At 39.9% G+C, this 140894-nt stretch overlaps 14 protein-coding genes and 3 long non-coding RNA genes across 22 annotated transcripts in view; 9 read left to right on the forward strand and 8 right to left on the reverse strand.

Moving 5' to 3' along the window:
- Positions 1-580: 580 nt before the first annotated feature.
- LOC5514242 (neuromedin-U receptor 2) lies at positions 581-8458 on the forward strand. The gene has a single exon (XM_032383779.2). The coding sequence runs from the start codon at positions 3970-3972 to the stop codon at positions 5047-5049; it is 1080 nt and encodes a 359-aa protein (XP_032239670.2). The 5' UTR covers positions 581-3969; the 3' UTR covers positions 5050-8458.
- Positions 8459-8716: 258 nt separating this feature from the next.
- LOC116619230 lies at positions 8717-11279 on the reverse strand. Its single transcript, XR_004296595.2, has 2 exons — positions 11138-11279; positions 8717-11050 (listed from the first exon to the last, which is right to left on the reverse strand). It is a non-coding gene; the product is annotated as an uncharacterized LOC116619230 (long non-coding RNA).
- Positions 11149-26366, forward strand: LOC5514243 (putative white-brown complex homolog protein 30). Its single transcript, XM_048724976.1, has 20 exons — positions 11149-11282; positions 12875-13060; positions 13376-13603; positions 14370-14455; positions 14853-15071; positions 15763-15965; positions 16781-16889; positions 17616-17747; positions 19409-19492; positions 20356-20466; positions 21060-21113; positions 21192-21289; positions 21767-21879; positions 22584-22788; positions 23372-23562; positions 23836-23990; positions 24256-24368; positions 24835-24959; positions 25062-25205; positions 25692-26366. The coding sequence occupies exons 1-20, from the start codon at positions 11189-11191 to the stop codon at positions 25970-25972; spliced, it is 2931 nt and encodes a 976-aa protein (XP_048580933.1). The 5' UTR covers positions 11149-11188; the 3' UTR covers positions 25973-26366.
- Positions 26367-29279: 2913 nt separating this feature from the next.
- Positions 29280-29891, reverse strand: LOC125561130. Its single transcript, XM_048724474.1, has one exon. The coding sequence runs from the start codon at positions 29889-29891 to the stop codon at positions 29280-29282; it is 612 nt and encodes a 203-aa protein (XP_048580431.1).
- Positions 29892-35556: 5665 nt separating this feature from the next.
- On the forward strand, positions 35557-36796 carry LOC125561221. The gene is made up of 2 exons (XR_007307253.1): positions 35557-35743; positions 36261-36796. It is a non-coding gene; the product is annotated as an uncharacterized LOC125561221 (long non-coding RNA).
- A 944-nt stretch (positions 36797-37740) lies between these two features.
- LOC5514268 (zinc finger MYND domain-containing protein 12) lies at positions 37741-44447 on the forward strand. Its single transcript, XM_048724977.1, has 8 exons — positions 37741-37953; positions 38194-38335; positions 38541-38712; positions 38884-39053; positions 40524-40646; positions 40920-41043; positions 41777-41922; positions 43947-44447. The coding sequence occupies exons 1-8, from the start codon at positions 37844-37846 to the stop codon at positions 44058-44060; spliced, it is 1101 nt and encodes a 366-aa protein (XP_048580934.1). The 5' UTR covers positions 37741-37843; the 3' UTR covers positions 44061-44447.
- A 1918-nt stretch (positions 44448-46365) lies between these two features.
- LOC5514269 (substance-P receptor) lies at positions 46366-49194 on the forward strand. The gene has a single exon (XM_032383778.2). The coding sequence runs from the start codon at positions 47508-47510 to the stop codon at positions 48687-48689; it is 1182 nt and encodes a 393-aa protein (XP_032239669.2). The 5' UTR covers positions 46366-47507; the 3' UTR covers positions 48690-49194.
- Positions 49195-57738: 8544 nt separating this feature from the next.
- Positions 57739-60161, reverse strand: LOC5514270 (neuropeptide FF receptor 2). The gene has a single exon (XM_001634427.3). The coding sequence runs from the start codon at positions 59754-59756 to the stop codon at positions 58650-58652; it is 1107 nt and encodes a 368-aa protein (XP_001634477.3). The 5' UTR covers positions 59757-60161; the 3' UTR covers positions 57739-58649.
- Positions 60162-64522: 4361 nt separating this feature from the next.
- LOC5514271 (substance-K receptor) lies at positions 64523-68511 on the reverse strand. The gene is made up of 3 exons (XM_001634428.3): positions 68178-68511; positions 67411-67464; positions 64523-65823 (listed from the first exon to the last, which is right to left on the reverse strand). Exon 3 carries the CDS (start codon positions 65819-65821, stop codon positions 64718-64720), a length of 1104 nt encoding a protein of 367 aa, XP_001634478.1. The 5' UTR covers positions 65822-65823; positions 67411-67464; positions 68178-68511; the 3' UTR covers positions 64523-64717.
- Positions 68512-69037: 526 nt separating this feature from the next.
- LOC5514273 (splicing factor, proline- and glutamine-rich) lies at positions 69038-74354 on the reverse strand. Of its 2 annotated transcripts, none has more exons than XM_001634429.2 (10): positions 74182-74354; positions 73354-73668; positions 72724-72761; positions 72632-72652; positions 72175-72235; positions 71561-71689; positions 70944-71090; positions 70245-70343; positions 69577-69751; positions 69038-69153 (listed from the first exon to the last, which is right to left on the reverse strand). In XM_001634429.2, exons 1-9 carry the CDS (start codon positions 74246-74248, stop codon positions 69585-69587), a joined length of 1044 nt encoding a protein of 347 aa, XP_001634479.1. In that variant the 5' UTR covers positions 74249-74354; the 3' UTR covers positions 69038-69153; positions 69577-69584. The 2 variants fall into 2 exon arrangements, with proteins under 2 accessions (XP_001634479.1, XP_048581511.1); XM_048725554.1 differs by lacking the exon at positions 74182-74354 and adding an exon at positions 74021-74042.
- Positions 74355-76474: 2120 nt separating this feature from the next.
- On the forward strand, positions 76475-85790 carry LOC5514275. 4 transcript variants are annotated; one of them, XM_032383863.2, is made up of 5 exons: positions 76475-76520; positions 76622-77698; positions 78959-82019; positions 84035-84347; positions 84541-85790. In XM_032383863.2, the coding sequence occupies exons 3-5, from the start codon at positions 81716-81718 to the stop codon at positions 84794-84796; spliced, it is 873 nt and encodes a 290-aa protein (XP_032239754.1). In that variant the 5' UTR covers positions 76475-76520; positions 76622-77698; positions 78959-81715; the 3' UTR covers positions 84797-85790. The 4 variants fall into 4 exon arrangements, with proteins under 4 accessions (XP_032239754.1, XP_032239755.1, XP_032239756.1 ...); XM_032383864.2 differs by having other exon boundaries at positions 76514-77698; positions 78959-79461; positions 79893-82019; XM_032383865.2 differs by having other exon boundaries at positions 76514-77698; positions 78959-79307; positions 79893-82019.
- Positions 82695-86738, reverse strand: LOC125561278. The gene is made up of 3 exons (XR_007307310.1): positions 86624-86738; positions 84646-84701; positions 82695-84232 (listed from the first exon to the last, which is right to left on the reverse strand). It is a non-coding gene; the product is annotated as an uncharacterized LOC125561278 (long non-coding RNA).
- Positions 86739-86747: 9 nt separating this feature from the next.
- Positions 86748-101490, forward strand: LOC5514276 (lisH domain-containing protein ARMC9). Of its 2 annotated transcripts, XM_032383860.2 has the most exons (26): positions 86748-86958; positions 87750-87875; positions 88053-88217; positions 88960-89115; positions 90144-90236; positions 90731-90758; positions 91269-91369; positions 91678-91752; positions 91991-92077; positions 92432-92475; positions 92621-92741; positions 92976-93074; positions 94085-94175; positions 94311-94434; positions 94598-94737; positions 95541-95617; positions 95938-96012; positions 96380-96535; positions 97942-98043; positions 98146-98181; positions 98639-98720; positions 98931-98986; positions 99555-99632; positions 99702-99745; positions 100313-100440; positions 100540-101490. In XM_032383860.2, the coding sequence occupies exons 1-26, from the start codon at positions 86908-86910 to the stop codon at positions 100572-100574; spliced, it is 2370 nt and encodes a 789-aa protein (XP_032239751.2). In that variant the 5' UTR covers positions 86748-86907; the 3' UTR covers positions 100575-101490. The 2 variants fall into 2 exon arrangements, with proteins under 2 accessions (XP_032239751.2, XP_032239753.2); XM_032383862.2 differs by lacking the exon at positions 88960-89115.
- Positions 101491-102328: 838 nt separating this feature from the next.
- On the forward strand, positions 102329-116457 carry LOC116619261 (myosin-11). The gene is made up of 22 exons (XM_032383855.2): positions 102329-102503; positions 103224-103947; positions 104456-104607; positions 105918-106049; positions 106221-106334; positions 106480-106517; positions 106931-107123; positions 107363-107455; positions 107541-107666; positions 107930-108061; positions 108476-108589; positions 108660-108729; positions 109324-109457; positions 109787-109939; positions 110554-110775; positions 111125-111241; positions 111683-111840; positions 112548-112692; positions 113534-113706; positions 113943-114107; positions 114547-114712; positions 115471-116457. Exons 1-22 carry the CDS (start codon positions 102477-102479, stop codon positions 115768-115770), a joined length of 3648 nt encoding a protein of 1215 aa, XP_032239746.2. The 5' UTR covers positions 102329-102476; the 3' UTR covers positions 115771-116457.
- Positions 116458-118460: 2003 nt separating this feature from the next.
- On the reverse strand, positions 118461-124433 carry LOC5514277 (splicing factor 3B subunit 4). Its single transcript, XM_001634430.3, has 9 exons — positions 124290-124433; positions 122674-122757; positions 122104-122249; positions 120939-121067; positions 120584-120764; positions 120062-120238; positions 119593-119795; positions 119276-119444; positions 118461-118829 (listed from the first exon to the last, which is right to left on the reverse strand). Exons 1-9 carry the CDS (start codon positions 124321-124323, stop codon positions 118810-118812), a joined length of 1143 nt encoding a protein of 380 aa, XP_001634480.1. The 5' UTR covers positions 124324-124433; the 3' UTR covers positions 118461-118809.
- Positions 124434-129888: 5455 nt separating this feature from the next.
- Positions 129889-131634, reverse strand: LOC116619222 (Na(+)/H(+) exchange regulatory cofactor NHE-RF1). Its single transcript, XM_032383766.2, has one exon. It carries the CDS (start codon positions 131451-131453, stop codon positions 130620-130622), a length of 834 nt encoding a protein of 277 aa, XP_032239657.1. The 5' UTR covers positions 131454-131634; the 3' UTR covers positions 129889-130619.
- Positions 131635-132650: 1016 nt separating this feature from the next.
- LOC5514279 (transforming growth factor-beta receptor-associated protein 1) overlaps positions 132651-140894 on the forward strand; it is an 18229-nt gene continuing 9985 nt past the window's right edge. The window contains exons 1-14 of the mRNA XM_001634382.3: positions 132651-132959; positions 133134-133186; positions 133759-133852; positions 133942-134005; positions 134574-134608; positions 134753-134788; positions 135195-135251; positions 135891-135998; positions 136105-136182; positions 136283-136345; positions 136786-136949; positions 137287-137335; positions 137446-137538; positions 137810-137905. Of these exons, the coding sequence (XP_001634432.2) occupies positions 132885-132959; positions 133134-133186; positions 133759-133852; positions 133942-134005; positions 134574-134608; positions 134753-134788; positions 135195-135251; positions 135891-135998; positions 136105-136182; positions 136283-136345; positions 136786-136949; positions 137287-137335; positions 137446-137538; positions 137810-137905 (1065 nt within the window). The 5' untranslated portion in view covers positions 132651-132884. The remainder of the gene's footprint in view (positions 132960-133133; positions 133187-133758; positions 133853-133941; positions 134006-134573; positions 134609-134752; positions 134789-135194; positions 135252-135890; positions 135999-136104; positions 136183-136282; positions 136346-136785; positions 136950-137286; positions 137336-137445; positions 137539-137809; positions 137906-140894) is intronic.

Below are 140894 nucleotides of genomic sequence, written 5' to 3' on the forward strand. Positions count from 1 at the left end.
CGATGTAGCCACAGCTACCCTGGAAATGTGCCTGTAAATGTGAAGAAAGTGGCTATTCTGCGGAAGTGACCTTTGGAAGCGCCCGCAAAGTACGCTGGATCCTCGAGCATGACTTACTAGTGGAACACGAGTTTTGTGAATAACCACGTAAATTTCACCCAAGTCGAGGCGGCGGTGGTGTAGACACTTTGATTGCAAAGAATGATGGGTCAATATGTTGGCCAATCGAAAAGTGTTTACTATGAAACCGTAAAGAGAGCGTATCAAAACAGCTGTCTTATTGCTGGGAGGCCACAAGGCCGACCAGCATACTTATCTTTTGATCCCGGGCTTTGGGTCAGCGGTGTGTCAATCTGCGCATTGCCGTATGCGCCGCAGTTTTATATGCGAGGACAATCTCGTTCGCATAGCCCACGTACCTTACTAGGTACTAGGCTCTGGGATAATCAATTTTTTCACCAACAGAATCTGTTGGTTCCGGTTTTACTGCAATCTCGTTCCCAGAGCCCACGTACTTTTGTGCCAGCGGCCTTGAACCTTGCCGCTGGCATAAAGGTAGTGGGCTCTGGGAACGAGATTGAAACAAATCTTACTAGTAATGACAGAATGTGTGTCAAGCGTCGTGAAGGTTTTCCGTTGTTCTATTCACTTCCGTTTGAGTTGCGCATGCTCACTGAAGCAAGCTCGAGAGCCAATAAGAATCGCCCTAGGAATTAATCATTCCACAGCCTTGTACCTCGCCGCTGGCACGAGGCCTGCTGTAAACAATGTGCTCGGTTCCATAACTCAGACAGCCCTTTTTCGTAAATCCAAGCCAGTGCTGTTAATATAAAACCACTCCCAGCAAAAAAACGTACCCCTTTGGGTTGTTCTAGCATTGATTAATGTCTTCATGTGTCTTTGGTTCAGCGAATTGTTCGGGAAAAGGTTCGGAACTCGCCGCCGTTCGTGTGATAAGTTCGTAACCGAGCGTAGACTAGTTCCAAGTTCTCTCACGACCAAGGGCAACCTGGGTGATGGAAACGAAGCTCTACCTTTTTCTTAGGTATGGAGCTCCGCTTTAACAAGTAGGCGAGGCCAGTAAATCCACCAAGAACTTTACCGCTCTACCGCTGCCTACCCACACACCTCCCTCCCCTCTTATAGGCCTTTTACTCACCACGCTTTTAGAGGGTATTTATCTGTTTACAGACCAAGTGCATTACGTCGGTCTCTCGGTTTTTTATTCATTGAGACCGTGCTAAAAATAGGAGCCTGCTACAAAATATTCTTCCATCCTATAAATTGATATCTTTCTAAAACGCTCCCTTTGGAAAATTCTTGTCGCATCTTGTGTTTTCAAAAAAGTATTTTTTTTAAACATATTGTTCAAAACATGTTGCTTTTTTCCCCTTTGGCAGTTTAATTGTCGCTAATGAAATGTGAAAACAGGAAAGAGACAAATGAATTTTTTCTTGATAACCATTACAACCCAAATCAATTTCCGACATAATTTTGGAACTGACGCAGAAGGCTTCATTATTTTTTTAGATTAAGATGCTTTTAGCGAGTCTCACTCCGTCTCGATATCAGTTAAAACCCATATGTCATACGATACAAGAGCTACCAAAAGGCTCGTATTTTATTACGCGCGGCTTACAAAGAGACAGCTTAACCATCAGTGTGCGTTTGTATGTATTCGCCCATGGCGATTATCAGGAAGATGTATTTCTGGTATAAAATCTAGCTTTATTGATAAACACACACGGTCTTGCTAGTCATTACACTATCATTAATGAGCGGAGTTTCAATTTGTCTCTAAATTATTTTAATTTTCTTGAGCCATTAATTCTGCATCGCTTATGTGTAACAGACGTGAAAATGGTTAATAGCGGGACAGGTGTAGCCTTCAACTTGAATTTATCAATAAGTTCAAAACATTTCAAGATCACTTTACCTCATAGGACATATATCTTGTTAGAAAACAGCTAATTAGCTGAAATCTTACTACTCTCAAAGTCTTACGATAAATATTTGATCAAGAAAGCGGAAGACGCCGACTCTTAAAAGAAGGCGTCACACTTTTGCGGTTCAAGTATGTTTTCTAATCTATTTCATTCTTGAATTCGACTTCATTTTCCTTTCTGACTCGGTGTAAAATCTAAAAAGACTATGACTCTCGCTGTGATGAATTTTTTCCTTCTATTTGGCCCTCCCCCGCCGTTACCCCCCTGTTGGCTCCCTTTCTTTCTAGGTACAGCTTAGAATAACAAGCACGCCAGAAATAACAACGGAACCTTGACCTAGTACATGCTAAACCTCTCTAGTCATTGAAAACTGATATTATGGCTTTTAAGATGAACATATTATGTTTCTATAGACTGCAGCTTGGCAATAATACAAAAAACACGGTTATACAATAGGCCGCTTGCTGACTTATGGCCAAGTGGAATACTTCACGCAAAAGAGGGGATTTTTTATTTCATGCCTTTTAATCTTTCAATGCTAAATCTTAGTTCAATTCTTCATTTCTATTATGATGATTTTGTACTGTAATACTTGCAAAGCTTATAACTGTTTTTCAAAGCTTCTGCTTTTCAACACTTAGAACATCAGTAAGGGATTTCAAAGCACCTCTTACTGTAATGTCCACTATAATATCTATTCCAATAATATCCAACACAAGTACCTGTAATTCGTAAACTAGATAAATCGTGTCCCATTGCAAAATAATGACTCGAACTTTTACATTAATTTATTATTTATTAAGCGAGACGCCACTCGCGCTGCACATGTTTCCAAGCGATTCTGTATGTTGAATCTTTTGCCACCACAAATGTGCCACATAAAAAAGTCTTGTGTAATTTGCCAAAATTGGGGCGAGAGGTTTTAAAATCCTTGAGTAGGACTGAGTGGATAAGAGGAAATTAATCCTTCAAGTTTACTCGGAACAGAAAATTAACACAGCATTTATGCTATTTAAAAGAGACACCGACGTTGGGTGGTAATGTTTGATTGATAATTAAGCCTAAGGGCCCTAAGGCTACGGAAGATTGAGGAAAAAATCATCGAAAAACTAAACAAAGCTACCTAAAAACGAATTTGGATTCAGAATTACATATTAAAAAAGGCGAGTGTGTTGAATTGAACGAAGATGAAAGTTTGAAGATAAACTCGAGCTTTGTAAAACAGAGAAAACACACTGTGGATTAATGCCAGGAAAACAGATGAAAGCTGATGAAAATCCCTAATCAGACTAACAGTTGATAGAAAAACAAGTTGCCGCAAAACCGCATCCCAAATACCTTACCCACGGGGATAAAAAAAAACCGACCATTTGACTTGAGGGTAAAAGAATATCAGATAGGCAAAATCTCGCGACCTTCACAGAGTGTTATCATTCATCACAGTGAGTATTTACAGAACTATCAGCCCATTCGAGTTCTATTTTCCGTCGTAAGGTTGTTTAAAAGGCGCTACGGAAAACAAAAATCTTCGCGTCGCACCGCGCAATTCCGCTTATACGTCGTAAGTAAAGAAAAACCCTTAATGACGACTTGGGCAGACAAGGGAAGCAGCTATTTCCGGATTTGCGTCTAGTGTTTCACCGCAATATTCAAGAGTGTCGAAATTATCTAGAAAGACGCGTTGTTTTTACGGCTGCAGGAATAACAAACACGTGATTTTGTTGTTTTAAATGGTTTATGAACACCTTGATTCTAATAAGCAGCTGGAAGTTGATGGAAAAACAATAACCCTCGATTATTTAAAATCCACCTCAAGATTGTGATACCACAAGGACAACTTTCTTGAATAGCGTCAAGATCGTGTTACATTTAGCTTGTAATTTTGGTTACTGGAGAAACCACTTAAGAAAGGAACGTTTAACAAATGTTTGATAGATATTCGAGTAGTCGGAGCAATTGATTTTTTCCCGAGGGCTTCTTAAGAAACAGAAACTCCGAAAGAGAGGAATCGCATTGAAGCAGCATGAGTAACATAACGACCAACAACAGTGATACGAACTATGCCCAGTGCGACAACACAGCAAGCATAGCAGTGCCTTTCAAAGTCTCTATTCTTTCATTAGTCCTCGTGGTTGGCCCGCTCACCAATATCCTGATTATAATCCTAGTTCTTCGGTACCAGCGGCTGAAAAAGAACATTAACTACTTGATCGCCAACATGGCCGTCTCTGATCTAATGGCTCTTCTTCTTGGGGTTCCCCAGTGGCTGGAGATGGAGCTGTCCGGCTCCATATCGTGGAAGATAACTGGCTTATTAGGCTCCATAACCTGTAAAGTGTTCTACTTCGTGTTTTACACCGTGCCGGTTGTATCGCTGCTTACCCTCTTAATCATTTCGTTGGAGAGGTATCGGGCGGTGACTAGGTCTAGCTGCGCCGCTCCACCATCGCGCCGTCAGATAGCCATCACGATTCTGATCTCCTGGCTCATTCCTTTGCTGATGTTTAGCTCGTCGCTCCACTTTTTCGACGTGGTTTCCTATAACGGTGTGCAGATTTGTCGCATGACACATGTTTCTCTACTCACTTCACTGCAGTATGCTATTATCCAAACGGTCCTCACTGTCCTTCTTTTCGTCGCTATGCTAGCCATCAACGTCATGATCCTGAAGAAGCTTCGCATGTCTCGATTCGCTGCGAACCTTCCTGAAATTCAGAGAAAGAAAAGAGAAAGGCGTATTATCCGTGCCGTCTGTATGGTCCTGTTTTCTCTGCTGCTCTACTCCATCTGCCTTCTTCCTGCGAATATCTTGGAGCTGGTGATAGCTGCGTATTGGTACTACAACAAAGTTCCCATCTCAGCCGCTTTTTGTATCAACTGGAACGCCCTCCTTTTTGCTATCTATTTTCTCTTCTATGTTAATTTTACAGCTAGCCCGTTTATTTATATTTTTTTCTTAGAGGATTTCAATTCTAGTGCGAAAAAGTTGCTGTGTTGTGGGACCAAATCGTGGAAGGCTGAACAAGAGACTTTGACGGATCAACCGCAAATACCTACCACCCACGAAGAACTGAAAACGCTGGTAAAGCACTGTAACAACTGAACGCTGGTAAAACTGAACACCTGAACGCTGGTGAAACACTAAAACAACTGAACGTTGTGGAAACATTGAACAACTGAACGCTGTGGAAACACTGAACAACTCAACGGTGGTAAATATTTTGTTTATTCAATTTCCACCAGTTATACTGGTGCCATATCAAAATTTGGGTGTCCTTCATACCCACTCAGCCGACCTCTTGGGAGCCTGGGTCTAAGGGCTTTTCGAGATCAGTGAGAAAAAAGATTTGACCAAGCGATCAAGGTTTTCTAACAAATTTTGGCCGCAAGTCTCAAATTGACATGAATCAGCATATTTTCACCATGTTTTCAGGAGATCAGGGAACGGGAAAACTGTAGCTCCTCTAAATATGGGCATCAATGCCCATATAAGGCAACACATACGAAGGACACTATATGTGGGGAATATGTTTGATATGAAGGTACAACAGAGCTAGGATCCAAACCAAGTGCCCCCTTGAGTGCATTGTTAGTAAGCATTGTAAGCACTGTCACTGGGGGTGGTCACTGCCAGAGGGTTTTTGAGTCCCTAGTGGTTCTTTTACGTCCCTTCGGTTCAGGTTAGTGTAGTGCAGCTTGAAGAGACGGGACCTCCGGTTTAGTGTCCTTATCTGAGAAGACTGGAAACACGGGAGAACAACTTTAATTCACTTTTGAAAAAAACTCGAATAAAGGCCAACAACAGTGTAAAAATCCCCAGTTTGGGCCAGGATTCGAACCTGGGCCACAGCGGTGAGAGACCGACGCGCTCACACAATGCGCCACCCGTGCTTCCAAACAACTGAACGCTAGTAAAATAATATTGAACAATTGAACGCTGGTAAAATAATACTGAACAATTGAACGCTGGTAAAATAATACTGAACAACTGAACGCTGGTAAAATAATACTGAACAATTGAACGCTGGTGAAAAACTGAGCAACTGAACGCTGGGAAACAATGTAATAACTGGACTCTGCTGGTGAAAAACTGAACGACTAACGCTGGTAAAACACCGAACAACTGAACTCTGGTGAAAAACAACGACTAACGCTAGTAAAACACCGAACTAGCTTATGAAAAACTGAACGCTGGTAAGACACTGTAACAACTGAACGCTGGTAAAACACTGAACAACTGAACGCTGGTGAAACACTGAACAACTGAACGCTGGTAAAACACTGAACAACTGAACGCTGGTGAAACACTAAACAACTGAACGCTGGTAAAACACTGAACAACTGAACGCTGGTGAAACACTGAACAACTGAACGCTGGTGAAACACTGAACAACTGAACGCTGGTGAAACACTGAACAACTGAACGCTGGTGAAACACTGAACAACTGAACGCTGGTGAAACACTGAACAACTGAACGCTGGTGAAACACTGAACAACTGAACGCTGGTGAAACACAGAACTACTGAACGCTGGTGAAACACTGAACAACTGAACGCTGGTGAAACACTGAACAACTGAACGCTGGTGAAACACTGAACAACTGAACGCTGGTGAAACACTGAACAACTGAACGCTTGTGAAACACTGAACAACTGGGATATCCTGCATAGGCCGATTCTGTCGCGGTGAATATTCCGGAACTTCTTTTAAGGAGTACAGACAGACACCAAAAAGCCGGGTGATACGGCTTCAAGAACATAACAATGAAGTTTGCTGCACCGAACCGAAAGATTTAGTATTAAAACATGAAAGAGAATGATTCGTCACTCTGCTATCAAGCGAAGAACAACTATACATATCGATCAAGCTAGACTTAAAGGGTATTTGCTACGCCCTTCGGGCCAACTTTTTTTCTTTGAGTTTTATGGGCGAATCTCAAATGGAAACGATCGATTGTTATCAGGGAAGTGCGCACATTATCAAATCGGAGGTGGAAAGGCGAATTAATCCAACGTTTGTCCATACGGGGTCAAACACTGGTAAAATAAAAAAGTTTTGGGTTAGACTGTTAGAAGATTCTAATGAAGCATCAAATCAAAATAAGTTATATAACTTAGCAATTTCTGTAGATAGTTTAAACAGTTTCACTGGAAGTGGAAGGGAAGTGGGAAGTGCGCACATTATCAAATCGGAGGTGGAAATGCGAACTAATCCAACGTTTGTCCATACGGGGTCAAACACTGGTAGAAATAAAAAAGTTTTGGGTTAGACTGTTAAAAGATTCTAATGAAGCATCAAATCGAAATAAGTTATATAACTTAGCAATTTCTGTAGATATTTTAAACAGTTTCACTTAGACTGTCTAAGATTTATAAGATTTATGAAGCAACAAGCCAAAAATTGTTGTAATACGCGTAGTGTAGTTCAAGATATAGGTCGAATTTCACAAATGTACAAATTAATAGTGTAGGTATAAACGAGGCGTTGTTTCTAGACATATTCCATTGCCATGTAGACGCCACATATTGCCAACGCTTTGTAAATAAGGCCTAGATTAAATGGCTTGGCAGAGCATAGTCTAGCCGCTTTAGTTAAGTTAATCAGGGGCCGGTTCCTGAAAGGCCGATTAACTAACCCTCGATCAGCGCCTAATCCCGGGTTAAAATTCGCTAATCGTAGGTTAGCTAACCGACGGATAACTCACCGTTATTGAAAGCCAAGTAATCCCCCGAATTACTAACCCTGGATTAAACGAGTGAAAAACTAGTTTGAGGAGCAAAATTCACACAGGGTACCCAGTATATCAACAGAAAGCAACTTAAATTTACCTTTGGTGATTTTATTTTCGCAGAAAAGCCCCAAAACACCTCTACATCACCTGTAATTACCTCCATTTCATGGCCAAAAAATTGTCATTTGCAGGATTCGAGTTGGTGCGTGACACTAGCCAGACAGATTCATTTCAAGTATAAATTTCATGTAACTTTCTGTCTGTCCCAGCACAATTTTCAAGTCAGCATCGCAACAAAGGTCACATAATAAAGCGAAATGTTAGGATATTTGATCCCTACATTGTTTTGTGTAACGTCTTTTTTGTCGACAACTTTATTTTATGAAGCTTTAGTTCTACTACAAAGTTTGGGAGGCCTGTGTTACGCCAACTAAACAGTGGGTTAGCGAGTTAACCCACCTCGCGAGCAGGGTTAGATTTTACCTCCAAACTGACCCAGAGTTAGCGCTAACCAGCGTTTCGGGAACGGAACTAATCTGGGGGTAAAAATCTAATCGTGAGTTAGGGCAAATTTAACCCTGGGTAAGCGCTAATCGGCTTTTCAGGAACCGGCTCCTGATAACGCGACGTTTGATAGCACGCCGTTAATTGCGCAAGAAATTGGATTATTGAGGGAGTCAAAACCCTACGGTTACTGTGGTCGAGCCTCGGCACTAGGACGAGGACGGTGCAACTGTGGCGCGCCTTTAGTGAGTGATATAAAGGAATAACCAAACACAACATGGTCTTTGTTATATCATATACCCAAAGATAGGGAGGTGAACAAATTCCCTTAAAAACATCTAGAAAAAAATTGGAACAACTGAAATATATGCCCCCCCCCCCCTTCCCCAAAGTATTTAATGGTCCGTCCCTTAATAATAATAATAATAATAATAATAATAATAATAATAATAATAATAATAATAATAATAATAATAAAAATAATAATAATAATAATAATAATAATAATAATAATAATAATAATAATAATAATAATAATAATAATAATCTTTATTGCCTTAGATAAATCAACATGTCTAAGTTTACAAAATGTAGGAGAAACCGATTATAAGTAAATGCGCTACATCAATTATATGTCACTATATTTAAAGACAAGCCTATTGACAAAAGTATTTTTGAATCGCTCTGAGTGAACCCTAGGATAAATCACATTTCTTTTTCTGAGGTTGTATTTTTGGTCTTTTTTCTTAGGCAGGATTTTGCTCAGAGGATATTCAGGTTGATCTAAGCGAGTACGATAAATCTTCTTATCTGCCTCCTCTAGAAGTTTACGGATGTTTACAATGTTTGAAATGTATTTCCTTTTAAAGCATCTCTCTAGGAAGTTCTGTATGTTTGTGAGATCCGAGTCTGAGGCACCAAAAACGGACAAGCCATAAGTGAAATTAGGAAGGACAATAGACTTAAAGAGGTGATCGAGTTCTTCTTGACAAATTCCTTCCTTTCTTAAAGATCTTAAAATCATATACAACAATACAACATCGTCTTTGTCATTTCTTCTACTTTTTAGCTCTTGTTCTTGGCGTCAACAGCCATATTTTCACGTGCTGATTTTTAATGAGTTTTAGTATAGCATGGTTTGCATAAGGTTGATTTAGAAAGCACGATTTAGTTATACTCGACTTCTACAACTCGAGTCGTAGAGCCTTTAAATCAGCGCGACTACGTACGAAAGTCGTAGAGTGTAATTCAGGGATACGACAAAATCGTGCTGTCTAAATCGGCCTTAGAAGATCGCAGTAGATCGAACAAGATCTGCGCAGGGTTTCCATATAATCGTACCGATCGTCTGCGACCATATGGAAATCAACCTATACAGAAACTCCATGACTGTATGATATCCCACACAACAAGTACCTGGACAAACGGGACTCAAGTCTGCGCGAAATTCGACACGCGCCCGGTTTCCTCTCGGGATCGGCAGAGCTAGCTTTAAGGGTGTTGGGCATTTATCTTAGTGCCGTTGCTAAGGAAACTTTGGAACGCTATAAATCCGCCAAATATTTGTGAAATAAAATGAATTTAGGCATGGCATAATTGTTTATCAATGTCTAAATTTTGATGACGTCATCAGGCGATGACGCCATCACATTGGCGTTACAACAGAAAAATTCTATAATCTTAACTGTTGAAGTATCTGCAATGATAAATGTAGCTCTATAACATTACAAAGTTGCGTATGCTTTTTCGATTCTTCCAAATAATAAATTTTTTGCACAATTTTTATTTTTATTTTTCCACTCTCATCTAAATGATTTTTTTTAAATATCGGAAAATCGATACGTAATTTCGTAAACGGCAACTAGGTGAATATTCTTTGCCTAAAAAATTGCGATCAGTCCACTCTTCTCAAAGATTATAGAGTTAGAAACGCAAACCGGAAGTAGAATTATCTACGCATGCGCAATTGTGTATTGCGATAACCCCTGGTTGGTTACAAATGCGAATATTGTGAAAAAAATTTGTAATCAAAATATCGACTATTCTCTCGCTTTTTAACAGTGAACTATGCATTGAAACAACTATTTTCTTGCTCAAATCCGCACTTGAGGTCGCCAAGTAGGTGCCCTAGTTGAAAAATCATGCTCGCCTATTTTTTGTTTTACAGTATTTGCTGTTTCATTACGTTTTTTTCGCCAGTTTCCGTGTTTGTTTTTGAAGCTAGGCATGTCGCGCGCACGTAAATTTTTTTCCCGCCATTCGATTTTCCCGCCTAAAAATGTTTAGTTCCCGGGGATAATCGCGCTCGCGCCCAACAACCGAAGCGCTAAGTGACGAGAAATGTCCCTGGTGGGTACAGAGGGTGACTCAACCACAATGTTGAAACTGAAAACCATTGGGGTTCAGAAGTAAACAGAATTTAATTGTAGAGTTTTTTTGACGTTCTTATAAAAAAGCGTGTATCTAATGAAAAAAGAGATTATAAAATTGTTTGCTCACATTGAGTTGGTAATGCCGTGTGAAATCATTACAATGTAAATTATATTCAAATTACTCAAAGTGAGCTGTTTTATCAAATCCACATGCTGCATGTACTTTAATTTCTGTTTTTTTTCTCTGTTCTAAACCGAAGCACTTTTTAAAATAAAATTCTAGCATAACACTGACACTGTACTTGGTTTATTGAATTAAGCAACCTGTCAATATTTCACCACCGTGTACTCGTCAAGTTAATGTTTAACTAGGACCGCTTGAATCCATTTTGACAATAAGTCTTCGCCTTATCCATCGTGTGTTTATATTACGGACGCTAATACCTCTTGGAGTGGCCATAGAACAGTGTATGCACCCCTGGTCGTTCTTTTCTTCCTAAAGCAAAGGTTAACTAACGTTAGATGACCCTAAGTACAACGGATAAGCGACGTAAAACATAAATACGCAATCTAGTCTCTTAACTGTTAGCTTTGTGTTTGCAAATCGGTGCTGACGTTAGGCAGAAAGAACGCGATGGAAACCGTCCTCAAAGTTCTCTTTTTCGTGTTCGGAGCTCTGCTTTGCTGCAGTCAGCCCTCCGTTGGACTCACGAGGGAGACGTGCTCTGGTAAGTGTGGAACCAACTTGTAGATAATCTAATTGTTATACTGGTGACGGCGGGGCGTGGAGAATAATGTATTCTTGTGGTGGGGAGCTGATAAAACAAAGAGTGAAGGATTCGTAATTTTAAACGGCGATAGAACCTTCCGTAACTTGCAAATAAATAATATGTTCTGATGCGACTAAAATGCGTGCATGTGCTAGGTCGCTTTGATAAATTATGGCCTAACGATGAAATGATATGCTTCTCTAAAGAGAGCGTGCACTTCTGATTATTTATAAAAGAGAAAGAGCTTAGTATTTTAGATTTAAGCACGCAATCGACGCGAGAAAAAAAGCGATGGTAGTGTGCACCGTACGCTTAATTAACAAAACAAAACATTATTTACAAGCTATCTAGCATGTAGCATCGTACAGGACTCGTGATTAGAAACTTCTGCTACGCCGTCTTACAAGTCATTGGAGTCATTTTCGAGAATGTTTTTATTGTCGAAAAACAAGTGTCGAGCAAATAAATCTTGTTTACGGAATAACCGTTGAATCAGCTAAACTTGCTGTTGATGCCAAGCGTTACTGCTCTTGTCTTGGGGTTACTGGGTGAATTGTCGACCACCAAAATCAAAACAAGGTCCTGCATGACCCTGGAGACTCATGTTTCACACAGCGTCATGATGGCCGTGATAACGAATACATGTTGAAACTATCACTTAGCTTGTTAGTACGCCTCCACGTAATTTCGTTATTCTAAAATTGGTCCTTAGCTTTCAATAGCGTTCAACGTTTCTTGTTGAAGTAGCCTGGTGAATTGAGACATCCACCCATTGATAAGACTATTTTGTTTGAATTCGAGAAATTACTGTTTTTTTTTATTCAATCCATTGAGTAAAACATTTTCACTTTCTAAAGCTTACTATAATATTTTCATTTTATTCGCTTAAGTTCCTAACCGTCATAATATGAAATGATAAAAAATCCTTTCACATTGGTTATACATTTATGTTAACTATTTGAAAAAAGTGCAGGATATGGGTAATAAGTATCAATATTGTCTCTCTTTCCTTGAACTTTCCGGGCAGCAATTGGGGAGGGACCGGGTATTGACAAATTTTGTAATGTTTTCCAGGAAATATCCATGAATAACCACCCATGAAGGGGGTCGGAGGTATGACCCCCCACCCCTCTGGAATCTCCAACCCCCTGGAAAAATAAATAAATACAGTAACTGCTAAGGAAAAAGGGCATTTTTGCCCCCCCCCCCCCCCCCTTCCCCTCTGGAAATTCCTGGGCGAGTAGTTGGATTTTCCTCCAGTTTTCCAAATGTCTTTGTGTTTGCACCCCAAAACGCACATACACACACGTACACGTAATCCCCCCATAAATATTAGGCACCTTTAACAAGGAAGACGACGACGGCTAGGACACGAGATCGGAAATGTGTTCACTCTTGGCGGTAGTTGCAATGGAATGAGCATAAGGGGGGGGGGCATAAGGGCTAGAAACAAACGATAATTAAGTAAGGACCTTACGCTACAGTAGCGAATGTTGAAGGAGTTAAAGGAGCTCTACTAAGTAATAAGGGCATATTATTATTGCTTTCAGCCTCCACGACAGATATTCCAATGTCTTGCTGTCCCACTGAAATGCTAGCGTTTTGCTGCCTTCCTATTGTAAGACCGTGTAACGAGACCCTTCAGCTCCAGCTTGCAGAGCTTATGGCAAACTTCTCAAGACTCGACGTGTCGTTTCCCCAGGTTCCCAGCTACCGGAAGCGACGGGATCTAACAGGTAAGAAAACCCCTTTCATTATGATAGCGACGGAATCTTTAATTGGGTAAGGAAACCCCACCCATTACGAGTCAACATATCGTCTCCCCTCTCTCCTTCCAGAGGTGCCAGATTACCCGAAAATAAGGAGTCAAATGTGAAAACCTCCATCGCTTGACCCTTCTGTAGCTATGCTTCATGATACCGATATTACTGCTTCATCCAATACGCCTAACTCTTTTTTTTGCGTCATGTCTCATTCAATACACCTAACTTCTTTTTGCTTTGTGTATTTCCTTCAATAAGCCTAACTCCTTCTCGCGTCATGTATTTCAGGAATTTCTAGAGGAAACACTTCCAGCGTAGACAAAATACCTGTGACAACCGGTGTCGGAGATCTGCCCAATTTAGGTGATTTCTCTAGCCTAACGGACTTCTTAGCGAGCAAAAACTCCTCCTCGAGTCAGCGCAAACCGTACTGTGTCCACCCAATGAATTCCTCCGCCTGCCTCAAGGGATTCTTTCTTGACAAAACATCACAGGCAGCAAAGCCATGCCCACCAGGTACTGAAAAATTCCCTGCTAGACAACAGGCTTTATTTCGTGTGACATCACTCCTCTCGTATGACATCACACCTCTCGTATGACATCACTCCTCTCGTATGACATCACTCCTCTCGTATGACATCACACCTCTCGTATGACATCACTCCTCTGGCATGACATCACTCCTCTCGTATGACACCACTCCTCTTGTTAGACATCACCCCTCTCGTATGACATCACTCCTCTCGTATGACATCACTCCTCTCGTATGACATCACTCCTCTCGTATGAGATCACTCCTCTCGTATGACATCACTCCTCTTGTATGACATCACTCCTCTCGTATGACATCACTCCTCTCGTAGGAGATCACTCCTCTTGTAGGACATCACTCCTCTCGTATGACATCACTCCTCTCGTATGACATCACTCCTCTCGTAGGAGATCACTCCTCTCGTAGGGCATCACTCCTCTCGTATGACATCACTCCTCTCGTAGGACATCAATCCTGTCATATGACATCATTCCTCTCATATGACATCACTTCTCCGTCCTTACTGAAAATATGCCCGAAAGACGTATAGAAATTGACGAGATAAGTTTAAGAGGATTTCACTGCTTGAATGTCGTGTTCAATAGAAAGATATATGCAACCATGGGTTCAGCCCTAGACTAGACGTTAGGTTTCTACTGCCCACAAACCTACTGACCAGATATTGTATGGTTACCTGTAGTTTTCTACTGCTCACAAGCCTACTGACCAGGCATTTTCCGGACCTTGTAGGTTTCTACTGCCCACAGGATCAGCTTTGCATCATACCTTGCCCTGAAGGCTCGCACTGTCAGACGGGAAGAGTGGTAGCAAGTACTGTAAGTTGTGTAATTAACATTAATATTGTAGTGAGGTGGAGAAAGGAAAAAAGGTTGGTGAGTGAGGTAGAGAGAAGATGAGAGGTGGGGAAGTGAGGCAGAGAGAGAAATAGGCTTGCTACGGGACGTAGTGACAGAAAGAGAGGTCTGGAAGTGAGGTAGTGAGAGGAAGGGTTGGGTTCTCCACTTTTTTTACCTCCACAAAAAACAATGGCGATATAAGCTGCGTTACGTGGTCTGACTCGAGATGAATGGCGGCTTCCTGTGCATTTTCATATCTCGTAATGGAAGCATCCACATTTACTACCCTCTCATGCCCTAAAACAATTTAACAAGATCTCGCCCCTGTTAGTAGTTAAAACTTATAAATGACAATGCATGTGTCCTTTTTTTACAGGATTCCTCGTCGTATGGATGCAGACAGGCTGGCTATTGTTGTGAGCCGTCCGGGAAAGTACCCATATATGACCCGGTTGATAATCAGTATATTTGTCCGGGATCACACCTACCCTCCCCCTGCAAGCAGGGATATTATTGTGCTAATGTCACCGAACGCGTTATCTGTCCCAAGGGGTCCTTTTGCCGAGAGGGGAGTACAACCCCCGAGCCTTGCCCGGTAAGTTACCGTAAATGCTGGTTTAGCGCCAAGTTCTTAATAGGAGCCCCACCCCCCTCATTAAGGTGCAAACTGTTAATAAAGCACCCCCTTTCAATAATAGCCTCCTTCCCCCTCAAAAGATTTAAGGGTGACCGAACATGCGGCTTAATCACCAGTAAGTTATTTTTGTCTTTTGCCAACAACGTGGACGTGTGTAGAACGTTTTATTAGAATTGCTCTTGTTCGATTCCGATGATTAGCTTGAAATTTAAAACCTAGTAAGTACCTGTATTGTATAAGCAGCTTTCTAATAACTGAGGTGGTATTTTTAGCTGCTCGCGGCGTCCGATTTTAAAAAGCTGTATCACAGGCCCGTACCCAGAGGGGGTGCAGGGGGTGCGAACGAACCCCACACACACACAACGGCCGAAGGTCGACTTTCGGTTCTCAATAGACGTGCTATTTGTAGACAAACTTATAAAGCATAAGCTAGATCACTCTGGTATGTAGCCAAATCCGACAATTAACATTCTGTGGCAATACTGTAAAGGCATAAAAAAATCCTTTTATGTTTTTTCGGGGTGTTCAGAGAACTCCCCCCGGAAAAATTAGGTCCACTTTTTCGGATTTCGCACCCCCCCCCCCTCCCCCAAGAAAAATCCTGGGTACGGGCCTGTATCATAACATAAATTCTCCGTCTTATCTGTAGCTACTCGCTTCATGTGAGGAGGGCGTGTCCGCTCCTGTCATCATGACAGCAGGGATTGCGTTACTCGTTCTCATCCTCGTCATTGCCATCGTCATCGTGGTGGGCTTCAAATATCGCCGACCAATCAGATTTTACAGCCAGCTTTACGTGGCGCGCTATTTGGCGCGAGAGAAGGAGGTGTTTCAGCTTGACAGCGGTCTAAGGTACAATGCCATGCGTCATGTTTCAGCTTGACAGCGGTCTAAGGTACAATGCCATGCGTCATGTTTCAGCTTGACAGAGGTCTAAGGTACAATGCCATGCGTCATGTTTATAGTTAAAACGTTTCGTGTTACGTCACTATAGACATGACGGAGAAAAAATTCTTAGTTGTCAATGTATGTGTTGATAAAGCCCAGTAATGGCTACTCTGCGTAACTGCTGTTCTTGGGTTATGAGGTGCGCGCGGTTATCGTAAATACAAATTTTCATTAGATGCGCTCATAAAAATTAAACCGTGCGCGCGTCATTGTCAGCAATATAATTAACGATTGAAATTTCGGAAATGAGAAATGATTTTAAAGGTTTTTTGCCAGCGGCAATGCGTTTCCTGTTAGCTTTTTTCATTCAGACCGCGTAAAGAAGTTTTTCCTATTTAAGAAATCAATGAGCAACCTTTCTCCATATGGATCCAAGCACCCTTTACTACGCGGATTAAAGAGTGTCAATCAACCACTCTTTTGTTATCATTTATCATTAAAAATGCAGGGGTTTATTCAAAATAACAATCCACGAATGAAGTCTGATACGTTATCGACGATATTTTTTAGAAAATATCTTGGTTACTTGTTTGAATTAGCCGATGGAAATGGACGCTTTTGTGACTCGGCATTGAGCGGGAGCATAAAATGGCGGCGTGGTTGGACTTATTTAATACTTCATTTTACTTGACAAACTTGTGTGTGACAAAAATTTCTAATACCCCAAATATTGGTAGGATAAAGCTATTGGCTGATTGGTTCAACTTTGTTCTTATAAGAATGGTTGCTGAAAGAGCAGCTGATGTAAAGACTCGAGCAGAGAAAATCGTGCCAAAGAACTATACTGTGGACATTACCTTCAAGGATCTCAACCTCAAACTCAACAGTGTAAGTATATTTTGATAATCTCAGTCTTACCTGAAGAAGTCTTATTAAAGACGAAAATTTGGAAGAGTCGAATACCAGTTTTTTATTTATTGTATTTTTTTAAGTATTGTATTTATTCTTCTGGTTCACGAACACGACAAGGGCCCCGAATGGTCTTTGGCGAGCACTTTCGAGCTTGCAAGCACCCAGTTTTTTTTTTATGCGAGACCGAGCATTTTCAGTTGTTGAATAAAACGAGCAGCGAGCACATCGAAAAATACAATGCGAGCACGGCGGAAGAAATGGGCGAGCATGCGAGCATTAGCCGAAAACTGCGAGCACATCGAAATTTCGGGGGACTATTCGGGGGCCTTACGACAATTTGGGCTTTTTGTATTTATTGGTGATCTCAGCTAAACCGGCGATGATGCATTCTTATTAATCAGTAATTTGTTTTGAAGTATAATCCATACCATATTTAAAAGAACGCGATTATTATCTTGCCTAGAGCTGTGTGCGTCGAGACTTTTGTCGTAAACTTGCAGGAATTTGTGGTTCTACGATTTGTCTTTTTCCCCTCTTTATTTCTTCTTCGCTTCTGTATTCCCGGTTCCGAGGATGCAATTTTGCTGGATACCATTTCGAAATAGTTGCCCAGACCCTGATGTTTTAGAATATCACAGGTTTACCGCGCGCGCTCGGTCTTAGACCATTTAAAAGAACACGACATCCATTGATCGATTTTAGGGGACGAAAAAAACGGTTCTAATGGGAGTGACAGGAAAGATCAAGTCAGGTGAAGTGACTGCCGTCATGGGACCCTCTGGTGCGGGCAAAACTACCTTCCTGAACACTCTCAGTGGCAAGGCGTACTACGGGGTAAGTCAACACGCTCAGTGGCAAGGCGTACTACGGGGTAAGTCAACACGCTCAGTGGCAAGGCGTACTACGGGGTAAGTCAACATGCTCAGTGGCAAGGCGTACTACGGGGTAAGTCAACGCGCTTAGTGGCAAGGCGTACTACGGGGTAAGGCAACACGCTCAGTGGCAAGGCGTCCTACGGGGTAAGTCAACATGCTCAGTGGCAAGGCGTACTACGGAGTAAGACAACAAGCTCAGTGGCAAGGCGTACTACGGAGTAAGTCAACGCGCTTAGTGGCAAGGCGTACTACGGGGTAAGTTAACATGTTTAGTGGCAAGGCGTACTACGGTGTAAGTCAACACGCTCAGTAGCAAGGCGTACTACGGGGTAAGTCAACAAGCTCAGTGGCAAGTCGTGCTAAGGGGTAAGCCAACACGCTCAGTGGCAAGGCGTACTACGGGGTGAGTTAACAAGCTCAGTGGCAAGCGTACTACGGAATAAGACAACACGCTCAGTGGCAAGGCGTACTACGGGGTAAGTGAACACGCTCAGTGGCAAGCGTACTACGGAATAAGACAACACACTCAGTGGCAAGGCGTACTACGGAGTAAGTCAACGCGCTTAGTGGCAAGGCGTACTACGGGGTAAGTTAACATGTTTAGTGGCAAGGCGTACTACGGTGTAAGACAACACTCTTAGTGGCAAGGCGTCCTACGGGGTAAGTCAACACGCTCAGTGGCAAGTCGTGCTAAGGGGTAAGCCAACACGCTCAGTGGCAAAATGTACTACGGGGTAAGTTAACACGCTCAGTGGCAAGCGTACTACGGAATAAGACAACACGCTCAGTGGCAAGGCGTACTACGGGGTAAGTCAACAAGCTTAGTGGCAAGGCGTACTACGGGGTAAGTCAACACTCTCAGTGGCAAGGCGTACTACGGGGTAAGTCAACAAGCTCAGTGGCAAGGCGTACTACGGAGTAAGACAACACTCTCAGTTGCAAGGCGTACTACGGAGTAAGTCAACGCGCTTAGTGGCAAGGCGTACTACGGGGTAAGTTAACATGTTTAGTGGCAAGGCGTACTACGGTGTAAGACAACACTCTGAGTGGCAAGGCGTCCTACGGGGTAAGACAACACGCTAAGTGGCAAGGCGTACTACGGGGTAAGTCAACACGCTCAGTGGCAAGGCGTACTACGGAGTAAGACAACACTCTCAGTTGCAAGGCGTACTACGGAGTAAGTCAACACTCTCAGTGGCAAGGCGTACTACGGGGTAAGTCAACAAGCTCAGTGGCAAGGCGTACTACGGAGTAAGACAACACTCTCAGTTGCAAGGCGTACTACGGAGTAAGTCAACGCGCTTAGTGGCAAGGCGTACTACGGGGTAAGTTAACATGTTTAGTGGCAAGGCGTACTACGGTGTAAGACAACACTCTGAGTGGCAAGGCGTCCTACGGGGTAAGTCAACACGCTCAGTAGCAAGGCGTACTACGGGGTAAGTCAACAAGCTCAGTGGCAAGCGTACTACGGAGTAAGACAACAAGCTCAGTGGCAAAACGTACTACTGACCGAAGTCTAACCTCTTAAGCTCGTACCACGGAAGAATTTGGCGCCACCCTCTTCTTTGGTTAGTTATCAATCATTTATCAAGCTAAAGTGTCGTACTTGTTTCTCATTAGACTCGCGGAGGTGAGATCTTCATCAATGGAAAGAAAGAGGATGACTTGGATATGTATCGTACCATAACAGGGTTCGTCCCTCAGGTATGTCAACTGATATAAAGTGAATCTTATGGACACAATACCCGGTACTCACGTTGGTTGACATGACGGAAAAACCTGGAAAATGCGCAATTCGGGATAGAGAAAGAAGAAACAATTTCTTACAATGGCTATAGGTTCCTTGTATTACGGACTGATTTTCAAAACACAAATATCGTGAGGCCGAAGTGCACATGACCAGATTTTGGCTTTTTATTTCCTTGATCATCCTTGCGCTATGTATGAGCTCAGGGACGAACAGCTCAAATTTAAATGACACTTTACAAAAATTCGCATCAATTTAAAAAAAAGTCGCACTTGATATTTTGTTTGCCATAAGTTACTAAGTACTCAGAAAAAATTTCTGCCTTATTCGATGTGAAATGGGCTTATTTGAAGCATCATGTCATGTTTTTCCGTCATGTCACGTTGGTTACTACAGGCAAAGCAAGAAAACTTTTTGTGAGGAAAGGCTTTTCAGATAGTGGAAATGCAATTGTCTTTCCCAAGTCAATTTAAGTCTGATATTTTTATAGAATTCTTAAAAGAAAAGTATTCGAGACTTTTCTTGTATTATCCGATGGAATTGTTCTGCGTGACTTGGCGTTCTTCGGATGCGTACAATGGCGGCGGCATGTCTAAGCTGGTACAATGTGCATTGGCAAAAGAAAAAGGGGCAACTAACCTAGTTAGTCAAAGCAAAGTTGATATAACAATTATATCTAATCAAAGCTTTGCTAATATAGCCATTATATCGCAAAACTATGTCGAAATAACCATTATATGTACTGTGATGGGCTTGGCCCTTTGTAGATTAAGATCTTTGCTTCTCTTCCTCGTTCTGTTATTGATCCATTTGTCCTTAGGAGGATGTCATGCATCGTAACCTGACGGTAAAGGAAGTGCTGAGGTACCAAGCGGAACTGAGGCTTTCTTCGATCGTCAAAAAAGCAATGAAGGAAGAGCGAATTCATCAGGTAAACGTCATTTTTTACCATTAAAATCTTGAAGTATTGGGTCGTAGCAGGGTAAACTATGTGGGGCTCCCCCAGATATCGGCCAAATGTCTCTAGTAAAGAATGCCTTTTTGTGCTTTTTTTTCTTTTTCATCTCACTGAATTGTTTCCCACAATTTTACGCCATATCCCTTTTGGACTCTAAAGGCCGATTTAGACAGCAAGATTTAGTAGTATGCGCCCTGCCTACGACAAGTCTTAGCCCTGAATTACACACTGCGACTTTCGTAGTCGAGCATGTCCTAGCGGATTGTAGGATGATTTACACTCTACAAATTGTAGGTGGTGTCGCATACAACTAAATCGTGCTGTCTAAATCAGATTTAACACAACCGTTTGGGTCTGGAGATTACAGTTGTTGTAAGAGATGCTTTAGTTGTTGTTGGCCTTGTCGTTTTTTTTTTTGTTGCTTTTGTTTATTTTGGTGCTGCTGTTGTTGTCTTTTTTGGTTGTTATTGCCGTTGCTGTTTTAGTGGTGGTTCTGGTTCTTTTTGCTAGTTGCTATTGTCGTTGGGACTTGAAGGACCCATAGTCATTATCATCTTATTTCGCAGATCATCGAGTTGCTGGAGCTCGAGAGGATCCAAGACTCACAAATTGGCGACGAGGCTAGTACGCAGTGAGTTGGCGACTAGGTTAGTGTGTAGTGCGTTTTCAATTTTTAGTCACAATATTTTTTACGTCAGACAAACCGTGGCATATCAGGCGGGCAGAGAAAAAGAGTAAATATCGGAATGGAACTGGTAGTGGATCCTACACTTCTTTTCCTCGACGAGCCAACAAGGTGATCATTCACGTTAAGTACAATGTAACCCGATAGTGCAAACCTGGGTAACTCAAATTTAATTTCCCTTGTTGTTTCGACCTAATTTTCCGTCATCTTTACTTGGCAAAATTTACTCCGAATTCGGATAACTCCCCGCTTAATTGAACTATTTTCCGTTTTCCTTGGCCACTTTTTGTTTTTCTTGTTAGTCAGATGGAAACGTTGATCGTTAATCTTATTTGGGTTCCATCCCACATTTATGGATAACAATACCATTTAAATGAGCAACTAATTATTTTAGCTCAGCCCGAAGCTTGAAGCCCATTTAACTCTGCAATTATTACTGTATGCCTTTAGTATTCGAGCTAGCGGGCTCTACTTTCTCCCTTGTGTACTTGATCATTATTACTGTAATCCTCTAGGGTTCGAGTAAGCGGGTTCTACGGTATTGTTGTTTTGGATTTAAGGTGATACCCCTCTTATTTGCCCTTACAGTGGTCTCGACAGTACCTCTAGTCTGTCTGTGTTGAACGCGCTACGCGCAGTTGCTGAGAGAGGCCGACTCACCATTGTCTGTGTTATCCATCAGCCACGTTTTGAGATCTTCCGTAAGTTGCACTCTTCGCATATCAGCGTGAAAAGTAGTATGACCAACTGTGCTTAGCGTGCGATATCGCAGAGTTCCTCATGCAGCTTAACACAAAGGCACTATAACTGCAGACCTTGTCAATGCTATCGCGTCTTTTCCATATGTGACCTCGTCGCTGCTATCGCATATCTTCTATGTTACACAATCTTCTGTTTCCGTTTTATGTTTCACACCTTTTTTTTCTGTTTCCTAGGCGTGTTTCACACCTTTCTCTCTATGTTTCCTAGGCATGTTTCACACCTTTCTCTCTATGTTTCCTAGGTATGTTTCACTTTTTTGTCTCTGTGTTTCCTAGGCATCTTCCACACCTTTCCCTCTGTTTCCTAGGCATGTTTCACACCTTTCTCCTTATGTTTCCTAGGCATGTTTAACACCTCTCTCTCGTGTTTCCTAGGCATGTTTCACACCTCTCTCTCTGTTTCCTAGGCATGTTTCACACCTTTCTCTCTATGTTTCCTAGGCATGTTTCACACCTTTCTCCCTATGTTTCCTAGGCATGTTTCACACCTTTTAACTCTATATTTCCAAGGCAGGTTTCACACCTTTCTCTCTATGTTCCCTAGGCATGTTTCAAACCTTTCCCTCTCTCTGTTTCCTAGGCATGTTTCACACCTTTCTATGTTTCTTAGGCATGTTCCATACCTTTCTCTCTATTTTTCCTAGGCATGTTTCACAACCTTCTATTCCTGGGTCCTGGTGGCCGCACTGTTTTCCAAGGTTCTGTTGACAAGGCGGAGGAATACTTCCAGCGTTTGGGATTCGAGAAGCCTCTAAACGTGAACCCCGCAGACTTCTACATGGACGTGATTGGAGGGTTGTACGTCAAGGATAACTTTTCGCCTACACAACTTTTTGATGAATGGGAAACGTAAGTTAAATCTTTGCATTCCCAGATGATCGCGTATTAGACATTCAATTGTAAGGAAAAGCTTTTATAGCCGCTGAGAGCTTTGTCACGCAAGCTCACTTATACAGTAGCTCTGTCACGCAAATTCACGTGGCTCCGTAACTCAAGCTCACGTGACTCTGTCACGTGCCTTGTTCACGCATATAGCGTGACAAGGTCACGCTAAAGATGAGGTTATACGATCCAGCTTTTTGCATTGGTCTTTGATGTAATATGATACCAAACACGACTTTTCGCACCGAGTTTGCTTGGTAACGCGTTTTGAGTTTTTGAGATCATTTTGAAAATGTTTAAAGAAAAAGGCGAATTTTAAGAAAGTATCGTGTAACTTGGCACGCCAACTTAAATGCAGCATCGTTGCGCGAAACTTTGCTAAAAAGTATATAACATTAACTTTTATAAACAGGACGCCTTATTTTCTCTAAATTCTTAACAACTTATAACGAAATATAGATAAGAAGCCGCTTTTTATTTACCTTTAGACGTTTTGTCTGAGTTAGCTCATAGAGCCCTTTGAATAGTTTTTATCTCATTTATTTCAAAGTTACCAAACCGAGCGCGATGCGGCACCCTCCCCTCCCTCAGAGGATGCGTCACTAAGCAACGGGATATCAGATCAGCCAGGACCAGTTGCACCGTCATCAGCTACCGAGGGCGTGGAGCTTGTGAGCTTCAAACAGCAGGCGGCTACGAGTGACTCCACCCTGGTTCTAGTCCAGGCATCATTACCCAGTGGTGAGCGTACTTGGTCCAGTTTCATTCTTTTTTGTCCAATTTTTATCCCATTTTTAAATTCATACTAATTAAATTTTGACACAGGTGCGTAGCCAGGGGGGGGGGGGGTGGTAGGCCCCTTCTTCTAGCAGCCAAAAATACAGTAAATGCATGAGACATTATCTAGAATACTAAAGAAAATGCCTTGTAAGGACACTTGAAATGACGTGATGAGTAATAAAACTTTCATGATAGATTATCTTAATTGCAAGAATTTGCTTTTGATTCTGATAGAATTCAAACAGAGAAAGATGGCCAACGTGTTTGCACAGTTGTTGACGTTCTACAAGCGCGAAAACAGGCTTCTGTTCAGGATCTTCAAGTCGCTGTTATTGGATCAAATGATGGTGCTAGTCGCGGGACTCTTACTCGGGGCGCTAAACATGGAGGTTGGTGCATTAGTAGATGATGTTGATGACGATGATGCTGATGGCGCTGAATGCTTTGAATAAAAGTCCGTGTTTGTGGTGATTATCATGACGATTGTAATAATGATAATGGTTAAATGATAATGATTATTATTTAGAGGATGACGATGCAGGCCCATAGCAATATTTTAAAAAATTATAAAGATGACTAGTAGGGGTGGGGCTTTGCCCTCCCCAATATTTTCTTAATGTTTCTGTATGTGCCCTCCTCCCCTCCCTCTTGTAGGTATCGCTTCAAAGATTCTTCCAGCTTCAAACCATCAGCAGCATGGCGTTGGGGATGACCGCTATATTACCGTCGCTCAGATGTTTTGGCAACAACAGGACGACATTTTGGAGGTAGGTCTTCAAACCGAAACTAGATACCCTCATAAATAACAATATAGTAGAGACTTTGGCAGCGACAACGGCAACGCGAACGGCGACGGCAGAAAACAGAATTCAAAGAGCCAGACGTGAAATTTTCTCGAAATAGATTTGGTCTGATATACATTTTAGCAGAGTCCTTCAAACGACGACGGAAAAGTATGCGCTGAAACATTGAAACAGTTTTTTGGGAATACATTAACGAGTGAATTTTATCAAAACAAGTTTAAAATTGAGCGCAAAGCATGAAAGCTTTTTTTGGATCAAGTTCTCCCTGCAGTCGCAGTCGTCGTTGCTTAAAGTCCCTTGTATAGATAGGGAGCTGGCGTTTTTACAATTAGCATAAAAACTACCGACAATTGCAAATCTACTGTGTATTGAATGCAGCAATAAGCCCTTGCACCAGGGTTTACTAAAGTGTGTTCTTGTTTGGCTGCAGGGAGGCCGCTTCTGGTGTCAACCGATTCAGCTATTTCCTCGCGGTCGATATTGCGCAGGTGCCAATCATGTTGATAAGCCCGCTGGTCTATTTGAGCCTGCTGTATGCGCTCGCCATCCCCCGTGGTAAGTAAAAATGAAAGGCCCGTACCCAAAAAAACAATATTTCACGCCTCGGCCTGCCATCAATTGTTTGTACGAAGCTTAGCCATAATTGATTTTTCTCAGGTCAGTTTATTTACCACTACGCATCGACAGTTGGAGCGTGGTTTGCCTGTGTGGGTAGTGGCTACCTGATCTCGATCGTGTTCAATACGCGCAACGCACAGATGGCATCCGTGATATACACTCTTGTTAACTCATTACTCGCCGGTGAGTTGAACTGACTCGCTACTTGCATTATAAACGATGCTCATGTTTACTCGATACCAACAGGTACGTTTTACTCGACCCCCTAACTCGTAACTCCCTGATGAGTTGTGGCAATTCTCAAAACACGCCACTAAAAAAAAAAGCTTGTTATTTGGTTACCCACCGGTACGTTCTACCAGGCGCGTACACAGGGGGGGGGGGGGGGGGGGGGGGGTGCGCGCGCACCCCTCCCCCTTGGCGGCAAAAAAATGTGTCATTTTTTAATTACTACGTATGCTTTTTCCATATGAGACCTATGACTGCTCCGCCCCCCCTCCCCCTCCCCAGCATATCCTTGGTAAGCGCCTGTTCTGCTAAGCATTCTAATTCGTAACTCAAGGGTAGATTGCAATATCGTGCTTCATCATGCTGCTTTGGTGCCCGCCAATGAAAGTTATGCTATTTTTTGCTCGCCTGTAAGTTTTACTATAATCCCATTCTTGGCAGGCTCTAACCCTTCGCTTTGCGATCTGGATGATTTCACGTTCGTCGGCCCCGCCCTCTACAACCTGTCCTACGCTCGGTGGTACATGGAGTCGCTATTTGAAGTAGAAGCCAACAGATACCCTCGTGTGTTGTCCCCATTGGTGTACGGGGTGGCGGCAATCAATGGGTACACCTTACAGGAGTACGGATTCTGTCTGACGATGATGTTTGTCATTGGGATAGGGGTACGCATCATCGCATTTGCCTTGTTGTGTTTATTGGATAGAGGAAAACAGAAATGATTAAATGACTTGCAACCAAATCAGGTGGCACAATTGTTTTAGGTTTATTTGCATAATCGGGATATTTAATCATTTTGGAAAATATATTCACCCTTGTCTCCGTTAATTTTTTTTTCTCTGCAATAGAATACAGGTTTTTATAGGTCGATTTGATTGCGCAACAATTGATTTATTTCGTGTTACTTATATGTACATCTCATTCGCATGGAATTTCCTTGGCACTAAAACATTCATTATAATAACCTTGGCAATCAGTGGAAAATATTTTATCTTTTGTGAGGTAAACTTACATCGTTTATGATGTGGAATGCCATAAGGAATTATGAAAGATGTTAATATCTCACTTTGTACTACTATACATATTTATAAATGTAATAAAATATCGATAACTAAATGCCTTCCACCTCCATTATTTGATAAGGTCATTTTTTTTTTATTATGTAGTACTAATAATATTATGTTCCGCAAATCAAGTGCTTATTACACCGAATTCCCATTGCTTATAGAATAGTTTTCCAAAGTCAAGTGCTAATTACATCGAATTCCTATTGATAATAAAAAAAAGTTTCCCAAATGAAAATTCATTTCGCGCCAGGAACCACACCACCTGCGTGGTCACAAAGCTCAGCTCTGCGCTATGCATCACGGGAAGGATGAGCATTTCGTAAAGGCTGCTTTAGATAGCATGATTTAGTCATATGCGACCTGCCTACGACATGTCTTAGCCCTGACTTACAGACTACCATTTTTTAATCGAGCATCGTAGCGGAGTCGTAAGCTGATTTACACAATACGACTCGAGTTGTAGAAGTGTCGCATACAACTAAATCGTGCTGTTTAAATCAGCCATAAGACGTCACCATCTCCAAAAGTCCTTCCCTACGCTTTGATAAGGCTCACTTGTATTAATCAGTTCCTTCCTTCCAGTGCCGTGCATATGAAATTTCACTAGACCCCAAAGTAGTAAAAAAGTAAAGTAGTAAACACAATACATGTGCCTGGAATTGAAATATTAACTTCAACAGTTGAATATGGTAACAAAGTAGACACCCGCTACTTGTATATATTAATACAAAACGCACCGCTACTTGAATATGGGAATGAAGAAGAATCTGCTTGTGGGGTACAGGGAGGAAAGTTACTTGGGGGCTCGAGTTCTAGTTATTCGAGTTGGTATAAGCGGGGAGTTCGAGTTTTCCGAGTTCTTGTTAATGGGGAGTTCGAGTTATCCGAGTTCATGTTAATGTGGATTTCGAGACATCCGAGTTTGTTATAGCGGGAAATTCATGTTATCAGAGTTCTTGTTAATGGGGAGCTCGAGTTATCCGGGCATAAATGACTGAAAGTAAGGTCCGAATCCAAGGACAATCAAACAAAGTTCGAGTTATACAAGTTCGAGTTACTGCCTCATCTCTGTGTGTTTATTGCATTTTGAATATGGTCCACTTAATGTAGAAATCTAGCTTTTACAGGCCTATATACAATTCGACTGACCCGTTAAGGATTTTGTGGACCAGCAGTTTATGGCATCTCTCATGCCCAAACCAATACTCCGTGGTTGAATTTAGCGAATCTGTGCAAAAGAAGGATTCCTGCATAGGGTCATAATAACCAAACGCCTCCCACCAAGAGACCATCATGGTCTCTTGCTCCCACTTATTAGACACATATTCGGATGGCTGCATATCACAGCCTGGAGCGGAAAAAAAAAATGCAAATGCCATTCAGCCCTCTTTTGCCGGAGAAACAAGGTACAGTCCCAGCACGTATGGCCATTTCTATGTTCACGTACGTCGCGTGTCTACAGGCGGCAATACTCTTCTCCTCAATGATGTTCCACGCTGACAGTCGTCCCTCGAGGTAGTCTCGATCTGTTACCTTCTCCCTCGTTAGGAACTTGCATGTGACTCGGTACGACACCGCTGTGGTTTTGACCGCTTGCATGCGGTCTCTCGCTAGTCGGTACCTCAAGTGATTTCCGGGTGCCTCTTCATTGACTGAATAGTCATCCAAGTAGGACTTCCTTTGGAATTCCATGTTATGCTTACTCGCATATGATTCAATCAAAGTCCATGCTTTTTTGGGAAGCTCAAAATCACAGTATACCTTGAATTCCGTCTCAGTGTTGCTCCTAAGTAGCGTATAGACACCCCTTAGTGGATTGGACGAGTTGTAGATGTCAAGGCACGGCCGGAAGGACCGCTGACAACGATCCCCGGTAGCATTACGTGGGCAGGCGCAGAAGTTCCACCATTGAGGCATGGGTTTGAGCAGAGGCTCATAAGTAGGGGCAATCAACTTCCCCATATTCTGGTACTATATAGGTGTCACGGCGTTTCCTAGGATCAGGCTATTTTTAGACGCGCGGATTAGCCAATCAGATGACAGGGCGGAAAAATTGACTTTGTCTCTGTCTCAAGGAATCCAAAATGGCGGGCGAGAAGGGGGAAAACAACCCTTGCTTTTCGAAGTCTTCCTACATCGTCATATGCCTCCTAATTTCTGAACCCTTTTAGCCACAGAGAAAAAACCATTTTCTCACTAGCCTTGGACTATTTATTTCTCCATAAGTGGACTCAAACTTTGTTTCGTTTTTCTTGCTCTTGCAAAAAATAAGTGATCACTTGTATCGATCTATATAGCTGAGAGGCGATATTATCGTTCATAAGGTGCTAACTAACTAACTATAGCCTGCGTGCAGCCGGAAATGGTTGGACTTTTATGACTGCACGCAGGCTAACTAACAATAGTGTAAGAAGTAACATACGGACGTTTATGTCTTGATTTTGTTAAATATTTTTATTAAACAAGCTCTTCAAAGAAATATCAATGCAAAAGTATACTAACATAAAAGGCAACCTCAATATGGATATTTGTGTCTTTGTAATTTCTATTTCCATTTAATTAAAAAATTTATACTTGTTATTTATGATCTGGAATACTTTGTTCAAATTTGAAGAAAGGATAGAGAGGATGTGTATTATAGTAAATATCGACTGAAGTCGTTTCTAATGTGACCTCTTGGCTGACCAGAAACTATAATACGTTTTAAAATCATTACAAAAAATGCAAGGAAGGTATAAAAGCATGCATATTGTTGAGTATGTAGGAAGGTGTGAATGAACCTTTATTTAGTATATAATCAACGAGCCTGTTCATACAGCTGGAGAACACTCTGGCCGGCTCAGTAACCGCGCTCCCGCACAGGGTACCCAACGTGTGGTACACAACATATATGACATTCCCCCCCTCTTCTAAGGAAGCTGTTGGGTCGGGGGTAGCCTAACTAACGAAGTAACGTGTCCGATTATAAGTTCAGCCTGTCTGGCGCTACGCCCTTGTTCGCGCGTGACGACCTCCTAGGCATGTCCGGCTCTCCCGCATCCTCGGGAACTTCCTCACTGATCGTCGGTGGATTTTGCTGTCTTGTTGTTTGAGGGGGATTTAATGTTTCTGTAGCGTCGCCATCTTCCTCTGTGCAGCTGAGTGGCTCAGCTGCTGGCGTGGTCATCGGAAGTAGCTGGTGATCTCGGTGAGACATGCTATCTTGATAAGGAGGTGCGGTTCTTTCGCAGAGCTGGTCTGCATGACGTCGAACGTGTTGTTGGGGGAACTTGTCTGGCTGTACTTCGTACATCACATTCCCGATCTTTGTTGTTACGCACCCTGGAGACCACTTCCCCCCAGAGACGCTGAAGTCTCGATACCATACCTTGTGGCCAATGGTGAAGCATCGTGACGGCTGTGATAGTGCAGGTGTCGTCTTAGGAGATGCTGGTCTGTATGGCGACAACAAATCTAAACGTGTGCACAGGTTTCTTCCCAACATCAGTTTGGCCGGTGTTTGCTGGGTAGTTGCATTAGAGGTGTTGCGCTGTTTCAAGAGGAAGTCGGCAATGATCTGCGATGGAGTGGTCATTAGATGACCTGTATTGGATATTATACGAGTATGCCTATAACTTGGTGGCCCATCGTTGCATGCGCATGGCTGCTATGCGAGGGATTCCTCTCTTTGGGCCCAGTATGGCCATGAGTGGCTGGTGGTCCGTTCTGAGGGTGAAGTTGCGTCCGTAGAGGTAGATATGATATCTGGTAACGCCAAAGACTATGGAGAGGGCTTCTTTGTCGATCTGTGCGTAGTTCTTCTCGCTGCTGTTCATTGTTCGCGAGGCAAACGCGATGGGACGCTCTGTTCCATCGGGGATTTGGTGCGACAGAACAGCGCCCAGGCCGTATGACGACGCATCACAGTCGAGTATGATTGGGAGATCTGGGTTATAGGGTACCAGCACGTTGTCAACTGTGATCATTGATTTGACATTGGTGAAAGCTTTCTGGCATTTGGCACTCCAGCACCACTTGGTGTCCTTCTTCAGCAGTTGATGAAGAGGTTGTAAGACCTGTGATAGGTTGGGTAGAAACTTCTGGTAGTAGTTTACCAGGCCTAAGAACGGACAGAGCTGGGTTACATCCTGAGGTGATGGTGACTGCTTTTTCTAGGGTTAAATCGCGCTCGCACAGCAATCTCTTAGAAATAGATTCATTTGCTAAACCACAAACAAATCGATCGCGGAGGGCCTGGGGAAGAAATTCCCCAAAATTACAATGTTTAGTCATTTGTTTCAATGTGGCCACAAATGCGTTGATATCTTCGCAAGCGCTTAATTTCTTTGGTGGAATTTGTAACGCTCTGCAATTTCGAGCGGGGGTGGTGATAAATGACCCTCAAGAATTTCTATGATCTCTTGGTATGTTTTGTCCTTGGGTTTTCTGGGTGAGGTCAGACCTCGTAACAGATTGTAGGTTTTGGGACCGATTAAACTAAGTAGCGAGGCTGTCTTTTTGTCTTCATTTATGTTGTTAGCATCAAAGAATAGCTCTAACCGTTCAACGTAACAAGTGAATGTTTCTGTGGCCTCGTCAAACAGCTGCATGTTGCCTATCGTATGACTGGCAGCCATCCTGAATTCCGTAAGATTTGATCGAGGAGTAAATGCAGGAATTGCAGTGTTTACTTACGATCCTTTGGTCGTTGAGTCCTTCACCAGCTCGTCGCCAGTTGTTGAGTATGTAGGAAGGTGTGAATGAACCTTTATTTAGCATATAATCAACGAGCCTGTTCATACAGCTGGAGAACACTCTGGCCGGCTCAGTAACCGCGCTCCCGCACAGGGTACCCAACGTGTGGTACACAACATATATGACACATATAATGTAAGACTTGCCACCATTATAGTAATGCACTTTAGTCCTTGTTAAATCTTTCAGAAAAGCTCTTGTGTAGAAGACTATTCTGCCACTCAAACAGTCTATTATTTCCCTGTAATAATAGTCTGTTATTTCGCTGTATTAGATAATTATATGCAATGATAAGGAAAATATCCTGAAGTTTTTCTTTTAATGATATCTGCTATATTCATGAATGTGTTTTGCTACTCAAAAAGCTTTATTGTTGACTTTTGTTTACTGTGAAATAACTTAGTTTATACAACTCCCTATTATAATTATCATTTTTTCACTTAATTATTATTGAAGTTGTTCATATTAGCTGCAAACATGCTACTCTATTAAAAACTGCAGGTATTGGCCTGCCAAAATATAGTGTATTAGAAAGCACCTCTGAATGGTGTCAACAAATTTTCTTTTTAAGTCTGTATTTGTCCCTAACTGTTGACACAGTCCACAAGATCCAGCAGGATAGAAGTTGTCAAGTGGTTTTCTTCCTGTGCTTATTTGGCCCATTTTGTGTACATTCATTTTGGCATGGTGTTAACACAACGTCTAAGTATCTGACATTTTTTGGTGCAAGGCCAGATTTTTCTCTTCACAGACTGAAGCAGGGCACCTACAAATCAAAGCTTGTAAATCCTGGTTATCAAAGTCATAGTATGAAATATGTCCAAGCTATTGACTTCTGCCTTGATTCTCAACATCTTATCAAACCAGGAAATAATAGCCACAAACTGGGTATTTTTAGAAGCTAAGTCAAGGGAGTTGGTAGCTATATAGGGTGAATATGTTTACCTAATGTTGTTATGGGAGGGCTTCACAGAGCTCTTGGTCAAATATTATTTGACCCATTCGAACAAAAATGGAATGTCAGAACAGCTATTACTTTCTAGGCACGTGCACTAAAAAAAAATTAACAATTTATATTGTAACTTTATTAGCACCATCTACATTGATCATGACATTTCTATATCCTTCCTCTAAAAATTATTTTTCGTTGTAAATCCTTTCGGTTGATTGGCTTGCTAAGGCTTGGCCATATGAGATGCTTTCACCACTTCCAAATCTTAGGACACTAAAAATGGACTCCAGAGTGCTACCACTGACACGAAATGAATGGACTGATGAAATAATCATCATAATCATCACACAATTGGCACAATGATAAAGAACCATTCAGCAAACTAAAGGAAACCAAGGATAACAATCCATAGATCCCATGTCTATATACAAAAAAAAAGGTTATGTCAGTCTGAGAAAAAATCTTATGATATTTGATAAGGGGTCCAAGCACCAGGAGTCCATTTCCCCAAGTGATCCACAATATTTCAAGAGCCTGAAACTGTTTGAGTGACAGCATCATCTTTCCATCAATAACTTTTTTGAAAGATTGTACAAGGGCCATTACTTTAATGATGGCAAGTCTTACTACAGGCCAGGATATTAGATATGCATGCTTTTATACACTCCTGGCCTTTTTTTCCAATGATTTTAAATCTTATTATGATTTCTGGACAGCCAAGAGGTCAGTCAAAAGAAAGTCAAATTTGAACAAATGAAGATACCGTTAGTATGTAATACTTTAAGTATTCATAACAGATTATAAGTTAAAGTCACAATTATCAATTTTTCATATGGTGCACGATTTAGGGGACGAAATTCCCGTGGCTTCGTGTGTCAGGTCCTGACACCCTGACAATGTCAAGGCGCATGCGCAAGCATTTAGAAATGGCCTCCCCATAATCGGATCAAGTGTTACGAACAGGCGGAAACTTGCCATCGATTACTAGAGTGAGTATAATTTGAAGGAAAGGTATGTTTACCTCTCCAGGAGCTCTATTCGCTAAGTAATTTTTATTATGAACTCAGCATCAACGTCAACATCCTTTTTCAAACACGTAACTTTGTCACTTCTTTGACTTCTGTCAAAGTAACTATGCTTCTGTATTAAAAAAATATGATCCGTATTATTTTTTTAGGATTCTGTAATTTTAGACCTTTGATTGTACGGTATTTGTTTGGTAAAATTTTAATATTTGAGAAAACGTCTAGCCAGCAATAGCCTTATGTTCAATGTAACTTACAATGTATGCTCCCTTTACCCATTCCACTGGGTTTGTTTCCGTGATTCCTGGGGATCGTATTGGGTCTCGGAACCGGTTAGGGACTTTTAAGGATCTCTTGGCCGGAGTCCTTATGCGATAATTTCGGATACTCTAAAACCTGGAGTCTTATGCTATTTGTATGAAAAATTTTTTTGTTGAATCCTGTTAGCCCGAGGGGTTTGAAATCACAACTTTGAAAGAGACTTTAAGCGTCACTTAGTGGTTCATGCCAATTAATAACTCTTTGTGTTTGATATAATTGACGTGCTCTGCCACATCATGTGTAGGAAGATTTATGTGTTGGAATGCTAATCGTCAGGGACTAATTTATACAATTACATACACTTTTATCTATCACTGCTCCGAATGGCTATGCTTAGGGAAAGTCACCAAGCACGACAGCTTGATCGACTAAAAGTTATTTTAATCATTAGAAATAACTATAAAAAGAAAACAAGGAGAGCCGGCCCAGATCAGTGTGAACACTTCAGCAAACTTTGCCAGATTTTGCCCGGGTCCGTCTGAACAGGTGTTCCAGGTACAGTATTCGTGCGTACAAATATTCGTCCGGATCCGTGCGAACAGGGTCTAAAGGTCTGGAATTTCAATTTTTTTCTGGGGAGAACCCCAGACCCCCTCTAAAATAGATAATGAATGTGATACGCCTTCTGCTTGCACTTTCATGATTTTCGTTTGGCTGGCGTTGAAAGTCATTATCCCTTAAAGGGTGACATTTTTATCAATATTCTCACTGTGGACACTCTCTAATAATTGTGTGCTTTATTTTATTCTGTTGTTCTCTGTGTATTTAATGCACTCAAAGTTTCTTTTCGGTCAGTTGGCAGAAGTCTTGTTGAGGAACGTTTTTCATTTTTGCGCCCACCCTCCTCCCTGGTGGAAGTTTTGTCATTTACTCTATGGTATCAGTTGCATGCTAACAGTCACACCTCTTATTCCATATCTTAACCTACTCAACTTAGGATAGTAGGTCTGCAGTGATGATATGGTACTGCAAATGCCCATTCATGTCAATGCCCTCCTCCCTAATAACTTTTTAGATTGGTGGTATGAAAAGATGTTTAAATAAGATTTCAGTTTGAAAGGAGCCCCCCCCCATAAATAATGACTCTTCCCTAAGTTATATCTCATCAAACTTTGTTTTAATCTTGACTAGTTTCTTTTAAAAAAAAATTAGGCACTATTTTCTACCACATTTCGATTATTTCTTGGTTAGAACATGTAAATCAGAGTAGATAGTCTATCGAGTATAACCCCCATAAAATTTCAAACTGTTTACAAAAAAAAACAGTCAACAATAACACAAGTGTCTCCACATAAATTGTTTTTATTATTATATATACCAGCATTCTATATTACAACCATAGTTGTCTGAGCTAATTCATATTAAAATGTAATATATATATATATATATATATATATATATATATATATATATATATATATATATATATATATATATATATATATATAGGGAAACCTATGTAGTTTGTATTTTTTCAGGGGTGATGAGTGGGCATGATGAGTGGGCAACCACGAAACAGACCTGTAGGGAAACCTATGTAGTTTGTATTTTTTTCAAACCAACACTATACACCGCTCTACTTTCGAGTATTGAGCACTTTCTATGAAAGCCTTCAACCATCATTTTATATATATATATATATATATATATATATATATATATATGAAAAATAAGTCACTATTCAAAAAGTCAGAGTAAAGCTCAGCTAGAGTATCTGTTGTGTCATTCTTTGTATGCCCATTTGTATTTTCTTTTTTTATTAAATATAAACAGTATGTAGGACAACTTAACCATTCATCAGCTTTATGACTAGTGTATCCTATGAAGCTAATTCATCTTAATTTTACATAATGCCCAAATCTAGGTAAATGACAAGTCTCCATTTAAAAAGTCATTATATAGGTCTTCTAGACTATCTTGTGTGTCCTTTTTGTCACTATTGTATCTTAGGGTAACTTTTTTCCCCTTGCTTCTGTATGATTTAGGTCATGGTAGATTTTACTCATCCCTAGTTGTCAGGAGTGTCAGGACCTCTACAGACAAACTAGGTCATGGTAGTTTTTACTCATCCCTAGTTGTCAGGAGTGTCAGGGATGTCAGGACATCTACAGACAAACTAAGTAGATTTTATTGAGCCTAGTTGTCAGGAGTGTCAGGGGTATCAGGACCTCTACAGACAAACTAAGTAGATTTTATTGAGCCTTGTTGTCAGGAGTGTCAGGGGTGTCAGGACCTCTACAGATAAACTAGGTAATGGTAGATTTTACTCATCCCTAGTTGTCAGGAGTGTCAGGGATGTCAGGACCTCTACAGACAAACTAGGTCATGGTAGTTTTTACTCATCCCTAGTTGTCAGGAGTGTCAGGGATGTCAGGACCTCTACAGACAAACTAGGTAGATTTTATTGAGCCTAGTTGTCAGGGGTGTCAGGACCTCCACAGACAAACTAGGTAGATTTTAGTGAGCCTAGTTGTCAGGGGTGTCAGGACCTCTACAAGACAAACTAGGTAGATTTTATTGAGCCTAGTTGTCAGGGGTGTCAGGACTTCTACAGACAAACTAGGTAGATTTTAGTCATCCCTAGTTGTCAGGAGTGTCAGGACCTCTACAAGACAAACTAGGTAGATTTTATTGAGCCTTGTTGTCAGGGGTGTCAGGACTTCTACAGACAAACTAGGTAGATTTTAGTCATCCCTAGTTGTCAGGGGTGTCAGGACCTCTACAGACAAACTAGGTAGATTTTATTGAGCCTAGTTGTCAAGAGTGTCAGGGGTGTCAGGACCTCTACAGACAAACTTGGTAGATTTTATTGAGCCTAGTTGTCAGGGGTGTCAGGACCTCTACAGACAAACTAGGTAGATTTTATTGAGCCTAGTTGTCAGGGGTGTCAGGACTTCTACAGACAAACTAGGTAGATTTTACTCATCCCTAGTTGTCAGGAGTGTCAGGGGTGTCAGGACCTCTACAGATAAACTAGGTAATGGTAGTTTTTACTCACCCCTAGTTGCCAGGAGTGTCAGCATCTCTACAAAAAAAACTATTAGATTTCACTCAGCATTATATAAAAAAAACTTAAGCAAACTCATATGCCTATTTTATTATGGCAAATTGATTACAAAATGTTTAAAGTGCACAGAGTTCATGTTAACTGTATACCTTAATAACGTTATCGTACCTCCAAGTGATATCCGGAATTTGATACAAGTTTCTGATAGCAAAAGCTAGTATACTTCCTTGACGTTCTTACGGGTTTCCTGTGGTGTTAAGGGTTCCCTGTGAAAGATCGCCTCAAAAAAGCTTCTGTTCACCAACCAACCCCAACCATTTTTTTTTTAAGAAAATTACTGAAATGAAGGTGTCAGGGTGTCAGGACTGACAAACAAGAATAAGGAGAAAACTGTTTCCTAAATCTTGCATGGTATCCAATTTTTGAATTAAGCTTAAAAATGGAAACAAAAAAAGACACACATGTAATGCGTTTTATGTTAGTATACTTTTACATGGTTATTATTTTTTTTAATTTCCTGACAGATCAGGGAAAGTTGAGTCCAGTGCAGGTCATGAGTGTTGATATTTATGCGCATCATGACTAAATTCTTTCTTATACAAACACAATAAGTTGTACTTACAGTTTTGAAGAGCTGGTTTAATATAAATGTAAAACAAAAAATCAAGACATAAACTTCCGTATGTTACTTCTAACACTATTGTTAGTTAACTAGCAGTATTAAACACCTTATGAATGATAATATGGCCTCTCAGCGAGAGAATTTCGAGATCGAAACAAATGATCACAAATTTCCGAATTTATTGCTTTGCAAGAAGAACAAGAAAAAATGTCCTCGTAACAAAGTTTGAGTCCACTTATGGAGAAATAAATAGTCCAAGGCTAGTGAGAAAATGTTTTTTTCTCTGTGGCTAAAAGGGTTCAGAAACTAGGAGGCATATGACGATGTAGGAAGACTTTGAAAAGCAAGGGTCGTTTTCCCCCTTCTCGGCCGCCATTTTGGATTCCTTGAGACAAAGTCAATTTTTCCGCCCTGTCATCTGATTGGCTAATCCGTGTGTCTAAAAATAGCCTGATCCTAGGAAACGCCGTGACACTTATATTATACAGATGATTGCCCCTACTTATGAGCCCCTGGTTTGAGAAAATGCATCCGTTTGTCTGAAAGAAATAAAAACGATGTATATTCTGAGATTTCGGGAAAGAAATTGTTTTGTCACAAAATTGGCGCAAGGTATGTCGTTTTCTGATTGACGTTTTTTGATTGGGCTAGAGTGCCAATCAGATGGAATTTCGTGGTTCATTATCAAACTCTGTTCCTACCGCTCTTGTTTACGGCAGATTTTATTGAAAAAAAAACGAGCCCGCGATCATGTTTTAGTTACTAATGGCAACATCCCCAGTCACATACAAAATGGCGGACGCAACAAAATGAAAGGGACCTTCTTGTCAAGTTCCTGAGTTTATTTGGTCTGAAACACTTCACTATGAACACAATCAACCCCTTAGCGAATCCAAAGGGAGTCAAACTAGTTTGTGAACTATGTCAGAAGCCAGCTTTCGTGCAATGCACTGATTGCCGAGTGACTTATTACTGGTGAGTTTACGAGGTGTGAACTGTGGTCGGTTTCAAAACCTCAATAGTCCTTGAGGCCTTTTTTGCCTTTCGTATGAATAGCTGATATACCACAGGTTAGGCTCTACACTGCGGCATTTGCTTATAACCTTCGTACATACACGGCCCAAACAGCGGAACACGCAAATGTCGATAGTGATTCAGTACATTTCAAACCCCTTTATTGACCTTATTGATTCGTATGACGGAAACCGTTTACAGTGGCCCTGAACACCAAAGAGCGGACTGGCTTGGTATACACGAGAAAATATGTCAGTTATTGATGGCCCTTCGCTCTCCTATTCCTTTCCTGGGTTCAGAAGACGAGCGACAACACCGTAAGCAACAGCAGATCATTCGTCAGGTGAGTACTGTATCTTACTAGCTATATTTAGGCACTACAAATCTAAAAGTTAAAAAAACCCAAATAGATAAGAAAGGTATATTCTCATTTTTTTCCATGTTGCAACCCCCTCTGAATAATCAAAGCTATCCACCGCTGACTCATTTTGTTCTTCTTTCTAATAGCAAACTATTTTTTAATTTGCTTAATTTTCGTTGTATTACAGAAACAGATGATTGACTTGTGCCGTACTGAGGGCCAGAAGTTACTGTTTGAGGGGAAATATGACAGGGCTGTTCCTGCGGCGTTACAGTCCCTTAAATTTTCCATTGATATTTATGGTCTGAGCAGCATAGAGCTTGTGCCATCATATCTGATATTAGGCGAAGCAAGTATAGGTAGGTATACTAAATTTAACAAGACATGATTACAGGAGCAAATATATTTGCATAATATCCAAGGGTCTAATTTTGGTATACTTCCACAGTCATAGACAGTCATGAGATAAACTTCCCCTAGCCTTTCTCCCCCTTTCAAATAATAAGTGGTTCCCTTGCATGTTTCGTAAGGCCTGGGCAAGCTTTCCCAAGCAGAGGAATATCTGGCGCAAGCAGAGTGGACAGCTCTTAAAACTCCTGGGTGTGATAATGCCATCAAGTCACGTCTGTACCGTAACTTGGGGCTGTTAAATGCTGCAAAGGGAAACTTCTCAGATGCACTAACACTTCTTGCAGATGATGTAAGAAAACATTTTAAAAGTACTTACAGTATTACATGTTGTTTTGTTTTGTTGTTTTGTTTTGTTTTACGGGTGTTTCAGTGACATAATAACTGAGTATAAGAGGTTTTATTTCAGCTCAAGAAAGCTTTGTCAACTTGACTCTCTAAACTGGGAACTGTAAATTCTTTTTTTTAGATAAAGATGTTATACAAGAGTCTTATAGATACACACAAATTAACATACTGTAACAAGATATGATTTAATATTGCTTTACACCCCGGTGACATTACTCATCAGTATGGTTACCGTACATGCATACCCTACTAGCACTTTCTGCAATGCCAGTCCAAAGAAAAAAGGCCTTATCTAACAGTTTAAACCATATGGGTTATATCAATTAAATTTATGTGATTCTAGATTTAGCCCATTTTTTTCTAGCTTGAGAGGCAAAGTCTTGCCATTTGGCTATCCTGGCTGTGGTGTTGCACTGGGGTTTACAGTCTAGCCTGCGTGTCAGGCCCTTTTATCGTTCCCTTTGAAGTACTGTATATACCGCAGTATATAAGTGATAAAAAGAGGGCCTCATACAAATACTGTAAAATTTTCATGTTCAGGGACCATGTTTTGGAACCCCTGGGATTGGCTAGAAAACAATGCTCATAAAAAAGCGTGATCTGATTGGTACTTATCAGTACTGTATGTTCAATTTTCTTACCCAGGCTGGCCATTGCATGTGTTTATTTCTCCTCAGTATCATTTTTTGAAGCTAAGATATACTTAAGGCACTGGAAATCTGGATACTACGAATATCATTAGTATTTGTTACTGTATAAAGTTCTTATATGGAACAGGCACCGAATATTCAAGAAATTTGTCTATGAGAGTAAAGAATGCTTGAGATTGTTTGTGGTACTCCACATGAGTTGGCTTATAAAATAATGAATTTTGTGTGTCAGCAGAGGTTTGTCTATTTAGATGAAAAATCCTGTAGTTATTTGGTAAAGTGAACTAGTAATTTGGTGATGTATGGGTATGCAGTCATATTACATAAATCTCTTGAGCCGTGAACAGCCATTATCTTTACATTTACCTCTACACTTTCTTGAAAGCATTCAATTCATTTTGCATAGTGTTACCCTGACTAGGGTTCTTCATTACTGGAATTATTACCCTTGCATATAACACCATTTAGTTTGTAGTTTTTTTTTACATAAATAGCGTTTATAATTTGATATGGACATTTGATTGGGCTACCAGGCGAGTCATTTTAGCAGGACAGTGAATTCAGACAGCCAATGTATTTTGAGAGTGTCCTGAAAGGGGGTGACAGGTATAACGTCTAGTATTTGTGTCAGGCATAGTGTCATTTTTCCTCTCCAACTATTGAAAAAAATAACCAGTCTATATAACCATCCCTAGCGATAGTTCTTATGCACTTTACATGTACACTCTGATTATGTGACTCATAAACTTGTGTGACTCATTTAGATCTACCACTCATCACTGCAGCATGGAACAGATGACATACATACTTCTGGTGGATACTTCCATATGGCTAATGTTTTCAACAGACAAAACAAATTGGATGTTGCTTTTTCATTGTATAATCAGGTAACAGGCAATTCCACATGAAAACTTTAAAAATCATACCCTTTAAATGTAACTGATTTGCAAATATTAACTAGTATTCAGAATAACATCTAAACTTTTCAAAATTAACAAAACATATTTGCAACTTTTTCTCAGGGAGGACCCCTGGGGTTAAAATTCGGAACCATTCTAGGCTGAAACCCACCCTGCAATTAGAGCATTTTGTAATAGATCAACAGCAGCTTTTGCAAATCTCAAACCGTTTTGTTCTATGTATTTCGTGCCCTTCTATAGGTGACAGATATCTGGTATGAACACCTGTCAAAACTGGTGGGACAGAGAACACAGACTCCAGCCAAGCCGTCAGGCATTGGCCCAGCATTTAACTCTGGTATCCCTACTGGCTTTGATGTCCTTGGTAAGATGATGGTGACTTGATTTTTGGAGGTCCTGTGCAGTATTTTAGTAAGAGGATGTATAGTCTATGATAATGTGTCCCTGTGTACCTTTCCCCACTAGTAGAGAGCATTGAAACAAAGTTTTGGCAGATCAAAGCTTGTTAACGGCTGTCTTACAACATTTCATTACACCAACCTTCCTTGTTTAAGAGGTTTTTGTTATACAGTAACTTCACGGTTTGATGCGTCTCATAATTTGGAAATAGCTACCTGGTTTAACAGGTTTGCTATTTGGTAATAGCTTCCTGGTTTACCAGGTTTGCTATTTGGTAATAGCTTCCTGGTTTACCAGGTTTGCTATTTGGTAATAACTTACTGGTTTAGCAGGTTTGCTATTTGGTAATAGCTTCCTGGTTTACCAGGTTTGCTATTTGGTAATAACTTACTGGTTTAGCAAGTTTGCTATTTGGTAATAGCTTCCTGGTTTAACAGGTTTGCTATTTGGTAATAGCTTCCTGGTTTACCAGGTTTGCTGTTTGGTAATAAATTACTGGTTTAGCAGGTTTGCTATTTGGTAATAGCTTTCTGGTTTAACAGGTTTGCTATTTGGTAATAGCTTCCTGGTTTAACAGGTTTGCTATTTGGTAATTGTGCCTGATCGTTAGTAGCCCCTGTTTCTTTCTATGATAATCAAACTTATGTACAAGTTTTGCTGTTATTGATTTAACATCGGTTTTTATTGTGATTTATTAGATGAGGCCCAAGAGGCAGAAGCCATTCAGGTGATTCATGCAATTCTTGAGCTTCGTGAGCAGCAAAGTATGCAAACTCCATCGGTCATGTGTAAAATATACTTCACTGTCGCAATGCTCCAGTTTGTGCTTGGCAACATGCAAAAGGTGAGTTTTTTATGTTATCCAAGCTTAAAGTTCGCTCTTTGATCCCCAAAAATGCCCTACATTATAGGAGCATTATAACCCATGAAGTAAATGGATTTTATTTATTTTTTTTTGTAAGTTTGGTTAACTTACAAACGATTCCTTTTTTTTAAATAAATATTCTTTCTAATACATTTTCCCACATTTCTTTTCACACTCCCAGTCCAAAGAGCAAATTTTGATTGCTTTTTCTTTGGCAGTTGAAATTCTGGCTAGATTTTTCTTTGGGTGCATAACACTAAACTGAGATAATACTTTAATATAAGTGCTTCAACAAATAATTTCAATCGTGTTAATTATTTTTTATTGGTGGTTTAAAATCTGTCGTCACTGTGCGACTAATGCTATCAGCAATTCGCATTTAACTCTTAAAAAATCTTTAAGAAAGTCTAGTAATCTCTTTTTCTGTTTAAAACCAACCTTGGCATACAGTAAGCATAAAGTTGTACAATAACATGAACCAGTGACCTCAAGCCTCGTGTTTTCATGTTTCTTTGCTACAAATTAAAGATCATATTCTGTTTATGTTGATCTCCTTGGCCTCAGCCTTAAACGTGATGTTTAATATTGGTTTGACTCTTATCGAGTCAGGGAAAGGCCGGGGGAATCATTTCTCTATAGATATTTGGTTTATTTTTATTTATTTTTTTTTTTAAGATAAGACCAATAACAGGAGGAATAGACGTGATGTTTAATAAACTGTTACACACTGGTGCCTTCTAACCATTCTCTTCATTCCATTTGACTACTTTTCGTTTGTGAATTCGATAGATGAATAAATATCACCCTATTTTTTACTTAAGCGGAAAATTGCAGAAATGGTTGCCCATAATCCAACTCCGAATGACGTTTTAGTTTTTCTCTATTATTGGTTTGCATATGTATATTCGCTTGAAGTCGTGAAGATGCGATAGCTTCCGTCTAATTTCCGCAACACCTTTTTGGAGGAAGTTTTGCGCTATGCTGTCCATTTAGTTCCCCCTCTAAAATATTAATCTATTTTCCTTTCCGACTTTCCACCCTCACGTATTTTATCATTTGACATGTTTATTTTTGAAATAAATATTTACCAATTTTTTAAAGAGTTTTGTACATCTCTAGCCGTACGTCGGAAATTAGTTTGTTGACTTTTATTTTAGAAATTATTTTTATGTAAATACAATAAATTGGTAGGCATTTCGATCACGACTCAAACGCACTTTTATAATTATAACCATCTCTCAGTTATGCGTTCACGTCTTCTGCTAACTTCAATCACGTGCCAGCAATCGCTATGACAACTGGATATGAACATTCATTGCCATTCCTCCCCCGGTTGTTGATGTATGTAATTCCTACTACTGGTAGAATATACCCGAAGTATTGCTAGGCCCGACAGCGTCTTACACACTATGACACTCCCTTTTTCCATGGACGTAGAAAGAAATCATTTCCATGATCTAACCGCAAGAAAAATATTTGCATTCTTCCAGATTCCAATGATAACACTAAAAACGGCGCACGCTTGTTCTAAGAAAGTTTTATAAAAATATGAAAAAGTATGTTACAAAACAACATACAATCTTCCTGATTACTTCGCCCAAATGTTATAAATAGAAATGAACCAATTTTTCGTAAAAGGTATTTTATACAAAAGTTCTAGTTGTTTATTAATGCGATATCAAGGTTTCAGTAAAACTACAGCCTGTACCGAAATCAAAAGTACTATTTTCAAGCCGTCTCCATCCGCTCGATGTGAGGCGTTCAAACCACAATATTGTATTCATTTCAAAGATCAAATGTCATTTGATAAGCCTGGATAGTTATTTTAGTTATTCTGCATGATTTTGACTGTTTTTTTTTTTTTTTAGATAAGATTAAACTCCCTGTTAATCCAAATTCCCTTTTAATCCATGTTTTCTCTTTCCGGGCTGTTCTCGTTTGATTAAGAGAGCACAGTGATTCACAGCTAAAAAGACATACATTAAAGGTTCATTGTATTGTAGGCCCGTGACTTTGGAATCAAAGCTCGCACATCGTGCGAAAATGTCGTTTCTGGAGACGAAGAAAACATGAAGAAAATCGTGGAATTTCTCGTAGCCGTGGAGAGGATGTTATGATGGCAAAAAGGAAATGAAGGCGTCACCATAGTGACGGCGCATGCGCCGTTTTGTTTAGCCTAGTTTATTATATAACGTATGATGTAACGAAAGTGTTCTTTAGGCCACTCTGAAGGAGCATGTTTGTTGTACAAATATTTGTATTTAATTGTAAATAGATTACATTTGAACTTAATTAAATTAGGCCCTTGCTTTAACCCAGAGTTATTTTGGGTAAACAGAACGAAAGTGATAGTCCCGTGCGACTGTGCCGTGAATATTCTTGTTTAACTGGGTATTTTTAGCAATGAACATTGTCTACAAGAAGCGAACAAGTGACTGCATCACATTATAATCTGTTCATAACCTGTTTAATAAACAACATTTGAATAAATATCAAATAGTTGACACTGACTACTTGTATGGCCAGAGGATTTTGAAAAACAACAGAAAAGCGAGATTGGCCATCTGGATCATTTTAACTAAAATAATAAGGCGCGTGGGGCTCCGGGCTTGACGCTACTTTTTTCAATTAACATGGCCCTTGTCTAGCAATTAGACGCACCAACGTAGGCTCCCTGTGGTGAGAGGCGGATAAGCCATCGAACTACTCGCGAGCGATCATTTTCCCGCGCAAACTGAGATAAATGTCCCTCAATGTTCAAGTTACTTGCAGAGGAGCTTCCGCCACCCACTGTCCACCCCCTCGTCCCAGTCCTAATCCCCTTCCACCAACCCCGCCATCGTTTTGAGAATCCCTCGACCTATACACGAAACAAAGTGTAATTCGATATTATTCGGGTTCACTCTATAAACAACTCTATAAACAAATGTTAGTTGTTGATTAAAAGTATAAGAAGAGTGTGTGACGTGACATGAAAGCACCGATAATACCCGAAAGCAATATTTAGATACCAGAATAATGACTTTTTTAAAGACTAGACAACGGGGTAATTTTATATTTTTTAAGGCGAAAATTATTGACTACAGATGTTTTTTTCCAAGAACCAATGTCTAATGTATTATAAAAAACTAAGAGATTTTGGAATAAGAATTTTGCGCAGATATTACGATCTGTTGTCAAACCTTTTTGTAAAAAGGTGTTGTAATTATTCGGTCAAATAGATATGAAATTACATTCTTTTCCAATTGATTTCAAATTTCAAGCAGATAATGGTTTTGATAAATTATTCTTCCCATTTTCTGTATTATTAAACCGTTATTACACAGTTTTAACCTACATTAACGTATACACATGTACATACGTACTCATTTTTACAGCTTTTTATGTATTTTTATTATTCTTTTTGATCTGTCACTCTAGTATTCTTTGGCAACTATAGCTTGAAGTTGAATAGCGCGGTTGAGTGTCAAGTAAGCCATTATCTAAAGTTCCATTTTGGGCTAACAAAAAAGGAAACACCGAATGCTTCCAGCCATCTATTTATTTTGTACGGTTGATCTGTTTTCGACTTCAATAGAAACCGCTAGTACCATTACTACATCCCTTTGGCTGCTCACAAGAGATAAGCCATTGTGAAAACCCCTATAATTATTACGATGTTCTATTATTTTGACTGTCTGGCGACTGTAGTTTACCCTGCAGCCATATTTACTGTAAACGATCAATTACGCCATCATTGTGTCTGACATTTGTTTAACTTATAGCACCGATATTTAACGTAGGTTTGAAAGGTGTTTTTTTGTGAAGCCTTTAATTGCAACATCAAATAGGTGTGAACTTTTTCGCTTGGTTCAAAATTAATAAAGCAAAAGAGGTCGTTTTCTTAGAGAGCAAATATATGTTCAAATGTCATTATATTTGAACATATTATTTGCTCTCTAAAACGAACAATACTTTACTTTAGCTAATTGCTTCACGGATGCCTTAGAGGCATAATAAGACTAGTTTGAACTAATTCTTAACTTTTGGCTAATAAATGTTAAATACTTTTTTATTATCCAGTCAAGTAACTTCCCATCATTAATGCATATGATTTCTGCTTTCAAAGATAGCGTACTTTCATCTATGCCATAGCAATAAAAATAGCACTCGATGAGACCGGAAGCGATCTACAATTATCACAAACGCACCGCATTTTAGGTGATGAAATGAAAACCACTTTTTACCTAAAAGCAACGCCGGAAATACACTAAAGTCGAATTCATATTCTGCCTTGTACACACAAGTGGCATAACGACATAGGCGCGCGCACCCTTATGTTTATATGTTCAAGTGTGAATGATTCGACATTTTGACATAAGCCCAACATAACGACATGAACATAACGACATAAGAGAAAAAACATCTTTTTTTATGTCATTATGTCCATGTCGTTATTTCGGGCTTAAAAGAGTGCGCGCGCCTATGTTGTTATGTCACTATTGTGCACTAGGCATATTTTCTACCAGTGCATTATTAAACAGGTGTTTGTTTTCATTTGTTTTTGTTTTTGCTTTTATATTGTTGGAGTTGTCTAAGATAGTCGTCTAGTTCCCGAACAGCAAGTAGCATCCTTGCGGTGCCAAGTTAAATGAATTTCCTACTTTTTCAAGTGGCGGACAACTAAACCGGACAGAGGTAAATGGCACCACTCGTGACGTAATAACACATTATCAGCGTAAAATGTTAATGCGATTATTTCCCCTAATTCAGCCCTAAATAATTTATCTGCGAAAATATAACAGGACAGCTCGATGAAACCAGAGTATACAAGTGTATTATTCGAATTGTTTTTGCTCTATCGTTGTATTCTCGTATGTAGATGTAATCTCATTCTGCTTTGAAAAGCCTGTGGGTTTATTGCTTTCTACCCCACAGGCCGCAATAATTAAGTCAGAAATAAACTTCACTAAGTAGATACCCATCCATCATCAAAACGATCATTCATCTTCGTGGTTTAAAAAAAGGTAGCTCTATGATTATGAAAACCTTCTAACAGTTGGGACGTTTGTCTTATTTTGACCTTTTAACGACTAATAATTCTAAGCAGACTGTCCCCTTATCGAGTTTACGTCTTCAGGAATGCTATAGGTCTAGCAATGACTCGATAAACGCTAGTTTGCGTCCAGATAATCGCCCGGCATCTTTTATTAACGCAATTTCGCGATGTGAACAAATCTCTACACTTTCACCAGAAGCTCTTGCAAACAGGACAATTTACCTAACTAAAACCACAAAGCTCTTGAGAGGGAAATACATGCGGAAGGGCCTGTCGACATTGGTCGCTGAGAGGATGGCGTTTATTAGGGTGTAGGCGATGAGTGATATTGCACCTATCGTGAGGGAGAAACTATAGCAGGTGGAAAAGACGGAAGATGTCAAGGTTGCTTGGCAACGATGACATTACGTGTACACGGTCTTAAGCATTAAAACGTGCGAATCTTTGAATTATTTGCCAGTTTGCAGAGATGTGATATGGTGACAAGTCGCGGAGCATAGAACTACGCGCACTCTCCCCGATCAACATGAATGTGACTTCATTCAATGTAACCCAGAGAGCTGTTACAGAGGCTGGCTGTTTCTTAGCGGATCCTGTTTCTCTCAAGATGGCACGGATTGCTCCCTACTGCCTTATCATTCCTCTCTCGCTTATTGGAAACTCTCTTGTCGTTGCTGTGGTGGCAAGTGAACGGCGAATGCATAAGACGGTTAATTTCCTTATAGTGAACATGAGCGTATCCGACCTATTAGTAACTGTCGTCTATATGCCCCGAGTGATCTCTCTATCTTACGCAGGATATGAATGGCTGCTGGACGGGCTTGCAGGTCTCGTGTTCTGTAAGATGTCGGTGTGTTTTAACCAGACCTCGATTGCGGTCACGATCTTTACAGTAATTGCGATTAGCCTGGATCGATTTCTGGCCGTTGTGTTTCCCCTTGGTCGTCACTTCACGGAGACGACGTCCCGCGTCATTATCACCGTAACTTGGATAGCAGCTCTCTTGACTGCCTTCCCTCAATTCTACGGCATAAAGCCCGTCCTCCAAGGTGGCAAACTCTACTGTTTCCTTGACCTTGATCAGACCTTTGAGCCTGGAGCCGAGCGCGCGTTCTACCTGTTCACGCTTGTGGGGCTATTCGCCATCCCGTTAGTAACGATAGTGTTCCTGTACTCAGGAATCATGATAACCTTGATCCAGCGCAGAAATGTGTTGTTGTCCAGCGACGCGCAGACTCAGCAGCGAGAGCGCACAAGGAAAAGAGTACTCAAGATGGTGACGATAGTGGTGGCAGCGTTCATCCTTTGCTTTTTATTGTACTTTATTCATTTTATTTTGTACTCGTATGGAGTTATTTTTCCGTGCTGGTTGATGTACTTACGCCTTATGATGTTGCACTTGAACAGTGCCCTCAATCCGGCTATTTATTTCTTCTTTAACGAGAACTTCCGACGTGGACTTCACAACCTCGTCGTTAGATGCAATCGTCGAGTGCCTTTCGGTTGTGCGGCATCTCCCGTGACGCCATTTGGGGCGACTCTCACTCTCCAGCAGGAAGGTTCTAGTTCCGAATTAAACGCACGCAAGGACCTTATACGCAGCGCGTACGCATCACCCAACCTCCATAACAACATCTCTACGTTAAACTTTGCGGAGGCAGCAATGCCGAATCAAACGTACACTGGCATCTCAGATCCACCGCGATAGACATTGTGCTCTACCCACTTGCACGCCTAATACCATGATAATAAGCCACACTTACGGCGTGAGAACCTAGCCATGGTGGCGCGTCCCCAAAGAGTTAACTTGTTAATCAGATCATATGATCAAATATGTGGAAGATACATAATCAGACACATGTACAAGATAGGTGATCACATATGTGGAAGATAGACAATTGCACTAGAGGAGGATTCTACCGGAAAGAGGGATTAAGTTTTAGGCAAGAATTAGTCTCTCACCTTAGCTTTATAATATTCAAAAACCAAAAATCAAATTAAGGCATTTGTTTCGATAATCTAGTATTTTTTGTCGACTCTAGCTTGGTTATGGAAGCAATTCTTAATTTTTCGTTTTATTATGTACTTCAAATGTGCATCAATCTTCCATGGGAAAAGGAGAGACGTCTGGAACAAAAGAGATATTAAACGCAAAACGGTTATTTGTCCTAGTCGTTTTGTTGTAATGTGTTAATAAAGTGAAGGATCTGCAATCACTGTAAGGGAAATTTTAGCTAGCTAATATTTTCCAAAGCTTTGCCGCCTTTAGAAGACGCTAACTGATAGGGCTAAGTGCTTATTTTGGCAACGTCTTGCAGCGTGAGATCACTACTGACAATGGCTCTCAGATGAACACGATAATCATAATGCAAAACAGAAACCTGGTTCATCTTATACGAATACGGTTCAGCGTGTCTGTCTCAACTCATAACAGATTAGAAGAAAGAGAAAAAAAAATCAAATACTAATAGGAAACTGCGGCGTCATCTTGAGCGATAAAGGCTTACTTAATTAAAATTTTTACATTTTATGGTCTGATTTGAATTGAGTGTTGTGGTTCGGGGTTATTTTCGATTTATGCTACAAGAAACGATGTTTCTGTGAACGAGACTTAATTCTCCTGATGTACTTCATGGATGTGACCGCAGAGGGAGCTTTTTACTTTTAAACTAATCAAAGTTTATTAAAGCTGTCGGGACTTGTAATATCTAATCCAAATTCTACTCATTAAAGCCAACCCAGCTTTTATGTACAAATGCGTACACTAAAGTGTTTTTTTTTTTGCCATTTCGTCTTTGAATTCTGCTTGATCAGCTGCTTAAAATGTTTTATCTAAAATGAAATGTTTTCAAAGTGGTCTCGAATGCGAGAATGGTGAGTTTGTCAGATGATTTGATTTATACAGCTGTTTTGTTGTACATCATTTCGGACTAAAGTAAATAGAGATGAAGACCCGCATTACGATTATCATAGAGAGAAACATATTTTTTATTCTAAATTCTTAAAGCGCAGAATTTTTCATTTATTTTACTAGTTCAAGTTGTGCTTTTAATGCAACACTACTCGTCATAATAGTCATTTATTGGCCAAGATAATATTTACCATGCATTTTTTATTATCTATCAAAATATATTCCGAGGGGATCTGCTAAAAGAAGAGAAGTAAAGATTTATCGAAAGATAAGAATAGAAGTGAAGATTTATTGAAAGATAAGAAGATAAGTGAAGATTTATCGAAAGATAAGAAGATAAGTGAAGATTTACCGAAAGATAAGAATAGAAGTGAAGATTTATTGAAAGATAAGATGCGTGTAATTGCTCACTTCTGTGTAGGGTTGGTCGCGGGTATACAGCTATTTCAATAAACGTTTTCAAAGAGCGCTCTGCCGCACGCGCCCATACCGCGAGGTAGTATGGGTAATATACTATATGTTATTTCAAGCTCTGCCATCCTTCACCGCCGACACGAACTTCGATGAACGCTATCAGAATGGCAGTACAGTCTGATAATTTTCTGAATATATATCTGCGCGTCCTGAAACAAGGAAACAAGAGCAGGTTTGGCACCTATCCCGTAAGAGGTGTCAAACGGAGACTCCGTAGCTACACTAAAAGAAAACCTGTTGGCAAAGTGCCTGAACGAAATAGCAACGACGACGGCGACCGACTGCAGGGAGAACCCAAAAGGCTTTCATACTTTGCGCTCAATTTTAAACTAGTTTAGATAAACAAATTCACAAAGTGCTGATCTCATCGGCAGGTTTGAATAATACAGATGTTGTCTATGACAATCGAGCTTTTATTTATTATTATTTGAATTTTTTATCAGCCTTTATCAGCTATTTTAAATTCTTTATTGTTATTTATGAGCATTCTCTGCGTCGTTTTACAAAATTTCGAAGGAATTAATGATTAGTATCTAAGGGAAGGCTGTTAAGTTTAAATTTTTTTTGGTTAAAAAATTTTGACCCTCCCCCAATGAAAACAGCATCATTAGTTCCTTCCTAACTAAAATCTTTTCATTCCACCTATCTAAAAAGTTAAGGGGGAGGCACTTTGACATGAATCGAAATTCGTAAATTCAGTTATGGAAATTAATAAAAACAAGGCTCGGAAATTGATCAGAATACCTGTTCAAAAAGTAAGCCCCCCCACCCCCTCTCTAAACCATGTATCAAAATTTGAGGCCCTTCCCCAAGTCGATGCTAAAAAATAGCAACCCCCCCCCCCTAGACAACATAGCAGCCCTCCCCACCCGTTAAATAATAATCCTTCCTTTAGTATCGTTAGCAATAAATGCTTATATTAACCAAAATAATTCATCCTTTTACGTTTCCCTTTTTTTTAGTATTAACCCATTAACACCTCAACCGGCCTATACCGGCCTTGAGAATTACCCACAACCAAAAAATTCATAAATGTAAAATAAACACAACGAGATTAAGATACTCAGGCATCAGTCTAAGGGGTAAATGGTCTTGAAGATGTGCATCCAGCCAAGGTGATAGCAACTACCCTTCAGCCAAATAATAGCTCAGGTTCTTTGACAAATTTCGAATCGAACAAGGAAAAACAGCAGAATTGGCCCTCAAAATAATTTTCAAAATACCACATAAGGGAAAGAGATCAGAAAGCACAGCTCAAGACACAAGTAGATATCATTATTCTGATCCTCCAGGTCCATTTCCATGGCCTCAAAACACAATGTCCACTTCTTGAAGGCTTCTGAAACCATCTTGCTGCCATTACAGATTGCAAAGCATTCTGGGAAATCCGTGGACAAATTCACGAGGGGAGGGTCAGTCAACACGCCTCTCCCCACAGTCAGACATTTTTTTACACAGTCTTTTCACCCAAAAACCAAACAAATCAATTCCAGATCATACAGACCCAGAATAGCAGTGCAATTTTGGAATCAATTTGGTTTCAGACAGCATTTAGGAGAGCTTTGCTAATTCATTAGATTATTATTGTCTCATCCAGGCAAAGTCAAACAAGAAAAAATCCCCATGAATCCACCTTTGTTTGCAATCAAACATAAGCACAGCACTCAAATATGCCCCAATAGACTCAATGTTCCAAGCGACAAGGGATTAAAGATGGGACCGCAACGCACTTTTGGAAAGCTGTTGAAAAACTCAAAACATGGGGTGAGGTATCTGCTTTCTGTGTGTTTTTTTTTTGTAAATTTAGCTAAAAAAATATCAAGGTGTCAATAGATTACGATAAAAAAAATTGTCATTTCTTACATATAGTCTGAAAGCATTTTCCTATGTCACCTATAGAAGTACAGGTTATGTTTGACCTCAAGGCATAACAGACACGGCCATTTCGGAGGTAAAATTTAGTTTTCTCCGCGCCCGCGGTACTCCCCACTAGCTCAGCGTCGCTGACCAAGGTTACCCTTAGCAACGCATTTGCTGAAATTTCGACTCGTAGGGACCTGCATTGTCTTCCAACCAATCATACTGCCGTATTTTAACAAACGAGGCCAACAAGTATTCAAAATGGCAGTCAAAGGATTGAAGAATCCGTATGTGGCAAGAATTCGCGAAGAAAACGCTTCGAACCGTCATTTTTAGCGGGTTAAAAATGGACATGCGAATCTCACAGTTCGCTCTGCTAGTTCCTCTTGTTAGGATAATATTGAAAAAAACCCCAAGGTTTTCACAAGGAAACAAAGACGTTGATTTGAAAGTTCAATGTTTTCTGCACTAAATAGAACGGTAAATGTTCAAGTCCCATTTGATTTGAGGGAACGAGGACGATTCGCGTAACCCTATAATTTACGCTAAGTGGAAGCCATTTTTAAAGGGCTGTACAAGTCGTCGTTGTCCAGGATTGTAAACATTTACAAGCGAAGGAAAGATACAAGTTTGAATTATTACTGCCTGTTTATTCTAACTGACGGTTTGTTGGGCTGTCAATTCCATTTTCAAAAGTCCCCGGCGGTTTGGGTGCACATAACATGCACTTGGCAAAATGAAGCTGGGTGTATGTCGAGAGATGTCATTACTGACGTCTATCGAAAAATTTTCCAAGAGAAATTCACTTTTTGTAGAGCAGGTAAACGATGATAAAGAAGGACCTGTGGATTTCCTTAATTTTTCGCCACAATAACGACAAAGCCCTTTCAAGGATTCGCCGTGTAAGGTTGAAGTCATCGGTGACAGTGCGTATTCAAGAGGCAGTGGGACAAAAAAAACTGAATTACACACAACTATTGTACGTGTCTATATTTCTTTGTGGTTGCAAACAAGATGAATTTATCTCTAGAAATAACATTTTAGAGCTGTAAACTTTCCGTAATTATACACCTACCGGAACCTTTCTTTATTAGATTTTCGCAAACGGAAAGATACGCAAATCTTTCCGTGAATGAATATGTGCCTTCTAAGGGAAATCATGCCGAATACATGGCCCAAAACGTTCATTAGCTCTGTATCTTTACAACTTAGCTTTATTCTTTGATGTTTAGCGTGTTATTTTATTGGGTAAAGGACTCGCGATCGCGCGCTAAGTGCATGATAACTTATCTACTCGGTCTACGCTCGCGCAACATGAGTTAATAAAGTGTCGCAATTTTGGTGAAAACCAAATGGGACTAGAACTCACTCAATGGATCTTTGTTAACTTAATGTAGCTTAGTCTGAAAAAGATTTTCATTTAATCCAAAAAACCTTGAAGTTTTATTAAGGATGCTCTAAATGTTGCTAATTGTGTATGCACAGCGGAAGCGTCGTATTCCTATAACCTCACTTTGCGCCTCGTTTTATCACGTTTATAGTATTTTTGTCACTCAAACTAAAGTTTGTCAATGACGTGGGTTAGTAAGCATTCGAAATATGGCAATTACGCATATATTTCTTTCAACACAAGGCACTGCGCAATTGTATTTCACAGAGAAACAGTAAGCGACACGTGAACCTGACGCGTCTTAGTTAGCTATTAACTAGGACCCTTGACCCTCAAAGCGAAAAGCTCGGTTACCCAGCAAATGTCCGCAACTAGCCTGTTGGAGAGAGCCGTGCAGTACGGCCGAATAGTACGGTGTTGCCCCCCCCCCCCCCCCCCCCCAGTGATTTTGCGATTGTTTGAGATAAGTTATTTTACTCATAAGTTATCCTTATCCCCTTGGTTGGTGGTGACGGTTCCCTGAGGTTGGTGATGGGGGTATCCTTGTGGTTGGTGATGATGGTATCCCTGTGGTTGGTGATGATGGTATCCCTGTTGTTGGTGGTAACGGTAACCCTGTAGTTGGTGGTAATGGTACCCCTGTGGTTGCTGATTTTCGCTGTTTCGCTAAGTACTTTGTCAAGTGTATCTACTATGAAATATAACATATCATTGATCTGTTGATGCAATGCATTGCAAAAAGTTGGAGTACTGCTAAGATGCTATAGAAACTACACTCTCATTGTTTTTTTAACTTAATATGGCATTCACAAAGAAGCTCCCAAAAAATCAATTTAAGCAAGTGTGATTCTGTTTAAGAATAATTAGATAGTTAAAGAATAATGTATTGACTGGCATGATTTTGAGGTTGCTTTATAGTATAACTCTTACATCAGGGTGGTGAGGAAGGTATGGATCATGTTTCAGGGACCAAACAAAACGTCTTTTTCTTTGACTTAAATTTTATTCGTCTATGAGTAAACTCTAAAATAGGCGAGTTTATTTATTTTTATGGAAAAAGTTAGTTTACTTTCCGGTTCAAAATGGCGGCCAAATCAATATTCATTATTAATCAGAAATTAAAGCCGAACTGAGCTTGGCTTTATATTATCTTGTAAGGGGTATTGAAAACTATCACTATGCTTCCATTGGTAACTTAAGCAAAAAGTGCGCAATTCAAGGTAAAATCTGCACATATCCGCCGGACTAAAAACTACAGCTGAATGTAAAAGGAAATTGGGTACTATATTGCAATGTATGTTTTTAGGACCTTTTATTTAATAAATAAACCATTCTATTATTTCATAAATCGAATTGATTAGGTCGGAAGCCTCGGACAGAGTGGTCGCAAATTTTGTTCAAAGAAGGGGGAGAGAAATAAGTAATGGGGTTTTTTGTGTAGAGAGTGTAAGAGTGTATGTTATGTGGTGTATATTTGTATGAGACGGTCGGTGTATTGTAGGTGATTGCATAAGGACTGCATGATGAAAGATATACTACGCGAGGTCGAGCAAGGGATCGAGCAAGCGAGGTTAATAAGCTATTTATTATATGGCTTTTTTAAATATTTGTAAGAGAAGGAAAACTTATGCTGCTGAAGTGACAGAAGAAGCCCTTTCTGGATTTACAAGCCACCAGTGCCCAACTTCAAATCTCGAAATAATCGATTTGTAAGATTTGTCGATTTGTAAAAACCACCATCGAAAATTGCTTTTTACGCCGATTTTACCGACCTTCACATGAAAACATTCTTTCTTTTATGTCATTCCCTTTAGATTAGTTGTCTTTAGGGAAAATCGTCTTCAAACTCCCTGTGTTATGACAATTTCCCGCCATAATGATTTTGCAACGCGCCATAATGATTTTGCAATTTGAGTTGAAAGCGACGATCAATTGGGACTAAATTATTTCACAACATTGTCGGTAAAAATTCAGTTCTGCGTTTGTGTATGATTAAAAGCATTGTGTGGAAATACGAACTGGATTTCACTGAATGGTCATTGCGAACAAAATCTTCACGAATATCAGCGAAACTGTCAGAAGCAACTGTAAAGGTAAACAAAGTTGGAAATTATATTGAGGGAAAAAATAAATAAGATAAGTAAGCTTACGTAATAAAACTCACTGTCTGAATATAACTATTGAAACTTATCCTTGCTGAAAAGTGGCAACAAATTGCTATTACAGTGTTGTTGATTTTCTCGAGTGAGTTGTCGGTCCGAAAAATTTTGGGTAACGACCGCGGTCGTTACAGGAGGATCCGGACCGTTCAACAGCCAATCAGGGTGCGCTTTTCCACCGGAAGTGGTTGTTGCCATATAATAAATACAGATAACGAGTGATTATTTGGTTAAAGAGGGTAAACGGTATGATAGAGGCTGTATTGTGAGAGGTATATGGATCATGGATTATTGTGTGATAACAGATGTAAGATCAAAGAATAAGTAGGAATTATCGATGGCCTGTGATCGAGTGTGGATAAATAGTTGTTGAAGTTTATAATGGTTTTGTGTAATAAAAGTTCCGTGTGATGGATGGCGACTGGAGGCTGTTACCACAATAACACAGTAAGGGTAGGTACTGTTGTGTGGAGAACGTGGTAAGGACGACTAAATAGGGGATGCAAAAAAGTAGGTAGAGGAGGTAACAGGCAGCAAATGCTACATGGGTGCTCGAGGAAAGTATGTAGGTTAAAGGATATGTGAGCTTAACATAACTGCATGGTAAAAGGACAAATATCAAGTAACAATATGCGAACAAACGAACTGGAGAGAGTGTAATGAAAATAAAATAAACATGTTCAAACTTGGTGTGAGGGTATTTCATACAGCTGCCACTCTATAGCCAACGTTCGTGTGGACGAAAAAAATAAAGAAAAGTGCCAAGTGGAGGGTGCACTTCATTGTTTTATAGGTAGCGTCTATTATAAACACGAGGTCGGTGCCGTACTTCTGTAGGAGTTTTCGTTGCCACTCCTCCTGGTGTACGAAAATAAACTTGTTGTTTTCCGTTCCTTGTTTGATCTTGTTGTTGATCTTTAGGTCTTTGATAAAATTTCCGACCGCTTGATTTATTCATTACATAAAAGGTCCTAAAAACATACATTGCAATATAGTACTCATTCATTGTTTAATTTCCTTTACATTCAGCTGTAGTTCTTTACATTTCTCACATTACTTTTATTGAGTTGTTGCATTAAACATCCGGAGGCCTGTGGTCCCAGTAATTGACTGATCATCCGCTGTCCAGAAAAATATATCGTGGGCGCACTTCCGTCTCCGATCATGGGATAATGTTTCCCTCTTGAATACGATATTGGGTGACCAGGCCTGTTTGCCAGTTGTTGGATTTTCCCTGTGGTTGGTGATGATGGTATCCCTGTGGTTGGTGATGATGGTATCCCTGTGTTTGGCGATGGTTTGGAGAATTTGTTAAAAGGGATTATAATGATTATGGACTTGACGGTGATGGTTGGGAGGGGGGGGGGGGGGAGGGGAAGTCCATAGGACGGCTTCTCCCACCTCTTTTCAAAATGGGATACAAATATCAATTTGTTCTTGTGTAAAAACGCACTTTAGAATAGTCGTAAGCGCGTGCGCGCCGTCTTCGTTGTCGTTCGCATCTACCATCTGATAACCCTTTAAAAAAAACAGTCTCATTAAATAAACTAGAAATATGTGTCGTTATCCCAGCCGCCATTATCAATTACCGCATTTATACAATCCCACAGTGAATATATGTAACATGTCTCAAGAGGGCGCAAATACGCCTCACAAATATGCCTGAGGACTGTCTAGCCGCGGCGACCCAGGGAGCTAGCACCGCAGACACCACTAATTGCGAAAACTGTTCTGTCTGGTTATACAGCAGAACGTGATCTGTTAGAAAAATCTTTTTTTACAACACTAACACTCAACACAGCAAGGAAACCTTTTAGATATTAGAGGGCAGATGGTTTAGCGTCTTGTCGCCGCTCCTATACTTATCACTAACTAGCGTTTATTTTATCATATAGCTTCAAAGACGAAACAGTTAATTAGCACGCTGCTTTCTTTTTTAAAAAAAAGGAAAACATCATAATTAGACTTGGGCCTTGACCTTAAAAGGTGGCGTTTCTTTAATTGGGAAAACTTCTTTTTGTTAACTGCATCATATGCACGATTTCCTCAACCAAGTCTGTCTTTTGTCCAAATGCTTTTCAACCTCAATATGTGGGGAAAAAAATTGACAAGCACGTATAGATATTTTAACAATGTGCAATCTACCTTAAATAACGCAAGTCTATTGCAAAAACTCGAGGTGTTGGTTTACTATTCAATATTAAAAAAAGAAAGCACATTATTAGAAACAGTCTCCAAGTATTGGAGTATTGATTAGGTCGCGAAGTCGAGAACAGATTAACTATAGCCTGTTTGTGTACTTCCCCTTCTCTTTTCCTTCTAGAGAAGTCCTTCATTCACCTGGTCGTGTGCCTTGCCATTTACATCTGCACTCTAGTAAACATGTGTTTCCGACACGTCTTACATATAGTCTGAAAGTATTTGATCTTGATTCAGGAGAAAATTTGAAATTTGCAGATAACTAATGCATTCTTTGTTATGTCATTGTCCATATTTGCCTACATATTGTATGGCTATGGTACATTCAACTGCAACCTTTTAGGAAGGCTTTTTATTCTGCGATCTGAAATCTCCGGTTTTCCTCTCTGAATTATTACTCTATTTTGTAATGAGTGGGATTAATGAGATTCGAACGATAACGACCACAAAAACGAATTTTTTTTTTAATATTCACTTAAACCTCAAAACAAAAACACAGATCGGCTGTACCAATGAACGCTAAAGAAAATAAACTTCTCCCTAAAAAGAATAGGGTCTGCTTCTTTTACTAAAAAATAACCTAAAGAAACCTTAAATAAGCTTTTAAAATGGACTACATCCGTTTTATAGAATACCCTCAGATCGTTACCTTACGTCTTTTACATTATCTCACCTCTAACTACTAACTACCTGAGTTAAACTAGGTTTTTTCGAAGGTTTGTTAATGGCAGGCTGAATTGTGAACGATCTCAATTCATGTGGGACAATGCAAGACTTTTGTTTCTTGCTAAATCCAGTCGCGTTTGAGCAAGGATTTGTTCCAGGTATAATATGCGTAAAGCCCTGACGAAAATTAGAATTAAAGATGTAATAAATGATGGGGTTAACGGAGCAATAGAAGTGCGCCAAAAATAATCTAAAAAACATCAGCTTACAAGGAAGGATAATTCCTTCTGAGTGAAAAATAAAATTGAGGAAGTATAGTAGCCAAGAAAGTACAAAAGTCACTACGACAATCGTTACCATTTTTAGGACTTTTCTCCTAGTTTTGTCCCTCCGCTGCAACCGCTCGTCGTTTTTAACCAGTCCATTTCCCGGGAGATTTCTTCTTTTCAGCAAGGAGACGAGAATCGAAGAGTAAAGAATGACAAGCAACGACAACGGGACGCCGAAAATAGCGGTTATCTGAAACAGGTAAAAAGCTTTTTCCGATCCTTCGCCGAACGTTTTGTCAAGATCAAGATAGCAGTAGTTTTTTCCTTGGTACGTGCGAACTTCGAGGCCATAAAACTGTGGCATAGCGGCGGAAACAGCGGCCAACCAGATACCAACGATAACAACCTTACAAATTCTGTCTGTCATGATCCGACGAAGAGGAAATACGACCGCAAAAAAGCGATCTGCTGATATTGCAACTATGGTGAAGATGGAAACGGTGATGGCGACTTCATTAAGACAAACGGCTTTGCAGAAGAATTGCCCTAAGTCCCCATCCACGAGCCATTCGTAGCCAACATATGACATTGAAATAACTCGAGGCATATACACAAGTGTTAAGAGAAGATAAGCAACGCTTGTATTCACAATAAAGTAATTGACTGTTTTCCACATTCGCTTATCCCTGAAGACTATGACAATGACCAAAGTGTTTCCAGTGAGGGAGAGAACTATGAGGATGCAATAGAGGACGATTCGAGTAACTTTCTCCGCCATAGAGTCCGAATGAAAACACGCGCCTTCGGTCACAGCCTTTATTCGCTCGCTCAAATTAGTGGAATTCATCTTTTCGCGTCTGGACGTTTTCGTCTTTTGCACCGGTTAGCAGCTATCCGCTTATCAAAGCAATAGTTCGACTTGAAGTGGGGGCAATGAGGAGAGAGTTTCCGCAGTGGCTGTCAAGGCAGGCCGGGACGAGGAGTATAATTCGCCTTATTTGTCAAAGAATCAGTGACACTTGAAATTGAGTTCTCGGTATAGAACTGTTCGCGCCCTGACCAAATGACGACCTTTTCTTTGAAAAATATTCCTTTAAACCCAAGCCGGAAGCGGTAAGTCACTTAACGCAATGGTTTCTCCGTTTCCATTGTGAAAGGGAGAATTCTTACAGCACGTTGTTTACTTTAGTGGTGATGCTACTCGCCGCCCCGTTTGCCGCACGCTCCTAAATTAACCCCTCTTTACAGGAGATCATCTGCCAAATAGCAAGTTATAACAATTATATTGTGACGTCATAGAGGGTACATTTACTTCCCCGGGTTACCAAGCGTTACTATATTAGCATGGCCGAAAAATAACAGCTGAGGCACCAACGCAAGCTCCCATGCGATATAGTTCAAGTCGTGAAAGTGCACTGACGTTTAGAGCCTCACAGACCAGAGGCGACTTAGTAATGTGCTTAAAAGAGGTCAAGACTTCATTAAGAATTTTAATGTCATAATCGCTTCTTCTTTTTCGCTGTATTTTCAATTGTATAACGCATGTCTCGATTCAAGCGACTATTACTGTCTGCGTAAAATACTGCTAATATAAATGATCAGATGATACACCTTTTGAAGGTGGAGTTTTCTATTTCCTCAACAAGGCGGTAAATAAGATAGGTAAGGGGCTCTGTACGCCACGTCTGTCATTCCAGACAATGCATATCTCGTTCATGTGACTTTACATTAAAAACCCTAATCTCTCTAAGTTGAATTGTAAATAGGTTGTGTTCGCCCCGTATCCTACATAAATAGAATTGTGTTAAGTAAAAGTTCTCTTTTAAATAATGTATTCTTTTCTTAATGCACCTTTCTCCCTCAGCCCCTTAAAAGCTATTCTTGTCTTCTATAAAGCACATTGCAGTTTTTGAAACCTTTTTCTCAAACGGAAGCTTGCCTCGGTGGTGCATGCTGATTATGTTTTCTGGACCATTATGTTTTATTACTTTATAACGTAATCGTTTGTCTAACAAGTGACATTAAGTGAGTTTAGTTTTTATAAAATGTTTCCTGTGATTACAATATTATTATCAAACATCTTAAAAGCGTACCAATTGTTAATTATATGCCTCGGTGTTTAGAAAAATTCGATAAAAGGTGTTTGAAAAAGGACTTTGGTAATCCAAAAACAAAAACTATAGCCTGTTTGGTAATCCTAAAAAATACTTAAGCCTTTCCTCTGTTATTTGAAAAAGTGTACTGCAGGTAATTTACTAAAATCTTTCCCATAACATGAAGGCTTCTTACTAAAGAAGGGACCTGTTCTTGCTCACTGGATGTTTATAATATTTTCTAACTCAAATAACAATAGCGGAGGAAATTGTCTCTGGGAATTTTTTAATCCTGTTCTCGCGTGACGCAACCCTGGGTGAGTATGCCATCCATCCAAGATTTGTGTCTATAGGTGCCCTGAAAATGTTAATCACTAATAAATATTTGTTTATTTAATTGATCTTTGGGATGAAAGCTCCTTAATCGGGTCAAAGGCACCCTGGGTGGAGAGGGTTAGGGTTAAACGGAAGGATATTAAATAAACTCAGATGCAAAGGTTTTTTATTTGGCTTTTGCCAATAAATTTATATGCCTTTTTACACTTAAAATCGCGAAAAAAGAAGGGTCGTAAAATATCGCTATCTCAAAACCGCGAAATTTTTACGTCGCAAAAATAAAATGTAATAAGGTATGTGATAAAATCACCAGTGAGCAAAGCGTGCTCATCTATCCCAAAATACTACAAACACCGAGGAGAAAGGAGGTTCAACCCAATTAATACAACACTCAATTCTAATCCAGACCTGAACGGCCAGAAAAGTCACAGAGTTCAGTGCCGGGACTCAAACTCTGCAGCGCAGCGCTGAGATGATAGTGCACTAGGCCACAAGTTCTTTATCCCAGAAAGTCACTAATATGAGGAGGGACAGCTGGAGGTGCTGCCTGAGCACATCCTCGCTGGCACCACTGACACTTTATTGAAGTGCTGTAGCAGGCTTTGAAATATTGGAGGGGCACAATACAGAGACAATAAGAAAACATTGGGGGCACAGCTACGCCTTTTCTGGTCATTTCCTTATCATTTTTCAAAATATTGGGGGGCACGTGCCCCCAGTGCCCCACCCCCTGCTACGGCCCTGGTATTGAAGTGCGGTGCGTCATACATCGCTAGCAGCCTGTCGGGATGCGATAACGTGTTACTTGATTAACAATGACTACACTTTTCTCAGAGAAGTGCTCGTGCGCGTTCCAGAACTCCTATGACTTCAATTCATTCTGAATACGTCATTTTTATTTTAAGATAGCGAATATAGAGAATACTACATGGAAAGTGCGCGCGTACGGATTTTATTCACCAGTTTTTTTGAACAAAACAACGAGTGAATAAAAACTGTACAAAGCACTTTCCATGCTGTATTTTGTTTATTATATCCATACTGAGAAATTTCTAATAAGCTTATTACATAATATTTCATTAGACTTGGCTGCAGAGGCTCCGAGGTTTGTGCTGTTCGACGGTTCAGTTGAAGACAGAAACTTACATTGAAATGAATCTGTCCCGCTAATGTCACGCACGAGACTGTAGCTTATGTCACACAAGTAGTGCCCATTGAAGAAGCATGGCACCGCAATGGGCACACGCATGGCACCCTCTTTCGCCTGTCTCTTTCTTGGTCTATTTGAAACCAACGCTTTGCGTGACGCCCCTTACAAACCCCATACGTGGTTAAGATACATCGACGATATTTTTGTTGTATGGACTGAGGGTCTAGACAAATTGAACGCTTTTGTAGATTATCTTAACAATCTACATCCCACCATTAAATTTACAAGCTTCCACTCCTAAAACAATGTACCTTTTCTTGACGTTAATGTCTCCCTTGTTTATAGTAAAATCGAAACTGACCTCTACTCCAAACCTACTGACAAACACCAACACCTTTTTTTTTTTCATCTTGACATTCTCATCACACCAAAAAGGCCATCCCCTATAGCCTCGCCCTCCGTATTCGCCGCATTTGTTCTACAGAAGAAAGCTTTACTAACCGCTGCAATTAACTCACCAACTACCTTCTCAAGCGTGGCTATAAACCCGCTTTTCTCAAGAGACAAATCCTACGCGTTGCTAACATTTCCCGCATTGACGCCCTACGCCCTAATAACAATAATAACAACCACAAAAACTCCCGTCGCATCCCCTTTGTCACTACCTATAACCCTACACTACCTAACATCAACAACATAATCCGTAGAAACTACAACCTTTTACTCTCGTCTAAGCGATGCCATAAGGTTTTCACTGAGCCCCCTCTTGTCGCCTTTCGCCGCTCACCTAACTTTCGCGACATCCTCGTTAAAGCCAAGCTACCTTCCAACCGCTCTCCCACCAACCAACCTCCCGATGCTTTCCGTTGCAGAAAAAACTGCCTAACCTGCCCCTATATTAGAACCGATGGCGTTACAAGCTACACATTTTTCTCAACAGGTGAAACACGACCTATAACCTCCCACATAACCTGCAATACTAAAAACGTGATTTATATGATTCAATGTAACCGCTGTAACCTATATTGGGGATACTAAACGCAAATCAAAAGAACGCTTTAATGACCACCGCAGAACTGTAGACTCCCAATCTCGATCCATACCAACCCACGCCGCTGAACACTTCCTAAAACCTAACCACTCCGCTTCTGACATAGAGCTCATACCTATTGAAAAAATAAGAAATAACCGCGACTCCATCCGCAAAGCAAGAGAAGCCACATTGATAGCTCGCGCTGGCACTCTTGAACCCGGTGGCCTCAACCGGCGTGAAGAAACCTTTTAGCTACTTAGTAATCCACAACACCCTATTTACCATCTTCCATAAGTCACTCCTTACTCAATTACTATTTTTACCTTTTGTTAGTTAATCATCAATGAACTTTGTACATATACCAGCTGTAACATGCCATTGTAACTCATTTATAACCTGAAGAAGGCAGGTATTGGCCTGCCGAAATATCGTTCTAAAAACATAAATCTGCGTTGTTGTCGACTTTTTTCTTTTAAAGGTTTATAATACAGTTAATTGTTATACACTAAAGTGTGATTTACCCGTTCATGGACAACAAAATAAGATAAATGTGGACTTTAAAAGCACACTAGCATACACACATTGGCACCAGTCGGGCCAAGACGGGACGCTAGCACAGTCTATTACCCGTGCAGTTCGGCAACCATGGACAGCTGTTTCGTCCTTATTAGGACTCGTCAGCATGGCATAGCCGGCTTGCCTCAGTTAAACTTCATCGGCATATCTTTGACTGCGCACCCCCCCTGATATCTGACTGCGCACCCCCTGATATCGATGAGTGCGCACCCCCTGATATCTATGACTGCGCACCCCCTGATATCGATGACCATATAACACATTTTCCTTTATAGGTATAACAGTATTTGAGATTATTATAACGTATTATTGTATTTGAGATGCTTGGCTTGGGAGGTAGGAGGCGAAAAGGAAAGGTATTGTAAACAGCGATAACGCTAGATAACATATTGGGTTTGTTGCGCTTAAGTTGTTTGGGTATAAGATATTTCTACTTTGGTATTTTATTTCCAGACAGATTTTGAATAGATGGGACACACTTTTTAACACTCCAAGGGCGACACACTCTGAGGCCATTTAACCATTTACTTATGACAAAAGGCTTTTTCAAAACGTCGCATAGCACACCCCATGTCAAGTGGAGAAAGCATACACTGCAATCAAGTCCAGTTGGGCTTATTTTACAAATTATGTTTATCAAGCTTTCTTATGCTTATCATTTCAGGACCAGGTACCTTGTCTTCCCTTTCCCTCCCCCTCTCATGATCATCATCGTTCTCGTCGTCTTCCGCGATTTCACAAAGCGTGCAGCACGTGTAAATAAACGCGCGTCCGACCAGCTCGCGATAGCCGCGATTAAACGCCAGAAACAGACACGGACTGATAGCACTATTACAATGCGCGAGAAAAAACCGCCAGAATCTAAGCCCGCAAGGAACATTGTCGTACGCGATCTGCGCCGCGAAGTACGTGACCCAGCAGATGACGAAAGTGACGGATGCACACACGAGCATCACGAGGATGGAATTGCGTGCCGCGCGGAATCTAGCCTCGCGCGTGGGATCATCTATGCAGCGCGCATCAACAGTTTCCTTCCTGCGCAGATAACAGAATACAACTATGTAGAACACGACCATGGTAACAAGCGGTAGAGCATAGCAGGTGACGAGCAAGAACGTGTAGTAGGTGTCCCTCGCGTCCTCGCTGTTGAATGCCTTGATCAGTCTAACCCCGCAGTTGAACTTGCCCTTGGAGTGTTCTTCGATCTGTAGTGCGTACAGTGTAGGGATTCGAGCCGCAATTGCTACCACCCACATGAAGGCGATAAGATAATTCAGCCTACGCTCGAGGACATTCCCCGTGGGGTACACTATGCTGAGATAACGGTCTATACTCAGAATCATTAATGAGAGTATAGAGACCAGTATACACACGTGGTGGATGACCGGCACCATCTTACACAATGCCAGTCCCGCAGTCCCGCCAACCAGCCATTCCGACCCGCGGGTCACCATGATCATCATCCGGGGCATGTAGACTATAGTAAGGAGGAGGTTGGCGATGCAGACATTGGCGACGAGGTGATTGACAGTCTTGCGTATGATGGTGTCCTTGAGGGCAGAGTGAGTGACTAGACTGTTACAGACAACCGAGATAAGGAAGATGAGGATATAGCCCCATAGTCTCCCCGTGCGAGTCTCAGCCGTGTCGTGCACGAAGCAGCTATCGCTCGCGTTAGGCCTGGTGCTCAGCGGTGATATGGAGGTTGTGTTCAATGGCGGCATTTCTGTGGGTTGAGAGTTTGCTTGAATTAATTCTCGGCTCATAGTAAATAGACTATTAAAAACCAGTCATTGGAGACAGTCGCAGTCGAATTCACATGATGTGGTCACGGTGTCACACTTCAGTTATCCACAAACAAAACATACCAAAATACAATAAAAATAGTGTCTATCACGATAGTCACGATAACGATACAGGCACGATCACGATATAGTCACAGTCACGATACAGTCACGGTCACGATACAGTCACAGTCACGATACAGTCACGGTCACAATATAGTCACGGTCACAATATAGTCACGGTCACGATGCAGTCACGGTCACAATTTAGTCACGGTCACGATACAGTCAAGGTCACGATACAGTCACGATCACAATATAGTCACGGTCACAATATAGTCACGGTCACGATGCAGTCACGGTCACAATTTAGTCACGGTCACGATACAGCCACGGTCACGGTACAGTCACGGTTACGATGCAGTCACTATCACGATATAGTCACGGTCACGATATAGTCACGATCACGATATAGTCACTATCACGATGTAGTCACTATCACGATATAGCCACAGTCACGATGACAATACAGTTATAATCACGATACAGTCACGATCACGGTATAGTCACTATCACGATATAGTCACGATTACGATATAGTCACGATCACGATATAGTAACGGTCACGATATAGCCACGGACACGATATTGTCACGGTCAGGATATAGTCACGGTCACGATATAGTCATTGTAACGATACAATCACGGTCACGATGCAGTCACGGTCACGATATAGTCATGGTCACAATATGGCCATGGTCACGATACAGTCACGGTTACAATATAGCCACGGTCACGATACAGTCACGGTCACAATTATAGTCACGGTCACGATACAGTCACGGTTACAATATAGCCACGGTCACGATACAGTCACGGTCACAATTATAGTCACGGTCACGGAAGAGTCACGGTTGCGACATAGTCACGGATACGAGACACGATACGATATAGCCACGATAACAGTACACATTCACGGTCGTGATACAGTCACGATCACTATAGTCACGATACAGTCACGGTCACGATGCAGTCACGATAACAATACGCAGTCACAGTCGTGATAAATTCACGGAAACGATAGAGTCACGATACAATCAAGGTTACGATACAGGCACGATAGAATCAAGGTTACGATACAGGCACGGCCCAATACAGTCACGGTTACGATGCAGTTACGGTCACGATACAGTCACTGTCACGATGCAGTTACGGTCACGATACAGTCACGGTCACGATACAGTCACGGTCACGATACAGTCACGGTTACGATGCAGTTACGGTCACGATACAGTCACTGTCACGATGCAGTTACGGTCACGATACAGTCACGGTCACGATGCAGTTACGGTCACGATACAGTCACGGTCACGATGCAGTCACGGTCACGATACAGTCACGGTCACGATACAGTCACGGTCACGATGCAGTTACGGTCACGATACAGTCACGGTCACGATACAGGAACGATCAGGATCAGGCACGGTCATGATTGTCACAATACAGACATGCGTATCCATTTCCCTGACCTTGAACGCGTCTCTTCTCCTATCACAAAGCTGCTTCGTCAATGGCCGCCATTTCTGTTACAACAACCAAACGCAAATGTACTCTTTTTTCATCAAAGTTCAATAATTCTCTAAGGGTATGGGTCCGCAAAGATAACACGAATCAAGACAAAATTTGTGAAGCTACATCCTTGCCGGGGGCAGCTGGTCAAACGAGTCCGCACGGAAAACGTCATGAAATGTCAGTTTTCTCTACTACGATTCGCTGTGTTTCCCATCGTAAAGTGATGTATATTTATTGTTACAATTTCCTGAAAGCTTTCACTAACAATTGGGTCAAACCAAATAAAATTGATCCTACTGACTATTCTATCGCTGGATCCAATATTCTTTTGCTCAGTCTGAAGCTAGGTTTTAATAAATAAATAACTTTAAATAAATTTACTTAAATATATTTTTACTCTATTTATTATTTTTTGGCCTGGGGTGAAGGTCTGTTTGGGTTACAAATAGATATACTGCTCCAATTAAAAGTACATAATTCATTGCATAAAATTTCAGACATAATCAGCTAAACTTCTTTTGGACAAACATTATGTTTACTTGCCCCAGGGTAGGAAAAAATCCAGTAATTAAAATTATTGATCAGCGCCTTCTTTTACAGAAATTTTTAGGGAAAAACGGGGGCAATTTTTCTGTTTATCAAAATGGAAGCTATATGTTCTAACAAGAAGGTAACATTATGAAAAAAGAATAATACCACGTTCTATATATTGAAAATTACTTACTTTTGATTGATGGAAGAAGCGAATCTTGGTCAAAACTTGCGCAACACACTAAACTCCCAATTGACTGCCAGCATTTTAAAAGCCTTGGAGGAAATATCGCAATTTCCTCAGCTCAAAACAACTGAGTGACATTCTGTCTAACCATGTCTGATATCTAGCTAGATAATAAGATTCCCACGTAATTAAATTTTGGACCTAGGAAATGTATCAAGGGGTTTGTTACATATCAGTATGTATATATAATGAGAATCCATGCTATATTCAAAGTGTAGGAGTGTAATAATCGAATTATTCCAGAGAAAACTATAGTCTAAAATAAACTGGTACTGCTCTATAGTCCTTTTGTCAATCCCGTAGAGATTTGGGGGAAATCGAAGATTGTTAAATTGACTTATAAGTTTAACTGCAATAATGGGATGATAAGAAACTCATAACCATTTAATATCTGATGGGAATGGGATTTTGTATGTGAATTTAGGCAAGAAATGTTTTATTTTTTCACAAGATATTTTTGCTTGCTCGATATTTTTTGTGAAATTAGAAAACGAGCGACGCTTTGCATTTAACTGTGACAATAAAATGTTTAAATAGCTTCTCTTGTTTATTTTTTGTGCGTTCTCTTAAAATCTCTAGTTTCAGCGATTACCAGACGGGAAGGGGGCATTTTTTCAAAAGCAAATCCCTTGAAGTAAGTTAGTCAATTTTGATTCTTCTTGTTTGGAAATTCCTGAAAATTCAGGATAAACCTCCAAAACATATATTTCAAGAGGGGAGAGGGGGCGACATAACAAACAATGCTAACAGATATTTTGTTCAGGGGGAGGGGGGGGGGGCGACATAACAAACAATACTAACAGATATTTTGTTTCACTGTGCGTTTATTCTATTCTTCAAAACTGCAAAGTGAATCGATCAGTATTACAAGTTCGTTTAATCTTTGATTCCTTTAGTTCCGTTGTCCATGTCTGGGAGGTTTCTGCCGGGAGAAAAAAAGTTAAAAAAGTATTCACAATTTTTTTTTTTCCTGACTTTACATATATTAAGTATACTGCTATGCTTTGTCCTTTTAAAATAAAGATAGCTAGCTACCTTATAGGGCTAATTCGTACGAAGGTTGCTAACTCGCTTTGCGATGTACTTCACAATGCTGATTACTTGTTCTAAAGACAGTAGTCACGTTAGGGGGTTTAACCTCCTCCATTGGGCTGCCTTTTTTTATTCTTTTCAATGTGTCTGTTCGATTCAAAATCGTTACGAATGCAAAATAATGACGAAAGTTTTTGAGTCAACCCCCCCCCACCCTTGGCAAAAAGCTAGATCTACCTCTGTACCGTGACAACCGTATGCGACCACCAGTAGTCTATTTCAAAGCGTGACAAATGGTTTCCATATGTATTACCCGACGGTTTATTGGCGTGCTGCGGGGCACTGCTTGGAGGCGTAGGCTTGGTGTACGGCGAGATGCACTTTAAGGCATCGTCTTTGGATGGACAAGACACCCGCACCGGCCCTGTCTACGGCGCCATGATGGTTATGCATGTCTACCGACAGGCGGATCAGGTCGTTGAGCATGTCTTGGAGAGAAAAATCCATCATCACATTTATCGATATAATACAGACAGTGACGACATCCCATGTATCGATACAATACATTGACGTCATCTCATGTATCGATATGATAGAGACAGTGACGTCATCTCATGTATCGATACAATACAGAAAGTGACGTCATCACATGTAACGATACAATACAGTGACGTCATCTCATGTATATATCGATATAATACAGACATTGACGTCATCTCATGTATCGATACAATACAGTGACGTCATCTCATGTATATATCGATATAATACAGACAGTGACGTCATCTCATGTATCGATATAATACAGACAGTGGACGTCATCACATGTATCGATTTAAGACACGCCAGAACCAAGAGCACACTAGTGATGGTTATCGTGGCTAGACGTTCCTGGCTTCAATTCCTTGCTTTTTATCATCATTTGTTCATTTATTCATCATTTTTATTATAACTAAATATTATGTTTTCAGCGGTTCTTACCAAAGTATACATTCTTCGTGATTCCTGTGGATTTAATCATCTGTTTCACAAACTGCATTGTCTCTTTGACCGTCTCAACACCCATTTTCACAAACGGACCTGCAATATATCGAAGCCATCCCATTAAAAAAATACTCGATGACAGACTTTTATTTCTCTCCTTTCCCATTTTAGCTATTGAGAACGAGTCTGTTCTTATCTAGAGAGGAACCGAGCTAGACAAAGCTAGAGCGTAACATATGGCAAGTTCGAGGATCCAACTCGTTATTATTCTATTTGAAACGCAAAGACCGCTGGGTCTCCGGGCATGAATGTATGTTACAGGTTGTCTTGATTATAGCGGGACAAGTTCTTGACAAGCTTTTTCTGTTATTTGTATTGGCAAACCACGGAAAATGCTTGACCAGGTCAGAGCTGTAGGAGACCTCGAAATATAAAAAGGTACCCTACTGTTGGTTTCCTCCTAATTTTCTAAATAATTGTGCCGGACCTTTTGCCCTCAGTGCCCCACCCCTTACTACGGCCCTCAAGGTGTATGACTTCATAAGTTACAGTTTGTTTGGACAAGACGCTGGTAGTGGCATAAGTGTCGGGTTATTATCATTGCGTGACCGATGTGTGACCAAATGAAAACACTCATTATGAGCATTGTTCTGATGTTGCGTGACAAAGTGCGTGACAGGTAGGGGTAGGACTTACCGTCCAGTAGACCGTCGCTGACTCTGTACTCATTGAAGTAACGCATGAAGTAAGCCGAGGCTGCCTTCGCGTGATGCTCTTCCATCGATCGCTTCACGACTGATTTCAGTTCCTTGTGGCCCATGTCTCCAACGTCGTCGAACAATCCTGTTAAAGGGAATGAAAGAAATGAATATATAAATCGTTTCTAATTTGGATAAAGTAAAAAGCAAAATAAGAGTGGGTGAGATTCAAGTTAAACTATTAAAAAGGCGCTCAAACGGATTTCGTATGTGCAACTTGAACGGGAGATTTTTAGCTTTAAACAGAATCCCACTTCTGACACCATGTCTATTTTATGCACTAGACTGAGTTATTCGGAGGGCTGTACCCGTTGTACACAAGTCACGAGTCTCTCGACTAGCACATGCTACAAGCATTGATAAGCATAATGAAAACTAGGTCGCGAAGGTCACGCAATATATACTGGTAGTGCCACACGAGTTATCTGAAAAAGGATCTGCGACAAAAAAGGCGCGCGTCTGGTCTACTCCTAAAATAACAGTGCAACAGTGTAACTATTGCTATTATTAGTGCTATGGTCACTTTGCCATGATGCATTGGGATAAATGGCGTACCTTTGGACGCAGCATGCATTGCGAGCAGTGAAATGCGACGGTTGATGGCGATGAAATATTCGCCGACCACGTGCTTGGCTTGGTGAATATCATCTTTTTGGGTGGCTTGGTGAACTCGCTGCATCATTTCTGTTCAAGGCATGATAAAAAGGGATTTAAAAAGTTTGGTAAAAAGGACAAAAGGGAGGGTGGAGTAAATGATATCAATGGAAGGGTGGGGTGAATAGTGTTACTACTACGGGGGCGGTAGGAACAGCGTTTGTTAAGCTAAATTCTGATAATAAACCACGAAATTCCTGAGCAACAACCTCTTGGAGCACGAGCTGTCCCCGAAGCGCTAGCCGAAACGTGCCCGACTCATTTTGTTCGGGATTCTGCTTCAAACGAAGTATCGTTTGAAGCAGAATCGCAAAGCGTAAACTTGCAGGATTTCTTTTTACTGCGTTTTCTTCACTGTCGGCCATTAAATCTGGACAATAACGTTTAAGACAACCACAGGTTTACCGCGCACTCGCTTAAGGCTGTTTAGACCATTTTGAAAAATGACAGCAATTGGTTGTTATATATCATATGAAAGTTTTACCCCCAAGTCTTGTAAACAGTCTTAAACTTACCGACATGGTCTTTAATCATGAGCTTGACGAGCTCGCGTCCGGGCTTGGACAGCTGAATCAGCTGCGATAGTGACACAACACTCTTTTAGCACAAACTAACAAACGAGCCTCCTCCGCACGCATCTATAGTGTTTTCTTTTCTTTTTTTTATTTACTTTTTAAGTATTTTTATGAATTTGGCTACTGGTGAGTTTTTTTTTTACTTTTTAAGTATTTTTATGAATTTGGCTTCCTGTGGTGAGTTTTTTTTTTTTTTTTTTACTTTTGAAGTATTTTCTTATGAATTGGGCTTGGGTGAGTCGAACCGGAACCGAGGAGGCCTTTTTTATCCCGCCACAGGAAGCCCGAATTCGAGAAAAGCCCTTTTGCCAATAAAAGGCCTAAAACATTGGAGACCCCAGCGGTGGAGGCTACTTACAAACATGCTTTTTTTTGCATATGATAAAAAAATGCTTACCGCTTTACGGACTTCTAAGAGCTGAAACGAAAGTTTGAAAAACAGGGTAAGAATATTTAAACTTAACACAAAAACATTGAATTCAACTGTACCTTTTCGACGAATTTCTCGCCAGGCTCTCTGTACTTAACTATAAACGAAAGAACGCAAGTGAAGGTCACGTAATACATAAGCAATTACAAAATCTACCACTAAAGCTTTCGAAAGCCTAACATGGCTTATTTCAAAGGGACAGCGTCATGGTACTGCGCATGTCTGGAGGCAGTGTTTATTGGAGGCTTTAATTGTCTACAAACAGTTGAACTTTAAAATGTCAATGCCTTGTTAAAATAATATGCTATATCTTATTGAAAACTATGTTTATTGACAGTTTGTGGTCATTTCCTTTGAATTTAAGTCTCCCACGTACCAAAGGCTTATAAGTCAATATTAGAATTTGACTAAAAGTCATTGTGTCCGGGCCGGATAGCTATTGCAGAGCTCTTACCATGACACTGCCCCTTAAAGTATAAGATAATTTTATTGTACGATGAACTAAACTGATTCAAGCAGTAAAAGCTCGTAACTGAAATCAAATTCTCATTTGCATTACTTATTTATGTTAGTAAGTAACTTTCATTTCGGACCAACAAGAGTCGAAAAGATCTGCCTTGAAATGTATCGCTGAATGATCATAGAACACTAATCCGCTATAATATTTCTAAAAATAATAATAAACTTACGATCAGGGTGCTCATCTGCTTTTACAGTCTTTACTGAATTATGAAGCAGCCGTAAAAATCGTCCAAACCAGTTAACACCTGGTCCGCTAGAAGGGTGTGGTCCGGGTCCATGAGAAGGGTGTGGTCCCGGTCCATGAGAAGGGTGTGGTCCCGGTCCATGAGAAGGGTGTGGTCCCGGTCCATCAGTAGGGTACGGCCCTGGTCCGTCAGTCCAAGGTTCCCAAGTCGAGGGTGCGCCAGTCATAGGCTCCCAAGTCGAGGGTGCGCCAGTCATAGGCTCCCAAGTCGAGGGTTCGCCAGTAGTGAAAGGATCGTCTATAAGAAAGAATGTTATATGCTCGAATTAGAATTAACCTCCATGGCTATAAACAATTCTGCCTTAAATTGAACAGCTTACTAATATACTTTGAAATGAAATTTATAACTAATCTACGAGCTTAAAATTTTGTTCATTATTAGTGCTTCCCCGGGTGAAATTTCGTTCATACGAAGTCATTGACTTAAATATTTCGTTTGAGATACGTGCGGCCTCGTGAGCCATAGAGTTCATAGCTAGGGTCTCCTAGTCACCGAATAGTCTCTCGGAGAGCATGCCAGAATCAGAAAAAGCATTGCAAGTAATCTTCTTGAAAATTCTCTTACAAGCGTGAAAAAAAATTAAACTCACTTGGAGTTGTTGGTAAAATTTAACCTAATTTAATCAAATGCGGGTTCGGGATTTTGCAACCTGCTATTGACTCCTCCTGCTCTTTAGGTAAAATCAAAAACTACTAAGGCAAAAAAAGCGTGAGATAAATAGATTTGATTCTTTCCATAAATTGTGCATACCTTTGACATCAATAGACTTGGCTGCTGCGAGGCCAAGAAGCATAGAAAACACAAGAATCTTCATCATAGTAACGCGAATGCAGAGTCTCTACTGAGAGTGCAGCGAGATAGTTGTACCCATGCAGGGCTCATTACTTAAAAATACAAAGCTCTATTCAAACGTTCATTTGTTGTAAAGACAAAAGGGCTTACTTTTTTAAAAGCATTGACAAGTATTTATGTGTAAATCAAACCAAGAAGGGATGTTTTTTTAATGCCTTTGGCTGTCCAATGATGTCAATCGCCAGAGGAATGTCATGCCATTATTTCGTTTGTGCTGGGGAATTAAATATTTTAGACGTGTTATTATAAAGAGGACATTTTGTCTTCTTAGCTGCCAGACAAAATTTTCATAATTCATTCCTCTCCCACGCCCTTTTGTTAAAGAGACTTTTTCATTGCTGGATTATGCAACGCTTTTGTCCTGCTGTTGTTGAAGTTAGCGCATTATAAAACAACGAGACAAGTATATCGAGCGCTTGGTCAAGGGTAAATGTGTTATTCGAAGAAAAAGTCGACAAAAAGTTGCTTTAAAAAACATACTTCGGCAGTTCATTGCCTGCCTTCTCTAAGTTGCGTTTTACACTGTAACACTCTAATGAGTGTTACAGTGTAAAACGCAACTTAGAGAAGGCAGGCAATGGACTGCCGAAGTATGTTTTTTAAAGCAACTTTTTGTCGACTTTTTCATTATAAATTATTAACTATCTATTTTTTGCTAGTTAATCATTAAAATGATTTACTAGCAAAGGATAATGATATAAATGATATAAATTAAGAAAAATAGTGGATATTGATAAACAGGAGGTGTTGATAAAACAGTATCTTATCGTGCTTATGGACACCTTTATTACCTTTAGGGTATAAGATATTGCTTTTTCATGTAACCCATAATGCACTGCGAGTTGCGCATGCTTATATATAAAACATTTTTTTGAATCAACGGGGAGTATTTTTTTTTCCGGCGTTTCGGCAATGCTGCCTTCATCAGGATACGGGTTGCGCATGGATTCGCATGGTTCTGCAAGGTATTTTGAACTACAGGTATTTAATCCAACAATGAGCTGATAAGAAACAATGCGTTATGTAACCCCGTTATTGTTGCTCAACTGCTAAATGCCCGATCCCCTCAACTGCCAAATGCCCGATTCCCTCAACTGCTATATGCCGGATTCCCTCAACTGCTAAATGCCCGGTTCCCTCAACTGCTAAATGCCCGATTCCCTCAACTGCTAAATGCCCGATTCCCTCAACTGCTAAATGCCCGATTTCCTCAACTGCTAAATGCCCGATTCCCTCAACTGCTAAATGCCCGATTCCCTCAACTGCTAAATGCCCGATTCCCTCAACTGCTAAATGCCCGATTCCCTCAACTGCTAAATGCCCGATTCCCTCAACTGCTAAATGCCCGATTCCCTTAGAATTGATATTGCATTGATAAGCGTTTCTTTCTTTGTTTTGAAATATATTAGTGACTGGAATAAAAAGATATAAGGGTCGATTTTTCACACTAAGCTCATTTTCTTCATAACTTACCAACAACAAGCTCCCTCGTCAGCTCACTCCCCCCCCCCCCCCCCCAAAGAAAAGGTAAAATTCGTAAACAGTGAACTGGTGAATAAAGCCGGTACTCGAGTGGGGGGGAGGGGGGGGGGGTGCGGGGATATGGAAACCAAGACAATTAAGATATAAGGCGAACAACATTTTGGAATCGATGATAATTCATATAAAGAGGGGCCGATGAGCACATCCCTCCCCCCCTCCACCGGGAAATTTTGACATCTCATCGACATCTGAAGAGTAAAACTTAATTCTGTGCTTAGTCTCTGCGATCCTTCGCACAGAAAATGTTTATATTGTATATTCTACATAAACAACACACAAGGTGTGAGGAGTGACGCGTACCAGTTTATTGGAGACGATATTACAAGTATAGATGTAATGTAAAATATACAAACATGTTCATGTATCAACTAGCAGAAGACTGGGGAAAAACAACCCCGGAAACAACGCCGCATTATGCAAACTGGTAAGGTCAAGTGAAAGACGAATGTAATTAGCTAAATATATAGGCATGACTGAACCTCTAGGGAACGCGCAAGGCGCGAATTCCGAATGCCCAACATAAACACATTTCTCTTTCACCATATATTCCACATTATGCCCTTATAATGCGTACTTCCTTGCGCCTGCGCAGATTGCCACGTTTTAAAGAAACCATTGTTATGCAAATTAACATGGTACAAAACCCCGAGTACAGCAAGATCATGCCTCTTCTTCTTTCGTGCTTGCGCACAAAGGTAAGCCCACGTTGGGCTTGATTTGGGTTTTCTTGAAATCTTGTCTTTGTACCCTATATTCAATACCCCATTTGTTTCTGTTTTATACATTTTTTTTACAGCGAATCTTCAGAATTATGACCAATAAGTCCTCTTCGAGTGTTGATGAAGAAATGAATGAAGACTCTCTGTTGAGGGATGACGCCGCTGGTGCTGAACCTCAGCTTTCACTCTCGGCGCAGAATATGGCCGCCTTGAGAGATAATCTGGGAATAAATACCATTCAGAGCGCGGTTGAGAATTTAACCTCGCTGGTATCTGGCCAAGTTTGTAACAACAAACGAGAAGCCAGTCCCAACTCGTGGAGCGGAGCTGGTTCAGCCCGCAAAAAGTCCCGCGATGAAACTGAGGGTTTTGACCCCTCAACTATCGCCCTCGATTTGCGATAATGGCGACAAAGGCGATTCTGAAGACGAAGAATCTTTCCTACCTCAGTCGATTTTCGACGAAAGTGAATCAAAGGGTCCGGAAGTGGCGAAGACTCTTGCTAGTCGCGTGAATGAGTCGTTTACGTCTAAGCCGCTCGAAGGCAAATTGAAGCCTTTAATGGACAATTATAAATCTCCTGTCAACTGCGAGATGTTGTGTGTTCCTAGAGTTAACTCTATTCTTTGGAACGAACTGCCAAAGCGAGCGCATCAGATCGACTTAGGGCTACAAGAGGCCCAAAAGGCAATCATGAAGACAGCCCAAGTACTGGTTTCAGTTACTGATGATATGATCAATGCGAAGAAAAACAGTCTCTGAAGCCCGGATCTTTTATTGACCCTCTGTCAGATGCTATCACATTTGTGGGTCATGCGAGTTATCTCACTTCTCTTAAGAGGAGAGACCTGCTAAAGCCTGAGCATAGCAAGGATTTTCAATCGCTATGTTAGGCTTCAACGCCAGTTGAATGAGATTTCAAAGGCGAACAAAGTTGCTACAAAAATATCGGCAAGCTCGTCTGTTTCTCAGCGCCACAGATCGCGAGGTGGTTACCGTAACAACAACAACAACAACAACAGGCAGAGGAATTCGTCTTTTTTACCGCACCAGAACCCCAATTCTGCGTGGGGAAAGACGCAGGGAAACCAGAACCAAGACTCGTCGAGACCATACAACAGGAAATACAAAGCGTCAAAAGCGAAGTAAACAATGTGAGTTCAACTTCACATAGTATTTCCCCTGTTGGTAATGTGGCTAACAGGGTTGATCAGTGGTCTAAAATCACCTCTGACAAGTGGGTTCTTGAAACCATACAAGGATACCACCTGGAGTTTGGGCGAACTCCTTGGCAAAAATTTATTCCTGGCCGATTCAATTTATCGGAATCAAAAATTCTGCTAATTAATGCAGAAGTCGTAAAGCTTTTGGAAAAACGAGCTGTTGTCCAGGTGAACCACCGTGAGGATGAATTCTTGTCTTCGATTTTTTTTTTGGTGCCTAAGAAAACGGGTGATCTTAGACCAGTCATCAATCTGACACCTTTAAATGAATGTGTTCAGAACATTCATTTCAAAATGGAAAACTGATCTTTTGGAGCATTTACTGCTCCCTGGGGAGTTTATGGCTTCGATTGATCTGAAGGATGCATATTTTAGCACCCCAATATGTGTACAAGACCGGAAATATTTGCGGTATTGCTGGCGTGACAAAATTTATGAATTCACGTGACTCCCTTTCGGGTATAAATTATCGCCTCGGGTATTTACTAAGGTGCTTAAGCCAGTTTATGCATCGTTACGTTTTCGTCATATTAGAGTAATCTATTATATTGATGACACTTTAGTGATTGGTAAATCAAGTGAGGAGTGTGCACAACATGCGCGTGATGTTTGCCAAACCCTTTCTAATCTTGGCTTTACCGTGAACGAAACTAAATCTCAAATAGTTCCTATGCAACAATCGACGGGCGGCCTGTGGTCTGAGGTCGAATCGGGAAACCACATCAATTATCTAGAGACTTTAGGTGCGTTTTTTGCACTGAAGTGTTTCGCACGTGACGTCACTTGCAAACACATTCAACTAAAGCTTGATAATACCACAGCTGTATCTTATGTCAACAAGATGGGTGACATACGATCTTGCAATCTAGACAATCTGGCAAGGGAAATATGGTTATGGTGCATTGATAGACATATTTGGATATCAGCTGTCCATTTACCCGGACAAAGTAATACAATAGCTGACTACAAATCACGAAATTTCAATATAAATTTGGAGTGGACTTTGCACCAAACCGTCTTTGACTGGTTGTCTCAGACTACTTTCATGCCGGATATCGATTTTTTTGCATCTAGATTAAATACTAAGGTCCCAAGATTTATTTCCTGGTTGCCTGATCCGTGCGCGTTTGCGTGCGATGCTTTCTCATTAGACTGGAGTAATTTCAAACCTTATGCATTTCCTCCTTTCAGTCTCATTCCAAGTGTGCTGACCCACCTACGGACACATCTCGTGCAAACGTTGTTACTAGTAACGCCAGTGTGGCGTATTGAGAATGTCAACCGAAAGACTTAATTCCCCAAGTGGCCGAACCTTCTGAAGCTGCCCCACACGGATCAGCTCCACCCCTTCCGGGACCAACTCCAGCTAGCCGCGTGGACTCTATCAGGGCATGTCTCCTTAGCCGAGCATTTTTTTTTTGGCGCAACCAAGATTATCTGCGAGTCATGGACAAAGGGAACAGGCAAACAATACGATGGTGCCTGGTCTAAATGGGAGAACTGGTGTCGTGAACGGTCACATGATCCTTTTCAGGCATCTGTGAGTACACTGATCAATTTTTTGACGTCTATGTGCGACGATGGCAAAGCTTACAGTACCATAAACACTTATCGCTCAGCGGTGTCAACTACGCTTGAAGCTGTTACGGGGATCAATATTGGTTCGCATCCTTTAGTAACCCGATTTATGAAAGGTGATTTTGTGAAAACTACTCCTAAGCCTCAGCCTAACACTCTTTATCGCTCAAGGAACTGACTCTTAAGACAGTTTCCCTTATCGCGTTAGTTACAGCGTGCCGTTGTCAGTCTATTAATTTACTGGACTTAAATCATATGTCTGTCTCAGATGGTCAGATAGTTTTTGTTATAAATGAGCGTGTTAAGACATCACGTCCTGGGAAGGTGCAGCCCAGGATTACGATTCGTAGTTTTTCAGACAATAGCCGTCTGTGTCCGTGCTTGCATGTAAAGCATTATCTTGACAGGACAAAGTCTATTAGGTACTGTGACAAGTTGTTTATTTCGTATTGTAAACAAACCGTATAAGGGTGTTACCCCTAGCACTATTGCGAGATGGCTCAAGGCTGTACTTAAATGTGCTAACATAGATACTTCTATTTTCAAGGCCCATAGTCACCGTAGTGCTGTAACATCTGAGGCCTTTTTCAAGGGTGCATCGGTAGCTGATATCATGAAATTGGCTGATTGGTCAGTGCACATTTAATAAGTATTGCAATAAGCCTATTGCCCCCTCTGACACGTCGGTCAGTATGCTAGCCTTGTCCTAGCCCTTTACGCCTATTCAATAATGAGGTGTATGTTTTTTCTGTGTGTTTATTTGACATCTCTCTTTGAAATCGCATTATAAGGGCATAATGTGGAGTATGGTGAAAGAGAATTTTAAATTAGACAAGAGGTAGACTTACCTTGAAGAATAATTGTAATTCTCTGAGCCATACGGAACATTATGACCTTATTAGGTACCCACCTTTTTCATTTGCGCCACTAAGTCTAGCTGTCTGTGGCCCACCCTTCATTTGAAGAAGAAGAGGCATGGTCTTACGCGGGGTTTTATACCATGTTAATTTGCATAACAATGGTTTCTTTAAAACGTGGCAATCTGCGCATGCGCAAGGAAGTACGCATTATAAGGTCATAATGTTCCGTATGGCTCAGAGAATTACAATTATCCTTCAAGGTAAGTCTACCTCTTGTCTAATTTAAAAATTTTGCCGGTTCACCCCACATAATAAAAAAAGTACAAACCCGATTACAGTGAATGAAGTCGCTACCAGATAGACAGATTATGCCTTACGTTTATCATGTGCCGTGATTTCCATTCGAAGCTAACACTATAAATGAAATCAAATGTATCGGAATTAGACAAGCAAATTGTAAACAATAAACACAAAACCGCATATTTTGGAATTCAAAAACGCAGCTCAAGACAACTTTTATTTGCGGTACAGCGAAAACTAACTTAAAGATAGAGTATGACGAGTACACTCTTTTATTTATAAACACCTCTAGTTTTTAGTTAGGGCTAGGCCGCTCTTATTTTTGGAGAATTTTTAAGGCTGAATATGTTTTTAACGATGTTCTTAAATTTTAGTGTACTTATTAGAAAAATATAATACCCAATGAATTATTAAGGAATATGATCATTAGCAATAATAAGGGTGTTATTATGAGCCCAATTTTGAAGCTGCATTTTAGAACGCATCAGGACTAAAAAAAGGAATATATATTTTTTGATCATCTCTTAGCATGTTCTTTTTAAAAAAAGGTTCTTTTAAAAGTAAGACATGTGTAGACATTCTTATTAGAATAAGAGTGTAGTTCTCTTTAAGATGTACATTTTTATCTTTAATAGAACTGAGCAAGTTTATTTATGTATGTTTATTCGAATCCCCCGCTTTTGTCCCAAAGCTGAGAGGGTTACTATTTATAGACAGTGATGACAATTTTTAGGAATGCCCAGAATGCCCGGCACGACCTCGCAACAGAGCAAAACAACTGCCTGGCGACAGGCAGACAAAAGAAACAATAGATATCAGATGTTGGCCAATGAAAAAACAGAACCATTACGTCGCCCAGGGCCAATCAGCGCGCGAAATAGTGCTAGTAGTTTATTAGTAACGCGCGAAATCGCATAGAAACAAGAGAAGCAAGCTTCGATCATCTTAAAAAATACAGAAATTCGGGATGAATTTTGGAGGCCAGGACAAAAACAAAGCATTAAAATACAGGGATAATCAACGTACACCGTAGAAATTTATTTGTGCACCGGTGTATCAATTTGAGCGACTTGGTAGCTGAATTCGAGTTTGTAATAGAAGGAAGATCTGCCGGAAGAGAAACGCATAAGTTGGTGAATTAAAATATATAAGGTATCTAAATACTAAGAAGTGCAAGGGACGTTCAGGACATTATTTGAAATCGATCGTCATGGATCGACTGGAGCAGCCGAAGGAGTTTGTAAACTCTAATCATTTGGAATGGCGAGATACAAACCCGAAAAGTCCCGCTTCCCCACAATCACCGCCTTCACTGCAAGTACAAGGCAAAAGTCTTACGCTAAATCGCGTTAAACCGATCATCAAGGAACATACCAGTCGGGAACTGTCAAAAAAGAGCCGAAAGCAAAGGCTTTTGATGTCCCAGAAGGGAAATCTAAGTGCACTGAAGCTGAAACGTAGGGAAACATCGCCTGATATACATCAATTGGATACAAGAGTCAAACCTAAACGAGGTAAAGCTCGACCCTCCATTAGAGAGATCTCGATATCGTATTTCACTTACTTCTTTTACCGCAAACCAGAGCTACTCATCTCACCCAAAATATAACTGATTAGTTCTAGGTCTTGAATATTTAAATATTTTTTTAACCGCTTATTTACCTTCAAGTGCAAAGATTGCGTGCTTGCTAGCCGGCATAACACATTTACTACTACACACTAATCGACAACTTCTAGAGCACGCGAACCCGTGTCTACCAGATCAAATTTTCAAAAGGCTTTTAGCTTCGTTGCCAGAATTGTTCGTAAATAAAACATTGTCTTTTTACCCGCTGTCAGACTACTTCGGCTCACTCAAACTTTAAATGAGCATCGATGAGTAACAATCGTTCACCCTACTGAGTTTCTTGTGATTTATTTATAAGTACACGGATTTTTCTCTAAACGAATTGGACACCCTATGTCTATAAATCTATTGTTCAATAATTCAGTACGCGGGTCTCTAATGTATTGCTAATTTCGAATCGCCTTCTTCAGGTCGTACATAGTACAATTATTAGCTGCTTTTTTATTCTTCAATAGTGGCACATGTGTTTGTTCTGAGTACAAACACGCATTGTATTTCGCGTGGAGTAAATCGACGAAGGTAAACCATTCAAATGTTCGCGATTGATACGATTCGCGAACACTGCCATTTTGTTTTTGTTTTATTTCCGTCCTTGTAAATCTTTTACATATTTCTATTTTGGAAGTAAGTAAAGGTGGTCCGCCTTTTTTGTTGGGTCTAGACGTTTTCCTGAGTATGTCTAGGGCTGACTTTTCGGATATGTGGAATTGACATTTGCCGAGACATATCATGATAAAGTGAGTTGCGTGAAAGAGTTTTCTCGAGAACATTGCCACGATATGATTTTGAAATAAACGAAAATGACTCGAGAGAGAGTTATTGAATAATAGCTCAAATCCCATTTTAATTCCAAGCGATTCATAATTGATTCAATGTGTTTTTTCCTTCTGATGTACCAATAATATTACCTATATTTAGTAGCATTTTACTGCAATTCATGAATAACAATTCGAAAAAATGATACATGCCGTAAAGAAGCACTCTTCTTTTTGTTTTAATCTAGAATAAAGCCAAGCGGGGTTTATCAGCTAGTATTGTTTGACATGACTCTCTGTCATGTCAAACACAGGAAATCACAAATTGCTAGCAAACTGCCATGGGATTGGTTTGTGTGTTATGTAAGTGGTTCCAGCACTGTGTGCTGTGTCTATCGCCACCCAAAGCTGACCCTTGTCAATATTGTTTGTATACACTTCTTTATAAGTTACGGGCGTGTCATTATTCAGCAGCAGGAGGGGGGGGGGGGGGGGGGGGCTCTGATTTTTTTAAAAAAGATTCGCAAAAAAATAGGACCCTTCCCCAGCCATAGAGTAAAAAAAATAGGAACCTCCTCAAGCCAAAGGGTAAAAAAGGGACCCCCTATACATAAAAAAATAACACAAATGTATCTGTAAGAAACGCTAGTGTCAACATGAAATTCATGGAAAAAACGTTTGGTTGTCAAATAAATATAGATATTTAGGGGTGATATGTTTACTGAAAACTAAGTTTATAAGTCATGGGCCAAAAGTGGGCATACAACATTCCCTCCTTCCTGAAACACAATGGCAAGTTTTTTCGTTTGAATATGTTCTGATGCTGAAAACATCCATCTTAAAAATTTTCTGAGAAAAAAATATCAGTTTCTTTTTCCAAGGAGGAACCATTCCCAGCCAGCATTGGTTAGGAATTTTTTTCCCTCCCCCCCTGCTAAATAATGACATGTCCCTTAATTAACACAAGTAAGACACTATGAGCTAAGCATTGAAAAATGGCTATCTATCTATTATATTTAAAAAAAACATTTTTTTAACATTATAGAAAAGAAATTCGAACATATTATTATTTTCTGGCAGGGGCTTGTACCTTTGCATAGGAACCTTTCAATTTCGTTTAACGAAACCATGTATTTTGTCTTTTCAGAACCCCTGCCTATGCGGATGAGGGCTCTGCCGCAGTCTTTCTTCCATGAGCCTCACAGTCTGCAGACTAGTTCATTGGGCTCTGGAAGTGCTTTGGCCCCTGCTTTTCCACCGTTGTTTCATAATGCAAATAATACAGGATACGATGTTAGCAATCTTCGGCCAGTCACCCCCCCAGAAGAGAAGATGCAGCCACGCCCTCCAAAAGAGAGAAAAGTAAATTATTCAAATACCCCTAGTGAGGATTTGTTGTCAAGGTTATTTGATCCAGTTTTGGAGGACAAGACCAAGAAATTTGTTGTCAAGAGAGGAAGGTAAATAAATTTGTGCATAATTGCATGAATGTGTGGTTTGTCTAGGGGGGTACAGGTGTAGAAAGGGGAATAGGCTTGCTAAAAGGATCTGACTAACAGCCTTTCTTATTTATGTACCTTATTTCCAGTGGATTAGAGGCTTTGCTATCATGCAAATGATCTAAAATTGTGTATATATTATATATTTTTTCAGACCAAGAAGAGTTCAATCAGACTTATGTCCAAGCATGTTACCAAAGCTGGAGGAAGACCCAACAATGGTAGAAAACATTGCAAATAGACTATTTCCTCAGCTTACTCTTAATAGCAGACTGAAGACTGGGAATTCAGCGAACACACAACTCTCTACAGTATCTGTACAAGATGGAAAAAATTCAATAACATTACCATCTATCAATCTAGAACAGAACTACTCTCAAATGCTTTCAGAAATTGTGGCACACATGTAGGTTAGGGATTTTAGTAGCCATGAGACATACTATAAAAGGTTAGTTTTGTTTAAGTTAGGGGCATAATCATAAGAAAGCCATTTTTTGCTTTCGCATTTGGTCCTGCCAATTAATGAAACATTAGTCAGTGATGTATACAAGGGCAGATGCAGGATTTCTTGAAAAGGGAAGGAGGGAATAATCATACTTTGCAAAGAAGCTGGTCTTCTGAGAACCACTGGATGGTATTGTTATGATTATTTTGTTAATAATTCTTCTTCTCTGTAGTTGTACAATTTTATATAGTTAGAGTTAACCTGTTTAAACAAGTTTATTATTAGAGTTATTGTGTGAAAATGTACAATGGCTTTTGGAAAGTTCAATTAACTGAACCTTCAAAAGGCCCCAGAAAGCCATGACTTGTAAGAGCCCAATGCTGCTTGAAAGGATTTAATTTATTTGAATCTGGTTATAAAGGCACTTTGCTTCTAAGCCTTACTGAAAGGATGGAGAGTGGAAAAAAACCTTATTCAGCATTTGATTAAGTTAGGGACTTCAGTTCACCTAACCCACATTGGGAGGGACTGTAGATAAACACATGTAAAGACAAAACAAATAGGTGATAATGAATTTATTCTTTCAAGCACATTATGAAAAAAATGTTCATGATTGAAAAACAAATCTTGGAACTATAGAGAAATAAAAGCTATGATTATATAATATATTCCAGACATCATTTGCATGGTAAATTACTCTTTCATTTAGTGAAGACATTCACCGGCACATCATGAGATGATACGAAACCCTTTAGAGAAGAAATGTTTATAGTTTTATTTATAAACTGTTGAGCAAGAGAATTTATTTGGTAGTCCATATAACAAAACAACATATGATTCATGCATATGTGACAGGTAAGACCCTGGCTGATAGTGAGTTGTCTACATAATGGAAAAAGATATATTGGATGTAAATATTTTTTTTTTATCTTAAAACAAATAAAAAATAAAATGAAAAAGTTGTCAATCATAATGGGTAGATATGCATGCTAAGAGATCAAGCTGTCAGGTGCCCCTAAATGACTTTCATGTCCCAAGAAAGAAACTGCTGTTGAGCCTTGAGTATGGTAGATAGCCTAGGCCTAGTGTGTGTGTGAGAAAATATCTTGACCAGTAGCAGAGGTTATGCACTAATCATTTAAAACCCCCAACCCCATGGTCCCTTGGGAAGTATGGGGTTAACATGGGTTTAGAGCACTTTTGAACAAGAATATGTCCCGAGGGGTGGGGAATTGACAGTATGTGACTCTAAGACTTGGGGCAAATGAATAACATCACAAATGTACTCTGCAAAAGTGGGGCTTTTCTCTGTTTTGTGCAGCATCTAAGTCTGATCCACCACCCTCCCCCAGGACCATGGGGGTGAGGGTTTCAACTGACTAGTGCATTTAGGAGTGCATAATCAAACTACTGTTTTAGAAAGAAATCGGATAACCTTCATTTACCATACATATAACCTTTTCGGCTTTATGGAGGTCTATATATCCAACCGGGAATTGCCTAAAAACTTCGAAATCTGGATTTTAAAATGTTCCTGTTATATAGAGGTCCCACTAAGACAATTTCAGATTTGCTCATACAAAATTATCTCAGATATACACAACAACGCTCGTGAGCCTGGGCCACTTGTGAAGCGAAATCGACTAGATCAGTACGCGACATTTTTTCCAGGCACCAAGTTGCAGGTTTGAATACTAAATAAATTGTCTTTGATAAGGGCTCATAAATCACTCTCCAAGTCAGAAGCACTTTGAGATCGAGTAGTAGAGTTGAGATTGCACTTGTCTCCTACCTTTCTCCCAACTGTGTACTTTTGCCAAAGTATCAAAGTCATCGGAGGAATCGGAGACACAGATGTCGAAATGCTATTACTAGAAAATTGGGTAATCTGTGGGATATGTTAACAAAAAGAAACAAACAAAAAGAAAAGAGATCTGGGTTCTAGTTTCGTACCTTCTCCCAGAATCCTGTGCGCTAAAGACAAAATGGCGGACATTTCAAACATGGTCGATTTGTTGATGAAAATCTGATTTCTTTTTCTGCCTCTAAGTTTATATGATCCTTCTTTGAAAAATTATGGATGCTGTCATCTCTGTGGAACCTGAGCTGAATGCTATAGTGTCAGAGGTATGTTTTTTTTCCTGATTTGCAACGGTTTTTCACGAATTTCGATCGCTAAATTCTTAATCATATTCGGTATCTAAGGTAATTTTGCGATCCATTTCTAGACTAGTTTTTAATGTTAAAACCTAAAGATAGCCAAGAATTATAAAAATGGAACAAATTTTCAAAGTGCAACCCAAAGTAGCGTTGTTCTACTGTACACAGGCAAGGGATTTTTTTTATTTCAAAGACATAAATACATCGATAAATGTTATTCAAAAAAATTAAAAGCTATTTTAAATTTTCAAAGTGCAACCCAAAGTAGCGTTGTTCTACTGTACACAGGCAAGGGATTTTTTTTATTTCAAAGACATAAATACATCGATAAATGTTATTCAAAAAAATTAAAAGCTATTTAGCTCACGCAAGAACTGGAGCGTCTACCCCTCATTTAGCAACTGCATTATTTTAAAGATCTGTGGAGGCACACTGGAAAATTGCCAAATTGTAAATTGTTCTGATAATGCTTATACGAAAGATGGTTATGTTGTCAATCTTTACCATTACTAGTCATCGAAAACAATTGTACATTTTCTGACTTGTATGACATTTGTGATATTTAGAAAATGCAAATTAACTTCAAGATAAATCTTAGTAACACAGTTATTGAAAATCAGTTTGATTTATTTTAAAGGAAAAGTTTTTTGTTAGGAGTGTTACTCTGTATATTAGTTGTGATTATTAGATGATTATTAGACTTAGTTGTGATTATTAGACTTTGATTGATTTTATTTTTTATTTTCATTTTAATTCAGTACCTTGAGTTTTTAAACTATAACAAAACAATAGCAGCTTTTGAAGAAGAGTTGAGTCTTCTTGGCAAGAAAGCTGATTTTAAAGGATCATTACCACAGAATGAAAATCAAGTTTCTGAATTACAGGTGAGCAAGATGATCTTGTGAAATATGAAGGAGTGGAATTTAACTTCATCCGTGTATTCATTCTTTAACATTTCAGTCCAAAGACGGGACTCCTAGGTTACACCTATGATGCTTATTATCCTCATCTTCCAATAAATAATCACAAAGGAAATTTTACTTTTTCTTTTATTATTTCAGTTGTCTATTTTATCAGCCTTTGATAATGGGAGCTATCAAACCTTCTTTACCACTTGGAACAACAAGCTTCCTGTTGATGTCCTACAGTCTGACTCCACATGTCAAAAGCTGGAGTTTAATCTCAATATCTACTTCGCTGTCTACCCAATAACTAATGGCAGACAGGTATACAGCTTGGGATATTGGGAAACCACTCTCAATGTTGTTGGCATTAAATAAATTAATAACTAAATTGTATTCAAGATTGCTACACTACCTCTTTACTTTGCCCTTTTGGTTTATTTGCTATTTAACGAATCATTATAATTACAAAAATTTATAGTAACCAAGGCCAAAACATGTTTTGGCAACAAACAGAGATGAGAGTCAATGAGGGTTCTACTCAATTTTACTCTCACAGGGTTGCAATCTTGGTCTTTGAGAGTTGATGAGAGTGGTTCACGTTTTGAAATCAGTGCAGTCAATTATTTGACGTCAGGATTCATCATTGAATCTGTAACTATGTAAAATTTCACTTTTTGTGAAAACTGCTATAAATTACCTCATTAAACTTTATAATTCACAATAGATCAAATGCTACCAACTATCATAAACTCTGTAAATGATAGTTGAAGAGTGTGTGAGAGTGAGTTTGAGTTCTCATCAGCTCTTGTCTTTTGTGTGATTGTGTCTATTAAGGCGTATTAAAAACACTGACCAAGAAGCATTGTCCATATTCATGAAAAAACTCATCTTTAGGCCTGAACAAATGTCCTGCAAAACCAGGACTTTTGATCGCTTTTGTTTTTTAAGGGATATCGCCTTTGCATGGCTTGTTTCTACTACTGTATATTATCTCTCTTAGAGTCCTTTCTTCAAGTCCCCCTTATGTGTAAGGATCACTGTTGACTGTTTATTTTTATTTAAGAACAAGCACCAACTTGAACAATCTATGAGAATATTCAAGGCCTACCTAGAAAACAAGGGAGCAGGCCTCAGCCAGACCACTGAGTTCTTACCATATTATGCTCTTCCATTTGTTCCTGATCCAACAACTCACCCCTCATTCAAGCCATTATTTTCAGTGAGTCCTTTGATAGTAAAGCTTTATATGTGAAATCAAGGATCCTATATGCTCAACTCCACCTCCATTAAACAGCTGACAGTATTTTAATCCTCCGTGGATGGTGCTTAATCCCAGCCCTACCAATCGATAATTCTGATAATCAATAATAATCAATAGTATTCGATAAAAATCAATATCAATCAATCGATTAATATCGGGAATCGATAGAAAGCAATAACGTGAAACTTTGTAAGTATCGATTATCATCGATTATTATCAAAAAATATTGAAAATATGGATTATTATTAATTATATTGATAAATATCGATTTCTTTGTACCATTTGCAAACCACATTCACGATACAAGATAACAGCAATTAACCTATATAATTCTCAATAAGAGAGCACTACTTAGCAGAGATGAACACATGCCGAGAAGCTAGACGTATCATCCCCAGTTCATGTGGTAACGGTGATGACAGATTCAATTTTCCAGCGGTCAGTTTTAAACATAAGAAATCGATAAAACCCAATATTAATCGATAATAATCAATGTGATTGAGTACTTTTGGGCTGTGAGTATCGATTATTATCGATTTCCAATATCAATCAATAATAATCAACTGATTAATATCGATTAATATTGATTAATTCAATTAGATTCCGATGATCGATTTTTATCGATTGGTAGGGCCAGGTGTAATCTCCTAAGGTCCTCACATGGCTGTGCAATGTGGGAAAGTAATTTAATGTTTTTAGTTTAGAACATTTTGACAAGGTGCCCAGTTCAGCAAAGCTACGTCACCAAAGGGACAAATGACAACATGCTGCTAGCATCTCACAAAAGCTTTTTCTTTTATTATTATTTATTAATTTGCTTGTAGATGGTGACTGTGGAAACCTAAAACAAACAATCTTCCCCCAATTTGTTTACTTACTCTGGGCCATTTGTTTTATGCCAGCAGCGGAAACAATTAGTTATGGTTTTTTTTTCTGCAAAAATTAAGCAGACACTTTCATTATGCACAATTTTCTTTTTTTTTCAGAACACATGGGGCCTCGAGCTGAGAAGCACCCTTGATTCATTCCTGAAAACAGCTTTGAAGTCTCAAGAGAAACCAAAGCTTTACACACTATTTGTATCCTTTATACCAGTGTCACACAATTAGAAGATCGTAATGATAATAATGATATAAATAAATAAATCATAGTAAATGTTGCTAATCCTCAAACTTTGTCACTGGTGTGACATTAGGCTATAGTTGCAGGAGGTCCCGACATAAACAGAAACTCCTCCCAAGTTTTTCAATTCTTTGATTGAAGTTGTGTTTGAATCAAAAGCTGCAATGTTTCCCCCCTCTCTTTGCCTGAACCTGAAGTCGGATTTTTGTTTTATTTTGAAATGAGAAAAACTGCTTCCTTATGGCTAAATGTGATTTTGTTGGGAGAATAAATTTGTTATTTATTTGCACATTTTACAACATAAAAAAGAAGAAAATATACCAGGAATACAATTTACAACAAAAAGCAAGTGATGATTGATGAGTTGACAGCTCTCTGTATCTTTTGTCCATCATTAGCTCATTAGTTAAATTTTGGGGAGTAGTTAGACAAGGTCTTGACACAGCACTAGAAAGTTGGTCCTGATACTGTTGAAAAAGGTATGTGGTTATTTTATTAAATATAAGTTTCAATCATGAGTTAGGCTAAGGGGTAACTATTGGTGCATTGAAATTTCAAAAGTCTTACAAAAATTTCTCAAAGTCTCAGAATCTCAGCATTTTTTTACACAAGTCTTGAAGTCTTGTTTTCTTTTTCAAAATTTTACAGGGCTCTAAGCCTCATTCTTGTTCTACCATGGTCTCAGATTTTTTAACGCGATCTGTTTTATGTTGCTACTATGCTACGGGTTTCCCCTTCTTTTTCAAAGCTTGATCTTTCGCTCTAAACAGATACTTTAGATACTGTAGGGAGATTGTATTGTAACTCTACTTTATTCTTTTTCAACTGATGTTCATGACATACCTTGAGCAAGTCATCTGAAAATAAGCTTGTAAAAGCTCAGCCTCAGATTCCGAAATTTGACAAAAGTCTCAGATTCTGAATTGTGGGTCTCAGACCATAACCGTTACAGTACCTGTATCCTTTTATGTCTTTTTATGATCTTCTAGAGAGAAAGATACATGCAGAGCAAGTGAGACTGCTGCATCATCAGCTTTCTGAAGTTGAGCATCGCTCAGCTCAGCACTTCAAGAAGTATTCAAGAATTCAGGTAAGTTTATAGTACTAATGGAGTTTTTCCACATAAAAACTGGACAATTATTGTTGAAGAGAAATTAGTCACCAATTTGATTCTCCCTGACCAATGTTGGTATTTCTCAAATTTGAAGTTTCCCCAGAATAGTTTGCAATTTGTATTATCACAACAACAGCAATCTTTTCTGGTGTTCATACAATTTCTTACGTAACTAAAATCAGTTCTTTTGTTTGGTTTGTTTGCTGAGTTTGAAAATGAATCGAAAAGTTATTTTTGCAGTTTTTTATGAATTCTCATCACAAAAGTTCTCTGCTTTCTGTTAGGGAGACTATCATAAGCTGATCGGTGTTGCTGCAGAACTGGTAGATTCACTGGAGAATGCTGTCAGGGGGAAAATGGTATGGGCACTGATAGATACGTAATTGTTAATATTCATTCAAGCAAAATTACATATCAAATAACCTTTGGAAGATAATTCTCTTGATTTACCCCATAAAACACTCATAATTAATAAAGCATTTTAGTCATATATGGACTGTTTAGAATGGGGATGCTTGAATTATTATTTCTTTGTTCTGGCCATTCCAGTTTTAATCAAAAATCATGTGTTACATGAAATCTAATATTTCCCTTCAGGTCACCCCAGAGTATCTACATGACATTTGTATGAGGCTGTTCAATAATTCTTCCCAAGACTCCATAGATGTTACTAAACCAGGCACAGTACGTAGCTTGTTCTTGTGATACTAGGGAGTGTTGCAGATAGACGTCCACCTTGTTTGTTTACAGGTTGCCAGACATGCAAGTTATAAAACTTTTTGTATATAAGGTAAATTATTGCAGGCCAAAACTATTGCCAATCATAATAGTTTGGGGTCATTATTAAGATATGGTATCTCTTTTTTTCAAGTTAATCAAGCTGCCCTCCTTCTTCTCTTGTGAACTTCATAAGTGTACTTTGGAGTGTGAAGAGCTGTTTAGGTACCCCTTTCCCCTTTGTGTGTAGAATGAGGCTGACCAATTTGGGTCTAATTGTTGCAAATGTCTTTTCACGTTGTTGTTTTTGTTTTGGAACAGGCCAGCTCCATGTTGCGAGCCTCCATTGCACAGAATGCACAAAGGTATGGTTGAACATCTGGTGGCTAGTTGTCACACTGGTATATCATCATAGCATAGTAGCTACTCTGGACTTAAACACATACCAACATAAATTAAAATGAATGTTTGGTTCAAATGTGAACAAAATTTGACACTGGTGATCTCTAGTCTGATTGCAGAAAGCGTTGAAGTAAACAGCATTCCAGCTCTAGACTTTGAAAAGATCAAGAGTGATTTAGTTTCTTTGCCAGACCATAAGCGAACCCTTCTCCTTCAGGCTTTACGATGGGTGAGATTCACACTTACATTACTTCTTTTATTATACATCTTTATTATATGACACAGCAATATGATGGCTAAGTGGTTTGGGCAGTTTTTTTTTACAAAGCTCTTTTTTTCTTTCTTTTCTACCCCACTACCCCACGAAAAGAAAAGAAAAATCTGCTGTCTCAAAAGTTCTGGCTATAGACAACAATAGTTTTCTCGCTTCTGTCACTCATTACTCACCTTAATCTTCTTCCAGCGTTTAACCAAAGCTAAGAACATGGATGCCCGTATTGCAAGTGCTCGAGCATTCATCATCCATGACCTTCTTGGGCTCTCTGTTCCTGATGATATTCGGGTATGTACGTCTCTCTGTTCCTGATGATATTCGGGTATGTACGTCTCTCTGTTCCTGATGATATTCGGGTATGTACGTCTCCCGGTTCCTGATGATATTCGGGTATGTATGTCTCCCTGTTCCTGATGATGTTCGGCTATGTACGTCTCTCTGTTCCTGATGGTATTCGGGTATGTATGTCTCCCGGTTCCTGATGATATTCAGGTATGTATGTCTCCCGGTTCCTGATGATATTCGGGTATGTATGTCTCCCTGTTCCTGATGATTTTCGGGTATGTATGTCTCCCTGTTCCTGATGATATTCGGGTATGTATGTCTCCCTGTTCCTGATGATATTCGGGTATGTATGTCTCCCTGTTTCGATGATATTCGGGTATGTATGTCTCCCGGTTCCTGATGATATTCGGGTATGTATGTCTCTATTCCTGATAATATTCGGGTATGTATGTCTCCCTGTTCCTGATGATATTCGGGTATGTATGTCTCCCGGTTCCTGATGATATTCGGGTATGTATGTCTACCGGTTCCTGATGATATTCGGCTATGTATTTCTCCCGGTTTCTGATGATATTCGGGTATGTATGTCTTCCTGTTCCTGATGATATTCGGCTATGTACGTCTTTCTGTTCCTGGTGATTTTCGGGTATGTACGTCTCTCTGTTCCTGATGATATTCGGGTATGTATGTCTCCCTGTTCCTGATGATATTCCGGTATGTATGTCTCTCTGTTTCTGATGGTATTCGGGTATGTATGTCTCCCTGTTCCTGATGATATTCGGGTATGTATGTCTCCCTGTTCCTGATGATATTCGGGTATGTATGTCTCTCTGTACCTCATGATATTCGGATATGTATGTCTCCCTTTTCCTGGTTGTAATCGGGTATGTGTTTCCCTGTTTGTTACATTGCCTGTAGTTCACAGGAAACTTGACATACTTGGTTGATTAATTGCCTACTCTGTTTTTTTTATAAACATCCATAACATAATGTTTTCACTGTTTGTTTGGCAGAAGGGTGTTTTGCAGATCTTGAGCCATGCAAGTGACGTTGTGCGACAGTACATGGCGAGGCTCATCAACGCCATGGCATCGCTGGCGGCAGGTCAGTGTTGATTTATAATGTTTTCTTAGGTCTTAAATCCTGTCTAAATTTGCAGATGGATACCCATTTTAATCATGCTGCTGTGCTTGGAATTACCCCACCCCTGAACTAAATGCCCCTTAATGCCCATTGTAGGTCGATCATATCTCACCCAAAACTCCGACCTGATTCTTGTGCTGCACTCCACACTTGTGGCCGAGAAAAAGACGTCTATAACGAGCGACAACATACTCGGCGCCTTGCAGAAACTAAGCTTGAGGTAAGCACACTCACCACCTAACAACCTAACACCTAACAACCTGAGTCCTGAGGCAACTCCATCTAACAATACATCCAGCATATTTATCGACATTAATGATTTTGAACACTGTGCAAAGCTGCATTTACCCAATGGACATTACAGTGGTTCTGTTTGTTCTCAGGCGAAGACTCCAGTCTGTCATGATCGAGAACGACCTCATCCAGTGGCTTGTAGGGCTGTTAGAGGATCATGACTCTCTATCAGATTACGCGCTGGAATACGCAGTAGCACTACTAATGAACCTTGTCCTACGCTCTAAAGGTCTGTGAGAGAATGCCATTGGTGGTCAGATTACGCAAATGTATGTGATAGAATGAAATTGGTGGTCAGATTACGCAAATGTCTGTCAGAGAATGACTTTGGTGGTCAGATTACGCTGCTCTCTGACGTGACTTTTTCATCTAAAGTCACGTGATTTCTTAGTGCAAATCGTCTGTTATTTTAGTGATATTGATTGTACTTGTGATGATTGTCAAGGTGGTGGTGATGATCGTTGCTGTGGTGATGATGGTGGTGGCGATGAGTTGTTGTTGTGGTGTTGTTGATTGTGATGTTGATGATGATTGTTGTGGTGTTGTTGATTGTGATGTTGATGATGATTGTTGTGGTGTTGTTGATTGTGATGTTGATGATGATTGTTGTGGTGTTGTTGATTGTGATGTTGATGATGATTGTTGTGGTGTTGTTGATTGTGATGTTGATGATGATTGTTGTGGTGTTGTTGATTGTGATGTTGATGATGATTGTTGTGGTGTTGTTGATTGTGATGTTGATGATGATTGTTGTGATGGTGTTGTTGTTGGTGGCGATGATGATGGTCGTGGTGTTGATGATTGTGATGTTGATGGTGATGATTGTGGTGGTGATGGTGTTGATTGTAGTGGTGGTATTGTTGCTGTTTTTGTTGGTGGTGATGGTTGTGTTCCTTTTAACAATAATAATAATAATGATTATTTTTATTATGAAAATTGATGATAGTTGAAATAGTCTTGACCGATAAGCTAGAGCAGATCCCGTCATCGAGATGATCAACTTCCTGTGAACTATGCGCGCTTTTTTACTAGGGAAGAAAAGATGCATCTCTGATGCTGGAACTGTGTTGAAAGTTCTGAGTGATTTATTGGGGCATGAGAACCAGGAGGTAAGATGCGGAACCTCCGATGGTGGACAGATACAAGACGGAGTGCAATGCTGTACGCTTGGCGGTACTTAGACGCTCAAACTCACACAAGTCATAGTGACGATAGCACATCTCAGATACCATACTAGTAGGCAGAGGGGCAGGGGTTTGTCAAAATTTTAATTGTGGAAAATATTTCCATGAAGAAACGACCAGTTTTGTAGCCGCCAGAGGAGTGCGGGTGGTGGAATACGACAGCCACTAACTTCGCGCTGTAAAAAAAAAATGACTGACTGACTGACTGACTGACTGAACAAGTTCTCCATCTTTTCTGCTCACAGATCAGACCGTACATCAACGGCGCATTGTACAGTTTGCTGGCGCTACCAGCGATAAAGGAAGCAGCCAGAGCTATGGTAAGTGAGAAGCGAACTGCAATTACAAGAGGTCGTGTTGACCTTTTATTTATGCCCTGAGTGCTGTTACATTAGCTGATTAGTAAAATTTTTAATCAAAGCGACAATTAAGGTGATCGCAGAGAGTCACTGAACGCAGAGAGAAAACATAGAAATGTTAATGTTAAGTTCGGAAATAAAATCTTCCAATGAAAATAAGCCCTTTTTTCAGGCTGTCTTGTAAGCGCTGAATAAGTTGTTTTTGGTGTCGTTATTTTGCCGCCAAAAGCCGGAGCGCGCGCGCTCAAAAAGTCACGTGATTTATTGTGCAAGGTTGCCTATTGGACCAAATTGTTGCTATATCAGCTTGTTCGTGATGTTTTGTCAGGGCATGGAGTCCATCCTGGAGTGTTTTCTTGATGACGACACGCCCGAGCTGAAGCGCCAAATCCAGTTTATCATCAAGCAGCTAAACACGGAAAACCCGCAAGCGACAAACGCCCCCATGTCTGACGACGAAGATGAGGAGGACGACGATGACTTTGTATGTGGGGGAGGGTAATGTGTAGGTGTGTGTGTGTGTGTGGGGGGGGGGGGGGGGGGGTACAAACGACCCTTGTCTGACGACGAAGATGAGGAGGACGACGATGACTTTGTATGTGGGGGAGGGTAATGTGTAGGTGTGTGTGTGTGTGGGGGGGGGGGGGGGTGGGGGGTACAAACGACCCCATGTCTGACGACGAAGATGAGGAGGACGACGATGACTTTGTATGTGGGGGAGGGTAATGTGTAGGTGTGTGTGTGTGTGTGGGGGGGGGGGGGTACAAACGACCCATGTCTGACGACGAAGATGAGGAGGACGACGATGACTTTGTATGTGGGGGAGGGTAATGTGTAGGTGTGTGTGTGTGTGTGGGGGGGGGGGTACAAACGACCCATGTCTGACGACGAAGATGAGGAGGACGACGATGACTTTGTATGTGGGGGAGGGTAATGTGTAGGTGTGTGTGGGGGGGGGGGGGGGGGGTACAAACGACCCATGTCTGACGACGAGGATGAGGAGGACGACGATGACTTTGTATGTGGGGGAGGGTAATGTGTAGGTGTGTGTGTGTGTGTGGGGGGGGGGGGGTACAAACGGCCCATGTCTGACGACGTGGATGAGGAGGACAACGATTACTTTGTATGTGGGGGAGGGTAATGTGATGTGTGCGTAGGGAGGGGGGGGGGGGTGGACAAACGACCCATGTCTGACGACGTGGATGGGGAGGACAACGTTACTTGGTTTGTGTGGGAGGGTTTTGTGTAGGGGTTGATGTGTGCGTGTGTGTTTGTTTGGGGGGGGGGGGGTACAAACGACCCATGTCTGACGACGGGAAGGGCGATAATTAATCTGTATGCTTGGGAGGAATGGTCTACACTGGAGGAGACGGTGAAGACTTAATATAAGTGGGGGTGGGGTGATGGATTGTTTCTTCACGGTCTTAGCCGGTCTAAGATGATGACATTATGTGGGGCCGGTCTTGTTCACTTAGAGAATAATAAGGGGGGTGTTTTTGTATTCTGGGGAGGGGACTACGAAGACTTTGTACGTTGGGGGGGGCTTATTTATTCACAGAAAAAGAAAGGGATGCCGATTATTTTGTTCGTGGGAGAGTTGTTTTTTTTAAATGAAAGAAGGGAATAATTGTTATTTTACTGTGTTCATTTAGAAAGTCTTGCAAGGGAGACGATTACTTCGTCTGTTGGGAGTGGTGGTCTCATTTATCTAGAGAAGAAGAAAGGGATGGACGGTGTTTTTTATTGTATGGGAGAAGGGTTGTACTATAGATAAATTGTTTATAGAGTATACCATGAAAGGGAGACGATAAATTTATTAGGAAGAATACAAGAAACCTTGTTTGATTTGGTCTAGAAGGGTGTTATCATCCTATCCTTTTTTTCATCTAGGAGGGGGATACTATTGATATGGAGTTGGACAAACACGAAGTCCAGCTCCCAGTCGAGGGGGAGCTGGCGGGAAATGAGCTTTTAGCTGCTGAATATTCAATGGTATGTGCTCTTCGTCCAGTAAGTCTATCTTTCTCTTTTTGTCATTCCATTTAGTTGTATGTCAACAACATGTTTTTATTTTGTTTGTTTTTAAAACCATAGGGAAAAAGCCCAACAAAAAGCAAGCCTAAAAGCAAGGTATTCATTTTCCAGATTATTTCTCAACATTTGTATAAATGTAGCCTAATGTGCGTGCGTTTAAGGCCTATTTTCACTAGGGAAGGAAACGGAGACCGGAAAGGATGCTCACTCTGCGTGTGAAAATTAACGCTAGCGCAAAAAAAAAGTGTAGTCTAGCTTCTTAGCTTTATACACACTTTTAAATGCTTAAGTTTTCGATTCCTTCCCCATCTCCGCTTACTTCCATAGTAAAAATTGGCCTTTAGAGAATGAGATATATGTGTTTTTTGTTTTTATATTCAAAAGCATATCACATCAAATCAATCATAATACCCAAATAATCGTCTTCGTTAACCAGAGTATAAATATTGTTCACCAAAAACTGGTAGTCGACTCTGCAGAGCTAATGATACACGCACATGTTCTTCCAACCTTGACTTGTCACTTATAGCTATCTTACCCTGTTGTGCCACAGCTTTTTTCTGGTGTGGACCCAGACCAGCCGCTGACCAGGCCGACAACGCCTGGCATGCGCCCGCCTGAACCAATCAATGACGGTAAGTTATATGAATCGCTGATTGCTGCTGATTAAGGCAGCATTGCCAAAACGTCGAAAAAATACAACCAAGTGATTCAAGAAATTATTATGTATATAAGCATAACACAATCACTGCACAGGACCAAAAAACACTGCTACGGTAAGTTATTTCGTTTGTTGCAATTGCATAGAGTGACTTTATATTCACAAATTGTCTTGTGTTTGGCAGCGCCTCACATACCCAGCAGGCCAGGGACGACCACCATCCGGCCAGCCTCCACTCAGGTCAGCCCTATTGCTTTGAATTAGGAGTCAGTGCTACTCTTTTGGTCTCCATTTTTTTGTGCGTGCTAGGTTAAAGCTATTTCTCTTCTACTTATCAACAATTCAAAAATACCGTATTTACTCGAATAAGCGCTCCGGTGCTAATTAGATTTTTGACTCTCAGACGGGGCGTTTATTCGGGGGAGGCGCTTATTTAAAAGGTCAAATTTCGAACAAAAGGCCGAAGTGTTTTTATTCATTTAAATATTATAGAAACATCAGTTTCTGTCAGTTTCTATATCATTATTACAAGTTGAAGCAGCTTTTTTAAAATAAACTTTCATCCATTAAATACTCTCTTGACCCTTGGGCCCCAGTGCTTTCTTTGGACTGAGCCCCAGTGCTTTCTCAGAACTACATAGTCATTTAACTAAGTTACATAAAACCTGGGTGGGGGGGGCGCTTATTCGGGGAGGCGCTTATTAATAGCTTTGGTTCAAAGGGGCGCTTATTCGGGGCAGGCATAAGCATTCGAGGGAGGCGCTTACTCAAGTATATACGGTACTAACAGAGGTTCCATTTGTTACAGAGTCGACCTATGACGTCATCATCAAGGCCGGGTACCAGGCCTACGGAGGACGAAAAGCCCTCGGTTACCATCAACGCAGTAAGCTTTATGTATTGTTTTCGCACATTTGAGTTTTGACAATATCTTAATCACTAAACTTTTTTTTAGAGCCGACCTGGAAGTACGTCTTCTACGAGTTCTCGGAAACAAAAGTAAGTAAGAAATTAAATGGCCTTCCCAGGCCTTCAACTCTCTAGCGTGTAGCGAGAGTTGAAGGCCTGGGAAGTGCATATCTGCCCCCCCCCCCCCCCCCCACCCCCCCAAACCTATCTCACCTTGAATAATGATACCTTCTTTTATTTGTAAGAAATCGCCAGAGCTACTGTGCGACGGACGCTACCGTGGCCAACTTGACAGTCAGATTGAGATGAACTTCTCTAGCCCACCAAAGTGGGGAAAAAATGCTTCAGTGCTCATCAGAACATGACAACATCCTAGATTTGAAGTTCATGTCGTCAATCAAAGAAGCGCTTATTGCTTTTAAGCAATATGCTTATTATTGGCTAACTTTCTTTAAATTTATTCCTGGTAGCCACGGTAGCGCGCGCATCGCACTATTAACCTTTATCATGTTATAACTGACTGACTGCGCACCCCTCATGATAAACCCTAGCCACGCCTCTTGCTATATATCCCCCTGTGTGTGCCAGCCTTCACCTGTTCTCCCCTTTTTTCCCCTCTTCGAAATAGTGTGGATTCTTCTGTTTTGTGTTTCCCAGAATGGACCCGTTTTCGTCGAGGCCAAAGCTGCCTCGAACACCAGAACCGCTAGGACGCACAGGGGCCTCCACCCCTCCCCCTCTCGCGAGGTCTATTTCCCCAACGAGGGTGAGCAAGTCTAGACAAGGTAATCTTCGGGTTTTCGACAGAACAACTGAATGAAATCATTTTAGTAAATTTCTCCTATTTCAGTATCGTTATGAATGCCTCATTTTGTTCCTCCTAGGCTCTGCTGGTTCCAGGAAAGGAAGTCAGTCATAATGGACGACGTCTCCGAACCAATGTATATGAGATAGCTTAGGGATAGTATAAGAGCTGTTTGTGGTAATAATCACGAGGGCAAGGGTTTGGACAGCCTGCCCCACCTCTCCCAGAATACAACCCCCCCTTCCTACAGATAAAATTTACTAGCTAGAGGCGCAGAAGGAAATAAACTGTTTAAAATTCATCAAAATTTGATGAATGCATATTCTTGACGGACACTGAATATTTTGAGAAAAAAGTATTTAACAATTATTTTACGTCTTTTTTCTTTAAATATTCAGGGTCAATTTTCATAGGAGCCTAGGCAGTTGTGATAATCAGATTATTGATAGAGAAAGAAGCCAAAGGAAGAAAACTAGGCCTATTCGTTTTCTTTCTTCGCTATTTCTTTTTCACCTTCTCCTTCTCGGTGAGGGGAGGTATGAATTGTAGTTTTCTACTGCTCATACTATTTTAAGTAACACGGAGTGGAAATAATATCAAAACTAAGTCGAGTTACTAAGATGCTATTTGTCTACTGTCTAGTAAAAACAAACAGGCCATGCACAAACGTCGAATTTTCCATGTGCTGTATTCAATGCAAATACATGCAAATGAAGATAAAACAATGCACCTGATTCATTCCATTAATTTCATTAACTACAGCTCTTGGATAATACGCCTTTTGAACTTAGCTTCAGTCGCTATTTAGTTACAGATCACCTATTGATGTGTTACCCTGCCTGCAAGAATCTCCTCAAGGCTTTTTGCATTTCAGCTTTCAAAGTCTTGCTGAGACCTTTTGGGATAAGTCAGATTATTATCGGGTATGTCCGTTTAGTACATCTGCAGTGCATCTGTGCATACTCGTTGTAAAATGGTTATTCTGGTACAGAGGGAATAGTGTAAATAAAGCCAATACTAGATATATGCATTATGACTTTAGTGGTGGCTTGTAGGCCTACTGTATATTGTGTGCTATTCGGCTCATGAATTTGTTTCTGAAAATTACCGAAAATGTCACTCCAGATATACCAAAATAATAAGAACAGGCTAACAGGTTTTAGGGGGAAAGGGTAGGTGGTGTTTTCAAATTCTTAAGTACTATTTTTAAGAACGCAGGGGATAACCTAGGTTTTTATGCAAGGAAATTTTAAACTGTTAAACAAATTTGTCTTCGGTTGCATATGTACCGCTTGAAACCCGTTGTTTAAAAAACGTTCATATATAAAGAAAAAACTGCCGCCCAGAAAATAGTGGCTCCTTCCCTTCCCGCCTCCCCTGCCCAGATTTTCCCCTAGATCATCCCGTACCACGGGCAAATCCTGCACACCGCAGGACTAATTAACACCGCAACATTTTTTTTTACCGCAATACCGCCAACAAGCTATAAATCAACCGCCAGCAAGCTATAAATCAACACAAGGTTGCAACACAAGGTACAGTATGCTGTTCGTCTCTGTGAAACAGTTTTAACAGTTTTTTTTCTCCGACGAAGGGCTAAGCTCTAAACATCAGCGCAACTACTCTTTTTCAGCCTGTGTTGATTTATAGCTTGTTTAATATAACCCTAAAAGTTGGCAGCCGTGTGTTTCTATGGCAACGGTGGCCTTTCATAATGTAATGGTTGCATAAAGCAAGTTGAAGGCGTTTTATATCTGTTTCTCCCCCTTTTTGCGCCACGTTATCATTCTGTCACGTGCCAATGCACGTGCGAATGCCTCACATTCTCATGCCATCGAGAAGCCAATCGGCGATCGTGTTTTAGCGTCGTTTCGGTCCCCAGTCTCCACGGGTCAACTTACGCTACAACACCGCGACAATGGCGACCAAACTATCTCTACATCAACAACCAGATGGAACCTCGCAACAAACCACGATAATCTCAAACACGAGAGGAAAATAAAACGGCTATCCAACATGTCGAGCCTAGTTATTTTAGATTCGGTAAGTATATAACTGTGATTTAAGTTCTAGCAAAACAAATGCTCAGTCGAGTTGCCTTTGCATGGGTAAGATAGCGTGCTGTGTAAATCTTTTATATTACTTTATTGCTAAAAATTATACCTTTATGGGTACATATAAACAATGGATGATATTTGTATGCTCAGTGTATTTGGTGTATATATGCAGAGTTTTCAATTTTACGGAATGTAGTAATTAGAGTTAGCCAATATATTAAAAGTTACGTCTTTTGTCCCCGTAGTACCTCTGTTTAGAACTCAAGTACCGTTCGTAATTTCACGAATAAAATAAATCACACCTTGCAAAATTTCACGCCTTATATCAGAAGATGAAAGACATAGCTTAGGTGAGCATTTTATCATAGATAATAGATTTTTTATACCCTAGACCCATTCTAGATTAATCAGAGCAGGAAAACAATACGCGGTGATGTCGATCCTTTATTGTAAGATCTAAACCTAAACATGCACCATGTCTGGTTGTTTTGGTAAAAATAGTACCCCTGTTCTACAAATTCCAAGGGTAAAACAATTATTTCTCAATTATTTGCTCATTTAAGTGCGTTTCTAACTAGTTATTTTTAGAAAGACAAAGATAGCATTCCATATGATAGCGTTCCTTAGAGATGTTATGAAATGTGTTTGTAATTGCTGGGTAAACAAATCGGTCCATTGACAGAGATCATTGTTATTTGCATTGTAGGATAAACAAGAAACAGCAGACATAGATGCTCGTCTCAAAAGTGATGGATATAGCACCACTATCCCAGTAGAGCACAAATTACGGTACATATGGCGCCAGTTGACAAGGGCCGAATCAAGCCTGAAATCCTCACTGGACAGCGTGGAGCAGTTACGCAAACAACATGCAGAGGAAATGATCGAAGTGGAGAATTATGTCTCCCATATACGTCAGCTCTCAGACGAACGGGAGGCTCTCACGCAGGACACGGAGGCAGAAAATGATCAGCTGAAAGCAGAATTGCAGCAAATGAAAATGGATCAAATAGCTGGCACTGTGGTATCTGAAGGGATCTGTGACATGTTAATGGAGGCCGGGCTTACTCAGGTTGCCAAGGATACTAACTCTGTCAAGAATCAAATCAGTTTTTTGCTGAAGGAGAGAGTTGGAAATAAGGAAACCATCAGGAAACTTGAAAAAGAGAAGGATTTGTTTCAAAAAGAGGCATCATCTGGGCAGGCTAACAAGAAAGCCATGGAGATGGTAGAGGCAGAGCGCCGTGAGATGGAGGAGGAGATGAATCGCATGCGCAAGTCAACCCAACAGGTGAAGCTGGAAATGAGCAAGATGCACGAAAAACAGCTGGAGGAAGTGACAAATGAAAAAAACAAGCTGAACTTGGAGATCCAGAAAATGCAAAAACAACACAATGATGACATGGCAGAGCTTATCAAGAGATTTGAAGGTTTGGCAGCTCTTCTTTTGAAGAGGCAAATTATTTAAACTTAAGGAGGGGGGCATTTTAAGCACAGTCTTTCAGTTTCCCTTTCAAAATGTCGCCCCCCTTAAAAAAAGTATGTCAGACGGTAAGTATTCCTGATTTGGTTTTGGTGTCTCTTTCATCCTGAGATTTGGATTTTTTTTTTCCTCAGCCATAGTAGAAAAAAAAATTATTTTTTTTTGTCTTAACCTACTCTAGATATATATTTATACTAAATCCTGTTATTTGAGAAGCATTTTCTATATAAACAGTGACAATCTTTTGTATAAAACATGACAAAAATCTGGAAAAAAGATAATAAAACCCAGTAAATGTTTTTTTCTCCAACCAAACACAACATATCAGTTATTATTTTTGATCAGCTGTAAATCCTGGAGATTTTTAAAAACATAACAGGGAAAAATGAAATTACAATATTTTTCTCTTTTCTTACAAAAAAATTGAACTTATATTTTAAACATCTACCTTTTAGATGAGAAAATGAAACTGGATGAGGCTAGAGAGAGTGAAAAAGCCAAAACTACACAGCATCTGACAAAAGCTGAGAGGGTTCTCAGTGAAATGGAGGAAATCAAACTGAAAATGAAAGCTATTGAACAGGAAAAACTATCCCTACAAACAACTGTAAGTTCTTCACAATATACCCAATGTACATTCTCTATATTGTAGGAGAAAAAAATGATAGTATGCTAGAGCATTTGAAATAATAGATCACATGCTGACATTTATAAGAAGTGACAGCTGGATGTTCTAACAACGCACCTTTAGAAAAAAGTTTGCATAAATTTGACAGCATTTAGTAAAGTATTCAAATATGTTAATTTCACAATTTTGTTGAGGCATGAATGTTAATCTTTAACAGAAAAAAATGACAGGAAAATGAGAAGGGATTTTAGAATTGTTCATTATATTTCTGTTTCAAATTTTTTATATTATTTAAAGTAAAGTGCTTCTGCTTGAGGTAGTCAATCAGTTATCTGAATTAAGGAGACTTGCTTTGCAATATTTCAGTTGACATAAGTCACAATATGAGAAAGATACATGAATAATTTACTCTATTTACATTTCTGTGTCAAAATGTTTTGCTCTTTGGTCTATGATTGTACTTGACACTCTGTTGTCTATAATGACTGCATATTCAGAATTTGACTATTACTTGAATTCTTGACTAAAATCTTTCAGAAGTTATCAGATTTGGTTCTTTTATATTTGGCATTTGTGTTACACATGTTCTTTATTGCTAGAGATTATTTCATTGATCTAACTCTAAAATGAGTGCTCCTTCGCAAGGGTTATCAGATCATACAAATCTCCCTTATAATTGAGTTCTCAGGGCTATTACAACGAAATGGATCGAATTCTCAGTTCTGAGCCATAACAAGGAAATGAATTGAATTCCCAGTTCTCTGAGCTATAACAAGGAAATAGATTGAATTCTCAGTTCTCTGAGCTATAACAAGGAAATTGATAGTACATACCAGGAGGTTATTCAAAAAACTTTAGAGTACTCTAATGGTGTAGTAAGGCAAGAAGTTTTATAATGTCTGAGGACTATGAGTATGTGTCCTGTATAAGCCTGATAGCAGAACCAGCCTCGATATACCACGATCTGCGGTACTGTTACATACAGCTTGCATCTTGTTGTAAAGAAGCATTTCTAATGCATGCAAAGGTATTGTGTTGTAAGAATTATGGGGGATTAAAATCTAGGTCTTTTAGTTTATGAAATAATTACCTAGTGTATATTGTTTCAATTTAGCTTGTATTTTGGTGTACATTTATCTAAAACGGTTTAGTGTTCTAAATAGACATCCTGACTATTACTGTACTTTTTATGATTATCTTTTAAATATAGCTTTTATCTTATCTGTGAATGAATGCATGTATGTTGTGTGAGTTTTTTTAGTCTCACGTTCCTTTTTAATCTCTACCAGGTAAAGTCTTTAGAAGATGAAATCAAAAAAGAGAAAGAACAGCTGAAAAAGAACAAAGTGGCACAAGATGAACAGGGGAAAAAACTGAAGATGGAAGTGTCAATGACCAGACAAAAGCTCCAGGAAGCCGAGGTATGATTGGTAGACATTAGGAATAACAATTGACTTTGTCATTAAAGCTCCCACTTTTATAATCATCAGCAATGGCTAAGATGTTATCAGTAATGAGAACAATGACAAGAAAAAGAAGATTTTTGGTTCATTTGGTAAAAATTTAAATCTCTTGTTGTTTTGTCTCAAAAGGCAAAAATCCGGTCTTTACAAGAAGAGTGTAAAAATTTGGAGTCACAATTGAATATGGCCAACACTGACTTGAAGAACATCAGAGAAAAGGAATTTAAGCTTAACTCGGAAAAGGTATGTGGTTTTAGTGCCTTTTTTGGTCTCTTGTACTATTTTCTCATATTGTAATTTATTTAGAGAAACATTGAAATTAAAAAAAATATTTTGTTGCCAAGTTGAATGAGCTGAATCTGATAATCCATGCATTTTGCCTTTATAGGAAAATCTATTAACTGAAGGAAAAACCAGTAGTCAGAAGTAGGTGAAATGTTGTATCATTTGACATATCTAGTGAAATCCAGCAAATTGTTTTATGAAAAACAATCATAAATGCAAATACTATAAAAAGCTTTTCTCTGTTTTTATCTGTTTTATCTTGTTTAATTGGGATGTTTTACTGTTGCACGCTTTCGTTGTCTTTTTTCTGTTTCCTTTATTTCCCTAATTAACCCTGCTGTTGCCTTTATTATAGTAATACTATGTTTTGTCTTGTTAGTAATATAATAATAACTTTTTAAAGATAAGATATGAGAGCCTTCTCTGGGCTTCTTTGCCCATTCATTTTCATATCTGTAAGAAATATTGGCAAAAGAAAAATACTAACTATAAATGATGTCAGAGTGAGCTCCATTGAATATGTTATTTCTTTTTCTAATATGCTTTAACATCAGACTTCAGTCAAAAATCAACACCCTGACGGATGAAAACAATAGCTTAAAGGTGCGGCTCAAGACAACTGATGGGACCATAGAGCGGCAGATCCAGCAAGTTGAGAGCCTTACTGTCCAACTAGCAGAGTCAGAACGGATGCTTCGAGACAAAGAGGAAGATATGGAGGATCTTGATAAGAACTCTAAGAATGAGGTAAGTATCAGCTACCTATAGTTACCTGTCAATATATAATGGACAGAAATGATGTATTATTGTAGTGATTTGTGATTCAAGATATGCATAGTTTGCAGTAATGGCTGGCTTATTGTGTGTTTTATGCAAGGATATGAATCAACACAGGGGGTTGAAATGGTGATGGTTTCCTTGATGCCTCCTAGTATTTTACTGCTTGCCAGTGGTTATACTAATGCAAGTCTGTTGTATTTTAACAGATAAATTCACTAAAGGCAAAATTAGCAAAGGCAAATGATGAACTCTCTGACTTACGAGATGAGCTGTCAGAGACTAAGCAAGGCTACGAAAAGGTAACTGGACATTTATATGAGCTTTGGTTTCTTGAGTTTTGGCCATTCTCTTATACCATACTTTTTTCTCCCAAACCCCCTGCAGGTCATGCAAAAGGCCAAGCAAGAGGCGTCTTTGTTCAAAGAGAAACTCAATGAGGAAACAGGAAGGAGTCGAGATGTTGAAGGAGACAGAGCACTTCTGAAAGCTCAGATAGCAGACCTTCGCAAGGTGAGCAGGTTCCCTTTTACAAGTTTAGTATTACCTTGCCGTGGCTTTTTTGTTACACTCTCAAATGGAGAGCCCTCAGGAAATCCTGGCAATGCATATGTTGGTGAATATAGAAACAGGCTTTTATCAGAGACGTCAAGACTTGTTCATCTTTGGCTGTGTGCCTCCTGTCTTCAGTGTATGCATACCTTGCATCAAGACCCATTAGCCACACTTGAAGGAGAATAATAATGCTTTTTGTTTACATATTGTTTGTTTACAAGGACTTGGAGGCATCTTTAGCGGCCAGCATGAGCCGAGAAAAGGAGACTATGGAACAAGTTTCATCTCTACAGGCTGAGAAGGACAACCTTGCAAGGGAGCTTGCTGCCTACATCACCAGAGAGAAGAACTTGGTATGTTTGACCTACAATTCTTGGAATTTTTTGTGCATCATTTGATTTCACCCTTTTTGTGCTGGATTTATGTCACTGGAAAATAAAACAGGTATTGAAAACTACTGTAGAACTAAATCAAGTGTATGAGAATAAAAACATACAGTATCTGTGAAAACAAGTGCACACAGAAATGTCCATACTTGTCAGATAAAAATGATACTTATCCATATTCAAAAGGTTAGGCACTTAAAGTATTTTGCACTACAAACCTATCTTAAAAATCCTCTGGCACAAGACGACTTAGTCTTTTGTTTTAAGCCTTCTCATATATAGTATTTATTGTTTTAAATGTAGATGGCATAAAAATGCATTAGTATTACCACGTGCTACTTGTTCTTATTACCTTATTTTTAATGACCGTTTTGTCTATAGGCCAGACAAAGTGATGATCTATCACTACAAGTCCAGACACTGGATGCAGAAAAACGTTCATTACAATCTCTTGTCAGCTCCCAGGAAAAGCAAGTTGCAGATCTCTCTGTCAAGGTACTTAGAGACAACTCTTATTATGCGATGGTGTATCCAGTGCTTAACATTCAAATGACCTGGTTTGCAGCTTGAGAAGTCAAGTGAGCGGTGCAGGCTGATGGAACAACAGTTGCAGATGGAGCAGAGCAAAAGCACAGGTGAGGAATGGTATGGTAGATAGAAAGATATGATGGTTAAGTACAGCTAGTACACTTTAATATAACACCATAAATATTAAGTCAGCTGCAGTGTAACATCAATGTAATATATGAACATACGTTTTGTAGGCTACAGAAAATGTATAAAGCCCTACTAAACGATCTGCCAGCTGGCCTACTTCATTTGCATAGAAACCACAAAGTATAGATTATAAGAATATTTTGATGATACAGTATAAACAGTGTTTAGAAGCCCTACTACAGTATCAATGTGCTAGCCACAAAACAGTATCTATAGAAACACCCCAGGATTGTTGTACAGTGGAATCTGCTTAAAACGAACCTCTATATAACGAAGTACTCGTTACGACAAGCAATTCCCTTACTTCAGCCCAGCCAATATTACAGTCAAATGTATGGGACAGAACCTCGATATTACGAACCCTGGATATAACAAACATATTTCCCTAGTCCCATGACACTTCATTAACTGTGGTTCTACTGTACCATGTTGGTCGAGAAAGATGTAGTGTCTTGTGGGCTGTATATACTTTTATGTCAATGTTAACTCTCCCTGGCCTGTTTTAATCACAGAGTTAACTACCAAGTTCCAGTACAGCTCCCAGAGCAGCTCCTCTGCGAAGCAGGAGGCAGATGCCCTGAAAGATGAGGTGAAAGCGCTGACACAGCAGCTCTTACGGCAGCATGATGCTTCTCTCGACAGTAGGGTAGGTACTCTAGAATGGCATGGAATTACAGTGGTACGTACCACCAGGACCGTCAAGTGGTCGTTAATAGAGGTGCCTAAATGCATTGGGTGGCTACTTAAAGGAGGTGTGTTAATACAGTGGGGGCCGGTTAATAGAGGTACTACATGTTTTTATAAAAATTAATTTATGATTCTATTGAAATTTTGATGATTGAAATTTTATCACTTTTATGTGGATGGGAGCGTATTATTACATAGGTAATTTCCATCTTATCTTGTTACTATCAGAAGACCAATATCACGGACACCTTTTATAAACCTAAACACTTGTTTACCCTTACCTGGTAGTCCAAGTACGAAAAGCTTATCATGAACATTCGTGGTGAGATGGAGCGTGAGCGAGAGAAGATGTCGTCAGAGAGACACACACTGGCAAGTCAGCTTGAACAGGCAACTCGAGAAAACAAAGACCTCAACTCACTCCTTAGGAACAGAGATGAGGTGAGCCTCCTGAATGTTTTAGTAGCCATGATCCCTTTGAAAAGTAAGCTACCTAAGAAGGACTCAATTCGAAATAATATAAATTATGTTTTGTATAATTAGAACCTGGGTTCTTGAAAAAGCATACTTTGGCCTCCGGAAAAAATAAGCGGCGCAGAGCTCTTCTCTGTCGTGCCTGTTCTTCTTACCAATCAGTTCCAGGTTTTGTTTCCCAGGTCTGGCGCAAAGTGGTTTTCGGCTTTGCTTAGTGTTTTTCGGCAGGTTGTGAGGTTTTCCACCCTAACCAAAGGCAAAGATATTTTAACCCTAAGCTGTGTTGCGTGTTGAGATATATGACGTAAGGCGGCAGTCTGAGGCATCATCATTCTACTCGACCATGCTGTTTTTATCTCAGTTGGAACAAGTGCGATAGCTACCCAGATCCCTGCCAAAAAAATACTATAAGCAGCGACACTTATATTTTAAATAGCATGGTTTTTTTCTACACCGAAAAATGTTAAAATAAATTTTCCTCTTTGCTTTCTGGAATTCAGGATTCTGAACCATGTGAATGGCAATAAAAGCACACGGCGTTTAATAGATTCCGTCCCTAAAGAACTAATGATATTTGCCAGGAACTGAGCAGTCTCCGCCAAGAGCTGTCCAATGTGAGCACGACTGGAACCAAGGCCTCCACTGCGCTGGAGTTCGAGAGTAAGATCCGTGGAAGCCTGGAGGCGAGGACAAATCACTTGGAGTCCGAACTCACGAGAGCCTGGGAGCATAACAAGGAGTTGACGACAGCAGTGAGCAACCTTGAGGCGAACAAGAGGCACTTGGAAGTCGAGCTGGATAGGGTAAGGTTTTTAACAAGTGGGAGGACTCAAAAGAGATTTTTCTACTCGTAAAGTATGTAACAGCTCCCGCATGAGAGAGGGAATTTCTATCTCCTCCTCCCCCCTAAAATGCAGGGAATTGGAAGTTCGGGGGGGGGGGGGGGGGGGATGGCATGTCTTTCATGTCTTGGCGAATTTGAAGGGGGTAAAACTCCATGTACCTGACAAACATTTCAATTCAGTTTCATTGCAGTCTATGGGGTGAAAATTACGTGTGGTGATGGGCGGTGTTGAGATGGAAATTACACATATGAATATCGCGCCAAAGTGGTGTATGTAAAAATTAAAATCGTATCTGTTGTGTTGTTAGAAAACCCAGCAGGTCCGGCAGGCGGAGAGTACCCTGCAACGTCGACAGGCCGAGCACACCGCCCTAGTGGTCAGCAAAGATACAGCCCAACAACAGGCAGACGAAGCCGAGGCCAAGGTACCCCGGACAAGTAGCAAATAAAGGTCACTGCCCATTAGCCAGCAGTGACAAGCAATCAGATCTTTAGATATATAAATATGGGTAGCCTATTGTTTCAAAGGTTTGCGAAGACTTACAGTGAAACAGTCCACAAATGGGTTTGAAGCAATTCAGAGTTATACGTATTTTGTTCGCATTTTAGCTGGCGGCACTAAATGGGTAGTCTATTGTTTCAAAGGTTTGCCAAGACTTACAGTGAAACAGTCCACAAATGGGTTTGAAGCAATTCAGAGTTATACGTATTTTGTTCGCATTTTAGCTGGCGGCACTAAATAAGATCTTTAGATATACATATATGGATAGCATATTGTATCAAAGATTTGCGAAGACTTACAGTGAAACAGTCCACAAATGGGTTTGAAGCAATTCAGAGTTATACGTATTTTGTTCGCATTTTAGCTGGCGGCACTTCGCAAAGAATACGAGAATGTGATTGGCGAGCTAGAGAAAACCCAGGCGGACTTGAAAACAGCGAGCGAACAACTGATGGAGATGCACATGAAGAACGAGGAGAACGACAAACTGAGGGGCCATCTGCAGGAGGAGGAGGCAATCAAGTACGTCAGGCAACGACGTCATGCTAGCTTGTGACGCAATGATAAGAAGTCATGCTCGCGTACATCACGCGTCTCACACATCGACGTGACGTCATGCTAGCTTGTCACATGTTACTCAGCTTGTCACGCAACAACGTCATGCTACCTTGTCACGCAATGATAAGAAGTCATGCTCGCTTACATCACGCATCTCACACATCGACGTGACGTCATGCTAGCTTGTCACACATTTTACTCAGCTTGTCACGCGACCACGTCATGCTAGCGTATCACGCAATGATAAGAAGTCATGCTTGCGCAAGTCACGCATCTCACACATCGACATGACGTTATGCTAGCTTGTCACACAATGATAAGAAGTCATGCTTGCGCAAGTCCGCATCTCACGCAACGATATGACGTCATGCTAGCTTGCCACACGTGTTACTCAGCTTGTCACACAACGTCGTGACGTCATGCTAGCTTTTCACGCATGTCACACAAGGATTTGATATCCTGCTCGCGTTAAACACTTGCAACGTAGTGGTATGACGTCATACTTACCTGTTGCGCATGACAAACAACGATATGATGTCGTGTGAGTTTGTTAGGCATGGTACGCAAGGATATGATATTATGCTTGTTACGAACATAACGCCAAGACAACTGTTATTTCTAGGCTTCAATTCAGATTAGAGCTTGACATTGACTGTTTTTTTTTTTCTTAGGGGAATCCAGCAGCAGACAGTACAAGAGCTGGAGCGGCAAGTTGGCCTGCTTCAGGAACGAAACAACGCCCTTCAGCGCACTGTTAAGGAACACGAGACCCTCATGGATAAGCTGAAACAAAAGATCGTCAGATCCACGGACCAGGTAAGAATTTGCGTCATGGGGTAGACACATGCGAGTCTAGGTATACCCTCATTGATAAGCTGAAACAAAAGATCGTCAGATCCACGGACCAGGTAAGAATTTGCGTCATAGGGTAGACACATGCGTGTTCTAGGATATACCCTAATGGATAAGCTGAAACAAAAGATCGTCAGATCCACGGACCAGGTAAGAATTTGCGTCATGGGGTAGACACATGCGAGTCTAGGTATATCCTCATTGATAAGCTGCAACAAAAGATCGTCAGATCCACGGACCAGGTAAGAATTTGCGTCATAGGATAGACACATGCTAGTCTAGGTATACCCTCATTGATAAGCTGAAACAAAAGATCGTCAGATCCACGGACCAGGTAAGAATTTGCGTCATGGGGTAGACACATGCGAGTCTAGGTATACCCTCATTGATAAGCTGAAACAAAAGATCGTCAGATCCACGGACCAGGTAAGAATTTGCGTCATAGGGTAGACACATGCGTGTTCTAGGATATACCCTAATGGATAAGCTGAAACAAAAGATCGTCAGATCCACGGACCAGGTAAGAATTTGCGTCATAGGATAGACACATGCTAGTCTAGGTATACCCTCATGGATAAGCTGAAACAAAAGATCGTCAGATCCACGGACCAGGTAAGAATTTGCGTCATAGGGTAGACACATGCGTGTTCTAGGGTATACCCTAATGGATAAGATAAACATGTTCGTCATAGGGTATATCGTCAAGCCTCGTAGGGAGAAGTAGCGACACGTTGTTTTCCTCAACATCTTACTTTACAGCATTCGATTCCGAAGATTTTTTAAAATTATTTGTGTGTTTTGATAGCAAAAAGAGAAAGAAAATGAGACAAAGACGCTAGCAGAACGGATGAACGAAGTTTTCCAAGAAAACGAAATGCTTAGAAAGGAGTTAATAGCAGCGGCAGATCGGATCGATAACCTGCAACGGCGCAGCGACGAGAAGAAAACCAAAACGCAAGCGAAAGTACAAGCCCTCAGGTAGCAACAAAGTGCCTGTCCTTATTAGATTGTTTCAGTTATTCTCCCCGATTTAATTTAGAGCCTGTTAGAAAACTATTCTTATCATGGTTGAAGATCCAACGCTCTTTTCCTTGGACCGTAACAAATCTAGCCGGATTGATCCCCTGTCCTGTAGGTTGCAAAGAATTCTGGTCCCCGAGCATGAAAGCTGTGTTATATCAATAGATGACAGATCTTCTGATTTGTTCTCACAGGGATCATTTCGCCCGCGAGAAGCGCAGTCTCGAATCAACGGTGTTGAGCCTGCAGAGTCGACTCGAGTTGAGCCTGGAGCGGGTTGTGAAGGAGGAGGAATGGGAAAATACCACGGCTACCACCATCAAGACCCTGCAGCAGGAACGAGCTGACCTGCTTACAAGGTACACGCATCTAGGCGCTGCTACTTATCGATACAAGCAGCTTAAGCACAACTGCCGGTACTTATTGATATCCAAGGCATCTAAGTGTACTCCATGTATTGACATAGGTAACCCATTTATCTGGGACTTGTTTTTACTAAAACATGTGTCTAGGCGCAGCTATTTATAGATACAGGCTGCTAAGCACAACTACCGCCACCTATTGATATCCGAGGCATCTAATGCATCCATGTATTGACATAGGTAACCCATTTATCTGGGACAGGTTTTAACTAATACATGTGTCTAGGTGCAGCTATGCATGAAAAAGATAACCCAAGGATATGCAGGCACCATATATATGAATCACGCGGACGTTAAGGAACTTTTACTAACCAGACATCTATTTTAATTTACGTCATATGGTTAGCGAGCTCATTGCCATGTGATCACATCTCAGGTTAACGGACGGCGAGGAGCTTATACGCGAGTACCAACGTCAAACGCGCCAGAGCGAGGCTCGGGCGGCCATGTTAGACAAAGAGAACATTGAGCTTCAGAGCAGAATCAACGTGCTGCTGCGAGACAAGAGCGAGCTAAGCCGCCAGCTCACCACTAAAAACAGGGTAAGAATGTCCTCAGGCGGTGGAGAATTAGTGTGTACAATCTGCTAATATATAACAGATCAAAACAGTCATGTTTCTATTTGTTTTGCTTCCCATTAAGTGGGCATCAAGGCTGCTGGATTTCCCCGAAACCGTGGATAAACTCATAGATTATTTGTTAGTAAACTTAGTTACTTACTTTTAAATTTCACCCCCAAAAAGATGTTATGATAGAAAAGCACAGGACATCTATACCACTTCAAGTGACTGTTTCTATTCGTTGCACTAAGGGGATCCAAACTCTATAGAATAGCCACCCAATCCACAAGGGCACCCAAGTTTCGGTCAAATATCTGTTCGGAAGCAAGGTCACCTACGGATTTCGGGGTTGGCCTAGAAATGTCTACTTTTTTCGGAATTTGTATTTCTAGATCACCTATGTTTCTCGGGAAGAGAGCTGGATCACCTATGTTTTTCGGAGTTGCTTTTGTTACCAACATCACCATTTCTATATTGTATATAAATGACTGCAAACGAATAAAAACGGTATCTTAACTCATTAGGCCGGTTGTGAAATTTTCGTCGTTGGGTGCCCTTGAATCAAGCAAAACTGGATTCACACTTGCGCCGAACTCAGCATTCGATAGAAGATAAATATAAGGGTGAATACATAGCTAGTACGTCTCAGACCTTGAATTTCATGGTTTATGTACAGGAAATGATGATTGGGGTTAAACGGGTTAAACGTGGATTTATTTGTCTTTTTTTTTCTTTTACAGTCGCTTGTCACCAGTCCTTTGAACAGCCCACAACAGAATGGCCCAATTGACTCGCAAATTCTGATGAGTGCATTAGCGCGCCTCCACCAGCCCGAACTGGATCGGACCCTCTCCTCCCCTGACCTCTACTCCCCAGAGGACAGGTCCCCCCTGAACAGATCCATCAACCCGACACTCAACATGAACAATAACTACATCAGTCCTGAACGGCGCACGCCTCTCTCACGTTCCACAGGGAGCGGCAGTGGCCCAACAGGCTCTGGGGGTAGACTTGGTTTGAGCACTCGGTCACAGAGCTGACAGCCAGTACAGGAATACAAACTTGTGTTAGGTTTATAATCCTTTAGTTTATCAGAGACGTTAGCCAGGCAAGAGAGTAGAAGTCTGAGGCCCCTTTAACACTTTGCTGGCCTTATTTTTGACCTCTCAAAATTCGTAATTATTTCTCGTTCACATTGAACCGTGCAAATTTTTCGCAATTCACACGGGTCTCATTCAGTTTAGGTTTCTCTTTTTTCGTCCAGCGTTCCAGCTAGGGCAAGTCCCGTCGAAAATTCGACTGGCCTAAAACTCTTATAGAAAGTTTGGCTTGGCTTTTGGCAGACTCTGGTCTTACGGCTTTGGATTCAGAAACCTTTATATCCTGGTGTTCAAGCAATTTTCTTCCTGTTTATAGTATTCTCCTTGCAAAGCTTTCTGTATCAACCAATGACACAAAAGAAAGCTTTGCGAGGAGATTGATTCAAAGAGAATCTAACCAAAAGTATGGAGTGATAATATTTATTATTGTGTGTATTTTGAGTGCTATTTTAATTTATAATCGTGTGAAAGTACAAACGTTTTATATATTTAAGCATTCGCTTACAGATTTATAATTATGGCATAGCTATTGAATTATTTTGTACAGCTAAAGAACAATAAATACATATATAAGTTTTTATACCAAATTCCAAGGTATTTTCCCAATAAAATATTTCTTTCATAGAATCTCAATATTTGCGTTTTGTTGCGTTCGCGAGAAACTACTATTCGCCCGTTCAATGTTCAAAGCGTTTTTGCTTATACACGAACCATTCTATCAATGCCATAAGTTTCTTCCAATATTTCCCTGGACTTTGGTTAAGGTGATGCGCAGACATAGCTTACTATATGAAATTAGTACGGAAGTAGGTCCCCCCTCCAAACAAAATACCAGCTACAGTAAATATAGGGGAGAATGTTTTTTGTAAAGTGTAGTTCCAGAAAATATCCATACCCCCCCCATTGAGGGGATTGGAAATTCCTGGGGGTGGGGGTCAAACGCCCAGGAATTTCCAGAGGGGAGGAGGGTAAAATGTATGTGTTTTTTTAGGGGGTTGGAAATTGGAAATAATAGGGGTATGGGTATTACCTGAGCCCAGTAGCGTTTATCCTTAGCATTTCTGTTATAAATCACGCCCCTACCTTTTCCACAAAAGAAAACAGAAAAAAAAACAATTGTGCTAGTAAATAAAAGAAGCACACACGAGAAGAACAAACACCAAGAATAAGAGCAAGAGACCAACAATCATTATAGCTGTGCATTAAGTTATATTTATGTATTGCATATAAATGTGTACAGCCTCAAAATGAAACCCCACTGCCCCTTATGATGGGTAGCATGCAGTCGTTATGACGGGTAGCATACAGTCGTTATGATGGGTAGCATACAGTCGTTATGACGGGTAACATACAGTCGTTATGATGGGTAACATACAGTCGTTATGATGGGTAGCATACAGTCGTTATGACGGGTAGCATACAGTCGTTATGATGGGTAGCATACAGTCGTCATGACGGGTAGCATACAGTCGTTATGATGGGTAGCATACAGTCGTTATGACGGGTAGCATACAGTCGTTATGACGGGTAGCATACAGTCGTTATGACGGGTAGCATACAGTCGTTATGATGGGTAGCATACAGTCGTAATGATGGGTAGCATACAGTCGTTATGATGGGTAGCATACAGTCGTTATGACGGGTAGCATACAGTCGTTATGACGGGTAGCATACAGTCGTTATGATGGATAGCATACAGTCGTTATGACGGGTAGCATACAGTCGTTATAATGGGTAGCATACAGTCGTAATGATGGGTAGCATACAGTCGTTATGATGGGTAGCATACAGTCGTTATGACGGGTAGCATACAGTCGTTATAACGGGTAGCATACAGTCGTTATGATGGGTAGCATACAGTCGTTATGACGGGTAGCATACAGTCGTTATGATGGGTAGCATACAGTCGTTATGACGGGTAGCATACAGTCGTTATGACGGGTAGCATACAGTCGTTATGACGGGTAGCATACAGTCGTTATGACGGGTAGCATACAGTCGTTATGACGGGTAGCATACAGTCATTATAATGGGTAGCATACAGTCGTTATGACGGGTAGCATACAGTCGTTATGATGGGTAGCATACAGTCGTTATGATGGGTAGCATACAGTCGTTATGACGGGTAGCATACAGTCGTTATGATGGGTAACATACAGTCGTTATGATGGGTAGCATACAGTCGTTATGATGGGTAGCATACAGTCGTTATGATGGGTAGCATACAGTCGTTATGATGGGTAGCATACAGTCGTTATGATGGGTAGCATACGGTCGTTTGACAAAAGGTTGCCATCAACCGTCTTTGCAACTATGCGACAGGCCCGCATTTAAGCATGGGTAAAAACCACTGAAGAATTTAGCTGCATATATTAGCCACTGCATAACTTTAGACTTAACAATCAACAGTATACACCTGATTGTCTTACAACAACCTTACAGTATACACCTGTACAAAACCAAGTGTATAGAGTGGTTTTCAAAATCCTATGCAACAAAATATAATTGTTTATGTGTAACAGTCAAGTAGTAGTGTATAGTCAGTGTATTGGTACTAAATAAACTAAATATTATTCCACGGGTTTTTGAAAACCACTCTACTACAATAGACTACAATATAAGCGTTTAAATTGTTTAAAAACATTTTACTAGGTTTTGGTAAGACTTTGTACAAAATATGTGTCAAATCCTGGAGGGTTGGCACTATAGCTCTACAAGCAATGTAGATTTTGATGAGACAAGCTTCCAAGGGGTTGATCAAGAGGTCTAGAAATCTTGAATCTAATCCAATTTCACTTGTTACTTTTGAAACATCCACTATGGATGCAAGGGCTATTCATCTGCAATGTCCATGCTGATGAGATGTGTTATGACTTGAATGCAGAAATACAATTATAGCTGTCACTCATGTTGAACATTCAAGCATATAATCTCCTCTATCTTCTTTACTCTTCTTGTTATCATGGGTTGATGCTTCTTCTAAGACTGTTGGTAATTACCTGAATAAGTGCAATTAAATTGTTAACAATGAATGTATTTTGCTAAAATAAATTATTATTATTCTCTGCAACAATTGAACATTGTTGTAGCCTTTTCCTACTTAACAAGTTTCCCTTTTGCTTGATATACATATGTATCTATAAAGAATTGCTTAACATTTGAACCCGGACAATTTGAGCAGGTCAAAGAAGGCAAATTACGATGCAATTTTACACTCAGAGTGCCAAGTCCCACAATACATTGACTTGTATTCGCAAATTCAAGGAAGTAACAGCTGACACGTTCAATAAATGTATCATTATATTATTGCTCAATTAAAGGAGTTTGATTGTGGACTGTAATTTTGGAGTTTTTTTTTTGAAAAAAATATACCCGGTTGTACTTCCAAATGTAAACAATAACAAAGGAGTGACTGGTTGATACTCTTTGATCAAGTGGAACTCACCTTGATTTGGCGGCATCTGTGGTGGAGGTGGACGCGTTTGTCCAGTCATGCCCCACATCAAGTTGGGTGGAAATTGTTGCGGCATCATACCAGGCATCATCTGATGTCCCATATGCTGCATGAAAGACATGTCTCCAGGATTCATCATGCCAGGCGGAGGCGGTGCCATCTGGAAAATTAAACACTTTTTATATAGCAAAGTGCAGGAGTTGCTGTAATTGCCAAGCATGCAGTACCATCTCCACAAATACATGCAATGTTTGGTGGGGAACACACACCAAACAAACAATATTTTTGTAAGATTACATGTTACTCACCTGCGGATTCTGCATGTGAGGAGGCATCATACCAGAGTTTGACACACCAGATGAGGGCGGAGGGGGAGGGGGCTGTTCCATGTTAGGGGGCATACCGCCTGGTGGCATTGGAGGAGGCATACCAGGTGGAGGCATCCCACCCATACCAGGCATACCCATGGGTGGGAAACCAGGGGGGGGCATCATGCCTGGTGGCGGCATTCCTGACAGAGAGATCAGAAATGATAAGTTGGGTGAAAGTCATTGCAAAAAAAAAAGGGGGAAAATATCAACTAGGTACAGGATAAGGCTTCTGGTATTGTTATAGAATTGTCAAAAAATTGGTCAAACAAAGAATTCACCTACCTTGTTGAGGAAAACAAACAAATGTTGAGTAAGAGCGCATCTCAATATATACATGCAAAGTTTGGATATAAGTGATGGCATAGATACATGGTGGTCACCATGTATTCTGTAAGTGTCACCCTACCTGGCGGGGGCATTGAGTGAGGTGGGGGTGGGGCACCCATAGGGGGGTGGCCAAGCATTCCCACTGGGGGGATCATTGGCGGGAGACTGGTTGAAGTTTGGATGGGTGGAGCATCGGCGAATAGTTGATGAGGTCTGTCTGCTTGAGCCAGTGGATTCTGAGCAGCGAGAAGACGCTCTGGAAATAAAAAATAATAGAATCGATCACAATACTAATCTTGGGTGATATTCAAATCAGCTTGTGCATGTTTTGCAATTCACCAATCTTTAATTTTTCAATCAATAAGTATACTCCCAGGTTATGATATATTGGACTGGGGGGTAAAATACTGTAGACTCCAGGAATATTTTAGACTGCCTTATCATGGCAGATTTGAGTTTGATGTTGAAACCTAGTTACAATGGTGGAAATTCTGCTCATTGTTTGGTTACAACTATTGTTGGAAGGAAGGTTTGTCTGAGTGTAATCAAAGAGTTGGATGCTTTGTATTAGGTATTAATAACACAGTGCACCATTCCTCACCTGCGGCGGAACCGTGCCTCTCTCCCTTGGACTCCTTTTTGAATGCATACGAGACTGTGATTGGTCGATTACAGAGGTATTGCCCATTCATAGCCTCAATTGCTGCATCTGATGCATCAAAACTCGCAAAGTTGATGAAAGCAAACCCTTTCGAGTTGCCTGTATCTGAATCTCTCATAATCTGTTAATTTAAATAAATCAAACCAGAAAGTTAGCAAAAAAGATACTTTATAGCTTCCATGAGAGGGCCCCTCCCATATTCAATTTACCTTTCCCTGAATCTAAAAAACAGCTACGAGTAAATATTATTAAAGCCAAATATAGTTGAAAGTCTTGTAACAGTGTCTGTTGTTACCTTGGGGGTCTGTAGAATGACTCCAAATGCACTGAATGTGTCATACAAGAGCTTTTCATCCACTTCAGTATCAAGGTTGCCAATAAATAGGTTGGCACCGACATCCAGGTTCTTATTATGTGCAGAGGCCTAAGGATGATAAATAATGATATGATAACAGACATCCAATACCTTATTGAACACATGCACAGGCCAACACTGACTATGTAGCAGGGGCCTGATAAATTTTCCATCTTTTTGAGGCACAAGAGTGAAGCTCAAAAGCCTTAAAATGGTGGAAACATCCAAATTCTATGTGTTCCTATATGGCCCATGCAAACAAGGACAATAAGAAATTTATCATAACTGTTTGAGACTTTTAGTTGTTTCTGAGTGCGGCATAGGGGGAGCTAGTAGCATTGTAGCTGTATAATAAAGTATTTTATTGGTTTGAGTGTGAGGTATGAAGAAGACATTAATCAAGGAATTAATTAAAGCTGCATTGTCACCAGTTTACTTCCGGTCAATTACGTAACATCATCCGATGATTTTTAACGGAAAACGCGAAAAATATTTCAAAATATTGAAAGCAGTGTGTCTATTGGAAGTTTCTTTGAGGATGTGATTGATAATTTAGAGCGGATGGCCTGTTAAATATCTCGGATTTTAATAGATTTTTTTGTCTTTTAATGGTTGAGGTTTCAGACGGACCTCCGGAAGTAAACTGGTGACAATGCGGCTTTAAGTTTTAGAGTAGGTGGTGGAGCTTGGTGTGTAGGGGATTGAAGATATTTTATATTATCAGTTTAAATAAAACTTGAATTAACTGTTTTTAAAAAGTAGCTGGCGCTTGGTGGAAAATAGGTGGCGGTGCTGCTGCTGGCCCCAGGGGCCAAATGAACCCCCCCGTACTTTATTGACTCTAATTGGTTCGCCATAGACCTTGATCATATATGACATATTGTAAGACATCAGGTAAGGTACCTTATTGACTCTAATAGGTTCGCCATAGACCTTGATCATATATGACATATTGTAAGACATCAGGTACCTTATTAATTCTAATTGGTTCGCCATAGACCTTGATCATATATGACATATTGGTAAGACATCAGGTACCTTATTGACTCTAATAGGTTCGCCATAGACCTTGATCATATATGACATATTGTAAGACATCAGGTACCTTATTGACTCTAATAGGTTTGCCATAAACCTTGATCATATTCATCACTTTGATGGCATAATCAGCATCTTCTTCCCCCAGAAATTCCACAAATCCATAGCCCTGGTGGAGCTGGGTTATTCTGTCTTTTGGCATGTGGACATTTACTGCAAATATTTATTTGGCATGAAACTAAGGGCACATTTTTTTAGTTGTGATTGCGGAATGAGAATGATTAGAATAGAAAAAGCACATGTTTGTTTATCCCTTGTTCTCATTCCAGAATAGAATAAAGGCCATTCCACCCATTCTGCTACCTGTCTAAGCATGACTCATTGGCATTCTGAACATTCTCTACTAATCATTCCAATTTTAGAATGATCAGAAAATAATGTTCAAGTAGTAGAACCTTTTTGGCCTAACAGTTGGCATTTCCTTTTTTATTATGCCCCTCAGTGAAGACATAAATCTATATTTTCTAGGGTGATCATGTATAATAAGAATATTGTGGTGTTGTTATTCATTATACAGAGATTGTTGTTATATCTAGCAGTGTTTTATTGAGGTCCTATTCAATAGGCAGTGGCTTACCAACAGGACCACTTTGGAGAAAAAGCTCCCATATTAAGGCCTCTGACACCTTCTCATCAAGACCTCCAACATATATGGTCGCATCTGCAGGGGAAAGTGGTAATTACTGAGTACACATTGTATACAACATGAGGTCACATCTCTTGAAAAAAAGTTATTGTCAATGAGTACACATTGTATACAACATGAGGTTGCAACTTTTGAAAAATGTGATCATCACTGAGTACAAATTGTATACAACATGAGGTCACATCTCTTGAATAAAAGTGATCATCACTGAGTACACATTGTATACAACATATGATTGCGTTTTCCGAAAAGAGTGATCACTTTGATATTTAAATAAGGTAATGGTACCTACTATCAGTACCTATTTACACTAAAATATATTGGTACTAAACACAATTGAAACTTAGGTTTTACAGCTAGAAATCACTGACTATTAAACACTATAATTCAACCTAGATAACGAAAATTCTGCAGTTAAATTCAGGAGATATTAAGATATTAAGATAAGATATTAAGATATTATCAATATTAAGAAGTGTTGTGAAGCCCTATTATTGTATGCTAATAACATTATCATATTATTGGACACCCTAGCCCTATCGGACAGCAGATTTCTTAGCAAAAAATAACAGGAAAATCATGCTTCATTTTCACTAAAATACAGCAGGCAATAATTGTTGACACATGTACTTTGCAAAAGTCACGATAGAATTTAGTTTGAGACTCTTTCTCTGCGGAAGCAAGCGATTCAAAACACATTCATCGCGCATGTGACGAACTGCACAGAGAAACGTGCTTTCGCTTGGTGATCGCTCAAATTTAGGTTGAATCATTCAGAGTTTACTTGGCTGTCCAATAATAGGGCACCGAGGTTAGGTACAAACAATTCGAGCTATCCCGAGTCTGTCTACAGAAACAGAGGCCCAATAGCATGCTGGGAGATCAACAACAAAATGGTGGATTCGCGGAGCAACTTTCATGGAGATCGGTTAATCTTAGATTATTTTACGGCTTCTTAGCATATTTGTCCTAGCATATTCAAGTCAAAAAGTGGATTTCATTCACCATTTTGTGTGAAAATTATTTCTTGTTTGGCGTAACAATAAACACTAGTAAAAAGCTTCAGAATACATGTTTTCTAAATGTTGTTTCTTCAACTCGATGGGTCATTTTCGGCGTTGTCCTATTGTTTGAGATATTTAGGATTGTTTTCGAGTGTTTGATAATAAGGCACTGTCCGATAATAGGTACCACTACCTTATAGGAATACGATGGACTTTTGGAAAGGATCAAAGTTCGTATAATGATATTTTTAAAAATAACATCATACTTCATAACAAAATATGTGATGCTGTGCAGGCATTATCTCTTTAAACCCCTCGAGTACCCTTGAAGATTATGCCTGGTTTGTTTTTCTCTTTGTTACGAAAAGAACGTCTAACCAACGTCAATCTCTCAAACACAGACTGACAATTTCCTACACGACAATTAGCGCCTACTACAAGTAAACTGCTGTTTCATTTTCGCGAGCGTGTCCCAGCAGTAAAGGTTGTCTAACCAGATAATGCCTAATAATGCTTGTAAGATGAAAATAACTGTAGACAAACCTTGATTCCTTTCTGCTATCGGTCCGGCCGCCATGCTGGATTTGAAGCTCGTCCTCTACCCACAATACTTTGCGTTGTCAACCAGTCCTTTGCCGTGCAAACCACAGCAAACCCGCCCTACTATTCTCATCGATGTCCTTGTCCATTCCAGGACCCTTTTTGACGGCTCTTGGTCTGTCTTTCTTGCAAGCACGAGTAATAAGATCAAGCAAGTTCTTAAAACTCTGCAAAAAGTCAGGTGTACAAGCTTTTGGCACCCAATAATTTAGTTCCAGAGTTGCAAGGAAAATACCCTGGATCCAGAGCCTCTATATTTAGTGGCCAGCGAAGTTGTACAAGGAGGATTGTTAGTTTCCCAAAATTCATTATTTATTGATATCAGCTTCGGCAGGGTTCATGCCATCCGAGAGTCATGTACTTCTTTGGGGTTATGAGGAAAATAATATCTGCAGGCAATCCGTTGCCGTTCGACCTGCCGTTGATAGATTGATACACAAGAAAAAGACAATAAAAACATCTAAGGGAAATGGGTTTGGTATCAAAGCAACCTTATGTCACACGAAGAGATGATGTTTTTCGCAAATGAGGTGACTCTCAAACATGAAAAAAGTTTTTATTTTAGGGAAAGTTCATTTATTATCTCGAGAGGTTGAGGATATTGATAAAAATATAAAGACTAAAATTAATTGCCCCCCCCCCTTCCCCCCCCCTTCCCAGAAGGATCAAAATTTTCCATGATCCCTTTACGCTTCCCCCCCCCCCCCCCCCCCTCCCTCCAGAGAACCGAACAAAACTTATTTAACTGCTAAATGTCGAATCTGATGACAACATCATGCATTTTTTTTTCCCGGTAACCAGGTAACTCGAAGCAATTCCGATCTCTCGGGAGTCATATCTCAGACATAACTACATTGTCCTTTGAGCGGAAAAATTATGGCCGCCAAAGGGAGCGGGTCCAAGTGGGCGAAGGATGCTGAACAAGTAAACAAAGTAAATGGCTAACAGGTAGTTGACAAAAACATAAAACTGAATATAACAAATTGTAATATCCCTTCAGCACATGTCGCACAATACACCTGCAGTAGGTAGTAGGTAACAAGAGTTAACAAGAGTTACGCAAGGCGTGATGGGCCATGACGACTGAGGACCTACCGGATGTATAATGTACCTTGCATAATGCGGCCTTATCAAAGTCTCCCCCTTGGAGCTAAACTCATTCGAAAGGAATTTTAAGCCTTCAAACTTACGTAGTTGTTAGACACGGTTGATGGCTTGATCCTTGGTATACTAATCCCTATTGTTTTCATGATCTATTCGACCAAAAAACATGTCAGCCTTCGGGCTTGTGCCAGCATACAATGCAAGTATTTGCATTATAGGACAGATATGGTTGGCCCGATCAAGTTTAATCGGCTATCAAGTTAGCACTATAGTATGGTATCAATACACTCTATTTTGTATAAGAACTTTTTTTATTAGAACGTCCAGCCTGAGATTTCACCAAATTTATAGAGCATGCCGAAGCTCAAATATCAGAAAAATATTGCCTTTTTGTCCTGGTACGTTCTAAAATGCAGAATCAAATTGTGCGCATAATAGCAACCTTATTATTGGCATTGATCATTTGTGTCATTCTCTTCCTAATCGTTGGGTATTATAAGACTCTTCATCTGTATGAGTAAATTTTGATTAGGATCAATTGCTATCGAATAAAAGCCAATTGTCACTAGTGGTATTCTGTTGATTTCTTCCTGGAAAATAGTGCGATCTCAATGTAATTAACGTTGATAAAAGATCTTACTAAGACCCTTTATCTTCATGAGTTTGGTTTGATTCGGATCAATTGCTATGGAATTAAAGCCAATTGTCACGAGTGGTATTCTGTTAATTTCTTCCTGGAAATTGGTGCGATCTCAATGTAATTCATGTGGATGAAAGATCTTACTAAGACCCTTCACCTGTATGAGTTTGGTTTGATTCGGATCAATTGCTATTGAAATAAAGCCAATTGTAACGAGTGGCATTCTGTTAATTTCTTCCTGGAAATTGGTGCTATCTCAATCTAATTCATGTGAATGAAATATCTTACTAAGACCCTTTATCTTCATGAGTTTGGTTTGATTCGGATCAATTGCTATGGAATTAAAGCCAATTGTCACGAGTGGTATTCTGTTAATTTCTTCCTGGAAATTGGTGCGATCTCAATGTAATTAACATGGATGAGAGACCTTACTAAGACCCTTCATCTGTATGAGTTTGGTTTGATTCGGATCAATTGCTATCGAATTAAAGCCAATTGTCACGAGTGGTATTCTGTTAATTTCTTCCTGGAAATTGGTGCGATCTCAATGTTATTAATGTGAATGAAAGATCTTACTAAGACCCTTCATCTGTATGAGTTTGGTTTGATTCGAATCAATTGCTATTGAATTAAAGCCAATTGTCACGAGTGGTATTCTGTTAATTTCTTCCTGGAAATTGGTGCGATCTCAATGTTATTAATGTGAATGAAAGATCTTACTAAGACCCTTCATCTGTATGAGTTTGGTTTGATTCGAATCAATTGCTATTGAATTAAAGCCAATTGTCACGAGTGGTATTATGTTAATTTCTTCCTGGAAATTGGTACGATCTCAATGTAATTCATGTGGATGAAAGATCTTACTAAGGCCCTTCATCTGTATGAGTTTGGTTTGATTCGGATCAATTGCTATCGAAATAAAGCCAATTGTCACGAGTGGTATTCTGTTAATTTCTTCCTGGAAATTGGTGCTATCTCCATCTAATTAACGTGGATGAAAGATCTTACTAAGAACCTCCATCTATATGAGTTTGGTTTGATTCGAATCAATTGCTTTTAAATAAAATCCAATTGTCATGAGTGGTATTCTGTTAATTTCTTTCCTGGAAAATGTTGCTATCTCAATGTAGTAAAGGTGGAGGAAAGATCTTACCAAGACCCGAACAATGTCTCTATAACACTTCGAATTTATGATCAAGCGTTGAGTTAAATTGCACGTATTTTTCTTTCTTTTTTAATGGCCTCTTTGTTGTTGGCCAAATTTGTTGTTGCGCGACCTCCCAGAATCCCTAATTAGCGCGTTAGTCAACCAAACCAAACAATCAAAACCAGACAAACCGCCCCCAAAGCTTTTGTCTGACTACGCGCTATTCCCAAACAAGATAAGGATTTTGGATTCGCCGTGGTCGCGCAACAACAAATTTGGCTGTAACTTTTAGTTACGTTAATTATTGTTACGAAAAGTTTTCGAGACGCTTGTGTTGATCACGAGTGGTTGTCACGAGTGGTTTTTACAAGTGTTTGTCACCAGTGGTTTTGTCACGAGTGGTTGTCACAAGTGGTTGTCATGACTGGTTGTCACGAGTGGTTTTTACAAGTGTTTGTCACCAGTGGTTTTGTCACGAGTGGTTGTCATGACTGGTTGTCACGAGTGGTTGTCACCAGTGGTTTTGTCACCAGTGGTTGTCACCAGTGGTTTTGTCACCAGTGGTTGTCACCAGTGAGTGGTAAAAAACGTTTTGACCCCTGCTCTGACGTCTGGCAGAACTCAGGAAATATCTTGCAAGTTTTTCAAATATCTTGCAAGCAGCAAGATTTTTTTATGACCGTTTTTTTTTTTTACTTTTTTGCGCACAAGTCCAAGGGCCTACCTACCATTTAGTTTTATTTTCGGTGGTTCCCTGTTCAATTAGACGATATTTTCGTTTCGTAAAACCCAAGACGGCGGACGACTGGTGAGCTCGATACATCATTTCATGAAATGAATTTGGATGGTCTGAGTGTTCTGGCACTCATTTGAACTCATACTGCTCTGGTTGGATTGTATTTATCACAAATATACACTTTCAGATATATAATTCGAGCACATACTGTCTTCATGTTCCCTAGAAGAAGCTCAATAGCGAGGAAGTCACTATGCGCACATGACCTTACGCCGAATTCCAAACTCCAGGAAAGTATTTAGGCTATTTCTGCAGTTGTCATGTGCACATGGAATTTTACAGGCAAGAGATGCAGTATGGATAGGTCCTTCTTCGTCTGTAAAAGTTCGTAACATTTTTGCTCGCCGATTTAGTCCGCCATCTTGGATCTGTAATCTGCCAGTCGTTATTTTTTTTCCGTCCTCGCTTCAGGATTCCTGTGGATGTCCACGCAACAGCAAATAACGACTGGGAACGAGTCTGGTAAAACACTACGAGGCCTTGGTTGTAAGGAACTAAGGGTGAGCACTCGGCGGGGGGGTGGGGGGGGGGGGGAGTTCTGAGTACGCCAAACTTCCCGCTTCTGCCATACACCAGGATTGTATAGGTTGTTTTGGCTGGTACATGATGCGGACTTGTTTAAATGTTCAAAAACATTGCATAATTCAAAACCTTCTTATTTTAAGACGTAAGGTTTAAACATCGAATTTTATCCATGAATGTGGATACTTCAGTCAAAGCGTTTGTCTTGTCCCATGTCCAGGCAAAATAGCATGTCTGTAATAAGGATGAGCTCGCAAGCTGAGATATCCGTTCGAACTTCCGCAATTCCTTCACGCGCATATGGCAACCTGGTTTATTTTGGCTTAAATCACCTCCTTGTTTCCGCCCGAGCTATGTCTATCAGTAGCGGCTAGTGCCTATCTTCACAAAGTTCCATGTGTTGATAATTTAACTTGATTGTCTTGATGTAAAAGCTTTTATCAAGCAATTAAGACTGTAAAAAAAGACCATGGCGAGTTGGGTTTCTATGAACTCCAGCGCATCGAGACGGTAAATCAGAACAACAAAACATGTCCGAGGTGATTGTGTTGTCAAGTCCAGAGCCGTTTAGGCCTTTGCAAATATAGCACCGCGCAAAGAGAATAAAAAATGTGTTTTGCTGAACCATATCTTGGAACTACACCCGACTAGTCTACCTATCTAAACCCCCTAATCACTTTATCAGATCGCTTTACTTGGATTCTAGACCGATGAGGGAATAACTTGCCATGTTATAAAAACTGCAAGCTAAAAAAGGCTAAGACAAGTAAATTATTTTATTTCACAATAAGCCCACTTGACCAAATACTTCTGGAATTCTTTTGTCAGCGACGCGGCCATGCTTTTTAATAAAAAAAATATCGTTATGAATCAATTTAAGACCAACGCCCTTACAACACTTTGCCTAGGTGACAATATAAATAAACAGAGAAAGAATTTTAAATTGGCTTGTATTCGACTTTTAGAACTTTTAAGCGGGCGTAAGTGAAGACCACTTACCACAAGTAAACCGATGACTTAGGGCTATAAAGCTAGACAGACGGGTTTGAAAACCTGACGGCCTTTGCAAGTCTAAAGTGATATTTCGCTTCTCTTTGACACCTAATTTCTCGATGTTTAATTATTAGAGCGGCGAGCAAATTAGGAAAGGATGATTGCATGTAATCTAAGTAACATAATTTACGGAAATAGAAGTACTTGCTTGTGACGTTTTCTTTAGCGAATTTGATACAGACGGCGTGCATTTGCATAAGAACCAAGGTCTACTTCGAATCCATTTGTCGGGCAATTTATCCGTGAAAAAGTTCTTATACAACAAAACAAACACCGGTTATTGCAGAGTAGCGAACAATCGATTCATAAACTTTATTTGAAAGTTGAGCTCTGCAAAACTGGCTACATACATACTACACGATAAACGCGAATACACAATACTTGAAAATCAATGTTATTTTTACCGCTTCCATTATGTGTACGTCCTTAAAATTGACAAAATTACTGATGTTGTTATAAGCGAGATACTTGTACCGTAATACAATAATCTGGAATCATTTATCATCGAGTATTCTAGAACATACATGGCATTTTCAATTGGAACTAAACGATGTGGAACAAATATATGGTAATTACTACACAGCGCTCACGACATTCTTAAAGCTCCCACGGTTTGTTAAATAAAAAAACAACGATAGAATTTATCTCTTGGTGTTTAGAATAACAATGGTAGCTCACAAATCGAATACCCGTGCAACTAGACATGCCAAGTTTGTATGACATTTGACATGGGGAATGGTACAAAATGAAACGGGCTACAAATCTTATATTTTTTCTCAAAAAATAGAGGTCTCTATTATGCAGGTCTAATACTAAAAGAATCAGCTATACGGTGCTATGGTAACAGTAATTAAACACTGAACCAAATTCCGCACGTACATCACCAAATGTTCCCCATAAGACTGATATAATTTTAGACGGGGGATTTGAGCATCTTCAACAGTCATTACTCGAGTACAGCGAGTCACGAAGGGCCGCCATTTTGCCCAAAAGTCACTGTATATAGTAATTCTACAGAGAGTCAATAACGCTTACTTTATTCGACCAGCCTCCAGCAACCTTAACATTTTTCTTTTTTGGTCTGGCGCTGTTCATGTCGAACTTCAGACCGTCATCAGTTGGTTGACTAGAGGGTTCGGCTGGGGTAGGCTCGGGTTCGGCTGGAGAAGGCTCGGGTTCGGTTGGCTTGGGTGGCTCCGTGGGCGCTGATTCGGATACTACTTCATGTGCTGGCTCAGGGACCGATTCCACGGCTTCTGGAGCGGTCTCAGCCTCTGCTGGCTCTTCAGGTTTGGTATCTTGTTCGTCGAGGACGTTGCTTAGTTCTTTAACTTCTTCAGGGGTCGTAGTATCTTCCGTCTCTGTCTGTGCAGGGGGCGGAGCGCTTTCGGCCACAACCTCAGCAGAGCTTTGAACTACTTCTTCTTGATGTGAATCGCCATTAACGACAACAGAAGGAACCGAAGTCTCCTCCTCGCTCGGTTTTGACTCAACCACAGTCTGTAAGGTTGCTAAATCCGCGCTACAAGCCCGATTATTTTGTTTTAAGTACGCCAAAGTATCCTTGTCACATACTAGTAACGTAGCCTCGTTTGGGTTTTCCTTGATCCTTTTTACAACATCGCCGTGTGTCATATCCTCAACATTAACACCGTTGACTTCAATCACCCTATCTCCTTCTCTTAGGCCTCCAATTTCGGCGGGACTGTCTTTGTCCACAGCGCTGATAGTTTGTCCCGGGTGAGTTTTGTCTCCGTGTAAGTTAAAGCCATATCCTTGGCTACCCTTCTTTAGCAGCGCGAGTCTCGGAATGGATACTTTATCGATGTCGTATGAATCGCCCATGTTGACCTACGAGTAAAATACTGCAAATTTGAGTCTCTAGAAAGTGGTGAAACAGTTCGACAAGAACTAATACAGCTTTACAACAGCGAAGTAGCCGAAACACGCAATGCAAACAAGACAGAACCGTAGTCTCAAATTCTTCACTGTGTAATTCGATGCATAAGTTTCTCTGTTCCAATTATATTGCTCCTAACTGTCCAAATATGGCAATAAGAACCCGCCCCCATATATGTAAATTAACAACACACACAGAGCGCTCTCTCAAACGTGTCGTTCAAGTTTATTCTGGAATCATTTTTGAACTGGAATTTGTAGAATAAAAATGGAACACAAAAAGATTCGTATGCTACATTTATTTTCACAAGTCCACGTTCATTTCATTAATTTGAGCAGCGTGACTAATGACTAAGGAATTTTTTAATTTCTATAGGTCAATGTTCTCCCCTTTTTCCCTTATGAGTCATATAATAATCCAAGAACAAAAATTCCTTTGCTATGCGATAGCTTAGTTACGTCTAGCTTGCCCCACTACCCCCAAAGCAAATTTAGGAATTACTTTTGCCCGTTTCATCATGCCCACCCAAACATAACCCAAGTGTAAAAAAAAATACGTGGCGAAGTTCGAATGACACCAACGATGTTACACGCTCTGATGAGACAGGGCCGTTCTTCTTAACACTCCCATTAATAATTAGGTAGAGGATTACACAAATGATCAATAGCAATAATTTTTCCACCTGTGACTGCACACAAATCTGCCCTGTTTCGTTAGGTATGATAGTCGACTGATAACCGGAGCAGTCACTCAGCCGCGGCCATCTTTTCGCGCGTTATCAGTGATGAGCTTTGGAAGGTCACCCGCCCAAGCTCGTCATCACTCGAATATGATTATAAGCCTGGGGATACCTTTGTGGCATGCATTGATACGAGATTAAATACTATTATTATAGTACTTTATTCCAGCCCTGACAAGGCCCTTTTTTGTATAAGAACGTCTAATTTTAGTTGAAGCTGGGCTGTTCTTATTTTTGGAGTAGTTTAAGGCTGAATATGTTCTTAACGATGTTCTTAAATTTTAGTGTATATAAAGACATAATATCAGAAAGAGAATTAAACATATGAACAGTAGCTTATATATAAGGTTGTTATTATAAGCACAATTTGATTCTGCATTTTAGAACGCATCAGGACTGAAAAAGCAATGTTTTTCTGCTATCGACACTTGGCATGTTCTGGGGAAATCTCAGGCTGGACTGCCCGGAAGCTACACTGCCATATACAGTATAAAGTACCTACCGCACTGCAGTGTCCTTACGCTGACCTTGAGCCCGCGAAATCGTTCCAACATGGCGGCTCCCATAAAAGCACAAGTCTTGTTAGAAAGTTGTAGCCCACCGAATACTGCTAGAACTTAAGAATTAACATCGCAATATGAGTTTCAAGGCTTTTGAGCTGGTGCCAGTGCTGGAGAAGATTATCAGTAATTCTTCAGACAAGCCTAAAACGGTATGCAGAATCGCGAAGCAGAGCGATGGCCGCTTGCTCCAAATACAGATTCTTAATATATTTTTATTTAAGTTTAAGTTTTTTTTTCCAAAGAAGTTAAATGAAAGTAGCTCTTTGTTGCAGATTGTAAATCCATTTTTATTATTGTTATTGTTTTATTTTTGTTTTCTTCAGATTGAATGTCTAGACTGCGCAGCACAAAATTTGTTTATTGGAACATCTGACTGGTTAGTTCAATAAATTACACGAGCAATAAATGACACTCCTAACAGCTAGTTTCATATTTTACCGCATATCTTCGTATGATGGGGGTTGGTGAACTGGATTGTTCTCCAAACTCAGAGCAAAGGTATTCCCTGCTTTGGTGCAGTGATCCTTATTGTGTTATAGTCAACAATAGCTGCTCAGCCATTCTTGGGCATAGCTGTGTGGGAGACTACTGAACAAACTGATTATGCAATAGTCATTTGAAACCCCACCCCGATGGTCCCAGGGAAGGGCTGTAAATGGTACTACTAGGTGACATTGACACTTCAAATAAGCCTATTTCACATCGATTAAGGCAGAAAATTTATCTGAGTACTTAGTAACTTATAGCAAACAAAATATCAAGTGCGGCTTTTTTTTAAATTGATGTGACTTTTTGTAAGGTGTCATTGAAATTTTTATCTTTTCGTCCCTGAGCTCATACATAGCGCAATGATGATCGGGGAATCTGGGCAAAAACAGTTATATCCACCATCCCCTTGGGACTGAGTCTCATTTAACAGTCTGAAATAACTACCTTTGACTATTCCAGCTATGTGTTCCACTATATTTTTGATGACACCATTTCTCCACTTGGAAGAACCACATTCCAGGTCAACTTGCAATCCCACAAACACATTGGAATGGTAAGGCAACAAGATTGCAACTTTTAGTGCCAAGTACTCCAAAGTATCACTTTTGTTTTACTGGTTTAACTGAATGGTATATTTTCTAGAAAAAGCCCATCCAGCAGGTTGTTACAGCAGCTGGTATCAACAGATTGCTCGTTCTTTGTGATGGTATGTTTTTGACTTATTTTATTCTATAGACTTTGCCTATACAAACACATGTAGGGTTCAATCATAATTAATGCATTAAAGAAGGCCAATCCACGCTGCCATTTAATGCTCCCTCTCAATAGCAAGTCACACAAAGCATCAATTTACATCGGCTAATTCAAGCAAGTAACCAAGATATTTTCAATCAAATATTGTTAATAAGGTATCAGACTTCATTCGTAGATTGTTATCTTTAAGCTTCCCTGTGAATAAACCGCTGTATTTTCAATGAAGTGAACAATAATAACAAAGGAGTGGGAGATCAACATTCTTTAACTTCTTGTTTTTGAATCACTTCACCCCTTATACCCCAATTCCTCTAGCCTCTGAAATGTCCGGCTTTAGAGCTAAAGGTTTGAAAACTGTGATCTTTGCTTCTTTTGTTGTGTCAGTGAAAGGAAGGAGGTATTGCTGTTCATGGTTAAATTTTTTTTTAGTTGCGTATATGATTCTAAGGACATTTATAAGAGTAAAAAAGTTAAGTATTTTGGGGTTATAAAATAAGTAAAGTCTTACTATTTTGTTCTAGGTATTATCTTGATGTTTAGCATGTTTGAGCTGGAGGTGAGCGAGTTATCAGTCTTTAAGCTAAACAACATCGTCGACTGTCTATTGCAGAGTCAACAGTGACAATAGCTAACATTTTCTACAATTGATGTCACTTCCAGTTATGGAAAATAAATCAAATTGGTATCTGTTGTTTTTCAGTTTATCCCCTCAGCATTCCGGGAAAAATTAAAAGGGGTATGTAATGTAGACAATTCAATACATTATGATTTGAAAGAACTTGAGCTTAAAAAGTTTGTTTGGTGAACATTAGCTGGGATGAATTTTCATCTCATTTAGATCTCATATCCACAAACCTTTTGATAACCTCAGATAATGTAGTGATTTTATCTAAACGTGGGTGATATTCTAGTTGAAAATGCTGGTGAATTAGACAGAAAAACCCATAGGTTTCTAAAGATGGAAAATATTAGGCTTTCATGTAGGTGAGCATATGAAGATTAGCAAAAACTTGTTACACTGAGCTCATGTGGGATGAATTAATAGCTATAGGATCAACCCTCAAGACTCTTAAATATGAAAAAAAGAATAAAAGTGAAAATAAAGATCAGCTAATAATGACATTAGTTTTTCCCAATTGTAGGTCACTGCCATTGCAAAGAATGATAACCCTAAAAACTTTGACCCCTTCTCTGTTGAGGTAAGATTAATGATCTCATTTGCTTTGCAATTTTTTTATGATAAGATAGTGAGCACACTAGCATAAATATAATACCAGGACCCTTGGGGTATTGGCATCTTTGCATGCTAGACTTATTATGCACATCCAGCATATTTCTTATTACATTCATCAACCCATGTAGGTTTGTGTTATTTATTATCAAATTACATAGCCATAGCAGGCGACGTAATATACAATATGCAACAGTACAGAAATATTTAGAAAATATTGGGGGGGGGGGCACAGCCACGCCTCTTCTGGTCATTTCCTTATAATATTTAATAATATTGGGGGTGCACATGCCCACTGTGCCCCACCCCCTGCTACGGCCCTGAATAAGGCATACCTTTCCTGAGAAACCCTTTGTCGTAACCCACAGTTCTTCATGGGTATCACATCAATCTCTGCAATTTAATGCTAATCAAGGTTTCTTAAACTGCAGTTTTCTTATTCAAGTGATTGCCTAGTAACATTCACGTGGCCACACCACCACCAATTAACAACTGGGACAAATCTTGAATATGTGGGCTACAATATATGGATTTCCAGATTGCAAACATACTTGCAATTGTCATATTAACGCAATCCCTCTTTTTTTTTTATTTCTCTTCTCATTAGATCTACATATCAATTGGAAGGAAAAAATCAATACACATATATTCTGTGGCTGAAGATAAGATTATTCCAATCCGAGAAATATCTCTTCCTGATCCTCCTATACATATGGTAAGGCTGCTAAATGGCTGATAAAGGACTTTGTATTTTTAGTTATGGTCAATGGTGCAGCCACCTTTAAGTTCTTCTAACTATCGACAAATTGTTCCCCTTGAAGGCTGCTGATGGGGGTGCTGTTTGTGTAGCTCTTGGAAACCAGTTCAGGTATTGCATGGTAGATACAGTAACTGCCAAGGTATGCATTTGTTTATAGCCATTTTTTTTAAATCCAATTTTAGACGTAAAAGTTATCAGTGCTTGTATATACAGCAAAATGACAAAAGTGTTTTATACAGGTACAAGAACTCTTTCATTTTGAAGGTGAAACTACAAAGCCCCTACTGATGAGAATAGGAGAGGTACCATCTGTTTTCTGTCAGTAAATTTGCCTGTATTTCTTTCCATCCACCCTCTTTCTGTCCATATTCTCACATCTTCACATTTTTTCATATTCTGTCTGTCCACCTGCATCTGTCTGTTGTGATTTTCCCACTTGTCTTTCTCTATGTCTGTCTGTTTGTCCATCTACCAATCTGTCCGTCTGCCTATCTTTCTGTCTGTCCATCACTCTTCCTTTCTATTCTCACATTCAAGCTTTTTTCTAGACAATTTAACTAATCCAGTCACTCTAATGACCATTTATATACTAGCTAGATTTTTTGTGCCTGCTCTAATTTCCTTATTATTGTCCCTTTGTCGTATCAAGTGGATAGCGCCTGCATCTAATACATTGTCTGTCTGTCCTCTACTCCTTTGTATTGTAATGACCAAAGTATTCCACCATTAATGTATTCTACAGGAGGAATTTCTTCTCAATGGCCCCACCAATGCCATGGGGATGTTTGTGACTTCTGAAGGGACCTCCCAGCGTGCACCCCTTAGTTGGGTGGAGTCAGTTCAAAATCTTGGCTATTCCTTTCCCTATGTGGTCACACTTTCCAGTACTTCACTGACAGTGCACAGGTTATAACAATAATGAACTACTGTATCTTGTTTTATCACCTCCTCACTTTCCACCAAAGAGGAGTTTTTTTTATTAAAGAATCAATTTTGTTTTTAGTTTTTTTTGTATGGTTATTATGGTCCCATCATTACCATCACATAGCTATGAGTGGTTTTCTTATTGACAATCACCTAATTGTATTTATGATGATTGCATGATACTTAGCTTAGTCTCTATTACAGAAGAACCAGTGGGGGAAATCCCAGAAAAAAAAAGAAATATTGAAAGAACTCAAATTCACTGCACTACTAAATTCGGATTTCTATTGTGCGCATAACACATTTGATTATTTTTTAGTATTGTGAGTCAAGACCAAAAAGCTCAAAGACAAGCCATATCATTCAAGGTAAGATGGATTTTATTTAGCTCCTGTTTACCATTTGTAAAGATAATAATACTACCCTTTGTTCTTTCTTTCCTGTGTTGAATTAATGTGGAGTTTATTTATCATTTCAGGGAGGAAAAGTGCTTTTAAATTATGAAAACAAAGTGTTTGTCTGCCGTGAAAAGGAGCTGTATTGCCTTGCTCCTTTGCCATTCAAAAAACAGGTAGACAAATTATTTATATTCATGCATGCATTTAAATTATTACTAGTTTGAATTAATTTATTTAAAAAAATGATAGAAACACAAAAACTTGAAGCACTGAATTTTGTTTTTTTGTGCTTCTCTGAAATTACGTTATTATGAAATTATGGGATTAGTGTGTGTATACAGTAGTGTACCCCAGGTGCATGTTTAGATGCAAATTTACTATGGTCTTGTTTTATTTGTTGTTTAATACAAATGCTTCACACTATGTTTTTGTTCTATTTGTTAGATACAAATGCTTTTAGTTGAGAAGAAAGTTGATGAGGCTCTGCAGCTGGCCCATGTTGCTATAGAAACCTGTCCTGGACGTGACAATGATCCCAAGGTATGAATGGATTTTTAGGCACAGCACATAATGATGTCAACACCTTCATCGGAAATGCAATAAGAATAATATTTTCTTAGTACTTAAAAAGCACTAAAAGGTCCAAACATTAATCACTTTTTTATTGATATGTGACATGTGGGCTGTTCTTTGTGACGGACGTTACATTCAGAAGGCGATTTTTGTGATTTGTCCCTTTGTGATTTAAAAATATATGAGTTTAAGCCAAATCTTTGTTGGTAAAACAAAAGTTGGTTATGAGATAAAGCTTCAGTTAAATTGCTAAGAAATAAGGCCTTCAGACTAAATTGTTATTTGTGTGAAAATATGGTGTTATAGACGTTACAGTAAAATCCCTTGCTTCTTCAAATTCGCAATTAAATTCCTGTGAGATGAGCTGGCATATGACCATTTAAAGCAGATAATATTTTTATAGACTGTCTAAACTTTAAAGAAAACAAAACAATTTATTCAAAACTTTTGTAGGTTTAAAATAAAATAACTTTTCTCTCCTTACGGACGTTACAAAAATTTTGTTACGGACATTACTTTGTGATTGTTACGGACATTACATTAAAAAAATACTGCAATCCACTTCATGGTGAGCTAAATAGGATAGATATGTGCTTCCTAAGTCCTTTACTTTTCAGTTCTTGTCTTGGCATATATGTATTATTTGTTGGTAACTATTTCTAGCAACTGTTTCATTATGCTGCTTAAGGTTTATGTCCTAGTTGGGATACATGTATATCATGTGCTCAGACCTGCGCATTATATGGCATGGGCAGCCCCGGTGATTACAAAATCTACTCTTTGGAACAAAAGAAGAGTGGAACTGTTGTTTCTTTGAAAATACTCCAGCCAGAAACATGGCCTTATACTGCACAATGTGTGTGACAAATCTGATGATAGTAATAGTGGTAATGGTTGGCATCTCCAAGTAAGTGGTTTTGAGCATAGTGACATTGACCGTGTGAGGAGAAATGTTCAAAGTATAGCAGCAGTGAAAAAGAGGGTTCAGAGCATAGCAACAACTGCAAGTATGATGTAGAGCATAGCCACATCAGTGAGGAGTATGGCCCAGAGCATAGCGACAGCAGTGAGGAGTATGGCCCAGAAATAGTGATGTCAGTGGGGAGAGGGTTATGACCAATGATAATCTCGGCCAGCAGATCAATAAGGATGGAACTAATATCCACCTTGGCTTGCCTTAGAGGTTCCATTTGTATTCCCACAGCATCTTCAAATGCTAGTTGAGGCATTGTTATCTGGCAACATTCCATTCAATGGAGGAAGCCTTATTAACAACAGTGATTTGAAAGAGCTTTCAGCTAGATCAAATGTAGTCAATGAAGTTAGTCAAATGGATTAACTTCCTTAATCTCATTTCTTTCCAAACACCACTTACAGCTGTCAAAGCATAACTGCATAGATGTTGAAAAAGCTATTTGCTGAAAGAATCTTTCTTGAGCTTACCGATTTAAGGAAGCAAGATTGTATCCTTATTCCCTGTTATCCTGGTAGAACCACCACTAATATTAAATTGCTGTGCTCCCTAAGGAATACAGTGTCCTAGCTTTGGACAGTGCTGCAACTGCCAACCATCAAGCAGGCTATGAAGAAATGCCAGTTGATTTTGTCATTGGTAGAGCCTGACAGTCACTGGAATATTACACCAACAGTGCTGCCAGGTTCCCTGGCATAGATTGTTGAGTTTTTGTTTGCCTATGTTTACAAAGGGCACTTGTGTAGTGGAATTCTAGATTCCCAGCTAATGATGCTCACACAAAGCGCTTTTTTAGCAAGCCCTCTATACCTCCTTATGAGCTGCAGCTGGAAGCATCTATGCTGTTGACTATGTCAACAACTTTTACATTGGTTGGTCAGCTTCTTTAAGTTTTTATTCCAATTTCAATTTGAAGGTATCGTGTTTGATTGGCCCAGGTGTGATGATCCCACCCCATATCGTGTGTTCTCTGGTCCAAAAGATCTAAGTGGGTGTGGCCCATTCACTGTTCACAACCTACAGAAGATCTCACAACTTTTCACCTTTATCAAAAAGTGCTGTGGCACTTAAGGATTGTTACTAAGTTTGTCTTGATTTTGGCTGACATTGGTAATTAATTCCAAATGAAATTTTGACAAATTGTAAGGAAGATGTAATGATCATATTACATTTAAAGATTGTTAACGAGTTTTTCATGTTTTGGCCTGATGCCCGTATACATTTAGGTTCCTTAACAGCCACATTAAATAATTTTTAAGCATGATGGTTAATACCTACAATGTAATAAATAATATTTTATGGTTACTTTGAAGCCATTTCTAAAATGGCTTCAAAGTACAGCAAATAAATATATTTATATTTCTTTTTAGTAGTGAAAACAAATGCATTGTAACATCCGTAACTCTATTTGTGTAACTTCCGTAACGCCAATTGTGTAACGTCCGTAACACTTTTACAGCTACAAAATAAACACATAGCCAAAATATCTTTGCATATACTGTGCACCCCCTAACTAATTCAGAAGATTGCCAGAGCTCATGAGAAGATTCCTGTTCAGTTGGTTTTAAAGAAAACAAAACTATGTTTTTTATAATTTTTTATTTAACGTCCGTAACGAAAAAAATATACATTATCACACCCCCACACCTTGACAGAGACTGCTTATCATGAAACAACTCCATATAAACGTTTTGTTCTGTCATTTTCATTTTCATTTTTGTGTAAAAACATGGTGTACTAATAGTGCCAATTTGAGCTACATAAAAGTCTTGAACATTCTGTGTTTTTTTACAAATTCAAGTATTTTAGGTATGATTTATTGCAATTGTTTTCAAACTAAGCTGCTTTTCAAAAAAAGCATTTTTACACTTCTCATGTGGAATTGCCCATGTGCACATTTTAAATGTTTGTTAGTCCAGAGAGCCAAGAAATCTGTTCCAGAACTGGTTAAAAAGCAAGAATAACTACCTCTTTTTGACTTTG

Source organism: Nematostella vectensis, chromosome 3 (assembly GCF_932526225.1).
Source record: "Nematostella vectensis chromosome 3, jaNemVect1.1, whole genome shotgun sequence".
In the NCBI taxonomy this organism is placed as follows: domain Eukaryota; kingdom Metazoa; phylum Cnidaria; class Anthozoa; order Actiniaria; family Edwardsiidae; genus Nematostella; species Nematostella vectensis.

Coding starts and splice junctions, on each gene's coding strand:
- LOC5514242 (XM_032383779.2), top strand. CDS start 3,970: ATGAGTAACATAACGACCAACAACAGTGATACGAACTATGCCCAGTGC.
- LOC5514243 (XM_048724976.1), top strand. CDS start 11,189: ATGGAAACCGTCCTCAAAGTTCTCTTTTTCGTGTTCGGAGCTCTGCTT. Junction 13,061..13,375: donor GAAGCGACGGGATCTAACAG/GTAAGAAAACCC, acceptor CATGTATTTCAG/GAATTTCTAGAGGAAACACT. Junction 23,563..23,835: donor CCAGGCATCATTACCCAGTG/GTGAGCGTACTT, acceptor TGATTCTGATAG/AATTCAAACAGAGAAAGATG.
- LOC125561130 (XM_048724474.1), bottom strand. CDS start 29,891: ATGACCACTCCATCGCAGATCATTGCCGACTTCCTCTTGAAACAGCGC.
- LOC5514268 (XM_048724977.1), top strand. CDS start 37,844: ATGAACACAATCAACCCCTTAGCGAATCCAAAGGGAGTCAAACTAGTT. Junction 37,954..38,193: donor TGCCGAGTGACTTATTACTG/GTGAGTTTACGA, acceptor AACCGTTTACAG/TGGCCCTGAACACCAAAGAG. Junction 41,044..41,776: donor TACTGGCTTTGATGTCCTTG/GTAAGATGATGG, acceptor GTGATTTATTAG/ATGAGGCCCAAGAGGCAGAA.
- LOC5514269 (XM_032383778.2), top strand. CDS start 47,508: ATGAATGTGACTTCATTCAATGTAACCCAGAGAGCTGTTACAGAGGCT.
- LOC5514270 (XM_001634427.3), bottom strand. CDS start 59,756: ATGAATTCCACTAATTTGAGCGAGCGAATAAAGGCTGTGACCGAAGGC.
- LOC5514271 (XM_001634428.3), bottom strand. CDS start 65,821: ATGCCGCCATTGAACACAACCTCCATATCACCGCTGAGCACCAGGCCT.
- LOC5514273 (XM_001634429.2), bottom strand. CDS start 74,248: ATGATGAAGATTCTTGTGTTTTCTATGCTTCTTGGCCTCGCAGCAGCC. Junction 72,236..72,631: donor TCTTAGAAGTCCGTAAAGCG/GTAAGCATTTTT, acceptor TCACTATCGCAG/CTGATTCAGCTGTCCAAGCC. Junction 71,690..72,174: donor CATGATTAAAGACCATGTCG/GTAAGTTTAAGA, acceptor TGCCTTGAACAG/AAATGATGCAGCGAGTTCAC.
- LOC5514275 (XM_032383863.2), top strand. CDS start 81,716: ATGGATCGACTGGAGCAGCCGAAGGAGTTTGTAAACTCTAATCATTTG. Junction 82,020..84,034: donor AAGAGTCAAACCTAAACGAG/GTAAAGCTCGAC, acceptor TTGTCTTTTCAG/AACCCCTGCCTATGCGGATG. Junction 84,348..84,540: donor TTTGTTGTCAAGAGAGGAAG/GTAAATAAATTT, acceptor ATATTTTTTCAG/ACCAAGAAGAGTTCAATCAG.
- LOC5514276 (XM_032383860.2), top strand. CDS start 86,908: ATGGATGCTGTCATCTCTGTGGAACCTGAGCTGAATGCTATAGTGTCA. Junction 99,746..100,312: donor ACGAGTTCTCGGAAACAAAA/GTAAGTAAGAAA, acceptor TGTGTTTCCCAG/AATGGACCCGTTTTCGTCGA. Junction 100,441..100,539: donor GGTGAGCAAGTCTAGACAAG/GTAATCTTCGGG, acceptor TGTTCCTCCTAG/GCTCTGCTGGTTCCAGGAAA.
- LOC116619261 (XM_032383855.2), top strand. CDS start 102,477: ATGTCGAGCCTAGTTATTTTAGATTCG. Junction 107,667..107,929: donor AGATAGCAGACCTTCGCAAG/GTGAGCAGGTTC, acceptor TTTGTTTACAAG/GACTTGGAGGCATCTTTAGC. Junction 113,707..113,942: donor GCGAAAGTACAAGCCCTCAG/GTAGCAACAAAG, acceptor TTGTTCTCACAG/GGATCATTTCGCCCGCGAGA.
- LOC5514277 (XM_001634430.3), bottom strand. CDS start 124,323: ATGGCGGCCGGACCGATAGCAGAAAGGAATCAAG. Junction 121,068..122,103: donor AACCTATTAGAGTCAATAAG/GTACCTGATGTC, acceptor TATCATCCTTAG/GCCTCTGCACATAATAAGAA. Junction 120,239..120,583: donor GAGGCACGGTTCCGCCGCAG/GTGAGGAATGGT, acceptor TTTTATTTCCAG/AGCGTCTTCTCGCTGCTCAG.
- LOC116619222 (XM_032383766.2), bottom strand. CDS start 131,453: ATGGGCGATTCATACGACATCGATAAAGTATCCATTCCGAGACTCGCG.